The 144,179-nt window shown below is 44.6% G+C and overlaps 4 protein-coding genes across 4 annotated transcripts; 2 read left to right on the top strand and 2 right to left on the bottom strand.

Annotated features, from left to right (window-relative positions):
• Positions 1-26,880: 26,880 nt before the first annotated feature.
• Positions 26,881-42,313, top strand: ATP6AP2 (ATPase H+ transporting accessory protein 2). The gene is made up of 9 exons (XM_081081337.1): positions 26,881-27,067; positions 31,623-31,753; positions 35,177-35,308; positions 37,359-37,454; positions 37,542-37,679; positions 38,984-39,037; positions 39,938-40,087; positions 40,897-41,016; positions 41,290-42,313. Exons 1-9 carry the CDS (start codon positions 27,028-27,030, stop codon positions 41,482-41,484), a joined length of 1,056 nt encoding a protein of 351 aa, XP_080937463.1. The 5' UTR covers positions 26,881-27,027; the 3' UTR covers positions 41,485-42,313.
• An 11,108-nt stretch (positions 42,314-53,421) lies between these two features.
• On the top strand, positions 53,422-54,645 carry MPC1L (mitochondrial pyruvate carrier 1 like). The gene has a single exon (XM_081081338.1). The coding sequence runs from the start codon at positions 54,001-54,003 to the stop codon at positions 54,448-54,450; it is 450 nt and encodes a 149-aa protein (XP_080937464.1). The 5' UTR covers positions 53,422-54,000; the 3' UTR covers positions 54,451-54,645.
• Positions 54,646-59,148: 4,503 nt separating this feature from the next.
• LOC308511300 (uncharacterized protein CXorf38) lies at positions 59,149-74,024 on the bottom strand. The gene is made up of 7 exons (XM_081081336.1): positions 72,446-74,024; positions 72,136-72,270; positions 68,423-68,542; positions 66,706-66,855; positions 65,790-65,969; positions 61,886-62,048; positions 59,149-61,514 (listed from the first exon to the last, which is right to left on the bottom strand). Exons 1-6 carry the CDS (start codon positions 72,659-72,661, stop codon positions 61,887-61,889), a joined length of 963 nt encoding a protein of 320 aa, XP_080937462.1. The 5' UTR covers positions 72,662-74,024; the 3' UTR covers positions 59,149-61,514; position 61,886.
• A 2,435-nt stretch (positions 74,025-76,459) lies between these two features.
• Positions 76,460-138,753, bottom strand: MED14 (mediator complex subunit 14). The gene is made up of 31 exons (XM_081081335.1): positions 138,235-138,753; positions 133,523-133,549; positions 130,724-130,829; positions 124,680-124,853; positions 123,921-124,050; positions 123,359-123,487; positions 122,933-123,040; positions 122,273-122,405; positions 121,322-121,472; positions 120,729-120,840; positions 112,767-112,892; positions 110,878-110,956; positions 108,549-108,708; positions 106,284-106,478; positions 105,771-105,905; positions 102,764-102,840; positions 98,268-98,428; positions 98,033-98,179; positions 96,689-96,780; positions 95,596-95,748; positions 95,054-95,323; positions 93,212-93,352; positions 91,278-91,389; positions 88,145-88,276; positions 86,194-86,376; positions 84,758-84,993; positions 82,423-82,602; positions 82,224-82,331; positions 80,477-80,602; positions 79,712-79,904; positions 76,460-77,081 (listed from the first exon to the last, which is right to left on the bottom strand). Exons 1-31 carry the CDS (start codon positions 138,447-138,449, stop codon positions 77,008-77,010), a joined length of 4,365 nt encoding a protein of 1,454 aa, XP_080937461.1. The 5' UTR covers positions 138,450-138,753; the 3' UTR covers positions 76,460-77,007.
• Positions 138,754-144,179: the final 5,426 nt, after the last annotated feature.

Raw genomic sequence — 144,179 nt, 5'->3', positions numbered from 1 at the left:
CTTCCTGCCGCTGCCTCCCCCCGGCCAAGCCTCCGTGCGCTCACTATTGTTCCAGTCTTTGTGGTTAAAGTTGTCACAAACCTGCATTTTTGTTTGTTAGCTCAGCTGTAGCGCGCAGTGTCTTCTAGACAACTCGCCCTGCTTCTCCCCGGGAAGGATTATGTTCTTATTAACTGCTATTAGGAGAATTTTCTGACTCGGAAGTCTCGGGACTTAAAAGTAAAGCCTCAGCTCAGTAATTGCCGGCTCATGCGCTGCGGTGCTTGGCGCCTTCATTACCGGCTGCTATTCCGTGGGCATTTCTCCGCGCCCGCCCCGTCGGGGCTCTGCACGGAGCGCTATCTGACACCAGCCCCATGCCTGTCTGTCCGAGGGAGATATGGGGCCCTCTAGCTTTACCAGGGCCTCCTGAAGGCTGAGTTACTATAGTAACCGTAAGACATAGGAGTGACTAGCCTAAGAAAGACAACAATCAAAACAGCGTTGAGCCCGGCTGCCGTGGCTCAGGGGTTGAGCGCCGACCTGTGAACCAGGCGGCGATGGCTCTATTCCCGGTCAGGGCACAGGCCTGGGTTGCGGGCTTGATCCCCAGTGTGGGGCACACAGGAGGCAGCCGATCCGTGATTCTCTCTCATCATGGATGTTTCTCTCTCTCTCCCTTCCTCTCTGAAATCATTTTTTAAAAATAGATTTATTTATTTTTTAATTCTCACCAGAGGATATTTTTCCATTGATTTTTTTTTAGAGGCAGGGAAAAACAGAAATATCCATGTGAGACAAACACAGCGATTGGTTGCCTCCTGCGTGTGCCCTGACCAAGGCCTGACCAGAATCGAACCCAGGACCCTTCGGTCTACAGGCCGACTCTCTATCCACTAAGCCAAACTGGGTAGGGCAATCAAAATATATTTTTTTAAAAATAGAGTTGAGTTTCCTGGATCCAACCCTCCATGTTCCAAGCTGACACTGGACACTGTCAGCCTCTTTCCCCGAAGGGATCTGGCTGGCTCCGCCCGTCAGGCCAACACCATCAGCTCAGAACACTTGGCACAGAAAGTGCAGGGCGGCGGCTGGCCGCCTTCCTCACCTCTTCTGTGAGCTCCACCATCACTGAGGGCCTTGCCCTGGACACAGACTTGATATATGAGGGGGGGGGGGGGCGCTTGCAGGAAACAATGAGAAGGCGAAGGGACCCCACCTCTCCAGCAGTCCAGGCCACAGTGTCTGTCTTAGGGGGACGGACGTATCCCATGGGACAGTGGGTGCGGTTTTGTTTTTTAATATTTGTATTGATGTCAGAGAGGAAGGGAGAGGGAGAGAGAGATAGAAGCATCCATGATGAGAGAGAAGCATGGATCGGCTGCCTCCTGCACGCCCCACACTGGGGATCCAGCCCACAACCTGGATATGTGCCCTGACCAGGAACCAAACCGTGATCTCCTGGTTCATAGGTCGGTGCTCAACCACTGAGCCATGCTGGCTGGCAAACATATATATATTTTTAAAAAGAAGAAGAAGAAGAGGAGGAGGAAGAAATCTGGGAATCTGGGGTTCTGAAGCCTGAACTCAAAGGCTTTTGCTGGCCCTGCCCTCTCGTTTCCCCATCATGTAGGGGTAACGCTGTGCCTGTCTCATAATTCAGTGTAAGACTATAACGAGATAACATCCCCAAAGTGCCCAAGATGCCTGTAGGCTTTTCAAAAACAATGGCTTTCCTCCTGCCCGCCCCCCCCCCCCCCCCCAGCAGTTAGCAACATCAGCCCGATCCAAGCCCATAGCGTGTGGAAGCGGCACCGAAGACATCGCCATTGCCACCTGCATGTGCGGCTCCTACCAAGTCCTGACCGATTTGCTCATCCCAGGCAGGCAAGCATTTGGAGAGGTAAATGCTCCGTGTTCCCGGGGAATGTAAAACATTTAATTAGATGCCAAGGATTGAAACTCTTGATTCAGAGCCCGAAATGGCTAATAAGGTTTTATTGTCGCTATTACTTCGAGTTTTTATAGAACTTTAGGCTTTTCAATCACTCGAGAGAATCTAACTTTGTTAACAGCGAGATGAAAAAAATGTTCTATTCATCAGGAGAGACAACATACATAATATTTTAAGTATTTAAGAATGACGACCCTGCGGAGAGAACTACTGGCATTACCTTCCGCGGGGACGTGGGAGGCTCGGAGCGGGCGCAGGACATTAACGCAGACACCAGAGCCATTACCCCGCCGCGCGGGCCCACTGCACGTCAGGAAAGGGGGAAGTTTCTAAAACAAACATGAGCTGCCTCCGGCTACACAGACGGAGCTTTTGTCCACACGTGATTCTTGAACATTCTTCTAAGGGAACGCTTAAGGTTTTATGGGCGATCGTATTCTAAAACCGTCCCTGGTTCCAATACGGCTTAATTTACGAGCGCTCTGGGTCAGTGAACTCTCCCGGGACTCTGCTGTGGGGGCAGCTGCAATTGGAGACAGATTTGCACCAATTCTCCTAGAACTGTGGTCGGCAAACCGCGGCTCGCGAGCCACATGCGGCTCTTTGGCCCCTTGAGTGTAGCCACGAAGTTTCAATCGCACTGTACGTTCGCGCCCGCACGTGGTATTTTGTGGAACAGCCACACTCAAGGGAGCACGTGAAAAATGGATTTCTCTCCCCCCACACACCGAGGGCAAATCCAGGCCCCCAGCCTGTGGCTGTGCCAGTCAGCTTCTGCAGCGACAGTGCTGCCTAACAACTAAGTCAAAGCTCAGTGGCACGTCCTAGCCAGTGTGGCTCAGTGGATAAAGCGTCGGCCTGCGGACTGAAGGGTCCCACGTTCAATTCCGGTCAAGGGCATGTGCCCGGGTTGTGGGCTGGATCCCCAATAGAGGGTGTGCAGGAGGCAGCCAATCAATGATTCTCTCTCATCGTTGATGTATCTCTCCCTCTCCTTTCCTCTCTGAAATCAATAAAAACGTTTTTGTTTTTTAAACTGTGTATAAAAGAAGCTCAGTGACGTACAGCAGTAAGTACTGACGCTCACTCATGGCTGCCTGGTGTCTGGCCCGGCTCTGCTCCCCTTCACACGTGTCCACGGCCCGGGGACCAGCCTGGCTACTGTCACGGAGACGGCAGAAGCCCCAGAGCCACCTCCAGCCTCCGTGTCATCCTTACTAGTGACCAAAGCCATCAGCCCACCCCTGTGGAAGGCACTGCAGTCACATGGCCAGGGGATCAGAGGGCGAGAATTGTGGCCATCTGTGTGAGCGACCGCAGGTGAGGCTGGGGAGAATAATTTTCTTGAAAAGGAAAGGCCAAAACAATCAATGTCAGCCGTGTATGCATCCATTTTGATGGAGAGAAAGGCTTTTCAACTGGAGACCCAAATGAATGTCAACCCACTTCCAGCCTCACCTCTTGGAGCAGTTCCTAGGGCCTAGGCCAAAGGTCATGGGAAATTTTTGACTAAGCGCTGTGCTAATGGGCAATTTTATATATAATTGATTTCAGAGAGGCAGGGAGAGGGAGAAAGAGATAGAGACATCCATGCTGAGAATCATGGATCAGCTGCCCCCTGCATGCCCCACACTGGGCTCGTGCCCTGACCAGGAATCGAACCCTGACTCCTGGTTCATAGGTGGACACTCAACCACTGAGCCACACCAGCCGGGCCAGGATGCTTGTCAAGTGGAGCGCTTTATGAACAGCACACAGGAGAGGAGCCCCCCCGCACCCTCCTGCCCGTCTCCACAGGTTAACCCGCACTTACAGCCCGAGGCGGTCGGGATGCGCCCTGGAAGCAGAAAGAGCGGAGGTCCCGGCCCCGGGGCTCCGCCGGGACCAGGCTTGGGCGGCGGCCACACACGCAGAGGAGAGGCTGTGCTCCCTGCCACTAGGCCCAGCCTCAGCTGGCCCCGGGCCAGGCTCGCCTCCGTGCCCATCTGTCAGGGTGGCACCTGGCCCTCTTCTAGAAGCAGATGGTTTCAATCGATGTTTCCTTGCCAGTCTCTCCTGCGTTAACTCTCCAAGCCTGCCCCGCCTCAGCCTGGGGCTCGGGCTCCTCCCACGCTCTGCTTCCCGTATCTTTTCCCTGGGGGCCAATTCTTTCTTCCTTTCTTCCTTCCTTCCTTCCTTCCTTCCTTCCTTCCTTCCTTTCTTTCTTTCTTTCTTTCTTTTCAAGTTTTCAGTTTTCTTCAATAGTAAGATTATAAGTGGATTTGTATATATGCAGGGGAAAATCGATAGCCTGATTGACACAGAGAGAAGGGGACAGGGAGAGAGAGAGAAACATCAATGTGTGAGAGACAAATCAACAGGGCCTGGGAGGGAACCCGCAACCCAGGTACGTGCGCTTGACCAGGAATTGAACCTGAGGCCCTTTGGTGCACGGGCCAATGCTCTAACCACCGGCCAGGCAATAAGCTGAATTTTCTAGGACAAACTATCACCTACAAAGCACTGGCAGCTACAGTAAAAATCATGTGTTTTCCATCTCACTGATCTTGGCATGCAGCTCACCTCATATTCCCGGACCAAACCGGCTCGGGCCTTCCTGGCTTTGAACTTGGCCTGACAAACCCTCCCAACGAGAGGCAGAAACCACCACCACCACCACCCCCCCCCCACACACACACACACCTGAGCCTCAGGCGAGCAATCAGTGGCCCTGGGACAATGTGGGTTCACAAGTTATCTTGTTTTAAAGGCGCAGGGACAGGCGGCTCTGGGGATCGCTGGCCCAAGGACAGCAGGGCACCTCCCACACCCCCAGCTGGCCCAGCCTGGGTGGCTCAGTAGGTGAGCCTTTCGCTTCCTGGTCAGGGCACAGGCCTGGTTTGCAGACTCCATCCCCAGCAGGGGCCTGCAGGAGGCAGCCGATCCATGATTCTCTCTCATCCTGGACGTTTCTATTTCTCCCTCTCCCTTCCTCTCTGAAATCAATAAAATATATTAGAAGAAGAAGAAGAAAGACCACATACCCTGGCATTTTTGAGTGGTGATACTCAGCCTGGGCAAGCACAAGAAAATGAGGCACCCGCCGCACTGGCTGGGGGTGTGTGCTCACAGCACTGTTCTTGGGGGGCGGGGGCCCCCTCTATTGTATCGGCCAGGCTTCTCCAGAGAAACAGAACCAATAGGAGACCATTCCTTCAGGTTACATTTCGATGTGTCTTTGCTATGTCAGTGCCGTGCTGGTTGCTTTCAATCTTCCCAGAAGCCTCAAGGTGGGGAGCGTGGTGGATCCATGGACCACAGGGGGACCGCGGCTGGGGAGGGGGGGTGCAGGGGGGGTAAGCAACCAGCCAGCCGGGGAGGAGGGGGGCCTGCGTGTGGGCTGATTCCGTGTGACTTCAAAGCTAGAGCTGAAGACGGGGAGAATGAGCACCGGCGGTCCAGTCGGAGAGGTTTAGTGTGAGGGACTGGCCTGCTCTGGAGGCGAAGGCTATGAGAGCTGCTCTCTGCAACCCCGGTGCTCGGGCGGCCGCTGGGCCAGGTCCCAGTCCGAGGGCAGAAAGGGGGGGTCAGCCCGACAGGCAGGCCCAGAGCAAGTTCTTCTCTTCTCGCACTGGTCCCGCTCGGGCCCCCCACGGAATGGGTGCAGCCCACCCACACTGCCTGGGGCCGGGCAATCTGCTTTCCAGCCCAGATGCTCACATGCTGACCTCACCTGGGAACAGATTCACAGACTCAGTCAGAAATCACGTGCAGCCTGGCCGGGTGGCTCAGTGGTTGAGCCTTGACCTATGAAGCAGGAGGTCACGGTTCGATTCCCGGTCAGGGCACAGGCCCAGGTTGTGGACTCGATCCCCAGTGAGGGGCGTGCGGGAGGCAGCCGATCCATGATTCTCTCTCATCATGGATGCATCTCTCTCTCTCTTTCTCCCCCTCTCCCTTCTTCTCTCTGAAATCAATAAAAATATATTAAAAAAACAAAAAAGCAATCACGTTTAACCAAATATCTGGGCACCCCAGAGTCCAGTCCAGTGACACAGAAAATTCTCCAGCACGTCTGCGTCTAGACATCACTCCTACAGACGTGAGCCGTCCAGGAGCCTCATTCCTCCTGGAGCAGCTGTGCAGGGAGAGGGCACCCTCTGGAGGGGCGGCCCCACCAGCAGGCCACCGAGGACTCGGCAGTCACAGCCCGTGGGTCACCTGCACGGAGGGGTCACATTGTGTGAAAAGATGTGCCTGGCACTGAGGGCACCTGAGGCGTGGGGTGTGTGACGTCCATCTCGTGCTCACTCTGAGTCAGCTCACGGACAGATTCACCCGTTATTTATTTAAATTGCTGTGTCCTGTGAGGTGTACATGGTTCAGTCAACATTCTTTAAAGCGGCGCATGGTGTGACTCCACTGCAAACTGACAAGTGCATAGAAAGAATGAAGTATGGCCCCGGCCAGTGTGGTTCAGTGGTTGAGCGTTGACCTGTGAACCAGGAGGTCACGATTCGATTCCCAGTCAGGGCACAGGCCCGGGTTGTGGGCTCCATCCCCAGTGTGGGGCGTGCAGGAGGCAGCCGATCCATGATTCTCTCTCATCACTGATGTTTCTCTCTCTCTCTCCCTTCCTCTCTGAAATCAATAAGAACATTTTTTTTTTAAATAAAGAGAAATAATAATTTTTGAAAGCCAGCACTAGCCCACCATGAGGTGACTCGCCCAAGCCACAAGAGTTGCGGCTCCTAAAAGGGGGAAATGGCCCTGGCTGGTGTTGCTCAGTGGATAGAGCATCAGCCCTGGGACTGAAGGGCCCGGGGCTTGATTCCGGTCAAAGGCACGCACCTTGGTTGCGGGTTCCATCCCTGGCCCTGGTCTGGGTGTGTGAGGGAGGCAACCAATCAATATGTCTCTCTCACATTGATGTTTCTCTCTCTCCCCCCCCCCCCCCCTCCCTCCCACTCTCTCTAAAAACCGATGGGAAAATACCCTCGGGTGAGGATGAACAACAATAACATGAAAATGAATGAATAAACGAAAAGGGGAAGCGGGGAGCCCCGCTTCAAGCACAGGTGCAGCTCTGGCTGCTCACCGAGCGCCCAGGCCCGCTGGGCCCCAGGATGGCAGCTCCCCCCCACCCCTCACTCCGCCACTGCCCCCCAGGGCTCCACACAAATGAGAAATGTCTCCTGCAGAGGCCTCCCTCTGGGGCACACCCGCCTCCCGCCCTCCCCTTGGGCTGTGGCTGTGGCCACACACTGCGCTGGCACAGCAGGGGGCAGGCAGCGGGCGCAGGACATTTCAGAGGGACGAGCTGGCCTGGCCGAGCTGCGAGGCGCGGGCTTAAGGCCTGAAGCCACCCCTTGAGCAGCTCCTGTCATTTCTGGCTGCAAACTCAGCGGGTAATCGCTCTGCTGAGCCCCACGCCCTGCCCCTCGGCTCCCCAGACAGCCCTGCAGGAACGTCTCATTTCAGCCCCAGAGCAGCCACAGCTCCACGGGGGGTGGGGGGGGGGGCGCAGAGTGGCTCTCTGCCCATGGGGGTGGGTCCTGGGGGCACCCAGGGGAGTGAGCATGAGGGCTGCTTACTAAGGCCCCTGGGAGAGGAGGAGAGGGAGGCAAGGGAGGGAGGACACACTCAGTCAGCCAGGATGCAGGCCCAGGCCCAGCCTCAGCCTGTCGCACCTGGATGACCGGATTTTCTTTTTCTTTTCATTTTTAAAAAATATTTTTTGGCCCTGACCGGTTTGGCTCAGTGGATAGAGTGTCGGCCTGCGGACTGAAGGGTCCCAGGTTCGATTCCGGTCAAGGGCATGTACCTTGGTTGCGGGCACATCCCCAGTAGGGGGTGTGCAGGAGGCAGCTGATTGATGTTTCTCTCTCATCGATGTTTCTGACTCTCTATCCCTCTCCCTTCCTCTGTGTAAAACATCAATAAAATATATTTTAAAAAAATATTTTTTATTGATTTCAGAGAGGAAGGGAGGGAGGGAGGGAGGGAGGGAGGGAGGGAGGGAGGGAGGGAAAGAGAGAGAGAGAGAGAGAGAAAGAGAGAGAGAGAGGAGAGAGAAGCAGCAATAATGAGAGAGAAACATGGACCGGCTGCCTCCTGCACGCCCCCCACTGGGGACCGAGCCCACAACCCGGGTGCGTGCCCTTGACCAGAATCTAACCCAGGACCCTTCAGTCCACTGGCCGATACTCTGTCCACTGAGGAAACCGGCCAGGGTGGACGGTCAGATTTTCATATCCCTGCAGCCATCACTCAGTGGCGGACCCTGAAGGGTAGGAGAGCTGAGGGCAAGGCCATGTGACCAGTTCTGCCCTGAGTTGTGAGATGAAATGACAGGTGTCACCCTCCAGTGCGCAGTCCATGTGGGAGGGACCACAAGGGCATGACTCATTAGGGGTGAGGTTCGTTAGGCATCACCAAATAGCCGTCCGCCACAGCAGTCAAACATCACTGTTTCTTCCAGGCACCCATTCATTCATCACAGCTTTCTGAGCACCTTGCATGAGCCCAGCATTGAGCTGGGCTCCGGAGATTAGAATCTGAACAGTCAGGGTCAAGGTGCTCTATATGCCCCAGGGGAGGTGAGTGCAAGCAAACATCGCCATGTACTGTGTTCATTTCTGCAGGGGAGGGAGAGAGAGAAACATCAATGATGAGAGAGAATCATGGATCTGCTGCCTCCTGCACGCCCTCCACACTGGGATGGAGCCCGCAACCCAGGCCTGTGCCCTTGACCGGGAATCAAACCCTGATCTCCTGGCTCATAGGTCCACACTCAACCACTAAGCCATGCAGGCCAGGGCTGAGCTGGCTCTTATAGGACAAGTAAGTGGTTACCAAGCAGACAGGAGGCAGAAGGGCTTCTATGAAGAGGAAGCCACACCTCCGAGGACACCAGACGTAGCGGTTGTGGAGCCGGTCAGAGGGGCTGGAGCGTAGCGTGTGCGGCGTGCGAATGCCAAGCTGAAGCGTTTTGATTTGATGAGGAAACCTGAGTGAGCAAAGGAGGTTTTGTAGCAGAGGAGTGTGAGGGGAGACGGCCTTTTTAGGAGAATGCCTGCAGTGGGAGGGAAAGGTCAGAGTCCGGAAAGGGACCATGAGGCTCAAACCAAGGCACCGGGGTGAGGATGGAGACCAGAGACCAGACTGGAGCAAAAGTTCTGGGGTGAAAGGGGAGGGGGCCTGAGGATGCCTAGTTCTGGGTGATTGGCCTCAGTTCTTCAGACAGACGCCTAGAGTACAGACCGCCGGTCTATTAGGCCTCTGTAGCTTGATGAGAATTTGTTTATTCTAATTCTCTGCTTAATAAACAGTTTTCTGCTCTATAATCTGGTCTGTGAAGGAGATCGACGGTCCTGGAAGAATGTCCTGAGCAAACCAAAGGCCCGTGTTCAGGACCCAGAGAGAAATGTCTAGTCAAAAGCATGGGCTGCTTTTCTCTCTTACGCTGTTGCTAAGGAATTAGGTCTCAATTGCACATTTTGGCTGATCTCCTTTCTTCTGGAACAGATGGATACATTTTCTCTCCTACCTTCAAGATATAAGGGTAGAGGTTACAGAATTTGCTGGTAGATTGAATGTAGCATGTGAAGGCTTTGGGCTGACATGGGGAAGCCTGGGGGAGGAGCACGTTGGGGGAGGTAGGAGTTTAGTGTTGGATGTTGATGAGCTATTAGGCATGTAGGCGGAAAAACGGAGAAAGTGGCTGAATATATTAACATAAAGTTCCAAGACAGGATCCGGAATGCAGCAAAGAAAGAAAGATGAAAAATATAAAAGAGGGGTTCATAGGTATGGAGGATAGAACAACACAGTCTAATTGAGTGTTTGATTGGCATCTGAGGAGGAAAAAAAATGGAAGAAAGGCAATATTTGAAGAGATAATGGCTGACAATTTTCCAAAATTATTGAAATGCATGAATCTTCAGATCCAGAGCCCAACAAGTTCAAACAGGAGAAAAAGCAACCCACATTGAGACGCATCACAGTGAAACTGTAGAAACCAAAGAAACAACAGACTCTAAAGCAATTACCCAGAAAAGAATGACAATTAGGATGTCAACATAGTTTCCAACGGCAACAGGAGAAACCAGAAGACAGCTAAATGCTTTTTCTAAAAAATCATAATAATTCACATATCATGCAATCCATTCTTCTAAAGTGTGCAACTAAGTGGTTTTTCATATATTCACAAAGTTCTGCAACATCACCACCGTCTCATTCTGGAACATTTTCATCACCCCAAAAGACTGCCCCTCTCCCCCTGGCAAGCACTGACCTACTCCCTAACCCTATCGATCTGCCCCTTCTGAACATGTCATGTAAATGGAATCATACAACACGTGGTCCTGTGTGCCTGGCTTCTTTCACTTGGCATCATGTGTCCGTACTTCATTCCTTTTTCTGGCCAAATGATATTGCATTGTGTGGATAGGCTCCATGTTACTTCTCTGTTTGTCAGTTGGCGCGCATTTGGGTTGTTTCTATCTTGAGGCTATTATGAAAAAAGCTGCTATAAGGATTCACGTGCAAGTTTTTCTGTGTGGACATGTTTTTATTTCTCTTGCGTGTACACCTAGGAGTGGGATTGTTTACCATTTTGAGGAACTGCCAAACTGTTATCCAGAGCAGGTGCACCACTTTACATTCCTACCAGCACGGTGTAAGGGTTCCAATTTCTCCATATCCTTGTCAACACTTATTATTATCTGTCTTTTTTATTGTAGCCATTCTAGTGAGTGTAAAGTAACATCTCATGTGGCTTTGACTTGCCTTTCCCTGATGGCTAATGAGGTTGAACATGGGATTACTGGCCATTTGTATATGTTCTTTGGAGAAATGTCTATCCAAATCCTTTGCCCATTTTTAATTGGGTTGTCTTTTCTAAAAAATATATTTTATTGATTTTTTACAGAGAGGAAGGGAGAGGGATAGAGAGTCAGAAACATCGATGAGAGAGAAACATCGATCAGCTGCCTCCTGCACACCCCCTTCTGGGGATGAGCCCGCAACCCAGGTACATGCCTTTGACCAGAATCGAACCTGGGACCCTTCAGTCCACAGGCCGACGCTCTATCCACTGAGCCAAACTGGTTAGGGCTGGGTTGTCTTTTTATTATTGAGTTGTAAGAGTTCTTTATATATGCTTGATACTAGAGCCAGCCGTGGGCAAACTACGGCCCGCGGGCCGGATCCTGCCCGTTTGAAATGAATAAAACTAAAAAAAAAAAAAAAAAAAGACCGTACCCTTTTATGTAATGATGTTTACTTTGAATTTCTATTAGTTCACACAAACACTCCATCCATGCTTTTGTTCCGGCCCTCCGGTCCAGTTTAAGAACCCATTGTGGCCCTTGAATTGTGTTGGCACCAAATGCTGTCTTTAAAGTGCCGAGAGAAAATAACCATCAACTTAGAATTTTATGCCAAGATAAACTGCATTTCAGGGAAAAGGGTAAAAACGTGACATTTTCAGAAAACAAGCACTGACCCCCACGTAAGGACCTCCTGAAGGGATGCACTTCCGGGAGAAGGAAGGAACATCGAGATGCAAGAGGAGCATTTCAGCAGCAGCAGCGCCCATCTGTCACCCTAAAGCAGCAGCCACATCCTGCAGCCACAGCAGCCTGCAGCGGCCAGGCAGCCACCCCTGGGTGAGCGTCTCTGCGGGCCCACGGGGGAAGCCTGCCAAAGAGGCTAGCAACACCCACATCTCCTGGGAGGGAAGAGAAACACATCCATCAGAAGCCCACAATCAGAGATGAATGGGCGGGGGGGGGGGTGGCCTGCCCACCCACATAGCTGTAAGGAGACGGGCATCTCTCCCTTCTCCAAGCTGCCCCGGGGTCCTGCTTCCATTCCTGGGTGGTGAGACCTGTCAGGCATAAACCACGTGTCTGCCACACTCTCTCCCCATCCCTTCCTCCCTCTCTTCCTGTTTGCTTCCTTGTTGATGAGGGAACACTAAATCTACTCTAATTGATCACAGACTTATTCGCCCACCTTTCTAAAAACATTTCCCACAAAATCCAATGGTATTGAACACCAGTAGAATGGACCTCGGGTACTATGATCACAAAGCAGACAAAACCATTTTAATATATGGAAGTATGGAGTTGCCCTAAGGCCGTGGTCGGCAAACTGCGGCTCTCGAGCCACAGGCGGCTCTTTGGCCCCTTGAGTGTGGCTCTTCCTAAGCCTTAGGAGCACCCTCATTAAGTTAATAACAATGTACCTACCTATATAGTTTAAGTTTAAAAAATGTGGCTCTCCAAAGAAATTTCAATCGTTGTCCTGTTGATATTTGGCTCTGTTGACTAATGAGTTTGCCGACCACGGCCCCTAAGACATAAAAAATGCAGAATTCCTGTAAAGTTCAAAGGTCTTTAGACGTAGGCAGGAAGATATGTAAATACCTTTTAAGAGTCAAAGAAATAAAGACTCAATTGTCCAAAGGAGAAGGGGCTTGCGGTGGTGAACACGGTGGAGTATGCAGATGTAATATGACAAAGTTGTACCCCTGAAATCTATGTAATGTAAGTAAGCAATATAACCCTAATAATTGTTTTTTTAATGGCTAAAATAAAATGTTGCAAAGTGAGGGGAATAAAAAGAATCAATTGGCTTACTCAGCCTGGGTGGGGCTTGCAGACTTAAGTGAGACTAAAAAATTAGGTATAATGTCGGGGTCCCATGACCACCCCTTAAAGTCATAGAAGCATTGACATAGCAACTCTAAATGTCAACGTGGGCTCTTTTTGCAACCTCAAGCATGCTGAGAAGATGATATAGTGGTTTCCGCAGTGGGAGTGAGAGGAATTGCCCAGCTCTCTGCAGCCTCAGAGCTCATGTGTGGCCAAAACTTCTGGTCAAAAATAACTTCAGCTCGGCCAGTGTGGCTCAATGTTTGAGCATCAACCTATAAACCCAGAGGTCATGGTTCAATTCCCAGTCAGAACACATGCCTGGGTTGTGGGCTTAATCCCCAGTAGGGGGCATGCAGGAGGCAGCCGATCCATGATTCTCTCTCATCATTCATGTTTCTCTCTCTCTCTCTCTCTCTCTCTCTCTCTCTCTCCCCCCCCCTTCCGCTCTGAAATCAATTATATATGTGTATACTATATAATAAAAGCCTAATATGCTAAGTGTCTGGTCAACCAGTCAGCCATTCAACCAATCAAAGCATAATATACTAATGATATGCTAAGGCTGTTCAACCACTCGCTATGATGTGCACTGACCACCAGGGGGCAGACACTCCAAACAGTAGGTTAGCTTGCTGCTGGGGTCCGGCCAATCAGGACTGAGCGAGATGGGCCAGACACACCCTGGAGCCCTCCTGCAGTTCCTCTCGGGCTGGCCAACCTCCTGTGTCCCTCCCCAGCCCAAATTGTGCACTGGTGGGGTCCCTCAGCCCGGTCTGGACCTATTGCAATCTGGGACCCCTCAGGGGATGTCGGAGAGCAAGTTTCAGCCTGATCCCACAAGCCAGGCCAAGGGACCCCACTGATGCACAAATTCATGCACCGGGCCTCTGGTATCTATACTAATAAAAGGGTAGTATGCTAATTAGACCGGATGTATTCCAGACGTCCTTCCAGACAAAGCTGCAGTGGCTGCCTGAGGCTCAGGCAAGCCACGATAGCAGCTGCCACTTCCCAGGGCCAGCCTGAGGCTCAGGCAAGCCAGGGATGGCGGCTGCCGAGCCGTCCAAGGCCGGCCCGAGGCTCAAGGAAGCCGGGGAGGGCAGCTGCCCAGCCGCCCAAGCCAGCCCAAGGCTCAGGGAAGCCCGGAATGGTGGCTGCAAGCTCAGGCAAGCCGGGGATGGCGGCTGCCCAGTCACCCAGGGCCGGCCCGAGGCTCAGGCAAGCCCCATTGGCAGCTGCCCAGCAGCCCAAGGCTCAGTTAGGAGGCAATCAGGCTGGCAGGGGAGCTGTTAGGGGCATTAGGTTGGCAGGTAGGCAAGTGGTTAGGAGCCAGTGGTCCTGGATTGCAGAGGGTGCAAGCCGGGCTGAGGGACACCCCTCTGTGCACAAATTTTGTGCACCAGGCCTCTAGTATATATATATATATATATATATATATATATATATATATATATCTACACTAATAAAAGAGAAAAATGGTAATTGGCGTACGATGCTACCCTTTTCATTGGCTAATCAGGGCTATATGCAAATTAACTGCCAACTAAGATTGGCAGTTAACTGCCAACTAAGATTGGCAGTTAACTGCCAACAAGATGGCGGTTAATTTGCATATGTAGGCACAATGCAGGGAGGCGAAAGGGAAAGCAGGAAGAAGCCCCCTGCCACTGACAGTGATCGGAAACCCAGGGGGGAGCTAAGAGCTGGGGGGCAGGGCAAAGGCGGCCCTGGGGCCGCCTTTGCCCTGCCCCCCAGCCATGATCGGAGAATCAGGCGCCTTTGCCGCCCTGGCCAGTGATAGCAGGAAGTAGGGGTGGAGCCAGCGATGGGAGCTGGGCACGGTCGAAGCTGGCAGTCCCAGGAGCTAGGGATCCCTTGCCTGGGCCTAAAGTGAAGCCCACGATCGCGGGGCCACTGCAGCTGCGGGTCCCCGCTGCCCAAGCCGGACGCCTAGGCCAGAGGTGTTAGGCCTGGGCTGGGGCGGAGCCTGCAACCGCGGGGAGCTGGGGATTCCCTGCCCAGGCCTGACACCTCTGCCGGAGGCCTCAGGCCTGGTCAAGGGGCCAATCCGGTGATTGGTGATCGGAGGGTGATGAGGGTCAACTCCTCTGGCCGAGGCATCAGGCCTGGGCCAGAGGCATCAGGCCTGGATGGGGGGCGGAGCCGGGGATTGGGGGGATATGATGGTCCCCTTGCCCAGGCCTGAAGCCTGGGTCAGAGGCGTCAGGCTTGGGCGGGGGGTGGAGCAAGCGATCAGAGGGAGATGGGGGTCCCCTGCCCAGGCATGATTCCTGGGCCAGAGGCCTCAGGCCTGGGCGGGGGCCAGAGCCAGTGATCGGGGGAGATGGGGGTCCCCTGTCCAAGCCTGACACCTCTGGCGGAGGCGTCAGGCCTGGGCAAGGGGCCGATCAGGCGATCGGAGGGTGATGGGGGTCTACGCCTCTGGCCGAGGCATCAGGCCTGGGCAAGGGGCAGAGCCAGCAATTGGAGGGGTCTGGGGGTCCCCTGCCCAGGCCTGGGCTGGGGGCAGAACCAGTGATGGGGGGAAATGAGGGTCCCCTGCCCAGGCCTGACACCTCTGTCAGAGGCGTCAGGCCTCGGCAAGGGGCCGATCCTGCGATTGGAGGGTGATGGGGGTCAACGCCTGAGGGCTCCCAGTATGTGAGAGGGGGCAGGCTGGGCTGAGGGACACTCCCCCCGACACACACCCAGTGCACGAATTTCGTGCACCGGGCCTCTAGTATATATATATATATATATATATATATATATATATATATATTAAAAAAATACAAAAACAAACAAAGAACAGACTTCTGTCTGGAAGCTTTAAAGTTGAGTCTAAAAAGAAAGTGATAAGAACACAATATGAGATACACCGTCTTAACAAATTTTTAAGTGCTCAAATCAGTATTATTATTTACAGGCAGCAGATCTCTGGAATTTCTTTATCTTGCAACTTTATACCTATTGATGAGCAACTTCCCATTGCCCCCTCCCCACAAGACTGAGTCTCAATTAATTTTTTAATTAACAAAGCATGGGAGGAAAATATATCCCCATTTTATGTTTAAGAAGCATCTAATCTCCTCAGAAATAAATCAGCCAAAAGTATAAACTTCACATCTCTCACGAAGAAATCTTTGAAGTGTGAGACTATAAAATACCAAAAAATTATGTGCTAAATAAGTTTTCAGAATAAATTCTTGTAGATGCCCATTATTATTGCAAAAGAGACCCCAAATTAAACACAAGTTAAATCACAGAAAATGTGGTGAATTTTAACTAATTTCAAAAGTTTTCTTAGAAAACTTAGGACATTAGAAACTTTTGAATACATTTTAAAAAATTACAAAATTGTATATTTTGTAATAATACTGTCCCTCACACACATTTACTTATCCAGGCATTCATATTCTATAAATACTCTTTGAGTGCCTACTATTAATAAGCATTTTTGAACCTTTTTATACATCAGGTGCTATATTATATCATCTTGTCTAATCCTTTTAACAGCATTTAGGGTATATTATTTGCTTTACTGCTGTAGCACAGATGAGGAAACTGAGGCAGAGAGAAGCTGAGCGACTTGCCCAGTGACTAAGTGGCTATGCCCAGGTGTGAGCTCCAGGCAAGGTATCTAGTGCTCTGCCTTCCAACCACTATCCTCTGCTGCCTCCGTGTGCCCGCAAGAAACTCAAGCTGAGACAGATGTGAAGACAAGCTCTTGCTTCACTTAGGGAGTTGACGCAAGCACTGAAGAGATCAACAGAGCCCGTGAACAAATAGCATATGCAGGGAGGGGCAAGAGTACGGTTACAGTATGAGTTCGAAAAACACACTGTATTCTTATGTATTACCTAGAGGCCTGGTGCACGGATTTGTGCACTGGCGGGGTCCCTCAGCCTGTCCTGCAGGGATCAGGCCAAAACCAGCTCTCTGACATCCCTGGAAGGGTCCTGGATTGTGAGAGGGCACAGGCCAGGCCAAGGGACCCCACCAGTGCACAATCGGGACAGGGGAAGGACCGCGGGAGGGCTCCAGGGTGTGTCCAGACATTCTCTCCCAGTCCCGATCAGCCAGACCCCAGCAACAAGCTAACCTACTGGTCAGAGTGTCTACCCCCTAGTGTCAGTGCGCGTCATAGTGACTGGTTGACTGGTCGAACAAATGGTCAGACACTTAGCATATTAGGCTTTTATTATATAGGACTACTGTGTTTTTTTCCATACTAACAACTGTAAACCTACTTTTGCCCCACCCTGTACATCCTGGTAGAACAAATTTTACCAGTTTGGGGTTAAATACTAGTAAGCACACGTGGCCTGTTTTATTATGTTTTAAAAATATGTTTTTATTGATTTCAGACAGAAAGGGAGAGGGAGAGAGAGATAGAAAGAAACATCTCTCATCATTGATGTTTCTATCTCTCTCCCTCTCCCTTCCTCTCTGAAATCAATAAAAATATATTTTTTTAAAAAATGATGAGAGAGAATCATCAATTGGCTGGCTCCTGCATGACCCCTACTGGGAATCGAGCCTACAACCCGGACATGTGCCCTGATTGGGAATCAAACTGTGACCTCCTGATTCAAGGGTCAAAGCTCAACCACTGAGCAACGCCGGCCAGGCTGTTTTGTTTTTTAAAAAATTTTAAAACAATGTTTTCAAACTTACACAAAAGGAGAGTAGTATAATGAACCTCCATGTACCCATCACCCAGTGTAACTAGTATAAATTCATGGCCCATCTCAGTTCCTCTAGACCCCACCTACTTTTTTCTTCCCCTACCTCCTCCCTATGGATTTTTAAAAAAATATATTTTATTGATTTTTTTACAGAGAAGAAGGGAGAGGAATAGAGAGTTAGAAACATTGATGAGAGAGAAACATCAATCAGCTGCCTCCTGCACACCCCCTACTGGGTATATACCCACAACCAAGGTACATGCCCTTGACCAGAATCGAACCTGGGACCCTTGAGTCTGCAGGCCGACGCTCTATCCACTGAGCCAAACCTGTTAGGGCCCTATTGATTTTTTTAAAGAAATACCAGCCATCATATTCTTTTACCCACAAATACTTCACTATGTATCTTTTAAAGAGAAGGAATCCTGTAAACATAACCACAATACCAATATCGCCCCCAAAATAATTAACAATGATACCTTAATATCACTTGTTCTGTAGGGAAGGAAAAATAATTTTCTCTCTACCCTTCTAGGTTCTTGGCTGAGACACACACACACACACACACATACACACACACACACGATAATAAAAGAGATAATAACAGAACAAAACAAAAGAAGTTTAATAACATGTATACCTCCTGTACACCTGGGAGACACCCAGGAAAACTGCGTAACTTCCCCAATGGCTGACGGTACCACCTTAAATACCATCTGCAGGTAAAGACAAAAGAAGATGCTGGGGGCGGGGAGGTAGTTCGGGGAAGCTACCAGGAAGGCCCAGTAAGCAAGCGGGAGGCTGCTGTGCAGGTTTAAAGCTGTGCCTTCTCCATGGATCAGCGTCTCTAGAGGCTTGGAGTCCCCCCTCTTCCTGGGCCAGAGAGGGAGACCCCTTCCCAAGGCGATTCACTGATGCAAATGTCTCCTGCCAAAGGGTAACTTCCGCTCAATGTTCAGAGCTTCCCCTGTGTCTGCAGTTTCTTAAACACAACCAGCCTACAAGAGTCCTCATGCCAAAGAGGCGCATTTTGGGGTGGCAGATTCTGCTCCCCTTCAAGTCTCATATTCAAATGAACTGCTTGAGGGTCCACATAAAAAGCCCAGATTCTCTCTTGGGGCCCCTGTCCAGGTAAATTATCCAGGACACAGCCCAATTCCATCCCAGTCCTGCTTTCAAGGGAAAGAAAGAACTAGGTAATCTGAGCAGTCCCGCAACAGGCACCCTCTTTTTATGCTGCCATGGTTGCCCCCAAGTTTTGCTGATGAATAGCCGTGGTCGTGTTCAGTCTGGCAACCCGAATTCACCCCTAATCCAGCTCCTGCCCTCTCCTCCTAAAAGCCCTGGAATAAGGTGCCACAAGTTGGATCCCAAGTGTATGGCTTGACTTTGCCTTGAAACAGCCCTTGTTTCCACAACACACCTGGGGGTTTGCAGGCCCAGCCCTGCCTTGGCCAGAATTCACCTTTCTTAACAGTCAACACCAAGGTGTGGAGCTAAGCTTCTTCCTTATTGGCTCATTTACCCAAGGGTTCCCATGTCCCCTCTCTGGCCAGCAGACACTCACTAGGACCCTTTCAACCCATCAGAGAGGGATATTATGGGCAGAAATAGAATAGTGGGGATTAGCTATAATTATAAGAAATATTAGAGGCCCGGTGCATGAATTCGTGCACGGGTAGGGTCCTTCCGCCTGGCCAGTGATGGGGCCAATTGGGTCTGTATCGCCCAGTCCTGATTGGGGCCAATGGGTGCTGGCCGGCCGGGGAGGGACCGAGGGAGGGCTCCAGGGCCAGCCTTCTCGCCCAGTCCCAATTGGCCAGACCCCAGCAGCAAGCTAACCCACTGGTCAGAACATCTGCCCCCTGGTGGTCAGTGTGCATCATAGTGACTGGTCGAGCGGTGGACCAATTGGTCAGACACTTAGCATATTATGCTTTTATTATATAGGATAGTCATGCTCTGTTAACCATGATTGTTTTGTTCTGGTTAAAGAAGGAATATTCTGGGCTTGCTCTCTCTCCTTCCCTTCCTCTCCCTCCTCCTACTTCCTCTCCCTCTGCTTCCTCTTCTACCTCTCCCCTTCCCCTTCCTTTTCTCAATTTCTCTCCTTTTTCTCCTCCCCCTGCTCCCCATGAAAAAAACAAAATAAAATAAAAAATTTTTAAAAAATGCCGAAACCGGTTTGGCTCAGTGGATAGAGCGTCGGCCTGCGGACTGAAAGGTCCCAGGTTCGATTCCGGTCAAGGGCATGTACCTGGGTTGCGGGCATATCCCCAGTAGGAGATGTGCAGGAGGCAGCTGATCGATGTTTCTCTCTCATCGATGTTTCTAACTCTCTATCTCTCTCCCTTCCTCTCTGTAAAAAATCAATAAAATATATTAAAAAAAATTTTTTTAAAAAATAAAGCATAGCCCTAACTGGTTTGGCTCAGTGGATAGAGCGTCGGCCTGCGGACTGAAAGGTCCCAGGTTCAATTCTGGTCAAGGGCATGTACCTTGGTTGCTGGCACATCCCCAGTGGGGGGTGTGCAGGAGGCAGCTGATCGATGTTTCTCTCTCATCGATGTTTCTAACTCTCTATTCCTCTCCCTTTCTCTCTGTAAAAAATCAATAAAATATATTTTTAAAAAATAAATAAATAAATAAAGCATATTCTGACCTGGCTGGGAATTGTATGCCTTGGGACCTGGGAACTGCCTATTATCATGGAAACATTAACAACCTTATTGCACCCTTTGCAACCCCCCAGCCAGCATTGCCTAACAATTATACCCCTTTTTATTCCTTTTGCCTACTTCCCCATGCCTGTAATACCCATTCTTATTTCTGTCACCCACTTCCCCATGTAATCTTCATCCTTGTACCCCATATAGTAAGCAGCTGGCTTATGGGGGGAGGGGTGCAGAGCAGGTATTTGTGGGTGACCTGCTGCTTTCTCATGTTGCCTGCAGGATTGGAATGAATGCTCATATATGGTTTAACCCTGCTCTGCTTAATTGGCTCAAGGGGGTTAGCCCTGGACCAGCTGCCGCTGCCCATTGCTCCCCCAAATGCAAGTCTTGTGGGGTCCCTTAGAGCAGCGGTTCTCAACCTTTGGGTCGCGACCCCTTTGGGGGTCGAACGACCCTTTCACAGGGGTCGCCTAAGACCATCGAAAAACAATATATAATTCCATATTGTTTTTGTGATGAATCACTATGCTTTAATTATGTTCAATGTGTAACCATGAAAATACATCCTGCATATCAGATATTTACATGACGATTCATAACAGTAGCAACATTACAGTTATGAAGTAGCAACGAAAATAATTTTATGCTTGGGGGCCACCACATGAGGAAATGTATTAAAGGGTCGCGGCATTAGGAAGGTTGAGAACCGCTGCCTTAGGGGCTAGAGAGGAGGTGCATGGCTGTGGGGATGAAGTAGGGGGAGGGAAAGGTGCAGGCCTGCTCCGGGGCGCATGCTCGGTCCTTCATCTTGACGGTTTGAAACCAGATCCACTGGTTGCCTGGTTTCTAAAGGACACACATGCCCAACCAGCATGGCTCAGTGGTTGAGCACCGACCTATGAACCGGGAGGTCACGGTTTGATTCCCAGTCGAGGCACATGCCCAGGTTGTAGACTTGATCCCCAGTAGGGGGCATGCAGGAGGCAGCCCATCAGTGCTTCTCTCTCATCATTGATGTTTCTATCTCTCTCTCCCTCTCTCTTCCTGCCTTTCCCTCCCCCCACTTCATCCCCACAGCCATGCACCTCCTAACCTCTAAGGGACCCCACAAGACTTGCATCTGGGGAAGCAATGGGCAGCGGCAGCTGCTCCGGGACTAACCCCCTGAACCTGCCCCAAGGCGTGTGTCCTCTGGCTGCCCAGGGAGCAGAGCAGCCCCGCCAGGCGCCCCCGCTGCGTCCTCTCTCCTGGCCCTTCCTGGTCTCACAGCCCCAGCTGTGACAAACACACTCTCACAATCACGGGGACTGGCTTGTGAAATCTTTCCTGCACGAAGAACCCACACACCACCGCTGGCCGGAGGCAGACCTGCTCCAGGCCCAGGCCCCTTTCCGGTAACAGTTGTTTGCAATCATTTTCATTTCCAATTACATATAACACTGCACCAGATAAACCTATAAACAAGACCCAGACAGATTTCAACATGCAACTTCTCTTGCCTAGAAACAAATTAAAATCCCAACTTAGGAGGCACCCTGCTGTATGAGATAAAGAATGATAAGATATTCTGGAGGAGCAGAAACGATAGAACTGACCTTTGGCTGGCTGGGCGCCGGGGAGGAGGTGTGTGGGTGGGAGCGACTAAGCCTGCAGGAGGGAAATCACAGATGAATTCATTTAGAAAAAATGAAGTTACATTGGACTATGTATAGAATGGGGCTGAGTTGTTATTTCAATTAAAAAAAAAAATAACTCCTCTAACTTAAAGCTCCAGTGTTAATATGGCATTATATATATACTGCTCGCCTAGAAATGTAAATATCAGGCACTCCAAAATAAATTACAGCCATAATGCAAAGTCTGACCCAGTTCTTAGGAACATAGACTATAAAACACTATAATGAAGGCAAAAATCTACATCAAAATCTCCATTGTCTCAGAAGATGAAACGTAAAGAAGTTTATTCAGTGGCATTATCATTAGAAAATTAGAATAATCCTCTTCCTGCTCTTTGTTATTAATATATGGTCGCCACTTCTTGGGTGGGTGGGTGAAAGGTGAGTGTAGCGCAATGAAGGTAGCAAATTTTCCCACAAGCAGGCAGGGCAGACATAGTACTTTTCCACACCGCGCTTGGTGCTCTGAATTATTAATTAGGATGTTAAATATATTGCTTGGTGCATGAGGTTAGATTTACCTTCATTTACTGACAATCTGATCTTGCCACCTTCCCAGGTTTGAAAATTAGATGGTAACAGCAGCATTTCTTATGTTTGGGCAGAAAACCATACCTGTGACAAGGGTAGAGAACCCTTTCAAGGTGACCCAGAGGGAGGACAAGTCAATTGAGGCCTGGTATGGAACCCCCGGCCAAACAGGAACTGGGGAAAGAGCAACAGCCACAATCAGCTCCTGGCACTTCGACTCCCAGTTTCAATCTTGCCGAAAATTCTAGAAGTATTGGGAATGATGTGGGCTTTGGCCTTAACCAGACCTGGGTGCAGATCTAGATTCTGTCAACACACAAAATACAAAAATAGGGGATTAGACTAATAAATTAGGGTGCATCTATACAATGACATATTATACAGTTATTAAAAATATATATGCAAACATTCTGTGAAATGGATGGGTACTGCAGCATTTCATGTAAAAGCAAAACATTAGATGTCTGTTGAAACAGGTTTGGTCAATTAAAGTTTGATAATGCTGCGAACTGACCGAGGCCAGTTTATTTTATTTTTTTTATAGCCGAGTCCTTTTTTTTTAAAAAAAAAAATATTTTTATTGATTCCAGAGAGAAGAAGGGAGAGGGAGAGAGGGATAGAAACATCCATGATGAGAGAGAACCATGGATCGCCTGCCTCTTGCACGCCCCACACTGGGGATCAAACCCCCAACCTGGGCCTGGCTCTGACTGGGAATTGAACCGTGACCTCCTGGTTCATGGGTCTACGCTCAACCACTGAGCCACGCCGGCCGGGTGAGGCCAGTTTATTTGCTCCCAGGTGGGTGGGGCCTAGTTATTCCCACCTTGCTGCCGAGGTATAATGGGAGCTGGTCCCAGGTCTGACTCAGCCAGGGGGCACCTCCTCTTCTGTGCACGCCGAGCCTGCACTCCATCCCTGCATGCGCACTTCACTTGAGACGCAGGGAACAGCACCCTAAATGCAGGACCCCGGCAGCCCTGTAGGAGGCATCAGGCAACCAGAATGTCCACATTTATGGCTGGACAAAGGCCCCACTAGAGATCTAGCCGAAGGTGCCACTGAGTCCAGGTAACTTGTGTGTCTAGTCAATCATCCTGTTTGTACAAGTGTGAGGAACAGTGGTTGAGCGTCGACCTGTGAACCAGGAGGTCACCGGTTCAATTGCCGGTCAGGACACGTGCCCCAGGTTTCGCACTCAATCCCCAGCACGGGGCGTGCAGGAGGCAGCCAATCCAGGATTCTCTCTCATCATGGATGTTTCTGTCTCTCTCTCTGAAATCAATAAAAATATATTTAAAAAATAATAAAATAAAACAGTTCAGCCGATCCATGCATACTTTGAATACTTCTCAATTCAACAATAAAAGCCCATTGCTAATATCATTGTGTAGGTTCACTTGAACAATCATTATGCTAATTAGCAAAACATCTGATGTTGATTGAAGATAAAAGTAGATAGAGCACTTGGAGAAGCTGACAGCTCCTGGAGTGTGGCTTCCTGTCAAGGGCAGCTGACTGGACCGAAAGTGTAGCTTAATAACATACACATTTCTAACTCACCGCCCGTCTGTAATTACAGACATAAGCAGACAGACAACAATACTCTACCACCTGCCATGGCAAGATAGCTGAGCCATTTTAAAGTAAAAGAAGCAAGAATATGTAAAGTGATTTATTTTTATTAAAAAGTAAAATAAGCCACCCGGTGTGGCTCAGTGGTTGAGCGTTGACCTATGAACCAGGAGGTCATGGTTCAATTCCCAGTCAGGGCACATGCCCGGGTTGTGGGCTCGATCCCCAGTGTGGGGCGTGCAGGAGGCAGCCGGTCCATGATTCTCATTATTGATTTTTTAAAAAATATATATTTTTATTGATTTCAGAAAGAGAGAGCCCTAACTGATTTGGCTCAGTGGATAGAGCATCAGCCTGCAGACTAAAGTGTCCCGTGTTCGATTCCAGTCAAGAGCACATGCCCAGGTTCTGGGCTTGATCCCCAGTGGGGGGTGGGGGGGGCATGCAGGAGGCAGCCAATCAATGATTCTCTCTCATCATTGATGTTTCTATCTCTTTCTCCCTCTCCCTTCCCCTTTGAAACCAATAAAAATGTATTTAAAAAATAAGATATTATGAATATCTTTATTACAAAAAAAAAAAAAAGAAAGGAAGGGAGAGAGAGAGAAGCATCCATGGTGAGAGAAAATCATGAATCGGTTGCCTCCTGCACACTCCCCACTGGGGATGGAGCCCAAAACCCAGGCATGTGCCCTGACCAGGAATTGAACCCTGACCTCCTGGTTCATAGGTCAAAGCTCAACTAGTGAGCCACACCGTCTGGGTTTTATTGATCTTTTTATCTCTCTCTCCCTCTCCCTTTTCCTCATTGTGAAATCAATTAAAAATTTATTTATTTATTTATTTAAATATATTTTTATTGATTTCAGAGAAGAAAGGAGAGGGAGAGATAGAAACATCAATCATGAAAGAGAATCATGGATCAGCTGCCTCCTACACGCCCCCTCCTGGGGATCGAGCCAGTAACCCAGGCATCTGCCCTGACCGGAAATCGAACCCAAGACCACCTGGTTCATAGGTTGATACTCAACCACTGAACCACACCGGCCGGGCTAAATGCCATTTCATCACCTCCTACCTGGTGTGGCATTGCTGATGTGGACCTTGATCACCTAGCTGAGTTGTTTGTTAGGTTTCTCCACTGTGAGGTTACTCCCGCCCTCCCCCTCACTTTTTCATTCTACAGAATTGTATCTGCTATCTTTTGAAAAGGAATTCTTAATTTTTAATTGAGTGGGGGCTGCCTGGTCTTGGGGCATGACATGACCTTGGCCTCCGCAGGGCTCCCCGATGGCTGATTTGCGGGGACCAGGCCACCTCACCATGCTCTATCTGGGATCACTCAGAATTTACTGCTGGAATTAATGGGATGGGGGGGGGGCAGGGGGGAAGAGTTAGGAAAGCAAACTGTACATATTCTTTCAAATAGTATATGTGGACCTCCCTTCTGCAACTCAAGAGCCAAGAGCTTGAAGTTTTTGTTTTCTGATGCTTCTGCGAGTCCTCCCCTCAGAGCAATGGCCTGGGAGGAGAGGTGTGATGAGGGAGGAGGCTTCTTTTAGGCAAACAGTACGTGTCATACCTTCAACTAGCATCCTGCCGCTCACATATCCACTTCTAAATGCTTCAAGGGAAAGTTAACCACGCATCACCAGTTCCTTACGAAGCGCTAAAGATTGAACCCAAAGGGCTGCATTCATAAAGCAGAACTACGGATGGTTCAGAACGGGACCTTGAGTGCATATGCCCTCCCCCAGGTTTCAACCTCAATGTACGAAACCAGAAGGCTTCCTACAGCGTTTATCTTACTGGGTTCTAAGGCTGTAAGAAGCAGCATTGCCCCTTTAAGACCTCAGAGAAAAAGGGGCCTTAGATTGAAAGGGTAAGAGATTCACCCTTGGCTTAGCAAGGGATGTTATTTGTCAAGACATAGGTGGAGCATGAAAGATTGTGAGATTTTGCCGTTTTCTTGGGGGAGGGGGAAGAGGAAGGATTTATTTTATTTCAGTCTACGATATTTTTGGTCATCTTCAAATTAAAAGACAGAAGAATGTTCTGGAACTCTTTTAAGAACAGAACAATCCACTCCTTTCCCTGTTCCTTTAGGTTGGATGAGCCGCAGGCGCTCTGCTCCACTTTGAGCTGACTATGCCCCTCAGTAAGGTCCATTTAGACAAGCTCTTCCAAGGCCTTTGGTCTAGAACCGGTTCTAGGCTACGCAGCGAGGTGGACAAAGACCGAAATGTTAGTGGATGTGAAGAGAAATGACTCCACCGTGTGCTGCCTCCCCCACCCCCCATCACCTATCCTCGCTGTTGGGAACGCATCCATCTTTCAAGGTCATCAGCTGGGCAATCATCTTCTAACTACAGATGTTACATTGTGTTACTTCTTTCCTCATTTCACCGGCAAAGAATTATGAGCTGTGGGGAGGGCGGATCCTGGTCTAATTAATATGTGTAGCTCTCACGTCACCCGGAGTGAATGGATGAAGAAAGTAATGGATGTTTCTGTCACGTCACTCCTGGTCGATCAGGAAGTCAGACCATCTTAGGCGGTAGGGTTACCTGACTTAGCAAATCAACACACAGGCCGCCCAGGTATATTTGAATTTCAGACAAACAATCCATTTCTTTTATTAGTCTAAGTACGTCCCATGAAATATTCACGACATATTTATCCTAAAAATTATTCGTTGTGCCCTACGTGGAGGGCAGGGCTCCCAGGGGCTCCCAGCTTCCTCCCAGCTGGAGCGCAGCATCTGGGCAATAGAGCGAAACCAAACCAGCCACGCAGCTTCCGCGGCTCCACCCGCGGCAGGGCAGAGCCACGCGACCGGGAAGGACGGACAGCCGGTTGGAAACCGTCACCCGGGAGTGGCCAGGGGGTCCCCACGCGGGAGGAAGGCTCCGTCTTCTCCCCGCATCTGGGATCGCCCGCGCGACCCTCTAACTCGTGACCAGTTGTCACGGGCGAGGGGGCGGGGCTGCCCGGCTCTGCGATTGCTGTCTCCCATTAGAAGGGCCGCCCGCCCATCACGTTAGACCCGCCCACCCACCACCTTAGGCCCGCCCATTATTACGTTAGACCCGCCCAGTAGACCGACGTGCGCAGGCCACGCCTCCCCCGCAAGCCGCGGCGTCTCCGGCGATTGGTGGAGAGCGCGGCACCGGCGAGCGGCGGCGACGACGGGGCGGTCCCAGGGGCTCGGGCAGAGCCGGAGCTCGTCACCCCGGTGCTGCCGTGGTCGCTCGCGTCCTCCAGCCCCTTCCTTGTCGCCCCTGCGCCGCTGCGGCCGCCGGAGCCATGGCTGTGCTCGTCGCGCTTCTGTCCTTGTTGGTGGCGGGTGAGGACCCGGGGCGGGCGGGGCGCGCTCCCCGGGGTCGGAGCCGCGGGGTCGGGGCGGCCAGGCGTGCGCCCCGGTGGGGCGGGTGCCGCAGTGCGGGCGAGGGGCGCCGCGGCCGGGCGGGCGGGGCCGGGCGGGGGCGTCTGAGCGGCCGCACCTTCCTCCTCCTCCTGGAAGGCGCGGCCGCCGGTCTTGCCTCGCGTCCTCCCGGCCTCTTCCGGCTCCGGACGCCGGGAAGGCATTTCCCAATTGAGTGCTGAACCGCAGCCGCCTGCGGAGAAGGGAAGGGACTTCCGAGCTGCCATCGGCTGCATTTCTTCGCATTTTTTGGTGTCTCCATTCCTAGCGGTTGGCATCAGTGATTGTTTCGGGAGACAGAAGTTGGAGGTGGAGTCATGGTCGTTTCTAAAGGCGAACTCAGAGCCCCTCTCAGTTGCCTGTCACAGCGATTTTAAGGATGTGAGCACTGAGATGTGAGTCACGTTCTTAGGGTCACATGTCAGATCATGGTAGCTTCCTGAGGGGAGCCGAGGTTCCCTGACATCCAGCAAGGGGCGTGCAGTCAGCTAGGATTTGGCCTCTGGTGTATCACGTAATTCATTTAATTTCACAGCAACCCTTACACGAGGAGATCCTGCTCGTTTTAGAGTGATGACGCCTAAGGACATTACCCAACACCACACAGATCAGCTCTCGCCAGAGCGTGGGCCTTTCGGTTGCAGGTGCTGTGGCCCAGGCTGTGGGAGGGCTATCCCTGTGTGAGACCGTGGGAACCACGGGGCTGGGACCACGCGCAGACTGTGGCCAACAAGAGGCCACGTTGAAAACTACTGGGAGGAATTGGGTTCCGTTCCCCAGTGTATGGCTTTAAAACCGATAGGTTAGAATCTATAGGAGGCCTGTGCCTCCGCTGAGTGAGGTGCTGGGACACCCCTTTTGAATTGGGGTTGAATTCTGCGGGGGTGGGGGGGTGTAGGCCACTGATGTTCTTGACATCGGATTGCCCCCTAAATGTTAGGGCTGTTTTGTTCGTTTTGTGTCTGGCTCTGGAAAGTCATTCTGATCTATCTAGTAAATTACTTGGGGGGAACTTTTTAAATTTTTTTAAAATCCTCACCCGAGGATATTTTTCTTTTCTTTTTTTTTTTTATATATTTTATTGATTTTTTACAGAGAGGAAGGGAGAGGGATAGAGAGTTAGAAACATCGATGAGAGAGAAACATCGATCAGCTGCCTCCTGCACATCTCCTACTGGGGATGTGCCCGCAACCCAGGTACATGCCCTTGACCGGAATCGAACCTGGGACCTTTCCAGGCCGACGCTCTATCCACTGAGTCAAACCGGTTTCGGCCCAAGGATATTTTTCCATTGATTTTTAGAGAGTGGGAGAGAGAGGGAAAGACAGCGAAACATCAATGTGAGAGAAACACACCCATTGGTTGCCTCCTACACAAGCCCCCCAACCAGGTCCCGGATCGGGGAGGAGCCTGCAACCGAGGTACATGCCCTTGACCAGAATTGAACCCTGGGCCCTTTGGTCCCGTCCAGTAGGCCGACACTTTATCCACTCAGCAAAACTGGCCAGGGCTATTTTAATTTTTTAAATTTTGTTTTTGAACTTTAAAAATCTTCCCTTTTATTCTATGATTTATCTGAACATCTGCTAATTCCACGTATAGTGTTATGAGTGATATTTTGATTCAGGGACGTGTAGGGGGTTTTGTTTGTTTTTGGTTTGGTCCATGGTTTGAACATGCTTTCCTAACTAGAATAGTCTAGTTCAGTGGTCGGCAAACTTATTAGTCAACAGAGCCAAATACCAACAGTATGACGATTGAAATTTCTTTGGAGAGCCACATTTTTTAAACTTAAACTAGATAGGTAGGTACATTGTTATTAACTTAATTAGGGTACTCCTAAGGCTTAGGAAGAGCCACACTCAAGGGGCCAAAGAGCCGCATGTGGCTTGCCAGCCGCAGTTTGCCGACCACGGGTCTAGTTCATGCAGACCAAGAATCCAACCCTGTCAGCATTTGCACTGCTTGGTCTTGTCAGCTGAGGTTAAATTAGTTTTTTCCACAATGACTAAATGTGATTTCATGGAAGACATCGTTAAGGGATCAGACTTCTCTATTAGAGAAAAAAATGTAAGTTCTTTCAAATGCTTGCTACCAAGTCAGAGAAAGACTAGAAAAGGGGAATTAGGGTTATGAATACCACATCAGAAGGAGTATTTGAAAAAATTTACGTTTAGCCTGGAGAGGAAAGGCGCAGGTCAAAAACACACGGAATCTGCAGGGTGTCCTGTTGAAGAGGGATTTGATTTGGTCACTGATGCCTCACAGCACAGTATGGGGGCAGTTCCCGAAGGGTCGGACTCAGCCTCCAGCTCAGCCTGGGAGGCTCCGAGGACAAATGTGAACGGTTGGGGTGGGAAGGAGAGGCTCGACAGTACAGGCCTGAGTGTTTACGAGTTCCGTTGAGAGACCCCAGAAGGAATGTTAATGAGGTGCCCTTGCGTTTGGTCTCCACGGCTCTGGGCAGGGAGTGGAGGTGGTTAAACTGAAGGACGAGTGAACAGATCTGTATTTTGAGGTGATAGGAAAGCAAGTCACAAGGTGACCAGTTCCCCAGGCCTTGTGAGGCCCGAAGCGTGTGCACTGGACACGGGTGGGAAAGGACTCGTGCGATAATCAGAAAAAAGGTGGACAGATGAGCTGTGGTGCTGAGGAAGGATTTCAAGGCGACCCATTCGAGCAGCTGGGTGGCAGGCGGTGGCACCCTTGGGGGCGGAAAGCCGGGGGAATTCCGGTCCAAACCTGCTGGGTTTGAAAGACCCACAGGGCTTAGAGCAGCGGTTCTCAACCTGTGGGTTGCGACCCCTTTGGGGGTCGAACGACCCTGTCACAGGGGTCGCCTCAGACCATCCTGCATATCAGATATTTACATGACGATTCACAACAGTAGCAACATGACAGTGATGAAGTAGCAACGAAAATAATGTTATGGTTGGGTCACACCATGAGGAGCTGTATTTAAAGGGCCAGAAGGTTGAGAACCACTGGCCTAGAGGGACATGCGCAGCAGACTGTTGGGTGTGCAGGTCTACGGCTCAAGAGAAGCCCAGGCTGAGAGTCGAACCCGGGGAGTTTCCAGCCTTGGGAGGGAGGCGGAGACTAGGAGAGCAGTGAGGGCAGGAAGGGCCTCAGGCTGCCCAGTGCAGTGCGCACTTTGAAACCTAGAGCGTCTGGAGTCCATGGCCGATGTTTTCTAAAGCGCTGGGCTCCTGCGGGACTGCTGTGCGGACAGGAAGGAGAATCTAACTATAAAGTCAAGGCAAAGGCCCAGCCAGTGTGGCTCAGTGGTTGCGCTTCAACCTGTGAACCAGGAGGTGGCAGTTTGATGCCCGGTCAGGGCACAGGCCCGGGTTGTGGGCTCGATCCCCAGTGTGGGGTGTGCAGGAGGCAGCCGATCCCTGATTCTCTCTCATCATGGATGTTTCTCTCTCTCTAAAAAAATCAATAAAAACATATTTAAAAAAATAATAAAGTCAAGGCAAAGGAATTGAGTATAATTTTGCTGGGTTGAGTGAGTAGGGCCACATCTCAAAACAGGGCTATCTCCAGATCCAAATTTGGTTTTTCAAATGCGTGTGGTGCTTTGAATATAAGGGTGTCTTGCTGCCCCATTTTCCTTAGAGTTTGCAAAACTACTTTAGTGAACTAAGATGTGTATCCATTGCAGAGGGCCATTCCATTCTGCTAATTTTTTTTTGGTCTACCTCAGGCTAGAACAATCTGGAAATTTCTGCTTTGGTGGCTGCACTGAATTGCAACTCATTTTATCAGCACCACCAGAGGCCTTTTATTTACTGTCAACACTGCAACACCAAACATGGTCAGCGCTCAACTACTGGGCCACACCAGCCGGGCTTCTCCTTCATCTTTTATTCCAAGGCCTCATATCCCTAGACTAGTTGACCTTATTATTACAGAATACCTTTTCTCACCTTCTTCATATGTCCATTGGAAATACTATTTCCTGGATTTTGTTTCTATGGTCTGAAGTGTTTCGTGTCCTCACTGGTAACAGGTACCCCCACATGACAGTCCTCATTTCACTAGGTTTGCCTGTGGGATGAAAGGAAAGATCTTTGCGAAGATACTAACCTACTAAAGTTTTAGGGTGGAATGCTAGGAAATTTGATGAATTTGCATTTTGAAGAGAGGGTCAGTGGTAGAAATAATTTCGAGTTTTTAAGTTTCACTCTTCCTTGTTAGTCTGTGCTAGAGTTTTGTTTTTTGTTTCTTAAATTCTGGAGACGTGCCACTGATTCCTAACACTTGACAAATTGCCACATGCCCCTGTTTAAGGGCCACTTGTAGGAAGTCATCTAGAATTCGTTGATGTTTATTTAGGATTCAGCGTTTTGTCCCACCATGATTTAATATGCTAACTCACTGGGAATGGGGAAACATACTTCATAATTTTCAACATGGATGCAAAAGATTTATGATGCTCATCATTCATTTACTAATCTGCTTTCTTCTCAGGTGTTTTGGGGAACGAGTTTAGTATATTAAGATCCCCAGGGTCTGTTGTATTCCGCGATGGAAACTGGCCTGTACCCGGAGAGCGAATCCCAGATGTGGCTGCACTGTCCATGGGCTTCTCTGTGAAAGAAGTATGTGTATTTAAGTATATATATTTGGGCCCCGGCGGGTAGCTCAGTTGATTGGCGTGTCATCCCGATATGGTCCCATCCCCAGGCAACCAATGAATGCATAAATAAGTGGAACAACACATTGATGTTCTCCTTCTCTCAAATCAATCAATACATTTTTTTTTTTTGGTTTCTGAAAGCATTTTTGTTGATTTCTGCAAAGAGCCCAAGAAAGCAACAAGCGAACAGGTATATTTGGTACAGGTTGCAAAAGTGAAAAAGCTCATTTGTAGTTGGGGAGGTTTGGGGTAAGTACAAGCTTGGCTTATGAAACCAAATCCTTATAAATCATTGTCCATGTGATAATTTATTCAGAGTAGTGACATTCTTTGTCTATAAGAGAATACATCTGTCCTACTATTAATAGGACGTATACTTTTATTTTTCTCAGTACACGTGATAGATCTGTGTTTTAGTTCCGGCTGCTGTTACAAAGCACTGTGGATGGGGTGGCTTATAAGCAGCGGCCATTCTTGCCGTTCTGAGGCTGTGTGAGCTCCAGTCCTAGTGAGGGCCCTTCCAGGGTGCAGGCTGGGCTTCTTGCTGTGTCCTCACGTGGTGAGAGAGAGCTCTCGGGTCCTTTATGAGGGCACTGACTCCTTTCGTGAGAGCTCCATCCTCATGACCCAAGCACCTCCTGATACCATCCCCTTTCACAGGGGTCGCCTAAGACCATCGGAAAACACATATATCATCACATATTGTGTTTGTGATGAATCACTGTGCTTTAATTATGTTCCATTTGTAACAATGAAGTTGGGGGTCACCACAACATGAGGAACTGTATTAAAGGGTCGCGGCATCAGGAAGGCTGAGAACCACTGCCTTACGGGCTAGGAGCGCAGCATATGAATTTGGGGTGGGAGACAGACACTCAGTCTCTTATAATTAGTTATGAATGAAAAAATGTGTATCATCTTGCCTGAGTTTAGGAAAATAGTGTTGTCAGTAGTTAAGGAATAGCCTAGGATCACGGTTTCCAACAATTAAGCTGCAACACACAGTAACTGAGCGATCATGTGATGTAGCAGAGGCGGCTGGGACCCAGCGAGTATGAGGAATGTCCAGCTGTGCCCCAGAAGAAAAGGGATTCCGTTTGCTCCGTCTTCCTGTCATCTCCCATTTTATAAGTTTGGTGCTTTTGATGTGGCCTCCAGATATCATCCATCACTCAGAGGAGCTGTCCTCCGAGTCCCGGCTGCCCTTGAAACCAGAAGCAATGCCTGGGCACCCACTCGTGGGGCCTGTGGGAGGGGCTCCTGAGCTCCTAGCATGAGCAGGACTGGCGGTTACATTTAAGGATGAGATCTGTACTTTGTTCTTTACAGACTTAAATTTGATTACAAATGGCAATTAAGGTAACCTTTAGAAATAATTATTAGTGAACTAATATGAGTTACTTTCAGCAGGAATTTTGTTTTATTTATAAAGAGCTTAGTCTAATGAAAAAAAATTTTTTGAGATGTTTTCGGTTGATTTTAGAGCAGGGGTGGGCAAACTTTTTGACTTGAGGGCCACAATGGGTTCTTAAACTGGACCAGAGGGCCGGAACAAAAGCATGGATGGAGTGTTTATGTGAACTAATATAAATTCAAAGTAAACATCTACACTAATAAAAGAGAAAAATGGTAATTGGCGTACGGCGATACCGTTTTCATTGGCTAATCAGGACTATATGCAAATTAACTGCCAACTAAGATTGGCAGTTAACTGCCAACTAAGATTGGCAGTTAACTGCCAACAAGATGGCGGCTAATTTGCATATGTAGGCACAATGCAGGGAGGCGAAAGGGAAAGCAGGAAGAAGCCCCCTGCCACTGACAGTGATCGGAAACCCAGGGGGGAGCTAAGAGCTGGGGGGCAGGGCAAAGGCGGCCCTGGGGCCGCCTTTGCCCTGCCCCCCAGCCATGATCGGAGAATCAGGCACCTTTGCCGCCCTGGCCAGTGATAGCAGGAAGTAGGGGTGGAGCCAGCGATGGGAGCTGGGCACGGTCGAAGCTGGCAGTCCCGGGAGCTAGGGGTCCCTTGCCTGGGCCTAAAGCGAAGCCCACGATCGCGGCGCACCCGCTGCCACTGCAGGTCCCCGCTGCCCAGCCGGATGCCTAGACCAGAGGTGTCAGGCCTGGGCAGGGGCGGAGCCTGCAACCGCGGGGAGCTGGGGGTCCCCTGCCCGGGCCTGACACCTCTGCCGGAGGCCTCAGGCCTGGTCAAGGGGCCGATCCGGTGACTGGTGATCGGAGGGTGATGAGGGTCAACTCCTCTGGCTGAGGCATCAGGCCTGGGCGGGGGGCGGAGCCGGGGATTGGGGGGATATGATGGTCCCCTTGCCCAGGCCTGAAGCCTGGGTCAGAGGCGTCAGGCTTGGGCGGGGGGTGGAGCAAGCGATCAGAGGGAGATGGGGGTCCCCTGCCCAGGCATGATTCCTGGGCCAGAGGCCTCAGGCCTGGGCGGGGGCCAGAGCCAGTGATCGGGGGGAGATGGGGGTCCCCTGTCCAAGCCTGACACCTCTGGCGGAGGCGTCAGGCCTGGGCAAGGGGCCGATGAGGCAATCGGAGGGTGATGGGGGTCAACGCCAGAGGGCTCCCAGTATGTGAGAGGGGGCAGGCTGGGCTGAGGGACACTCCCCCCCCCCCCCCCCACACACACCCAGTGCGCAAATTTCGTGCACCGGGCCCCTAGTCATTATATAAAAGGGTACGGTCTTTTTTTTTTTTTTTTTGTAGTTTTATTCATTTCAAAGGGGCCGAATCCGGCCTGCGGGCGGTAGTTTGCCCACGGCTGTTTTAGAGTGAGAGGAGGGGTGGGGGGAGGGGGGGGGAGGGAGAGAGAGAAAGAGAAACATCTATGTGAGAGAGAAACACCGATCAATTGCCTCCTGTACACTCCCCGACCAGGGATTGAACCTGAAACCTGGTTACGTGTCATGACTGGGAATTGAACCCACAAACTTGGTGCATGGGACGATGCTCCAATGAACTGAGCCACCCGGCCAGGGCAATGAGACTGAGTGACAGGGAACAGTGATGTAGGTAAGGACAAGCAGTGAGGGGGAAATGCCATGGTTGTAAGAAGACAAGGACATTTTGTCATCTGGAATTTGCAAAGTACCTATGTTTTGTTCACTTGCCTGCAGTTTTCCATCAGAGATTTGCGGTGACTTCCTATTAAATGTTATTGCTGAAATGTGTAGAAGTTTTTAAGCAAATGGGGGTAGAGATCTGCATCCTTGCTTAGGCGGTTGCGGTTACTACCTGGAATAAAACGTCTGCTCTCCTGGGCGCTCACCGCCGGTGTCCGCAGAAGCCCTGAGCTCTCTACTGCAGGCTCCCGGCGTGCTTTCCCGAGTTGCTAACTCAGCACCGTTTCCCACTTTCCCACGTTTAGGACCTTTCTTGGCCGGGCCTTGCCGTGGGAAGCCTATTCCATCGTCCTCAGGCCACCGTGCTGGTGCTGGTGAAGGGAGTGGACAGGCTCGCGCTGCCCCCAGGCAGCGTCATTTCCTACCCGCTGCAGAATGTGAGTATTGCTCAGATCAACAGGGTGCGTTTTTCATTCCGTCTTGTCAGCTGTCACTGTGAACTGTTCTAAGCACACTTGTCTTTTTTTGGATGCGCTGATTGATAAGTAAAACAACTTCTGTTACAAAAAATGACGTGGTGGCTGTAAATGTACTGAGACTTGTCGGCTCCCTGTGCCTGGGAGTTCTAAGATAAAAGGCAGACAAATGGCTCGTAAAGCTGAAAGTAGTTGCGGTGTCTCCCGCCGACACCGTCTCGGGCGTTATCTTGTCACTTTCCCTTCAGAATTTCACCTCGTTGTTCTGTACGGAGACTGGAGGCTGACAGCTGTCGTGAGGGACCCTCCTTCCACTACAAGTACCGCGAAGTCACCGAACACAAGGAGCGGTCCCTGTAACGTTTCCTTTCCTTCACATCAGGCAGGCCTCTGGCTCGTTAGCTTCTCCAGCTTGCTGGTTAGGGACGTGTTACCTTCCGTCTCCAACTTTCCTGCCACCCGTGCCCTCTCACTAGGCGCAGTGAGGCCGGAGGACTGGGCACATGTCCTCGTGTGTCGTCCCCCCCGAGTCGGAGGCAGTGAGCTGGCTGGTTGCAAAGCAGAGCGCTGTGGCTGACTCAGGGCGCTCCTGCAAGCTTGGTTCTCCTCTCTTCTTCAGTTGCTCATTAACGCAATGATTTTGTTTCACAGTATCATGAATGGTGGGATTTGATCAGTCAGATTTATATAATCACAGTAATTTCTGCCTGTACCATGTTAGCATTACTTTGCTGCTTATAAACATGAACCTTTTAATAGTAAAAGGAATTACTATAAGAAATCTCCATTAAAGCAAAACCACTACTGCTATACTGCTTTTTGGGGTTTTTTTAAGTATATATTTTTATTGATTTCAGAGAGGAAGGGAGAGGGAGAGAGAGAGAGAGACATCCATGATGAGAGAGAATCATGGATCGGCTGCTTCCTGCACACCCCACACTGGGGATGGAGCCTGCAACCTGGGCCTGTGACCTGATTGGGAATCAACCATGACCTCCTGATTCATAGGTCAACGCTCAACCACTGAGCACATCAGCCAGGCTATACTGCTTGTTTTAATACCACAATATTGAGAATAAAATAATTATTTTGAGGGGAAAATTGCTGCAATTTATTGTTAAAACTAATGTAGGGCAAAAAGAGATCAGTGAGGCTAGAAGTCAAACTTTTGGTTATTCTTGGGGATGAGTGGGGAGGCTTCTAGGGTGCTGATAATGTTCGGTCTTGATCTGGGGGGATTATATGAGTGTATCCATTTGTAAACATTCCTTGAGCTGTTACCCCAAGATTTGCGCACTGTATTGCATGTTACACTTTAATAAAAAGAAGTTCAAGGAAAAAAAACAATTTTACCCCAAGTGGTTATTTCAGTTTAATATCATGTGCTCCTGCAATAAAAGACCTATGAAATTCTGTGACATACTTCATGCCTTGTCTAAGCGTCTTCAGTATATCTGAAGACAAACCCTAAGTCTTTTTAAACATTTTTAAAATTTTGAAATGAAAAATGAGGTCTGTTCTCTTTCAATTAAATTCACAATCTTCTGACCTGCTTTGTTTTATTAAATGTATTGGGGTGACATCGGTTAGTGCATCATGTGGGTTTCAGGTATATTCTGACCTCTTGAATGAGAGTTAATACTTTATGGTAGAATATCCATTCTTCGTCGCATGTTTAATTAATATTGAGACCAAAGGCACTGCTGTTTGAAATACACACATGACCATTAGAGAAGGATGTTTATGCAGATAGCATTGCGTCCATGGGGTTTGGAGGTTATTTCCTGTTTGGGCACATTGGGGGACAGGCTCATTGGCCCACTAGGAGGCTGTCTGGCCTTCCGTATCCTCAAAGGGCTCTGTGTTTGGATGTAATTTGGGTCTTTTGAATTTCCCTAGAAAATGCTGATGCCTTTTTTTTTTTTTGAGGCTCCTTTTTAAATACCATCTGAATGATTTTTCTTCCCACTTTGGTTGAGATAATAATTCAGGTCTTCCTCTTAAATTTCAGGCGGTTCCTTTTAACCTTGACAGTGTTGCAAATTCCATTCACTCCTTATTTTCTGAAGAAACTCCAGTAGTTTTGCAGTTGGCTCCCAGCGAGGAAGTAAGTGATATACTTCTTGTTCACGATGCTCTGTACATTGGGCTTACTCTGGAGAACACAGCTTAAACTTCTGGATTCTTCTTGCAGAGAGTGTACATGGTGGGGAAGGCAAATTCAGCTTTTGAAGATCTTTCGGTAACGTTACGACAGCTCCGCAGTCGCCTGTTTCAAGAAAACTCTGTTCTCAACTCCCTTCCCCTCAATTCCCTGAGCAGGAACAACGAAGTAAGTATAGTTACCGAATGAACAAGTTAAATTCATTACTGCTTTCCCTTCTTATGCTCCTGACTTTTGCAAATTTATGGCTGGAGTAGATTCCTCTTTCCTCTGGTGCAGTTTGCTCATGAACTGCATGAGTAAGCTCCTTTGGCGAGTTGAACTGTAGTAGCAAACAGTATTACATTCTCGCATGAGGGTTGTCACCAATTAATCTGGACAAACCAGAAATCACGGGATTTACTTGACGGCTGATGGAGCTGGGCCAATCTGGCGGTGTGGGTGCCATCATTCACTGCCACTTCTGATGTGTTACCTCATTTTTCTAGTTCATTCTTTCTTTTTTTTTTTTTTTTTTTTTTTTTTTTTGCTAATCCTCACCTGAGGATATTTTTCTAGTGAATTTTAGAGAGTAGAAGGCAGGGGGAGAGACAGAGAGAAACATCAACGTGAGAGAGATGCATCAATTGGTTGCCTCCTGCACACACTCTGACCAGGGATTGAGCCTTGATCAGAATAGAACCCGGGACCCTTCAGTCCTCAGGCCGACACGCTATCCACCTAGCCAAACTGGCTAGGGCTCTAGTTTATTCTTGACAGCGCAGTGGAGGGAGCCACCCATACTGATGACTCAGGTCTGTCAGTTTCACCACCTGCTCATGCACCCTCTTAACCACATGGCACCCTCCCCTCCTCCTATGGTTGACCAGGACCACCGCCTCAAGGGATGTGAGCAAACTGGGCCACTGGCAGGACCTCGCTGCAGTGTGCCAGAACATTCTGACGCCCTGAGGGAAAACTATAGAGTTTAGATGCTTTATCTATAGCTTTATCAGAAATATGGCTATTGAGCCCTGGCTGGGAGGGCTCAGTTGGTTAAGTATCATTCTGTACCAAAAGGTCACCAGTTCAATTCCCAGTCAGGACACATACCCAGGTTGTGGGTTGGATTCCCTAGCAGGGGGTGTGCAGGAGGCAACCAATCGATGTCTGTCTGTCTGTTTCTTTCTCTCCCTCTCCCTCCTTCCCTTACCCCTCCTCCCCCTCTCTCTAAAAAATCAATAAAAACATTAAAAAAAAGAAATGCAGCTACTGAGTGATGGTCACTGTGCTGGGAATGACCATCCCCTTTCTGTTGGGAAATGTCTTATATGTATTTTCCATTGAAATGAACCTACCAAATGGAGGACAACTGTTGCATAAGCTCGCTTATGTGCTTAACATTTGTACTACCCTGCGCCTTACTTGATAAATGGCAAACACAGACCCGCGATGCATATTTAAGGCACTGCGCATTTCTTTTGGCTCTGCAGGTCGATCTGCTCTTTCTTTCTGAACTGCAAGTTCTACATGATATTTCCAGTTTGGTGAGTAGGCTGCTCTGATTTTTCAGTCCCATTTATTTTGGTGCCAGAAGACACTTCTAGAGAATCTTTGCATGATAATGAAACCAATAGAAAAGGTGGATCAAGTATGCCCTGGATTTATTTATGATGCCATGGAAGTTGAGGAATTGGTGGTGGTGGTGGGAATTTTGAACTCATCTCTCGTTAGTCAAATTATTTTGGATTTCTGCTCCTAGGAGATAGTAAGTATATCCTCCAAGAACACAGGACTTGAGTGGGCCGCCCTAGCTGCAGCCCTGACTTGGCTATTGATTTCTTGTCAGACATTAAGACTTAAATCCTGTATCTAAAATAGAAACAACAGTTTGGACTAACAAAGCTGTCCACCAAGTCAGGAAGGGAATAAATCTGCCGAAAGGGTATTTTTGGTGAATTATTTTTTCACAAAAATCCTCCCGTGGTTGAAACAGAAAAATGTACCTGTTTGCTGTCTACTGAAGTCGTTGCCCAAACTTTTTCAGCAGGGCTGGTTCCGGGAGCGGGAAGCCCAGTCCGGGAGGCCACCGGGGGGTCCAGGAGGGCGTGTGGGAAGTGTCTGCTCTGAGCATTGATGGCTCATGTTCTGGGATGAGACTGGTCCAACCATCTGTTCTTTCATATCTGAAGTTTTTAAAAGAAAATTTTAAAAGAGCTTTTATTAAATATTCATGTAGTCCTGGAACTGCTCTTAAAAATGAGATTTATGTTGGATTTATTGGAAACTCCCATTTAAACCAGCTCCATTTGCCGCCATTTTTTAGACTATTTGTGTATTGTGGCACATGGGCTGGTTCTGTTCAGCCTAGTTTAGTTGGGCATAAAACTTCACTTGGCTGTGTTTGACATTTCATCCACTTCCTTTTGTTTGTTTGTTCTCCTCAGTTGTCTCGACATAAGCATCTAGCCAAGGACCATTCTCCTGACTTATATTCACTGGAGCTGGCAGGTTTGGATGAAATTGGGAAACATTACGGAGAAGATTCTGAACAATTCAGAGATGCTTCTAAGATCCTTGTTGATGCTCTACAAAAGGTAAATTATCAGTGGGGTATGAGAGGTCACAGTATGGCCATCTCACTTTTAGCCTCTTAATGGAAAAGTCTCAGGTGAAATACTTAATTGCTTGAACTCTTACGCTCTTTGGAGAACTTCTAATTTTAGTGGCCAAGGATGGAGTAGAGCAAAGATGTATATGTATACTGGGACATCTGGAATGCTGGCAGAGGCAGCGTAGGAAATGATGGATAACTCCATCCAGCACAATACCTTTTTCTTCTCATCGTGCTAAAATATACGTCACATAAAACTTAGCACTTTAATCATTTTTAAGCATAGAGTTCTGTCACATTAAGTTCATTCAAGTTGTCGTGCAACTACCACTGCCATCCATTACGGGAACTTTCATCCTCCCCAACTGAAACTCTGTCCCCATTAAACACTATGAAATAACCAAAGGGGAGAACCAAGCCAGTAGCAGACATTTAGTAGATATGTAATAAATGCTCATTTCTCTTGCTCTTGAAGTTACTCGCCTGTAACTCTTTAATGAGGTTTCACAGTAAATCTTTGTAGATGTTTGTGATTAACCAGAGACCATTCAGAAAGATTCTTTTATTTCCCTTCCCTACTTCCCTTCTCCCAGCTTATATGCCAAAAATCCAGGCCCTTAAAGTTACTTGGAACATTTGAATGTATGTTGAGACTTTTAAGACTTGCCTGTTCTAAGCTTATATTTCATGAGCCAGTAGGTAGGTATGTTGTTCTTGTAGATGCATAGAAGCTTCACAAAGAACTTAAACAAACATGTAGTTAAGATTGATGTAATGTCACTAACTCCTCAGTTTGCAGATGACATGTATGGTCTCTATGGTGGGAATGCAGTGGTAGAGCTGGTGACTATCAGATCGTTCGACACATCCCTTGTGAGGAAGACAAGGACTATCCTTCAGGCAAAACAAGAGGTGAGCACATTTTGAGATCCTGCTTTAAAACTGCGACATTAACTTTAAAAAACCCACTAAATCTCAAGTCACCTATGGCAGTTGAACCCGTTTATAGTTAATCAACAGTGTGTGTTATCATCTCCTTGAAAGCTCCCTTCTTGGTTCCTCCTCGTATAAGCTCTTATGCCACTTAGGAATAAATGCTTGTTAGAGAGATGAATCAGAGCTACTGCATTGGGGTAATTTCCTATCTTAAAATTCTTCCCTCTTGATTTTCTTTCTTCATTGTAGAAGAACCCATCAAGTCCCTATAATCTTGCTTATAAGTATAATTTTGAGTATTCAGTGATTTTCAACATGGTACTTTGGATAATGATCGGCTTGGCCTTGGCTGTGATTATCACCTCTTACAATATTTGGAACATGGATCCTGGATATGATAGCATCATTTACAGGATGACAAACCAGAAGATTCGAATGGATTGAACTTTCCTTAAGTCAAACTTAGAAAAGGGGTTTGGAAATTGGCTGTTTGTGAAAATATATCTTTTAGGGTAAAGAAGACAGTACACTTTAAAGGTTTTTAAAAGCAAATTTTGTTCTCTATTTTGTGTGTGCCTGTGAGGTTGTTTTAGAATGAATTATAGTATTGATGTGAATTGTTTGTGTAACAGATTCCGTAATATGCTCAATTATGATATAACCAGTAATTATAATTTCATTCCATTTAGTATTTGAAAATAATGCACTGAAATAAATGTAAAACATTTAGAATAGCTTGTGTTATTTATGTTGACAAAATGCACTGAATTTATTAAGATCATGAATGCTTAACTTCCTTACAGGATAGGTGAAAATGCTATTTGGGTTGTTATGCACTATAAGCTATTATAAATGTCTTAATTTGATGTAAGTATCTCTGAAACAAGAGAAGATTTTTAACTTTAGAGCAGCTCTAGACTATGCATGTGCATATACAGTCACTTAGATTTGGAACTGCATCTGTTTTTCAACCTCTTGAAAGTTTGCTGATCTGATGGTCTAGTGTGGATATTAAAAATACTAAAACTAAGAAGAAATAGCTTTGTGGAGTTATAAATCCTCATAATTATACAGATAGGACAAATATTTGAGGGATGTCTAGGGTCACGAATATAAAAATCTCTTTATTTCAGTAACTTTTCTCTGTGTAAGTTACTATGGTTCGTGGTACAACACTGTTATCAAAGACTAAGTGTAGATGTTCCTACTTTTGATGTGGAAGTGGACCAGTGTCTGGGAAGAGTGACAAATAAAGTTAATGATTCCAAATCTGTGTCATTTCAATACTGAATCTACTTTACATGGTAAAACCCTAACTAAACAGGATTTTATTTCATCGGAATTGGCTATTTTGTTACACAGTTTCATGCTTCTTTTTAACATTTGTTTATTCTCACTGCCTCCTGAGGTTGTACCAGATAGAAGCTTGACGCTTTGATCACCAGTCTTCTGTTATTGCATTTATACAGAATGTATGATCAAGTCACACTAGACTTTAGAAAGGAAAGGCTTAAATTTCCCTCTAGTATAGCATTTTCAAAGACGAATAAGCAACTAACTGGTTAGAATATGAAGGACTATCCAAAGCAGAGGCTTAAAGGTTATAATTTTCTTAAATGACTTACATATTAGAATTTAAAATTTCACGATGATGTAAATTATTTTATGAGAGTTACGCTGCCCTGCCCCTGGGTACCTTGCGTGGGCTTAGTATCAGCTGTTGCTGCTTCTTTGGAAAGATCATCAAATCATTTCTAAGTAACATTGAGGGTCGGCAGATTTGAGAAAACGGAGTCTGTTTGGTTGTGTTTTCTACCACTTACTGCAAGATACCTTCAGCAGCCGCAGTGTTAAGCATCCACAGCATGGAGGAAATATTTGTTTTCTTTTTGCCTCCCATTAAACTATAAATAATAATGAAGCTGAGCGTCAACTCCACAGGGAAGACAAACTACACTGTTCTAAAATCACTCAAGTATTCTCCACCGCTACCCACTGCCAAGTACATGGGGTGAGGGTTGTTCAGTAGCCTAGCCCCAAATACTGACCCCACGGGACCCCTAAGGGCCTGTGTTTGGGAAGCAGGAATCTGGAATGCTGCAGTGATTAAAATTCATTTTTCTTCCACAAGTTTCTTCTATAAACAGTGCATAAAAGTTAGATTGTTATGATTAACAATGAAGTAAACCAATGCCTTTGTAATTTAAAACTGATGACTTTTAAGTTCTAGGGGAAGAAAAAAATTAATTACATGACAGCACTAATCCTTATAGGGTAAATGGCATCAGCACCCTTCTATCTGTGTTAGACAGAAAGCAATTAATTAAAATAAATGTTCTGCCAAGATTATTATACCTGTTGCTGATGATTTGCTCTTAAATTAAGTCTCATTTGTTCAGGAACATAAATCACAGGGTGTGAGAGGCAGGAAAGCCAGACTCATGGCTGATATTCCACTGGCATTGAAAGAGAAAAACCCAATCACTTCATATCTAATTGGTAGACTATTCTGGGTTTATAAAACATCTGAGATTTTATATGTGGTAGATACTGCTTATAGCCTAATTCTATTAGGAATAATACTGAATCGATTTTTATTTTCTTTTGCTATGTCTTTCTAAAAAATATATATTTTTGTTGATTTCAGAGAGGAAGGGAGAGGGAGAGGAAGAAATATCAATGATGAGAGAGAATCATTGATCAGCTGCCTCCTGCACGCCCCACACTGGGGATGGAGCCTGCAACCCAGGCCCGACCAGGAATCCAACTGTGACCTCCGGGTTCATAAGTTGACACTCAACTACCGAGCCACACTGACCAGGCTATACTTAGACACTTTAAGACTATGTTTATATCCCATTTTTCATCCTACTTTTACCCATTCATTTTAGCATCCATTAATGATTCTTGCCTGAAATAATTATTACTGTGGTGTTAGCCAAATAATGATTTTCTCAATTATTCCTAATATACTTACTAATTGGAATTCTGTAAAGAGCTTTCCCTTCTCTCCCATTAATTTGCCTATTCTATTTATACTAGAGGCCCAGTGCACGAAATTCATGCATGGGTAGTGTCCCTAGGCCTGGCTGGTGATCAGGGCTGATTGGGGCCTTCCTTCCCCTTCTTTCCACACCACCCTCTGGTGGTCAGTGCACATTATAGCAAGAGAGGGAACTCCCGGTCTCCCGGTCAAACTCCCAAGGGGACACTTTGCATATTAGCCTTTTATATATATAGATTACCTGAACTCGTGGATATTTCTTTTAGTCTCTGTGTTATAACCCATTATTGGATTATAATCATTTATTTTGTCACTCAGTTGTCCCAGATTTGGCCAATAGGAGCCCCTTTCTTTGGCGCCTGTGTTCTTTTGACATGTCCTCATTATTTTCTGAGCACTTGTTACTAAATATCAAGTAAACCACCTCTATGTGATACCTTTATGTGATGGAGAGAAAGATGGGTGGGACAAGGAAGGAAAGAAAAACATTTAGAACATATAAGCATAACACATGAGAGAATGAGGAAGGAATCAGGGGGTAGATGTTCTTGCCACCTCAAAAGATAACGAGGTCTTGGGTGGTTTTTGTGAGTTTTTTATCTCCTCTATCAATATTCCCTCTACCTTCGGCTACCCTGGAAGAGCCAAGGAGTCTGTGGGCCTGGGGGCCATAGACTGGTGCAGGTCTGGGCTGTTAGCAGTTTGCGATGCGATAAGTGTTGAGAAATTTTTATAGCAATTTGACGTTATGATAGCCAAACACATGATCAACAGACTCATCTCAGTGAATGAGGCACAGACCAGTTTGGATACTGGAAAGTATGGTGAGTCACAAAGAGCAGGCTGTCCTAGTCATGCACCACAAACCATGCTGTAATGGAAGATAGGCTAAGGTTAGTTTGCCAACTGTTACCCACAAGTATATCACATTCAGAATTTATATTTAACTTTTACATCATAAATTGTTAGAGCTGGATGAAGATTTGAAGACATTTTGGGAATAAATCATCGCTTGCTTTTATTTTGGATGAGAATTAAAAATGAATATCCTGAACTTTCTGAATTACTTTAAAATATCTTCTTCCTTTCCTGTCAACAGCTCTGTGAGACTAGTTTCTCTACTATAAATGTTAAGACCAAAGAAAGAAACAGTTCAGCTATATATCATCCCTACATAAGCACTGTCAACAATCCAACCTCAATGAGATAGGCTAACAAGCAACCACGCTTATTTGTCACATTTAAAAAAAATTTTTTTAAATATATTTTATTGATTTTTTTTACAGAGAGAAAGGGAGAGGGATAAAGAGTTAGAAACATCGATGAGAGAGAAACATCGATCAGCTGCCTCCTGCACACTCCCTAGTGGGGATGTGCCTGCAACCAAGGTACATGCCCTTGACTGGAATCGAACCTGGGATCCTTAAGACCACAGGCTGATGCTCTATCCACTGAACCACACCGGTTAGGGCACATTTAAAATTTTTAAATAATCCCCGGCCCGTGTGGCTCAGTCGTTGAGCATTAACCTATGAACCAGGAGGTCATTGTTCGATTCGCAGTCCAGGCACATGCACAGGTTGCAGGCTCGATCCCCAGTGTGGGGCATGGAAGCAGTCGACCCGTGATTCTCTCTCATCATTGATGTTTCTCTTTCTCCCTTACACTTCCTCTCTGAAATCAATAAAAAAAAATTTAAAAATAAAAAACTTTAAAATATTAATATTCATGGGTTTTAAGGTGTGCATATAGGTAGTTAATGTGGGAGAACTGCTTTGACTCGTAACTTTTTATTTAGTTACAACTGTGTAATGATAAAGTTATGAATATACTAGTAAATAGTGATTAATTGCCTATATATATGTTCACTTTCAATGAATGCATAGTTTTTATAAATTTTTCTGATTATATTGAATTAAAATGCAATTTTTCCCTGCCCGGTGTGGCTCAGTTGGTTGGGCACTGTCCCATGAACTGAAAGGTTGCTGGTTTGATTCCCAGTCAGAGCACATGCCCAGGTTTCGGGCTTGATCCTCGGTAGGGAGCATGCAGGAGGCAATCGATAAATGTTTTGCTCTCACATTGATGTTTCTCTCTCCCTCCCTCCCTCTCTTTAAAAAAATCAATAAAATATCCTTTTATTTTTTTAAAATATATTTTTATTGATTTCAGAGAGGAAGGGAGAGGGAGAGATAGAAACACCAATGATGAGAGAGAATCATGGATCGGCTGCTTCCTGCACGCCCCCCACTGGGGATCGAGCCTGCAACCTAGGCATGTGCCCTGACCAGGAATCAAACCCGGGATCTTTCAGTCTGCAGGCTGACACTTTATCCACTGAGCCACACAGCTAGGGCAATAAAAAGTCATTTTAAAAAAATGCAATTTTATCTGTTGAATATAAAACAATTAGGCTTGTATTTTTTTATCATTACAAATGTCCACAATGGACTTAAAATTAAAAATTTAATGCTGGTCCTTTCCCACAGCACAGACGGAGGGCCCCAGGGGAGCCCCTGCCTGTCTTCACCCCACTCCCACCCCGTGTGGCAAAACCCTGTTTGTTCTTTCAGAGGAAGAAGAAGGTGCTATCCAGCTAGGAACTCTGTCCACAAAATGCCTGGGAGTAGAAAAAAATCATTAATTCAATGCAAAACTACTGTAAGATGAAAACAGAAAAAAATCAGCTAACAAAAATTCTCCCCATAAAAGCCAGCCATGAAAAATCCAAACTAATATACTTAAACACATGTTTTTCAATATAAAAAATCCTAAAATCAGAAATGTAAAAACTAAGAATGGAAAAGGACAGACAGGTAGAAATAAATGCGAGAGAGTTGATTGAACTTGGGAAAGAAATTGAAGTCAAAGTAAAAGACAACCATTTAAAATGAATAAATTACAAGGAACCCAAAGGAGAATAGATTCAAATGAAAATCTAATAAAGGACATGGCATAAAGATGGAAAACCAGGTAAATAAGAAAAAAGGGTCAGAAAAAAAGTAGTTGAATGGAAAATATACAAGAAAAAAAAACAATGGAAGAGAGCTAATTTTTCAAAACTAATCCAAGAAAACTCCATAAATAAGAAAAGTCTACATATTGAAAGGGCCCAGCACATACCTGGGAAAACTGACCTGAGTCTATCAACTCTGAGACATATCTTAATACAATTTTATACTTTAGAGACAAAAGAAAGATCTTAAGGGCTTCCAGGCAAAAGGGCAAATCAATCTATCTATCTATCTATCTATCTATCTATCTATCTATCCCTAATATGCTAAGTGTCTGACCAGTCGCTATGATGTGCACTGACCACCAGAGGGCAGATGCTCCAATTGGTAGGTTAGGTTAGCTTGCTGCTGGGGTCCGGCAATCAGGACTGGGTGAGACGGGCTGGATATGCCCTGGAGTGCTCCCATAGCCCCTCCCCTGCTGGCTGGCCCCCATTGGCCCCAACTGGAACTGGGAGAGACGGCCCCGATTGGCCCCCAATCACCGGCTAGGCTGAGGGACCCCACCCATGCACCAATTCGTGCACCAGCCCTCTAGTTCAATGACGGCGAACCTTTTGAGCTCGGCATATGTCAGCATTTTGAAAAACCCTAACTTAACTCTGGTGCCGTGTCACATATAGAAATTTTTTGATATTTGCAACCATAGTAAAACAAAGACTTATATTTTTGATATTTATTTTTATATTTAAATGCCATTTAACAAAGAAAAAATCAACCAAAAAAATGAGTTCGCGTGTCACCTCTGACACGCATGTCATAGGTTCGCCATCACTGCTCTAGTTACTGATATAAGAAAAAATTTACCTGGAATCAGACCTCAAGAATAATACAGAAAGTATTGCAAGACTGGGACAGAATTTTCAAGAAAACCAAGAAAAGAAAATGCAAGCCAAGAATTTTATATCTAGCCTGGCTGTCATTTAAGAAATCACGTATATAAAAAACACGTTTCAACTTTGAAACTCTTAAAACACAAAAATAGGCTTGACAAATGAAAAGACAGCTTTTTGAATAGGAAAACAGCAGAATATCAATGTGTTCCAGAGAATATATAAAATATACATATGTATACACATACACACACACACACACACACACATTTATTTTAAGGAATTGGTTCATGAGGCTGTGGGGGCAGGCCAGCAAGCTGGAACTCAGGCAGTATTTCTGTTACAGTCTTGAGGTAGAATTCCTTCTTATAAGAACAGTCATATTGGATTAAGGGCCCACCCTATTCCAGTATGACCTCATCCAAACTACATAATTACATCTACAACAGCCCTATTCCCAAATAAGCTCACATTCTGGGTACCAGGGGTTAGAGCAGGGGTGGGCAAACTTTTTGACTCAAGGGCCACAATGGGTTCTTAAACTGGACGGGAGGGCCGGAACAAAAGCATGGATGGAGTGTTTGTGTGAACTAACATAAATTCAAAGTAAACATCATTACATAAAAGGGTACGGTCTTTTTTTTTTTTAGTTTTATTCATTTCAAACGGGCCGGATCCGGCCCGCGGGCCGTAGTTTGCCCACGGCTAGGTTAGAGCTTCAACATAGCTTTTTGGTGGACAAAATTCAACCCAAATCATAAGAATGTCAGTTCTCCCTAGGTTAATTAACAAATTTAATGTGATCCCAATGAAAATAAAAATGTTTTTATGGCCGTAACCGGTTTGGCTCAGTGGATAGAGCATTGGCCTGCGGACTGAGGGGTCCCAGGTTCGATTCCGGTCAAGGACATGTACCTTGGTTGTGGGCACATCCCCAGTAGGAGGTGTGCAGGAGGCAGCTGACTGATGTTTCTCTCTCATCGATGTTTCTAACTCTCTATCTCTCCCTTCCTCTCTGTAAAATCAATAAAATATATATTTTTTTAAAAAATGTTTTTATGGAGCTAGACAAGTTGATCCTAAAGTTTATATGTACAAAACTGAAAACTAAGAAAACACTGAAAAAGGAAAGTTACAGAGGTGAACTAGCCCTGTCTGATATTAAAAAGCCTCTCTGATATAAAACAGTATGATATGACAGATTAAAAGACAGACATGCCAATGGAATAGAGTAGAAAGTCCAGAGATATAATGTGGGAGCAACAGGACACCCATTTTGGAAAAGATAAAACTAGATCCACATCTTCCAGCACACACAAGAATAAACTCCAAATGGATGAGAGATCTAAATTTTTTTTTAATTTTATTTATTGATTTGAGAGAGAGAGAGAGAGACATTGATTTGTTGTTCCATTTATTTATGCATTCATTGGTTGCTTCTTGTATGTGCCCTGACCAGGGACCAAACCCACAACCTTGATGTATTGGGAGGATGCTCTAACCAACTGAGCTACCCGGCCAGGGCGAGATCTAAATTTTAAAGAGAGAAAGAAACCATACAAGTACTAGTATTTTGGATAAGAAGCTATAACCTGAATCTATGAGGACACATCAGGCAAGCTCCAATTGAGGAACACTGTATACAATAACTGGCCTATACTCTTTTTTTTTTTTTTTAAATATATTTTATTGATTTTTTACAGAGAGGAAGGGAGAGAGACAGAGAGTCAGAAACATCGATGAGAGAGAAACATCGATCAGCCGCCTCCTGCACATCTCCCACTGGGGATATGCCCACAACCAAGGTACATGCCCTTGACCGGAATCGAACCCGGGACCCTTCAGTCCGCAGGCCGACGCTCTATCCACTGAGCCAAACCGGTTTTGGCAGGGCCTATACTCTTAAAAAAATGTTAAAGTCATGAAAAACAAAGGAAAGCTGAGAAACTGTTCCAGGTGAAAGGGGCCTCTGAAATAATACTGGCCTGGAGCCTGTACTGTAGGGGAAAAATGCTATAAAGGACATTATTGAGATAATTGACAAAACTAAAATATGGAATATATATATATATATATATATATATGTATATATATATATATATATATATATATATATATATATATAAAAGATAATATGCCAAGTGTCCCCTCGGGAGTTAGACTGGGAGACTGGGAGTTCGATCGCTCGCTATGATGTGCGCTGACCACCAGGCATGGTGCAGAACAAAGGAAGGCCCCAGCTGGCAGCTGGGAAAGGGAGGCCCCAGCTGGCAGCCGGGAAAGGGAGGCCCCAGCCGGCAGCCGGAAGGCCCCAATCGGCCTTGATCACTGGCCAGGCCTAGGAACCCTACCTGTGCACAAATTTTGTGCACCAGGCCTCTAGTAATTACAAAAAGTATTATATACAACTAGAAGCCCATTGCACAAAGATTTGCGCAATAGGCCTTCCTTCCCTTGGCTGCTGGCACTGGTTTTCCTCCGGCACCCGGGACCAAGGCCTTTGGTCCAGCCGGAGCGAGGCTTGGCTTCTCCGCTGCAGGTGCAGTCTTCAGTCTTCAGTCTTCAGTCTTCACTCCACACCTGTGCATGCAAATTAACTGCCATCTTTGTTGGGTTAATTTGCATAGTCGCTCTGATTGGCTGGTGGGCGTAGCAGAGTGATACCAATTTGCATGTTTCTCTTTTATTAGTGTAGATGGTACATCTCTAATAACTGTACTATGGTTACATCAGAGAATATCTCTGTTTTAGGAAAATATGCACTGAAGTATTAAGGAGTAAAGTAGAAAAATGTCTGCAACCTACTCTCAAATGGTTCAGATAAAATAAATAGTAATGTGCCCTGGTCGGTGTGGCTCAGTGGTTGAGTGTCATCCCATTCACCAGGTGGTCCCAGTTCGATTCCCAGTCAGGGAACATGCCTGGGTGTGGACTCAATCCCCAGGGTGGGGTGTGCAGGAAATAGCCAATCAATGTTTCTATCTCTCTCTTCCTCTCTCTGAAATCAATAAAAACTTTAAAAAAATAAATAATAAAGTCATGTGTATCTGTGTGTGTATATACCTTGGAGATATTGCGAATTCAGTTCCAGAGCACTGCAATAAAATGAGTCAGAAAGGAAAGATTGGGAGGGAGCAACAGGTCACTGGGGACTGGACCCAACCGATCCCTTCCTGCCACCTGATTGCTAGAGAAAATGAGCTGCAGCACATTTCACTGCCATTCTGGTAGCTACTGGAAGAAACTGGGTAACTATCCAGCCTTCGGCCATTCTATTCACATGAGGGGAAAAACTGTGTAAGAAGGCAGATTAGAATCAGAGCCACAGATGGCTCTAAAATTACTTTCAGCAGTGACTGAAAATAGCAGAGTCAATACATCCGCCTATTGTTTTATTCATCCAGCTTCTCTTGAGACACTATGCTATTTATTCCCTTTGGTAGAATTTAAGAGTAAATATTCCAAAGAAATCAGCATAGGATGTGGCGAAAAAATTCATAAAATACTTAAATCCTAAATGTTCGGTTTTCACAGCCATCATTCAGGACGTCTTATGCTTTGTAAATGTTGGCCAGCATTCCAGGGCAACTTTAATAAAATACATGTCTGACTTTCACACCACAAGACAGAAAATAATTTAAAAAATAAAATGTTGGCTAGGGAATATAGTCAATAATATTGTAATAACTCCGTACACTGCCAGGGGGTTACTGAAATATTGGAGGGAACACTTTATAAAGTATATGATTGTCTGACTATTATGCTGTATACCTGAAATTAATATAAAATAATATTGAATGTAAAGTAATTGAAAAATAAAAATATAAATTAATTAAAAAATAAAGTAATGCCCTGGCTGCTGTTTCTCAGTGGTTACAGCAGTGATGGCGAACCTTTTGAGCTCGGTGTGTCAGCATTTTGAAAATCCCTAACTTAACTCTGGTGCCGTATCACATATAGAAATGTTTTGATCTTTGCAACCATAGTAAAACAAAGACTTATATTTTTGATATTTATTTTATAGATTTAAATGCCATTTAACAAAGAAAGATCAACCAAAAAAATGAGTTCGCGTGTCACCTCTGACACGCGTGTCATAGGTTCGCCATCACTGGGTTAAAGTGTCAGCCTGGACACCGAAGGATCGAGGGTTCCATTCCCAGTCAAGGACATGTACCTGAGTTGTACTTTTCATCCCTGGCCACTGTCCAGGCTCATGCAGGAAGTAGCCAGTCCGTCTGTCTTTCACATCAACTTTTCTCTCTTCTCCCTTTCCTCCCTCTCTCCCTCCCTCCCTTCCATTCTCTCTGAACACCAATGAAAAAATATCATCGGTTGAGGATGAAAAAAATATTAATAATAGAGTAAAAACCAAATAAATAGTTATCATTAGATTAAGACAGTGGTTCTCAACCTTGGCTGCACATTAGAATCACCTGGGAATCTTTTCAAAATCCTGATTTCTGGGCCTCTTTTTCCAGAAATTCTGTTTCTTTGTTACGGAGGATGAGGCCCAGAAATCAGGATTTTGAAAAGATTCCCAGGTGATTCTAATGTGCAGCCAAGGTTGAGAACCACTGGATTAAGACAAAAGGTAAAGGCAAGAATCATGAATGGACGCTCAGTGTAGTAGGTTAAATATTAGCTGAGGAAATGAGCATTTACCAAATATTGAAGTATCTCCCCACAAATTACTTATTTTTTTTAAAAATAGATTTTTATTGATTTCAGAGAGGAAGGGAGAGGTAGAGAAACATCAATGATGAGATGCATGCTCCCCACTGGGGATCGAACCTGCCACCTGGGCATGTGTCCTGACTGGGAATCGAACTGTGACCTCCAGCCCTGAACCTAACCCCTAACCCCTAGCCCCTAGCCCCTAGCCCCTAGCCCCTAGCCCTAGACCTATTCTAGATTAAGGAAGATTAAAAGATTAATCTAATAACTAAATGTGAATCTTGCTTAGATCCTAGATCTCCCCCCTCTCCAACAAGAGAAAAACAACAGCCATAGCCTGGCAGGTGTGGCTCAGTGGCTGAGTATCAACCTATGAACCAGGTCAGGGTTTGATTCCCGCTCAGGGCACAGGCCCGGGTTATGGGCTGGATCCCCAGTGTGGGGTGTGTAGGAGGCAGCTGGTCCATGATTCTCTCTCATCATGGATGCTTCTATCTCTCTCTTTCTCTCTCTCTTTCCCTTCCTCTCTGAAATCAATAAAATCATTAAAAATAAATAAAATTTAAAAACAGCCATAAAACTGTAAGAGTTCAATATGCACTGCACAGTAAAGTACTATACTAAATGTTAAGCGTCGGACGAGATTATTGTATTGTGGTTAAGTTAGGAGAATGTCCTTGTTAGGAGCCGGCTCTGGGATACTTCGGGGTGACCTGTAACTATGTCTGCAAGCAGCACTCCGGCAAATTGTGTACGGACTACAGTGTTTACCTGGTTGAAGAATTTCCTATCAGCTGCCAGTCAACGCTCTCCACAAACTGAACGAGCCAAGTTTCGTCTGTATGGCTGAGGCGACACGGGCAGCCACACTGTCACCTTCCTGGGGCCAATGGAGCCTTGAGAGTTTTAAGCGGCCACAGCTCGGTGCGGGCCAGCGACGGGCTCTGGTTCCACCTTTGCTCGAGGGGCACCCACGCGCCTTCTGCACACCTCCGTGGTCACGTGAAGGCCGGCACCACAAGGCCCCGGCCGCGCTCAGGCTCCCACAGGCAACACCCAGCAGCAGCACGTGCTGTTCGACGTGCTTTACGGCAGTCGCATTACGGAGGGCGAAGCTGCGCCCCTGCCCGGCACTGCACGCCTGTACAGCGGCACGTGCTGTCTGCCTTGCTTTACGGCAGTCGCTGGAGACGGGAAAGCGAGCGCACACACAACAGCGGCACGTGCTGTCTGCCTTGCTTTACGGCAGTTGCTGGAGGTGCGAAAGCGAGGCCACGATCCGGCCCCCAGAGGCGCGCACTCGACAGCGGCCTGCTGTGTGTTGCACTTTACAGCAGCCCGGCTAGGGCGCGGTCTCCATGCCCACGTGATTGTGAGCTGGCTGGGCATCCGTTGGCGTCGGCGCTCCCACTGCTCCGTGACGCCGGCGGCGATGGCGGCGGCGCTGTGGCGGAAGGCGTTGGACTATGTAAAGAACAAGGAGTTCCGCGATTATGTGACCAGCACGCACTTTTGGGGTCCCCTGGCCAACTGGGGCCTGCCGTTGGCCGCCTTTCGGGACATGAAGGACTCCCCAGAGATCATCAGCGGCCGCATGACCGTGGCGCTCATCTTCTACTCACTGGCGTTCATGCGCTTCGCCCACCGCGTGCAGCCCCGCAACCGGCTGCTCTTGGCGTGTCATGGCGCCAACGTGATGACGCAGAGCGTGCAGGGCAGCCGCCTGCTCATCCACCGCTATGGCGGCGGCCACGGCCTTCAGGCAGCTGCTGACACTGACGCCGACACCCCCACCGACGCCGACACCCCCACCGACGTCTGTACCAACACCCGCGCCGAGGCTGCCGCCACTGAGTGCTGCATTTATATCACCTTCGATTAGGTGGCCGCCAGCCCCAACCTGCAGGCCCCGGGGTGAGGTTCGTGATGGCTGACAAGACCCTGTTGAATCTTCGCAGCTTGCAAGGACTGGACTGTTCTTCCTAAAGATGAAGGAAAAGTTCGGTTTTGATTGTAAAACAGTGCAAATCTCATTGAAACCTGCAGTTTGGTTAATAAAAAAATAGAAAGTTGCACAACTGACACTGAGTGTCGCCTCTTTCTTGATCTGGACACGAAGTATTTTGTAGATTGGTTGTTTTCATGGGACCTGCAACTCGAGGGTTAGTTTTGTATGGGGAATAAAAATTGAATGAAAGGTATTTCAAATTATGTATCTAACTCATTGCTTCTTTCTTTTTAAAAAACATTTTTATGGATGTCAGAGAGGAAGGGAGAGGGAGAGAGAGAAACATCCATGATGAGACAGAATCATGGACCGGCTGCCTCCTGCACGCCCCTCACTGGGGATCAAGCCCACAACCCGGTCCTGTGCCCTGTCTGGGAATCAAACCCTTCAGTCCACAGGCCTTTGCTCTATCCACTGAGCAAAACCAGCTAAGCTAACTCATTGATTCTTTTATTTTCTTAAATTTCTCTGTTTTTGTTACTTGTTTTGGGTGTCCAGGGGCCAAATAAGGATGCTTAGCACACATGGCTTTTTAAAAACTTGGTAGAGCCACAAAACTCTTCACACCAAAAAAGTCTGAGGCTGTTTCTACTGATGGAAATACTTGGAAGTGAGTTTAAATGAACTCAGTGAAATACAGTTTAGACCTTTAAAGAGTACTTACTAAGAGAATCTACAATCTCTTGGTGACAGAGCAATTCTAGAATCTTCCATGGAAACAGGATAAACAACTCTGAGGTCAATTGTTATCAACCCTAGAGTCTAGATACCTAAACTAGAAAATAAAAATGGCAAAATCCTAATCATTTCCTCCTCACTTCATGCCTAAAAATAGGGCAAATGCAGTTTGTAAAACTGGTTAACCTATCACCCTGGGTTGAACACTAGCTCTGCTGGGGGTGAGGGTCTCTGGTCAACAGTATTAGCCCAGATTATACCCCTAGTGAGACCCTTGAGGTTATGAAAAAGGACCAACTAGAAATTAAGCATACACTGACTGAAATAAAGAATATTATACAGAGATCCAACAGCAGACCAGAGGACCGCAAGAATCAAGTCAAAGATTTGAAATACGAAGAAGCAAAACACACCCAGCCAGAAAAGCAGAAAGAAAAAAGAATCCAAAAATATGAAGATAGTGTAAGGAGCCTCTGGGACAGCTTCAAGCGTACCAACATTCAAATTATGGGGGTGCCAGAAGAAGAGAGAGAGCAAGATATTGAAAACCTATTTGAAGAAATAATGACAGAAAACTTCCCCTACCTGGTGAAAGAAATAGACTTACAAGTCCAAGAAGCGCGGAGAACCCCAAACAAAAGGAATCCAAAGAGGACCACACCAAGACACATCATCATTAAAATGCCAAGAGCAAAAGACAAAGAGAGAATCTTAAAAGCAGCAAGAGAAAAAAAGTCAGTTACCTACAAGGGAATACCCATACGACTGTCAGCTGATTTCTCAACAGAAACTTTGCAGGCCAGAAGGGAGTGGCAAGAAATATTCAAAGTGATGAGTGCCAAGAACCTACAACCAAGATTACTTTATCCAGCAAAGCTATCATTCAGAATTGAAGGTCATATAAAGAGCTTCACAGATAAGGAAAAGCTAAAGGAGTTCATCACCACCAAACCAGTATTAGATGAAATGCTGAAAGGTATCCTTTAAGAAGAGGAAGAGAAGAAGAAAAAGGTAAAGATACAAATTATGAACAACAAATACACATCTATCAACAAGTGAATCTAAAAATCAAGTGAATAAATAATCTGATGAACAGAATAAACTGGTGAATATAATAGAATCAGGGGCATAGAAAGGGAGTGGACTGGCTATTCTTGGGGGGAAAGGGGTGTGGGGGGTGCAGGAAGAGACTGAACAAAAATCTTACACCCATGGATGAGGACATGGGTGGGGGGGGGGGAGTAAGGGCAGAGGGTGGGGTGGGAACCGGGTGGAGGGGAGCTATTGGGGGGACAAAGAGGAACAACTGTAATAATCTGAACAATAAAGATTTAATTTAAAAAAAATAAATAATAAAAAATTAGTTATTATCTCACAATTTCTGAGAGTCAGGAAAGGGAGGGGCTTAGCTGGGTGCTTGCACTGGCTCAGGGTCTTTTAGCTGTCCAGCAGGACTGCAGTCTCTGGAGACTTGCCTGGGGCTAGAGAACCCCACTTTCAAACTCACAATTTGCAGGAGGCTTCAGTTCCATGCCCGGTGGGCCACAGGGCTGCTTCCCACATGCTTCCCCCACAGCAGGTGTTCCAAGAGAGAGGAAGCCCGAGGAGGAAGCTCTGGTTTCTCCAAGCTTAATCTGGGAAGTGATGTTCCATCACCTCACCTGGGTTCCCTCAGCCACATGGTCCACCGTGAGAGGATGATACAAGGGTGGGAATACCAGGAGGTGGCCATCATTGGGGGCCATCCTCGGCTGGCTCCCCCACACGCAACTCTGACATAAAAATGCCCATGCAGTAATAAAAAGCTGTTCTTCCAGTTCTGAAATGAATCATAACCTTGTATCAAGATTTTTATTAAAACTTTGAAGGATTGTCCCCTTTGCTATGATATGAGTAGAGATTAATATTTTTAGACCTGTCTTACAGAATGTATTTTGTAAGTTGAGTATTAGATTTCAATAAAAGGCCACTGTCTATTGAACACACTCCAGAGCAGGCAGGTTTCTAATTAACCTGGTAAGAGAAAAAGGGGGTACTGCCTGCTGAGAATTTCCTATCACTCTACATTTATAATCTAGAGGGCAAATTCATTAGGGAAAACACCCAAAAGATGACACCTCTACTCTAATGCAATCTCTACTCACAGGATCCAATTCATACTATGCCCACCCAACTAAGAGATCTAACCCTTTGTCACCTGGGATATTCATGCTGAAAGCCATACACATGACTAATCCTATATAATAAAGAGTAATATGCAAATTGACTATCACTCCCAACACACAAGATGGCTACCACAAGATGGCCTGCAGGGGAGGGCAGTTGGGGGTGATCAGATCAGCAGGGGAAGGCAGTTGGGGGTGACTAGGCCTGCAGGGGAGGGCAGTTGGGGGTGACCAGGCTGGCAGAGGAGGGCAGTTGAGGGGGACCAGGCCTGCAAGGGAGGGCAGTTGGGGGCAATCAGGTCAGCAGGGGAGGACAGTTAGGCATGACCAAGCCAGCAGGGGAGGGCAGTTAGGGGTGACCAGGCCTGAAAGGGAGGGCTGTTGGGGACAACTAGGCCTGTGGGGGGGGCAGTTAGGGGCGACCATGCCTGCAGGGGAGGGCAGTTGGGGGTGACCAGGCCAGCAGAGGAGGGTAGTTGGGGGGGACCAGGCCTGCAGAGGAGGGCAGTTAGGGGTGACTGGACCTGCAGGGGAGGGAGGGCAGTTAGGGGTGACCAAGCCAGCAGGGGACAGCAGTTAGGGGTGACCAGGCCAGCAGGGGAGGGCAGTTAGGGGCAATCGGGCTGGCAGGGGAGTAGTTAGGGGGTGATCAGGCTGGCAGACAGAAGTGGTTAGGGGCAATCAGGCAGGCAGGCAGGCAAGCGGCTGGGAGCCAGCAGTCCCAGTGGGATCGGGCGTAAACGGGCAGTCAGACATCCCTCAAGGGGTCCCAGATTGGAGAGGGTACAGGCTGGGCTGAGGGACAACTCCCCCCCCCCCCCCCGCCACCTGCGACCCCCCCCCCCCCCGTCTGTGCATGAATTTTGCGCACTGGGCCTCTAGTACTTTAATAAAAACAAACCTTTCAAATCATTGGGGTATAGTAATTTCATAATGTCCCCAAACTCTCAAACATATCCTTTCTGGCCTTTGCAATTTAACTGAAACTGTCTACAGATCCCTACAATGAGTTTATGAGGCCAATAACATTTTCCGAATTGGCAGTTATTTTTCCTGAAGTTTCTGTTACTGACACATGCTTGTTATTTCCAAGATTTTGTGTTTTACACTGAGTTTAAGAAGTCCCAAGTCCTTCCTGAAGTCCTCTGAGCTTCCTGGCAAAGCGCAGGCTAAAATCCAAAGAATTGCCATATCTCTGCAACTATGATGCTAAAACCATTTTTCTCCGCTAATTATTTTTTTTTAAATATATTTTTATTGATTTCAGAGGGAGAGAGAAAGAGAAACATTCATGATGAGAGAGAATCATGGATCGGCTGCCTCCTGCACGCCCCCACACTGGGGATGAGCCCACAACCCGGGCCTGTGCCCTGACTGGGCATTGAACCCTGACCTCTTGGTTCATAGGTTGAGGCTCAACCCTGAGCCACACTGGCCAGGCTCCTCTAATTCTTTCAAAACCACGAACCACCTCATTGTGTCCCAGGGAGAGACTGAGTGCATGGCATTGTTGGATGAAAACAAGGCACTGCGAGATCAAACAAAGCCTGGGGGAGCGGGCGGGGGAGGGGGGAAGGGCAGGCAGGGAGTGGGGGGTGGGGAGCAGCCACTTCCGGGGCTGCTTCTGACCTTGACAGCTCAGGAACACCCCAAGGCGGAGCTGACCCCCACAAAAACGGAGGCTACGACAGATTATAGGAAATGTGACACATGACTCACAGTTTGAATTCATATTGTTCATGTCTCTTTATTCTGAAATATAAAATTTTAAACAAAAAAAAAATTACAAAAGACACGAGTGTATGTTGTAAAAATTTCACCTGGGAGCATACAAAGTAGAAAAGCCCAATTTCTTCGAACCACCCCTCTCAACCCCAATTCCTTTCGCAGAGCTGTTATTTTAAAATACAAATAGTTCTATAGCATTGCTAACATTCTGCTTTTCTACTTAATATGTCTCAGAGTATTCCATAGCACTTCCTCATTCTCTCCTTTTTACTGACTGCATAATACTCTGCAGCATGGCTGTGCTGTGACTTACTTAACCAGCCCCCTCCTGATGGCTGGCTGCCAATTCTGTGACTACCCTTCGGTGCATACTGTTCCCACCGCACAGGTCTGTAGGAGGCCCACAGGGGATGTCCCTGTATACGTCACATTTGCTTTAAGCCTTCTCAGGGAATGTCTTCCTTCGTTTCAATTTCAATGTAATCAAATGCTGTCAGTAGTTTTTGGAACAGTATCTTAATTTACCAGAGCGGACATTAAATCCAGTAAGATGAAAGCTCATAGACACAGGCCATCGTCTGTACCTTTAAAATCCTCACATCTGCATTTATTCAATGCCTGGCACGTGGTTGACATTGATCAATGTTTGTTGAATAGATAAGGAAAAGCTAACTAGATGTGAGAGGTTTGAAAATAAAGTGTAATAACCCCAAAGTCCCTAAAGTTGGAAGGGAGGTCTAAAATTGGTTAGTGAATCAAGATTTAATTTGATGCCAAATTTTGTATCTTTTATCTAGAAGCTAGAAAACACTGCAAGGTTTCTTAGTTTGGGGGGAGTTGTAAGATGAATGAAAATTCTTGTTTCTTTACTACTGAAGTCATCTCAAGGAATTCCGTAAAATGAAGGGAGAGAGAAAATGTAAGATTAAAGACCAAAGAGCATGGTTCGTTCCCAGGTTTTGGTACCAAAAAAACAAAACAAAACAAAACAAACCTCTCCCCGCCCCCCAAAAAAAAGAGTAACAAGAAAGATTCAAACAGGAAGTTACAGGCACATCTGCATATATCTAGGTTTTATAAAAGTACATTAAGTGCCTTTTAATGTAAAAATATTTACATTGAATACCCGCCCCCATCTCTACAGATCACATCCATTTTTAAATTTTTTCCTTTTTTAAAAAAGTTTTTTTTGTTTTGTTTGTTAATCCTCACCCAAGGATATTTTGCATAGATTTTTTTTTTTTTTTTTTTTTTTTAAGGGAGAGTGGAAAAGAAAGGGAGACAGAGAGCAACATCAATATGAGAGAAACACATCGATTGGTTGCCTCCTGCTGGCGCCCTGACCAGGGCCCAGGCCGGGGAGGAGCCTGCAATCAAGGCACGTGCCCTTGACTAGAATCGAATCCGGACCCATTGGTCTGCAGGCCAATGCTCTATCCATTGAGCCACACCAGCCAGGGCCAGGTCACATCCTGGATGGGCAGCCAAGGAAGCAAGAGCTCAGCTTCACTTGGGCCCCTCCTCCAGGCGGCTGGGACCTGGGCAGCGGGGACTGTGGCAATTCTGTCCCTGAAGGTTCAGAGGCACCACGGCTAGCACCACAGCAGAACAAAGTCCGAAAGGGGAAGACATTTTGGGTAAAAGGAACAGACGATGAATGAACTCGTGAATCTGTTGAAAAGAAAATGTCGTCTCAGCACTTAGGGTCTCAGTGAGCCAAGGCAGGTCACTCCTCCTAAGTGCCAGCAACTGGGGGCCTTTTCCCAACATTCGTTTGTGATGCTGACCTGGGACACGCCCCCCCCCGCCCCCCACTTTGGTCAGTCAAGTCACTGTTCTCCAGCCCTGCCCCGACCAACCCACCTTCTTGTCCTACTGCCTCAGGCTACCAGGTCTGTAACTAATTGGAAATGGCTAGAAAATGGCCTTCTGGGACATTGTTTTTCTTGCCTTCTTCCAGAAAGGAAGGATTTATATCTCAACTCTGACACACAGCTTGCGCCTTGGGCCTCCTCATGAATGAGACTTTCAGGAAGGAGGGGGTGGGGGCAGGACGGGACTGCGCTTAGCAGCCAGAGTTTAGGACCAGAAAAGAACATCACCTTTTAAATAGTAACAAAACAAAACAAAACAAAACAAAAACACCGAAGACCCCTGGGTAACAGTTTTGACATAAGAGTATCTAACAACACCACGCTTAGGAGTATAAAGCGATACCCCCACAGGAGAAAGGGAAGTTCAGGGACACAGCATCCCTCTGAGCGGGCAGAGTGCTCTGGGAGTCTCCCCTTTTGCACAGAAAAGGGCGGCTGAGGGCGAAGTCGTGCTGACTTTCAAAGAACAGGTCTGGTTTGGCCCAAGGGCAACCTAAAATAAAAGAAGAGATTGAATTTTATTTGAGGGGAAGGAACTAAAATACTGCACAGTGCGGTTTTCTTATGGAAATGAACAAGTCGCTATGAATGCCACAGCTGAGAGCTGGCACCGTGGGCATCACTCAGGGCTGCTCACATCTTCAGTGGGCACATTCGGCTACACAGGCTGGCAGGGAGTGTATGCCGATTTCCCTCACACGTGAGAACCCTCAACTGGAAAGAGCACCAAGCCCAGGGTCCCTGCGCTCCAGTGAGGACAGGGAAACCTCAGAGACGGTGTGTCCGCTGTGGCCCGACTTAGAGAACCGACATCAAAGAGGCGAGGTTGTTCTGTGCTTATTTACCATCAGGTCCTAAGCTCACCTCAGACCTCCCCTGCGGCTGCCTGTACCCCAGGCTCCTTTGAATCCCGTGTTTGATGCTGTGGACACAGGCTGGCCAGCTTCTGCAGATCCTCTGAAAGACTGCTCCTAAGATCCTCATTGCTTCTTAGAAATTCTCTTACCGCTTCCAGGCGATTTAAGATCTGCAGAAAGAAACCACACAATGGACAGTCAGAGAATCTGATGGGCTTGGGATTCAAGTGAAAAGTCCCAGCTCCAAGTCGGGCTCCTGCTCATGTGTTCACTGAGGGACAGAAACCTTGGCTACAGCCACCTGCCCACGGACAAACCAAACCAAGCCAAACCCTTTAAAACAAAGCATCCTGTACCCAAACGAAATAAAACTCAGGCTAGCTGGCCACTGTGCTTGTGAGCAAGGTGAGAGTGACTTGTACTTTGGGGTATGATGAAGTTTTGTTGTTGTTAATCCCCATTGGAGGATATTCTTCCATTGATTTTTAGTGAGAGTGGAAGAGAGAGGGAAAGAGAGAGAAACATTGATGTGAGAGAGACACACCGATTGGTTGCCTCCTGCAAGAGCCCTGACCAGGGCGCAGGCCGGGGAGAAGCCTGCAACCAAAGTATGTGCTCTTGATTGGAATCGAACCCGGGACCCTTCGGTCTGCAGGCTGACGATCTATCCACTGAGCCAAACCAGCCAGGGCTGATGAAGTTTTTTATTTTTTTAAATATTTTTTAATTGATTTTTTACAGAGAGGAATAGAGAGTTAGAAACATCGATGAGGTGGGAACTGGAAGGAGGGGAGTTATGGGGGGAAAAAGGAGGAACAAATGTAATAATCTGAACAATAAAGATTTAATTTTAAAAAAAAAAGACCAAAAAAAAAAAAAGAAACATCGATGAGAGAGAAACATCGATCAGCTGCCTCCTGCACACTCCCTACTGGGGATGTGCCCGCAACCAAGGTACATGCCTTGACCAGAATCGAACCTGGGACCCTTTAGTCCGCAGGCCGACGCTCTATCCACTGAGCCACACCGGTCAGGGCTGATGAAGTTTTTTAAATGGGGAACTCCAACCTCAAGCTAAGTCAGGGAGATCTAACTCTAATGAAGGAACGTGGTGGAGTGCCCTACCCCTAGCAGGAAGGTGGTCCTTAAAGTTTAGGGTGCACATGATTGATTCCCATGCAGGTCTGGGGGGGGGGGCACTCAGCAAGCACCCAGGTGACTGTGATGCCAGCGAATAAAACAGCCAGAGACGCGGGATGATGTCCCGGGACGGAAGGGAGGGGAAGACGGGCTGTGGCTTGTCGCCCAGATGCACAGCGGGCAGGGAGGGCCGGGGAGGTTAGGAAGCACATGGAGCTGTTTATGACCCGGCTGGAAACAAGCCCGCAGCTCCTGAAGGACACCTGGGCTTTAGAGAATCAATCTGGAAACCATAAACACGGAAAATGAAGATCACACCAGTTCCCCTTCCCCAGCACACACAGCACGCCGCAGGCCCCGCCTCCCCGGCCCTTCCCGCAGAGCCGGGCACACGCTGGCCGGGTCTGTGCGCCACACACGCTCCACGGAGCGGGGCCCGCGCCGGGGTTGTTGAGATCAGTGATGAATTTCGAGAACATGCAAGTCCTGCCCCTGTTTTCTTAGCCGCTTCCTGCGCTCAATGTTCTTCAGCTGCATTTTAAACTCCCAGGTCTGAACAGAGCAGGGGGGGCAGCGGGGCCAGGCGAGGGGCGCTGGGGTGGCAGCCGGCCCTTGGTGGCCACACGCCACACCTGTCCCCAGGGAGCTGGCCGGCTGCTGCTCCCCGCGGCTCTGACGCAGAGCGCAGTGACAAGCACAGTCACGCACACACAGCGTATTCCGGGGGCCCCTTGATAACGTTATATATCATTTCGGCGCGTCGATCGAACAGGAAAGAACGGACATGACGAGGTCTCTGCCATGAGCTCCATGAGGCATTCTGGGAACCGTCACCCTAAATTACCACCATGAGCCATGCTTCCTCAGCTTGGCTTTCCACCGACTCCCACTCTCTTACCGAATCCCAGAAACAGGTCTTGTTAAATACTGACAGAAAAAGTCCTGTGCTCATAATATAATCACCGTATTCCTTCATTCCTGGATGCATGTGTTGCTGTTTTTTCATATTTTAACATGTCAAATGAGAATGCATCTTACCACTGAGTGTCTTACAATAAATTGGCAGCATTTTTTTTTTCTGTCTTAGAAGTAACGGATCCATGTTGTGTCTTACAATGGATGGCATCTCAGAGCCACCGAAATGCGGGCTATCGCATCATCTGCCTTTGGAGGCTGACCCTGGAGAACACGGATAACCATATCTGGGACTGAACTGCCAAACAAGGTCAAGTTCCACACATCGTGGAAAGCCAACCTTCAACTTCTTAGAGATAACATGCCAATCAATCTGAATTTACATTTTGATCAATGGAAACAGCAAGAGAAATGCCATGGTCTACTGAACAAAAGCATGCGAAATGAGAACTTATCAACCCTATCTAGAGACTTGGGACCCAGAGAACAAGCCAATTAACCCCAATTTGCTCCTGGAAAACAGAGATAATGAGGGTTCGAAATGTCCAGTCGCCAGCTCTGCGGTGATACAAGATGCAGTGAGGCATGAGAGGCACAGGCCCAGAGCGAGGGCACCCACGCCAGCCCGCAGGCCCAGCCGGCAGCCTTCCGTCCCACAGAGCCCGCTCCTTGGGGCTGCTGCCTCGCGTGCGAAGCAGGGGCTGTGATAAAGTGATGGCAGGTTCCCTTCCAGCGCGCAGCTCACACGGACTCCTGGCTTGAGTGTGGTGCTGCTGGTGTGTTTTGCTCTTTGTTACACAAACGGGAAAGAACTGCAGCTCCCTCAAGAGGGAAGAGGGGACTCGGGACGACTCCGGGGCCATGATCCCGAGCCCCTGCTGGCCTTCTGGAAGCAGCAGCAGGAAGGGAAGTGGGGCTGGCTCTATGCATTTTAAAATAAAGCAAGATGAAGCCCATGGACTGAGAACACAGAAGACTTAGCAGTCGTATTCATCACTTTATAGGCCTATGGTGTGCCAGGGAGGGCACGCTCTCTCTCCCTACAATCAATAAACAGATCCTCAGGTGAGGATTTAAAACAAACAAACAAACACCTGTCGGCTCCAACCCCTGGGTGAAGCCCAGAAAATCTTTCAAAATATGGCTTCAACCTACCTGACCACCTCACATCTGATCATGCCTCCTCCTTGTCACTGTCCAGGCCCAAGCTATTCTTTCTTTTTAAAAAATAGTGATTTCAGAGAGAGGAAGGGAGAGGAAGAGAAACATCAAGGATGAGAGAGAATGATGGATCGGCTGCCACCTGCATGCCCCCTACTGGGGATCAAGCCCACAACGCGGGCACATGCCCTGACTGGCAATTGAACTGTGACCTCCTGGTTCATAGGTCAACGCTCAGCAACTGAGCCATGCCGGCCGGGCCCAAGCTGCTTTCATGCCTTGACAGGTGCTGTTCCTTCTGCCGAGAACGCCCTTCTTCTCTTGTCCATTTGTCAAACTCTGAGCTGATTCTGTTAGTCCCAGCTCAACAGCACCTTCTCAGCAAAGCCCTTTTTCCACAACCCCACCCCCACTTATAGACTCTCTAGAGCGGCGGTTCAGAGTTCTGTGGCAGCCTTACCATGTGGTTCCACTCGATGGCACATATCAGGCACTGACATGTGTGCTGACGACGCGAAAAGAACCGTTTAAAGGTAATATTCATCTATGCCAAAAGGAGATTCATTTCTGGCAATTACTCGTCTTATAAATCAGAAACACGGCTGGGAATACCCTACGAGGAGCTACTCTTCCTCCCTGGTGTCTCTGTCTTGTTCACTCACACAGAGGATATAGTAATTTTTATTTTTGTTTACCTCTTCTGGCAGCACCTCTTGCTCTTTTGCTTGAAGATAAATCTCTTGAAGTTTTTCCTTTAGAAATTCCGTTTCGATTTCGTGGACTTGGCTCTCACTCAGGTAAATGCCTGTTTCATACTCACACCCATCTCGATGGTCTTCCTCGGGGATGAGGACAGCCCAGTCAGATGTCAACAGCTGTTGGAATGCCGAACAAACATATGAACTGATTGCATGAAAAAGAAGTTCCACTGGATGACTTGAAGCATTTATAATGAATTATCACTGACTGGACCCATTTTAATAGCATCCTGTGACCACAGAAAAGCTTCCTAGCCCAGTACAATTCTAGATTTCATATCAACATGTTTTGCCCTGTTGACACGCTAAAATTTCACTTAAACCTAATAAACTTCAAATTCTAAATGAGTGACTGTCGCTACTTTTCCCCCTTAGTTCTTTAAAAAAAATTTTTTTTTATTGATTTCAGAGAGGAAGGGAGAGGGAGAGATGTAAACATTGATCAGCTGCCTCCTGAACACCCCCTACTGGGGATCAAGCTCACAACCCGGGCATGTGCCCTTGACTGGAATTGAACCCGGGACCCTTCAGTCCACAGGCCGACGCCTTATCCACTGAGCCACACCGGCTAGGGCTCCCCTTAGTTCTTTTTTTTTTTTTAAATATATTTATTGATTTTTTACAGAGAGGAAGGGAGAGGGATAGAGTTAGAAACATCGATGAGAGAGAAGCATTAATCAGCTGCCTCCTGCACACCCCTTACTGGAAATGAGCCTGCAACCAAGGTACATGCCCTTGACTGGAATCGAACCTGGGACCCTTCAGTCCCCAGGCCGACGCTCTATACAGTGAGCCAAACCAGCTAGGGCTCCCCTTAGTTCTTTATGCCAAAAGTGTTCAACCTAATCTTTACCTCTTCTATTCTGGAGTATGCCTCCACAATCTCTGGGACATTATGGAATTCATTCAGAAAATTTTGGATCTTCATCTGGAAATCTCGAAGCCACATAGAAGATACCTTCATCTCTGAAGAGTGCATGATATCGTTACGACACTTAATCACCTACAGAAAGACAGAAAAAGGTAAAAGGCTTCAAAGACAAACAGTGGGGTAAACTGACATTTCTGTAGCTTCAAAGAAAGTTGCAGCCCGGCCGGCGTGGCTCAGTGGCTGAGCGTCCACCTATGAACCAGGAGGTCACGGTTCCATTCCCGGTCAGGGCACAGGCCCGGGTTGTGGGCATGCAGGAGGCAGCCGACCCATGGTTCTCTCTCTCCCTTTCCCTCCCTCTCTCTGAAATCAATAAAAAGAACAAAACATATTAAAAAAAAAAAGTTGCAGAAAGGCTTTTTGTTATGTTCAACCCCCTGCCACTTGAGTAATAAATTCATCAGGGAAAGAAATACAAACAAGCTTACACCTACCCTTAGTCCTTGAAACCTTGTGACTGGCTGGACTGTCGCTTAGCTGAAAACCACCCGCCAAAGAGCAAGAGTATTGGCCAGCGGCTCTGCGCACACCCAAGGCTAAAGCAGAAAATGCAAAAAGCCTTTAACTATGGCTGGAACCCCAGGAAGCTGGGCCAAGGGAGCTTTTTGTTGCAGAAACCATGATGAAAGACCACCTTTAGCTTGTGTTTTAAGACAGATGGTGCTGTGTAATCATATGTTCATTAATGCACGGCAAGTCTTCCACATCTTTGTTAAGAGGCTTCTCAGTCCTTTTAGCCGCTGGCAACCTAGCAGAATATACATGCATTTTCTCTACATGCTATAAATACTCCATTCAAATGTACTCTCTTCTATGCCCCTCAGAGCAATAACTGTGTAGAGCTGTTCTCTGGTGAAAGAGAGAATTCTGTCTAAATCTCCAAGGAGATCTGACATAGTGATCTATTCTGGCCTTTATTCAGTAGTGTTCCTATTTTCTCCAGTTCTATGTAACTTGGTCTTGTCAGTTACATTTTTAAAAGTTTTTTAAAAATACTTTTACTGATTTCAGAGAGGAAGGAAGAGGGAGAGAGAGACAGACACATCCATAATGAGAGAGAATCATGGATCAACTGTGTCCTGCACACCCCACAGAGGGGATGGAGCCCGCAACCGGGGCATGTGCCCTGACCGGGAATCGAACCGTGACCTCCTGGTTCAAAGGTCAACACTCAACCACTGAGCCACACTGGCCGGGCTTGCCAATGAAATTTAGAAGGGCAGGACTCAAATGCTGTCATACCATGAACAGAATGATGCATTGCTCTGCACACACAGTTTTTAACACTAAAGATAGCTTTGCTTCTGTTGGTGGTAGAACACAGAAGAGAAATGTGAGAAAGGTACAACAGCGAGTTGCCAGGAAGCGTTCGTTAGGAAGAACAGGAGGCCAGTCTCCTGACTGCATTTGCACAGGAGATCCTGGACGTCACAGAAGGTGACGCCTGTGAGCGCCACGAGCCTGCTGAGCGGTGCCAGCTCTGACGCCAAGTCTAGGTTTCTGTGCACGTCGGTGTTTGGGGAGGGGCTGGGGGCTGCGCCTGCGCGCTGCTTCAACATCACCGGGTGTTTCTCAGCGGGCTCCACACAACATACGTGACTGACTCCCACTGTAGGGACCGCAGTCGGACAGCTCTTACCTCTGTGACTTTCTTTCGATCAACCATGAAGTGATCGCAGGAGTTGATGAGGTTTAAAAGAGCCACGGCATCACATTCCTCGGGTCCCGCTTTGTCTGCCAGTCCGCGGGGCATGAAGGCCTGTGGGAGGGAGGGGGAGGGGCGCCTGAGTTTCCTCCAGGCCCGTGAGCTACTGGGGCCAATGTCACGTGTCTGTTTCCCGAGTTGACTGCAATTCTCTCATGTACCCCGAAGTGCGTTGCAAGAATTAAACGAGTTAATGCGAGTAAAGCACTTGCTTGGCGCCTGGCACGTGCCAGTAAACAGGCCTTAGACGCGGGCGATTACCCTGCTGACGGTGCGGGCCAGTCGGGCCTGCAGGCACTAGATGACAGCAGAAGGGCCTGTTCTAGCAGGATCTTGCCTTTCACAGCATTTTCTGGCACAACCCCCCCTCCCCCCCAAATGGTGCTATAGCAAGGCTGGGGCACATTTCTGGCCTGAAATCTTGCCAAATTTACATCTGAAGGCAACAACTTTACCAAGCTCAGCAGCTCAGGAGCACATGCTGCCAAGGGACTGGAAAAGATGACACATGAGAAACTGCGTGCGATGAGAACTCTAAATAAAGAGTTCCCTGGAAAACAAACATTTCAGTAGGCAAGCTACAGCACTGCCTCCTACAGGGCTGCCCAGGGGGGGGATCAGGGCCGTGTTCCTGATGGCGGGGGTGCTACACCTGAGCCTCATGTCATTAAGAAAAAAAGCCATCTACCCTAAATGGCTCCTATCACAGGGTACGGTGGCCAGTGCCATCCCCGTCTTTCTGTATCTGCACAGCCACCGACACGCCAGCCTCTGAAAGAAGCCTGTTCCGGATGCTACACAGGCTAACAGAGAAATCAGCTAGAGCAGCACAAGCGAATTCCAAGAAAAGGAAGGAGAAACTCTGCTTGTCGCTCCAGCTACTGCTGAGGAAAAGAGCAAGTTAGAGGAGCCTTAGCTGCCTCAAGACCAGGTATGGCTTTCTTTCCCACGACAAGGCATGTTCTGGCTGGCATTTTCTCGCCCGTGTGAACCCGTCTCTTGCACAATGGCGTTTTATTCTAGTGATTATTCCTTTTCTCTAGAAACAGAAGCCGACAGGGGGGTTCTACTGCCCCTGAAAGCCGTTTCTTAAAACTATGTCGCATGCCATGTGCTCCATGTGTCAGACGCAGCTCTGTGAAGCGCGCCTATTGCCTCTCACTGCCGCCTGCTGTGTCTGCACTGAGGAGGGGGAGAGGGGGGTGAGGGTGGAGAAATGAACAAGGGCCAGACCACGCTGGGCCTTCCTGGCTCTGGAAAGGAGTCTGACATGCATTCCAAGGGCATCAGAAAGCCACCCACGGGCTTTAGGCAAGGGAATAAAAAGGGGAGGGCGAGAGTGTGACGCAGAGATGGAGAGAAGGAGGATTTCATATCGACTGTGCAGGTACAAAGAGGGTAGTGAGAGTTCGGGAAGAGAGGAAGCAAGAATGATTGGAGCCCTGGCCAGGGTGGCTCAGTTGGCTGGAGCATCATCCCATATAATGAAGGGCTGCAGGTTCAACCTGTGGTCAGGGCATGTACAGAAGGCAACCAATCGATGTTTTCTGTGGCATCGATGTTTCTCTCTCTCTCTCTCTCTCTCTCTCTCCCCCTGCCCCCTCTAAAACTGGTGACCTCTTGGCTCATGTGTTGATGTTCAACCACTCAGCCACCCCGGTCCACCAAGATTTCCTTTTTCTAACTGTCAAATAAGATTCCATTGTACACATACATACACACCATATTCTTTATTCATTCATCTATTGATAGACACTTCAGCTGCTTCTCTCTTTTTAAAATATATTTTATTGATTTTTTTATAGTTTTTTTTTATATTTTTTTATTGATTTTTTACAGAGAGGAAGGGAGAGAGATAGAGAGTTAGAAACATCGATGAGAGAGAATCATCGATCAGCTGCCTCCTGCACATCCCCCACTGGGGATATGCCCGCAACCCAGGTACATGCCCTTGACCGGAATCGAACCTGGGACCTCTCAGTCCGCAGGCCGACGCTCTATCCACTGAGCCAAACCGGTTTCGGCTATTTTATTGATTTTTTACAGAGAGGAAGGAGAAGGATACTTAGAAACATCAATGAGAGAGAAACGTCCATTGATCAGCTGCCTCCTGCACACCCCCTACTGGGGATGTGCCCGCAACCCAGGTACATGCCCTTGACCGGAATCGAACCTGGGACCCTTCAGTCTGCAGGCTGACACTCTATCCACTGAACCACACCGGTTAGGGCTCAGCTGCTACTCTATCTTGGCTGTTACTAGTAATGCTGGAATGAACCTAGGAGTGTATATATCTTTTTGAATTAGTGCTTCTGTTTTCTTCTTGCCATTTGTGACAACATGGACGGACCTAGAGGGTATTATGCTAAGTGAAATAAATTAGAGAAAGACAAATACCATATGATCTCACTTACATGTTGCATCTAAAAAACAAATGAATAAACAAAACAAAATAGAAAGACTCATATAAAGAACAAGCTGATGGTTGCCAAAAGGGGTGGGGGATGGGGAGTGGGGGAAAACAAATAAATCAATAAACAGTGCTCATTAAAAGAAAAGAAAAGAAAAGAAAAACGGAAAGTGAAACCAGTCAGCTCCCTGGGAGATTGTTCCTCTCAGCAGAAGCAGACGATGGTGCCATCAGGGCTGGAGCTGGGCCAGGCCAGTTCAGAGAAGGAGAAAAAAGGAAGAGGGGGTTAGAAAGAGTATGAACTAGAAGGTCTGTAGGTGACAGCAACGCCAAGTGGCATAAACAGGTGGCCTGTGCTTCCAGAGAATTCCGAGGGTATAAAAGCAGCAGCAGAGAACAAACGGGTGAGGGACCGTCACAGTAAAAGATGGAGTTTTAAGGTGTTTTCTTGTCTAGGTAAACGGAGAAGTTGGCTTAGAAAAAAATGGGGCAGAGGGTGCAGGTTTGGGGGTTTACTGGACCATGACAGCCAACAGGCTGGGGTGCTGATACAGTTCAAGTTCATTTTTGGGGTTAGCGAACAGAGGCTGGCCCCGCGGCACTTCACCGCAGCGTGAGTGGGGACTGATTTCTGCGTCCCAGGCACCGAGCCTGTGCCCGCTGCTCGCTGGCAAGGAGGCTGCCTGCGCCTCCCCACCCCCTCCACGGCTTCTGGCAAACATCAAAAAGGCAACAACAACAACAAAAATTCCCCACTTGGCCCAATTAGTACGTCAAACTGCCAAAATCTAAAAACAAGTCTCATGGAATCCTTCCATCTGGCTGCCTCCCCCAGCTCCGAAGTTTCATTCCCTAGACGGGCGGGCACTGAAAGTCCTTCATGGGGTGGCCTTCTCTTGCCTTCGCTCACTTGGCCGTCCTCATGGTACCCGAGAACCAAGATGAGTATCTGAGCCGCTTCCCTCAAAACCGCATGTCATGACGCCCCCTCGGCGCCTGTGCCCGTGACCCTCGCTCTGCACCCGGTCCCAGCATCTCCCGCGCGGATCCTTCCTCCAGCTTCGCCAGCAGGAGTAGCGAACTCACGCCTCCAGGAAGCAGACGGGTAGCAGGAAGTCTCTGCTTCCCTAAGGGGGGTTGGGTCCGACAGCACAGCCCCGGGCCGCCCAGACACCAGCCCTGAGGTTACCCGCGGTGGCACCCCTCCCACCCGACCCGATCGCCCGCAGGTGCTTACCTTGGCCACCTCCCAGGCGTCCGCGGGCCAGCGGCCCGGCCGGCAGTTGCCCCAGTGGACGTCCCCGTTTCGGTTGGTGTGATGCTTCAGAATCTCCCGTTTCCACTCGGCGCACACCCGACACTGAGGCTGAAACTACAGGGGGCGGCGGGGAGGGAGAGGCATTTGGGCATCTGAGCCCCGCACCAGGGAGGGCACGCGACACTGAGCTCGGAACGGGGGGTGGGGGGGTGGGAAAGGGGGGCCGCGGGGCGGGCAAGGGGATGGGGTGGGGAAGCGCAGCGGTCAAGGCCCCGGGCCGGATGCTCACCTGGCGGGCGCGGGGGCTGCACCTGGAGCCGCCGCGGCAGGTGGCGCCCGGGCCCAGGCCGGGGGCGCAGGCGAGCAGGCCGCGGTGGAAGGCCAGCATCTCCCGGCCCACAAAGCCCTGCAGGCAGCGGCGCAGCAGCAGCAGGCAGTGGCCCGCCTTCACCCAGTTCTTGTACTCGGCGCAGTTGAGGCGGACGGCCAACTCAGACAGCACCATCGCCCGCTCCTGCCCCGGAGGCCACGGGGCGGGGCGGGCGGCAGTGCGCAGGCGCGGAATCCTAGACAGCCGGAAGCGGCGCGTGAGGTGGGCGTGGCCCCGCCCCTAGCCGCCCCACGTGCAGGGCGCGTCAGCATGACGCGCGGCGCCACGCCCCCAGGGCGGGGCGTCCCGGCTCCCAGGACAAGTCGGCCGCACCCTCTTAAAGAACCCCACACTTTGTCTCTACCTGGAACTCTGTTCCCCCAAACTGAGACACGCCAGCCCGAATTCTCCCTCCTCTCCGATGTCCGTGCTCCTTCCTGTTTCCTTGTAGGGATGGGATGCAGAAGGCGCTAAAGACACACTTCTTGACTTAAATGTTCCTGGCATTACACAACTCTACTAAGCTTACTTACCTGGTTCCTAAGCCCACAGACTGGATATAGCAAATCGGGGAATTAGTGAAATGTTGACTGCGGGAGCCTGCACCGCGCACCTATTACCTGTTTGCGGTGTGCCAAGGTGACACCTTTGGGCCATCAAGGAGAGGCAAAGTGGACACATCACCTGGATTTTGGAGGGTGGATTCTGGCAGGCTGCACCCTCTAAGCCAGATCTTCTTTGGCGCTTAGAGGATTATTTTGTACTCTTGATTATGTGCTAATTAGTGCTCCTCCCATAAGGGAGTCTGAGTTAAGTTCCAAATAAGGGAGCCACGAGGGGTCAGAAGGCAATGAATTGTCAGCTCTGAATAACAAGAGGTGATCTCAGCTGTAGTTAGGTTTCCTGAGCTTCTTGAGTGTGAAAAGCATGTTAAAATTGTGTGCAGTCAAAAGGCTCTGAGGGGCGAGTCTAAACCTTGAAGCCTGCCCCTGACTTCCTATTTCACAGAAATAGATCCGGACTCAAGTTGTCTCTACTTAGCTGCTTGATCTTAAGCAGTCGTAAATTTGATCTCAGCAAGTTACATTTCTCTAGGCTTCAGTTTACTCATCTGTCAAAGGAAGATATTAATACCTACCCCATTTGGGTTGTTGTGAGGATTAAATACACACTGACATACTTAGAATGGTGTCTGGCAATAGTAAGCTCTCAGTAAATATTAGCTATTATATTAACCCAAATGTGCTCTTTTCTCAATCAGTCATATTCTTGAGCAAGGTATTTTAACAAATCACAGCTTTGGAAGTGGCCGCCATTTACAGAAAATTGTGAGTTCGTGGCCTCCTGGAGTTGCGTAGCACAATGCTGGCTGGCCTCTGCTCATTTTTTCTTAACCTCAAAGCTATCCTAAATAAATTTCAAATCATTCCCCTAAGACACACTGTCCATTCCCATCAAACCAAATGAAAAAGAAAACTTCCCAAGAAACAATGAAATACACATTATTTTCTCTTTTTGTCCCTATAAGTTTTCTTAAGATTTTCGGTACATTAATTTCCTATCAAGAACACTTGGGTAGCCCAGCTGGCGCGGCTCAGTGGCTGAGCGTGGTCCCATGCACCAAGAAATCACCAGTTCCATTCCTGGATAGGACACACGCCCAGGTTGGGGGCTTGATCTCCAAATCTGGGCAAGCAGGAGGTAGCCAATTGATGTTTCCCTCTCATCAATTTCTATCTCTTTCTCCTTTTCCCTTTCTCTCTCTTAAAAACAAAACAAAACACTTGGGTAATAAATATTAAACAAAAGGTATTCCCTTTGGGGGAAAATCATGAAACAACTTTTTACTATGAAATTGGATCTGAATTTAGAGTAGTAAAATTATGCTTCTTGTAGTTATAAAATTAATCCCAGTCCAAAGAACGACTAACAAACTATTAGTATCCTGTGGACAGGTTACTGTGTAAACTGCAACAAAGTAAAGTTATTAGTGGTATTCAAACTCACAATATATTTTAGTTTACACCTATACTTAACTCACTCAGAGTTAATTTCAAATATAAGGTTCATCCCATTAATAACGATATGTTCTGTTGAAGTTTTCACTTTTTTCCTAATTCTGAAAGTACTTGTATACATTCTGAAATGGCATTTCAGTAGATACACAAAAGGTGGCAAATCAGAACCAATTTCTTCTTTCAAGGTTAAACTAATACTAAAACATGCTACTATCCAAACATCTTCATGAAAATTAACTACTGAGAGTTGGTAGTTCTCTGAAACTTGTGTAAATTTTATTTATTACTAAAATTGAAAACATCTTAAAGTTAAGACCCAAACCCTCTAGAAAAAATCTCTAAGGGCATCCAATCCCTTTGGTTGAAACTAGGTAACAAAAGAGGCAAAAGACATGGTTTGTGATGAATCCTAAAATTCAAATACTAGTGTTTTCAAGCTTTAATAAAGTATATTCCAATTCCAAGTACCAAGTATGATATCAAAATTCAAATTCACCGATGTACTCTTAAATAAGCATCGAAATACAAGTTTTGTTCACTGAGTCCTATTTTCCTTTTGATTTGCACAATGCATTCAGAGATGAGTTATAATTAGGAAAAAAGTGTCTACTGAATGCATCATGTTTAAAATGCAATTAACAGTTCAAAACCAATCATACTTAAAAGGGCAAACACCTAAAAAGTTAACTTGAGTCATAAAATTATTTGAGGCAGTATTATCCTGTAGATAAAAATACATTTGTTGTATATACATGTAGGTTTCTACATGAAAGAAAGGATTCCGCTCCAAACAGAAAAGGACTGGCCCTTGATAAAGACATGTTAGACTGACAAACAGATGTGATGACCACCGCAAGGAGAACTGGAAATGGAAGGATAAAAGGTAAGTTAAAGGAAGGGTAAAAGTTTAGTCACCTGCTCCTGAATAGTGGCAGAGTTGGGCAAGAAGCAGGAGATGAAGGCAGAGTAAGACATAGAAGAAAGGCAAAGAAGGCCTCAACGCTGACCAGAAAGGAATACAGACAGAATCAAGCCAAGTTGAGGACAGATATGCTATAGCTGCAGTGAGATGCTTGAAATTAGAATTTGGTAGTTGACAGTTACAGAAGCGCAATTGAGTCATCTAAAATGGAATTAGACAAAGCATCTGCAATTTCGTGGAGAACCAACATTACAGTGACAAGATAACTCAGCATGATGTCATTCATAAAACTTCCCCAAACAGCATCAAGTCACCAGAAGACCTTTGCTTCCGACGACATTCTTTCAAGCTTATCAAAGTCCCTGACTGACTGGGAGAGACAACGCAGTGCCCCCAAAGGAAACTGCTGAGATGTGATCTTAGGTTCTTCAAAGTGAGGAGACTGGACCAGGTTTCTTCCAAGCAAAACATTTTATCGTTTTGTAGACAATGAATCAAACAGGATTGTTTAGAATAACCCCAACTTTGGTGGGGAAATTAAGCAAGATAAGGAACCCCCGCAGAAATTTTTATGCAAAGGCAGAGCATTCAAATTCTGTCTCCTAATTAATGCTGTGTGCAGAAGTCTCCTGTAAAAGAAAGTTGCCTAACAGAAAAGTTACCACATCCTCAACAGACCAGAATATTGCCATATGTGAGAGCCTTGATTAATATGGAGTACTCACTGCCTCTTCTCAAAGACTGGCTTCTTGCTTTTACCAAAATCCTAAACTGAAAGACAGTCAAGGGGCTAAGTGTTCGCCACCAGTCAATGCAGGAATGCTTGAAGAAAATAAACTTGAAACAAAGAAGTAGATGTTTTTGGTCACATTTTAGACACGTATTATTAGAAATTTGTTACTGGCCCCACCAGGTTAAAGATGAAGGGAGGCCCTGCGAAGTCTACAGAGCTGATATATACACACAAGTGAGTGTCACTGTTTTTGTTTTTTTAAACCTCTAGTTTTATTAAATATTGCTTCTTTGGGATGTTTTTTTTTTTTTTATAACAACTCCCAGAACATATTCATGTAAGGATTCAAGTGGTCATATTAAAATACAGCTTCATATAAAGTTTATCACAGTTTTACAGTATTCAAAACAACAGACCTGCCTTATAAAAACAAAACAAAAACCAAAAAAAGGACTATTACACCCAAAACATAGAAAAACAATTAAATAAACAAGTTTGGCATTTCCGTAATTTTATAGTATAAAACAGAATATTAAATCTAAGATTGGCAAGCGAGACACTGATGTATTTACCTACTTTGAAACGTGTCCCATTTAAACACACTTTACAAGTTCACTATACAAAAGATTGATGGTTTGATGAATGAAGTGCACCCTGAAAATTTTTGCGAATATTTAGCTCAAAGTAAAAAAAAAAAAAAAAAAAAAAAAAAAAGTCCTTTTCCTTTTTAAAACTGAAGGCTGAATTCAGACTTTTTTTTGTTGTTTTGTCTCATTTGTCAGCCTTCCTGGTTTAAAAACAATAGTGTCTATGGACGCCCACCAGGGGGCAGTGTAAGATTAGCCATTAAATCACGAACAGCTGCAAATATTGTGCATTCACCTGCAACAGAGAAAAATGGTCATTAGCTATTCGCAATACAGGAAAGATGATGTCAACACACCGGTGGGGTAGGGGCAGTTAAATCTAAAATTAGCAAGAACTTTAAGGATCCAAATAAAAGAGTAAATTTTAACTGCACAGGTTACAGGGGATACTTAACACTTTGGTGTTGAGTATCAGATAATGATTTCATTTGGGTTTTGTTTTTTCTTATGAGGAAATGTTGGGCAAGCCCCATCTAGGTTTGAATTTAAGAAGATGCCTAGAGTTTATAGAAACACTGGATACAGAGCACTGGGTAAACCTTTGAAGTTGGACTTCAAGGCTACTGACAACTGGCTTATCTTATGTATTTTGAATGTAATGAAAAGATCTACAGGCCGGCCTGCATGGCTCAGTGGTGGAGCGTTGACCTATGAACTAGGAGGTCAGGGTTCAATTCACGGTCAGGGCACATGCCCCGGTTGTGGGCTTGGTCCCAATGCGGGGTGTGCAGGAGGCAGCGGATCAATGACTCTCTCTCATCACTGATGTTTCTAGCTCTCTCTTCTCCCTTCCTCTCTGAAATCAATAAAAATATATATTCTTTAAAAAGGTCAGGTAAAATATCTATGAAAGCACTGTCCAATAGAACTTTCTGTGAAGATGAAAATATTCTATATGCGCACTGTGGCTACCAAGCACTTGTAATGTAGTTAGGGTGACTGAGGAACGGAATTTTAAATTAAATTAAAATTACATTAAAATTATAAAGCCACATGCAGTCAGTGACAGTTATATTGGACAGTACAGTTCTATGACATCTATTGGAGTTTTCTCCCAAATTTGAAGGAAATGATCAACTTCTTGAGTTCAGCATTAAAATCAATTAATACAAAAATAAAGTGGTTTTTCTTAAAAGCACTTCCACCTCCAAGGGGAGGAAGTGATGGGTTTGGAGGCGGGGAGGGAGGCTGAATGCGGCCTACCAACAATCCCAAAGCAGGATATGTTTGGGGGAGGCTAACGATTCATCCTCTCAGTGTCCCCTTTGCTTGAAGAAACCAAACACCCTGCCTCTTCCTTCCTGTAAATATTACAAATATTTCAATATAATAAACCAAGACCAGCTGTTAATATTATAAACCAGCACAGCCTAACACTACAGTGGCTGAAATGAGAACTGAAGACAATTGAGTAATGGCCTTCCAGCAGAGGGCAGAGCGCAGCGACCCTGTGCAAGTCACTGCACCCTTCTCATCTACCACTGGAAAATGAAGGTACAGAGAGAAAATGAAATGCAAAGGTATAACCTGTCTAAGGTAGACATAAAAGAAAAACAATTTCAAAACATCCCGGCCATTTATTAATTCAAAGTTACATCTTTTTCTAAAAACACATTTTCATTATTGACAGGTAGAAACACTTGCTTGATCGCAATAGGATCAAAACATTCTTTCCTTTCAATTTTAAATTCCACAAGACATACTGATAGTTAACTGCTTATGAGAGAATGGTGTTTATTATCAGAGTTCTACTGGATTACTACTTTGAAAATTCTGTTAGCTTTAAACTCTGATTCTTAAGGACCTATTCTTTAGCTGAAAGAGGAAAGAAGTCAAAGGATGAAAGCAGAAAATTATAAGAAGTGGAAGAAGTATTACAACAAAAGAAGCATACCCTTCTCTACTGCCCAGTGCATTTTTTATAAACTATACTTGAGTGAGAACTTGCCCTTGTATACAATATGGGGAAACAAACAGCTAAAAATAAATAATTTCTCCCGTGACTCCTATTACTAGTAAAATTTTCACACTGCGGTACATAAAAATGTTTCAGAGAACGACTTTCCCTCATTTAAAAACATAATTCTGTTATCATACTATTCTCAACAGAAAGATGGCAGACTTCCTTAATATTGGAAATAAGCAAAACGGAAGAGAGTTCTCTTTGCTGAGCTTTGTTTTGCAACCCAGGATTTGGCACTGCCAGGCGTGGTGTGTTAAGCGTAGGCTACAACAGTATTGACCGGACCTTGTTTCTCTTGTCAGAACATTCTGGTTTCCTTGACGGTGCTCACCGTGAGAGCTTCATTGTGCACTTGGTGAAAAGGTTCACTTGCACCCGCCTGAACTTATATAAGGAGCCCAAAAAGCAGTGATGCCATTTGTATCAGCTTTTATTCTTCACAAAACATTGAGAAGATACAGAACTTTGAATGATATTATTCTCTTCATGACTGAACCATGAAATATGAGAAACCAACATGCAGTTCAACTTGGTGGTGTACAGAGTGGCGGGTATCGATGGGAGGGCAGGAATTCACATTCACGGAAAATTCTATCATCCTAACCTAGGGCATTGTGGCAATGTGTGCCATAAATACAAGCTTCTGGCATTAGCAACTGGGTCAGTCCCAATAGTAGATCACTAACGAAAATGAAGTCCAGGCAGCAGAGACATGGACAAAAACAAAGAACCAGTGAGAACAGAAGAAAGCGACAGGCAGACATTGAGAGGCCACAGCGACCGGAGCTCTAGTGCTAGGACTGGGCTGAGGCGGGAAAGGAGGAAGCAGCGGGGAGAAGGGGAAATCTCTCAAAAGAACTTACAACACATACGCAATAAAAGATCATCTACTGGTCATGTACCTTGTCGCGGTGGGTTCATCTCTGCAAACCTCTTCAGAATGTTGCTGACCATCATGGGAGCAGCAACAGAAGAGTTCTGCTGCCTGGGAATGTCTGCCTGCTGGGTTGTACCTGAAGCCATGTCATAAATGATGGGAACTATTATACTAACAGGTTCTTGGGGAGGGACCGATGTCTTCTGAGTTAGTTGAAGCTGTAGACACAAAACACATACAAAGAGAATGAAAACACAGTAAGAAACGAAAACATTTGACGAAAATTTATCAAAGGCACTATCATTTACTGTCAGATTCAGATACGTGAAGCAAAGAAAATGAAATGATTAACATGCAACTGTCCCACAGTGATCTAGTTCAATAACTTTGTTATTACTCAAGGAACCAGGGTCACATGAAGTCTAAGCTGACGAGGAATCTGGACCTATATTTGGCAGCGACAGATCATTTCTGCACTTATCCACAAGCTGCTGCACTATCCTCACGTGGCTCTTTCTTCCGAGCAGCGGTTCTCAGCCTTCCTCATGCCGCGACCCTTTAATACAGTTCCTCATGTGGTGGTGACGCCCAACCATCAAATTATTTTCGTTGCTACTTCATCACTGTAATGTTGCTACTGTGATGAATCGTCATGTGGATATCTGATATGCAGGATGTATTTAGGCGACCCCTGTGAAAGGGTCGTTCGACCGCCAAAGGGGTCGCGACCCACAGGTTGAGAACAGCTGCTTCCGAAGCTGCGTGCACACATATGCCGGGTGGTACTTACAAAAAAGAGCATTTTGGATTTCAGCACCACAGCAGGAGTCCCAGGAGGTGCAATCGGCGGGGCGCTGGGAGGGATCGTCAGGCAAAACTGAACGTTCCACTTTAGCTGTGTTGCCTGGTCAGGAAACTGTTTTGAAAAAAAAATCAAAAATCAAGATAAAGTCCTATGAACATTAGGAGTCTGAAAAGTTGAGGCAGAATTTTATTTTATACTCATCAACAAAACAAAGTTGATAACCTGCATGTTTTCAAAAAATAGATCTACATAAAGGTCCTAATTGAAAAGGCCACTGTGGATTTATGTGCTATGTTCCTCTCCTCCTCACTCACTTCACCAATTCCTGTGGATTCTGCTTCCTCAGGGCCTCTGACCCCTGTTCCCTTCTCTCTATCCTCACTGATGCCAGCCCAGGGCTTTGTTACTCCTCCCGTGGTCCCCTAATGGTCCCTTCCAGGGGCCGCTTCTCCCGTCCATCTTGATAGCACTGCCAAGTGTTCAGGAAGGTGGTTCTATTCTAGCTCACAAATGTTCAGTGACAGGCAGTGACACATGTTGTCCCCCACCCCCTCCAAGAATCAACAGCTGGCATTCAAGGCCCTTAACTAGTGTCAACCTAGACTTCCCAGTCTCAGTTCCAATTCTTTCCCTAAAACAAACTAGTCAAACTGTGTTAATAACTTTCAATTATATCCACGGATGCTTTGTAACCACAGAAATATTTACTCCTTTAAAAACTCAGATGGCTATCTTGTTGGCATAAATAATGTCTCCTACAGCCTATCAGAGCAGAAGCCATGCTGTCCCAATATTAAAATATCAACTGAAAAAAGAAGCGAGGTATTTGGAATTTCCCAAAGCAATACTAGAAACGTTAAAATGAAAGGACTATGGTAAGGTTGGAAAAATATAATCAGCTGCCACCTGGATATAATTGTATTAATTGTATATACATTGATATAATTGTATAGTTTCATAGAAAGGAAGAAGAATTTAAAATCTCCCAGAGGACCCTAACCGGTTTGGCTCAGTGGATAGAGCGTCGGCCTGCGGACTAAAGGGTCCCAGGTTCGATTCCGGTCAAGGGCATGTACCTTGGTTGCAGGCACATCCCCAGTAGGGGGTGTGCAGGAGGCAGCTGATCGATGTTTCTCTCTCATCGATGTTTCTGACTCTCTGTCCCTCTCCCTTCCTCTCTGTGAAAAATCAATAAAAAATATTTAAAAAAATAATAATAATCTTAAAAAGAAAATCTCCCAGAGGAGACAGTTTTGATAAATGGTATTAAGGCAATTAGGGGCATCTGAAGAAGTTGGATCCATACCTCACACATGACACAAAGACATATTTAAAATGGATCCAAAATTTAAATAAGTAATTTAAAAAATGAGTCCATACAGTATTAGAAGAAACCATGGGAGGGTTATTTCATTATCTAGGAGTAGGAACAGAGTATTAAATATATTTGCTTTTATAAGAGATAAGCCACTGGTAACTCGGGTTGCCTGTGGGAAGGAGGTGTAGATGGCTGGATGAAAAATTTCCCACTGAATCACCTTGTTCTAAATTCTGAAGATGGAAGAGGACTGTGTTGCCTATTCAAAACATATAAAATTTAAGTGAGAAATTAAGAATATAAGAGAAAATTAGAAGTGCCTAAATGGGTAAAAACCAATAAACGCTGATCCCACCAAATGCAACCTCCTCAAACAGAGCTGGCTATAAAAGTTGGTGTTTCTCTGTAACTTACCAGCTCCAGTTTCATAATATGCACACAGTCCCTGAGGATGTGTGTAGGAGCTCCTAATAGCTTGGTGAAGGCTATTAATGTATTGGCTTTAAATGGCGGTCCGGCAACCTGTAGGGATAAATAAAGCAAGTTACTCTTCATTTGGCTTTGACTCTTGTTTCGTTGACTACACTAAAATGATGTATCAATAAACACATACTCTTGTTTCAAAGAATTTCTCTAAAACTTGAAGTTCGTCAGGCTTCCACTGTCCTGCGTTCTCAGGTGTCACTTTGAGCTGAAGTGTTTGATTGGTTTTGGGACTAAGGGCTACTCTGCATTTCAGCGCATCCGTCTTAAACATGATCACCCCAGGTTCATTGGAATTTATCAGCTGTAGCTGCAAAACAAGGATGCATCAAATTAGCATGCAAGACAATATGTAAAAAAAAAAAAAAGACAGTATGTAAGACAAAGAAAAAATGAAATGTTGCCCAGGGAACTGTTTCAAAAGGAAGACAACTCAGTTGATACCTATTCCAAAACAGAGGTATCTAGGTACTGAGCACCGAAACTGCGGCCACCATTCCAGAGAGGCAATCAGACATTACATATCTCGATGGAAGAGCATTAACACCACCTATGAAATATTCTTGCAAAACAAGAACCAACTTGAGGCTGAATTCAGCAGTTAGATCCACAGGATTGATCCATATTATAGATCTATAGGGGTCAAAAGAACATGTTAAATTATTCTAAAATGATGCAATCAGCAAAATCCAGACAGAAACTCTACAGGACAATGATATGGTTTCTTCAACAAATAAAGTATGTAAGAAGAAATGGAAGGGGAACCTATAGTTTGAAAGGGACTTAAAAAAGTAGTTTGGGGCCCAGCCAGTGTGACTCAGTTGGTTGAGCATTATCCCACGCACCAAGAAGTTGACGGTTTGATTCCTAGTCAGGGCATATGCCCATGTTGTGGGCTCAACCCCCAGTAGGGGGTGTGCAGCTGATCGATGTTGTCCTCTCTCATTGATGTTTCTATCTCTCCCTCTCCCTTCCTCTCTCTCTGAAAAAAAATCAAAAACATATTAAAACAAACAAACAAAACTAGTCTGGGTTCTGATTCAAACTGTGAAAAGAGTGATAACTTGGGAAAGAAATCTGGATACCAACCATATTTGATAATAAAGAAATTGTATTTGGATGAAATGATGTCTGGAATTTGCTATCAAACAATCTGGGGGGAACCAAAAGTGAAACAATATTGTTATGAGTTCACTGTTGAAGCTGGGTGATGAGGAAAGACAGGTTCATTATCCAATTGTCTCTACTTTTTACAAGCTTAACATTTTCCACAATAACAACAGAACTAGCACATTAGGGGGAAATAGATCCGGATTGGGGCCTTTTGCTAGCCCAGGGGTTAGTAAATATTTTAGGCTATTTGGTCTCTGTTACAATCACTCAGTGATGCCATTGTAGCTGAAAGCAGACGTAGACGGTATGTATTGAGTGGGAGTGGCTGTGTTCCAATGAAACTTTATTTGCAAAAATAGGTGGTGGGCAGGACTTGCCTCCAGGGCCATAGTTTACTGACTGCTGCTCTAGACTAATATGTTGATTACACAAATGAGCACGCGTTTTAAAGAGCTGAACACTTACATGGCTTTTAAGAGGCAGAGGTGAGCCTAGATCCCAGGTCTGATGACTGCCATTTTAAATGCTAATTTAGTCAACTTATGTTAAAACCTGTATTTTTTTCAAATCTGAATATAAAGGCTGCAAAAGAGCATGGTGCCATCCCTTGAGTGGATATTTTCAACATTCACCATTCTGACGACCACCTCATTAACATATGTACATCAACAATAATAATTACAAGTAACTGATGGGTACTGAATACCAAGACATTATGCTATGAGCTTTTTATGAAATATCTCAAATTCCCACAACTGTTCTGAGTTAGTCAGATACCATCACCTACTATCACCAGAAAGGTGAAGAACTAGCCAAGCTCTTGCCAGCAGGTGGCCTGGCCTGGCCACAAACCCAGGCAGCTGGACTCTAGAACAGGTGCTCTCAACTCTGACCCATCTCCTGCGGGCATCACCACAGGACAGGTTAGAAGGCCTTTTCGGTCAGGGTTTTAAATCAATTCAAATGCTTGTTTATTTGAAAAATAGCTTTCATCCCTGTGATCAGAAGTCATTTGATTTCAATGAAGACTCGGGTTCAAAGCCAGCCTGCCTGCCAAAGCATCCGAGGACAAGCGCTACTCACAGGCTGTTCTCTGCAAAGCCAGCTCCGGGGCACACATGTCCTATGGTACTGAGCAGACCTACCTCCAGGTCCATGTGAGCCACAGGAGGGCAAATGATAAAATGAAGGAAAATGTTAGAATGGAAAAGAAAACAGGGCAAAGCGTAACTCTAACAAGCTGGTTAAAGGAGGGGAGGGAATGCCACTTTAGTTCCGATCCTATTCTGAGAGGAACTGGGCATCTGCCTTGGACACCCCCACTTATGAGTTAGTTCACTAGGTGGCCATACCGTTTCCTGTTGGATAATTCTTTGAAGGTGTCTTCTCATGATGACCGATCCAAGGAATCTTTCAAGCGGAGAACAAAGGTAACTACCAGCCAGGCCAGGCACGAGGCCTGGCGTCGGAGAGGGCAGCAGTAAAACGTTCAAGGCACTGTGAGTGAGGATGGTGGGTATGGAGGCTGCCCAGGAGCGCTGAGGTAGTTTGCGAGGTGGGGGCATATTTGTTGGCATCGTTTGAGAACCTTTTGAGAAGGAAAAAGTCATTTCACTTATAAAGACATACTATCTCATTGCTCCCTGCTTTGTTTTTGGTACAGATCTTCGCTAGTCTATAGCCACCTGTACTGTTTAATTACTCCTTGTAGTGCAGCAATCATATATAAGCTTCCTGTTAGCAAAAATGGCCACGGCTCTTCCTGCGGCCAGGTCCCTTGCAATGAGACTTTGCAGCAACCCCATCAAGAAGTGGAGTCTGTTGCTCTACCTGGATTCTGGGTTGGCTCTGTGACTTGCTGTGGCCATCAGGATGCAGTGGAAGTGAGGCAGTGCTGGTTGCAAGCCTAGGCTTTCACTCACTCTCTTGAAGCTCCCTGTCCAGCCACCAGGTAAACAAGCCATGATCAATTATGAGACCATATGGAAGAGAGAGAAGCCATGTCGCTGGGGTTACCTTAAATCAGCTAAGCCCAGCCAACCCAGGAGCTGACTATAGATGCATGAGCGAGCCCAGTAGAGCCTGGGAGAACTACCCAGCTGGCCTCAGCCCAAACTGCCACACTGCAGAACGGTGAGCAAATAGGACTGTTGTTTTAAGCCACTCAAAGTTGCGTAGCAAAAGCTAGCTACCATACCCTAATCGGTTTGGCTCAGTGGATAGAGCTTCGGCCTGCGGACTGAAGGGTCCCAGGTTCGATTCCGGTCAAGGGCATGTACCTTGGTTGCGGGCACATCGTGTGTGTGTGTGTGTGTGTGTGTGTGTGTGTGTGTGTGTGCGCGCGCGCGCGCATGCGTGTGCGGAGGCAGCTGATCTATGTTTCTAACTCTCTATCCCTCTCTGTAAAAAATCAATAAAATATATATTTTTTTAAAAAGCTAGCTAGCATATTTGTACAATTCTTCTCTTCTGTGTAAAATTGCATGACCTTGTCAGATGCCTTTAGGGATTTTTTAAGGTCTAGTATTGTAGCTAAGGTAGCAGTCATAACAGAGGCACTGGGGTCTCAACTCAGAAAACTTCTGGAAGAGACATTTCCCTTTCTTACATTATGTCTGACTTTGACAATGAACTATTATTACCACCGATTTACTAAATGGACAAGTTAAAGTTAATTAAGTAACCCCATTCAACAAGTAGGTCACGATCTTCAAATGTGAGGATGGAATAAAGTAGGCCATTCGCTGGTTATACTAAAAGCAGACATAAACATGTTGGTTACACTCACTTGTTCCAGCTCGAGGGGAATGAGAAGCGTCTGGAACTGGAGAGTGTAGTGATGGGTTGGCTGGGGACATCCCAGGTAACCGTGTTGCTGGTGAGGGGCCAGACACTTGAGGAGACCCTGGCCAGGTCCCTGCTCGTCCACTTGGTGACACCATCGTATACGGAGAACTGGGGTCCAGGGCTCCTGCAAGCAAGTAAACAAATGGTTTTCAAAGTCTGCATCTTAATAACTGAAAAGTATTCGACAACATTTAAATGGTCGCGCTTTACATGGTGATAATTTTATTTTCTTTTTCAGGATAGTATTTCACTGAAGCATGATGCTTCTTAACACGACACATCTGAATATTCTGTATAGTTCATGTACTTTTTAATGATATAAAAATTAGATAAAAAGACGGAGAACGCCTAAAAATTTACCTTCACGCGAACTTCAAGATGTGGAATACATAACAATTTATATCACAGAACAATCTTCTATAGGTTTGAAAATATTAAGCAAAAAAATCTCAAAGCTCCGTTAAGAAAAGAAATCTTACATTTTTAAACTAACCCTGACAGATTATGTTTTCATTCTACTCAGAGGAGGTTGAGGAGAGGGAAATTTTCCATTTTCTTTATTTAGTAAAGGTGACATGGACTAAGAAATGAACCACAGAATAATGTTTTGAAAGCAGCAACTTCCTGAACAATTTGGTATTTCAATTCACCCTGCAGGGTTACACCACTCTGTAACCAAATGACAAACTGAAAAAAAAAATACTTCTACCAAATATCAGAGAATAAATGGCCCTTACTTAGAAGTCTTACAAAGTGATAAAAACAAACAAACATAAGAACACAGGAAAAGGATATAAGCTGGCACACACAAAATAAGCAGCATACATTAAGCAGTAAGGTACCATTTCTTAGCTATCTAAGTAACCACGATCTTAAAAAATCCCAATACCCTGTGTTGGCAATGATGCAGGAAAACAGACATTCTAGTATGATACCAGAGGAAATTGGTAACAGGCTTTTGGCTGAGCAATCTGTAATATGTTTTAAAAGCTTCAGAATTTCTCAAACCCTTTGAGGCAGCCAATTTCACTTCTAGGAACTTACCTAAGGAAATAATCACGCGAGCAGACACGACACCACTTTTACTTGTGAAAAAATGGAAACATTCTAAACATATCATAACAGGAGAGCAGTTAAATATGGTATGCCCAGGTAAGGGTACTGCTATGAAGCCATTTAGTATGACAATGTAGAGTTCTTACTGCCAGAAATGTTGCCGCAAATATTAATAGTAAAGAGTAAAAAATCTTCAGTGCCACACAGCTGTCAAATCTGAGGAATGTAGTCATGATATATTTAAGTGAAAGAAGGAACTGAACACCACGTGCAATATGCTGTCTGCCATGTGTGTAAGAGCTGTATTTGCTTATTTATGCATAAAACATCTCTGCGAGAACGAGAAGAAATGAATGACACTAGCTAAGTGCCCATGGGAGGAGGAACTAGGTGGCTCGTGGAACAGAAGGAAACACTCCACTGGCTACTTCTTCTATTCTTTATCGATTTGAACCAATCTGAAATAGGACTTTTGAGTTAAAGAGTGAAAAAAGTTGTCTCAACATAACATAAAGAGTAGGGTCCCAATTTTAGTGGTGGTGGTGGGGTATGTTTGAGGCGGGAGATAAGAAGATGGGTAGAGAGCAAGCAAGAGACTCAAACAGGTAGACAAGCAGGGGTGTGTGACTGGAAGAGCGAGGGAGAGGGAAAGGGAGAGAGTCCAAAGCAGACAAAACTGGTAGGCATCTGCATGGTGTGGCTAGGAAAAATTTATTTTCTTTTGCTATTCCCCCAATAAACAAATACTAATTTTGCAAAAAGAAAATAACTTATGTAACAAAAACTACTTCCACGGCAAACTCTTGTGCTACGGCAGCTTCCATGTACGGACTCACCATGTGGACTAGCAAAGCTGGCCCCTGGTCCTATAGAGAGTCCATGCGAGGATGGGGGAGGAGTTGGAACAAATGACGCTGGTGACGGGGCTCTCAAAGCCCCACTGGGGGAGCTGGCAGCATGCAGATTTCCTAATAAACGAAAATAATTATAGATGATCTTGCAGGACACATATTATGTCCTGTCCAAGGACCCCAAGTTAAGACTCTACAGACTAAAGTAATAGGTAGTAAAGCTCCCGTAAGTAGTGCAAAGGAAAACTAGAACTTTCATTATTGAAAAAAAGAGAGATCAATTCCATGAGGCCCAAATTCCAGCTCTTATATTGGCTAATTAAAAAAAAAAAAAAAAAAGAATCCAGTGTACACTTTATTCACCCATTCACTCATTCAACTAGGCCCGAATGTCAATTTCATGCCTAGCATTGTGCGTAGTACGCACCGGGGATTAGCAACTTAACGAGATATAAAAATTCCTATTGTCATAAAACTTACATTCAGTAGAATGTGAAAGACTACAATTACATGTCAGGAAGTGAGTGACAAGTGCTGTGGAGCAAAACAGGGTGAGGTAAGGGGGCGATACTGAGCAGTGGTGGAGGTGGGTGCTGTTCTTTAGGTAAAGCACTCAGAGAAGACCTCGTGAGCTAAGAAACAAATGGAAGGAAGAGGCACGAGGGTACACGGGGCTTAAGGTATTCCAGCCAAACCTCTAGTGCAAAGGATGTAAAGGATCACAGTTATAAATAACAGGGAAGAGGCCAGTGTGGCTGGAACAGTGTGAGCAAGGGGGGTGGGGGGGTGAGGGGAGGGGAGGGGATATGAAGTCAGAGAGGCAGGGGATGGTCCTAAATCACACTGGGACTTGTAGGCCACTCAAAGGACTTAGGGTTAACGCTGAATGAAATGGGAAACCACTGCAGTTTGCAGCTGAGGAGTCATGAACTGACTTCTGTTCCAGAAGGATCCCTCTAGCTCAGTGGTTCTCAACCTTCCTAACGCCGCGACCCTTTAACACAGTTCCTCATGTTGTGGTGACCCCCAACCATAGAATTATTTCCGTTGCTACTTCGTAACTGTAATTTTGCTACTGTTATGAATCGTCATGTAAATATCTGATATGCAGGATGTATTTTCATTGTTACACACTGAACATAATGAAAGCATAGTGATTCATCACAAAAACAATATGTAATGATAGATGTGTGTTCTGATGGTCGCGACCCACAGGTTGAGAACCGCTGCTAGCTGCTGTAGGGCAGGGCCAAGGCCAGCGCAACCAGTAAGTGTAATCATCCAGGTGAGAGATGGCTGATGACCTGGGCGCCGGCAGAGGCCGAGATGGTGGGAAGTGGTTAAATTCTGGATAAATTCTAAAGATGGAGCTGGCACCATTCGGTGACTGGCTGAATGTGGGTGTGAGAGAAAGAGGGATCCAACCGGACTCTTTAACAGCTTTGGTCCAAGTAGCAGGAAGGAAGGGGTGCTCCTGCCATTCACTGAGATGGGGTGCTTGTGGCAGGAGCAATTTGGGGTGGGGAGGAGGGGTGGGTTGGTGAGTTTCAGATGTTGACTAGACAGCTAAATGGAAATGTTGAATAGACAGCTGGAAATACAGGACTTGAATTCGGGGGTGAGGCCTAGATAGGAGATGTGAAAAAACGGGAGACATGAGCTTAAAGATGGTATTTAGCCACAGGACTCGTTTTAACTTGGGGACTATGGCTACCATAACTACAAATAAATGCAGCACTAACATACTTGCTACTTTACCATAACTATTCTCAATATCAAGTTTCAAATTCTCTACCTCTGTGTAAGAGAATTCCACATTTCCATGTCCTATAATACCCAGTGCAATGCCTTATATTCAACTTGATTAACCTTTGTTATTTTACTTATTTAGCTGTGTGACCTGGACAAGTGACTACAGGATAAAGTGCTGAGCACAGATTAAGTACTATACATACCTGTCTGCTATTACCTTTATTTCAAAATAATCATTTCTCCTACTGTCTATGCAAAACCAGTCTCAACTCTATCCTAGAAAAACACTCTCCTGCCCTAGCTGGTGTGGCTCAGTGGATAGAGCGCTGGCCTGCAGACGGAAGGATCCCAGGTTCAATTCTGGTCAAGGGTATATGCCCGGGTTGTGGGCTCGATCCCCATTAAGGGGTGTACAGGAGGCAGCCAATCAATGATTCTCTCTCATCACTGATGTTTCTCTCTCTCCCTTCCTCTCTGAAATCAATAAAAATATATATATTTTTAAAAACACTGTCCTTGGGCTCTATGCCCTGTCTCCTGTTTTCCTCCTTGTTCTCTGGGCCGCTCCTTCTCGGGCTGAGCTCACCCACCCACTTGGGCGTCCGTGACCTTCAGTGGCATGACAACAACTTCCAAGTCTTCATCTGTGGTCCAGGCATCTCTGATGAGCAGGCAGGCGATCATCTCCCCAAGAAAGCTGACACCTGTCTTCCTCGCTAGGCGATAAGCCCCCGAGCAGGGCTGGTCCCTGGCTCGCGGGTCAATCCTCAGCACATGCAGCATTTGGCACAGAGCAGGTGCTCCCGTGATACCAATGAACTGCAGGTCAACAGTCAAACCTGGGCATTCTCAAGTTGCCAGCAGAGCCATTTTGCTTGGCCAAGCAGGCTGTGCACTGCCTAGCTCTGAGGGGCGGGCACCATTCACATGTACCAGGGCTGGGCAAACCTTCTGTAAGGGCCGGCCGCCATGGTGGGAAAGCAGCCTCGGACAATACGTAGATGGCGTGGCCGCATGCCAACGAAACTAACCACAAAACAGGTGGAGGGCAGGACCTGGCCCGCAGGCTTCAGTGTGCCGGCTTCTGACACAGATCATGTGATTAGATTAGCACTTCTTGGAGTTGTGCCATGAGTCTGGTTCTGGGTGATAACACCGCCATCTAATTCAAACCTTTTAAAGTGCTTTGAATCATGAACATGGATTTCACAACTCTGCCATCATGAATGAATGGCAGATACGTAGCCATAGACTAGAAAGGGAGTTCTCTCTGAAGTCCGAGGCTACATGCGCAGTGCTTCTGTGTGTGCACGTGTGCATGTATTTTCGATTTAAAGGTGACACAAGAAAATAAGTACTGTCTTACCTGGAGACTGTGTGTGCATCATAGAGGGAGACGGACTAACTGTGTTGTGATAAGATGTAGGAGGTGAAGTAAGAGGGTAAGCGCCCGATGATCCTGGCTGCTTGGGAAATGGCTGAAAAGAAGAAATTTAAATGTTTGTCAAACGGCCATACAACATAGCGTGAGTGTACGGCTTTCCCTAATAGACAGCTCCAGTAGTAACATTTCACACTTCGTGAAAATGTACAAAATACACATCCATAACACAGGTTTTACAAAACCGCCTGACTTTTAAAAAGGCAGCATCCTCATTCCTGATCTTGCGATGCCATCGCTTACATTCCTCAAGATGGCTTTCGCTCATTTTATCTGTCATAGTTTAACCGGCAGCACATGAAAAATAATGCTTCTTTCCTTTGGTGGAGTTTTGGAGTCAATGATATATGGTAGTTCAACCTGACCTCTACTTACCTTTACCTTCATCTCCAGTAATGAAACAATGGAATCCTTTCTACTCTATATTTTTAAAAAATTGAGGTACAAATCACATATAGTAAAGTGCACAAATATTAAATGTACAGTTGGATGGATTTTTACAAACATAACTACCACATAGATGAAGATACTGAAGAGATTACCACAGAGGTTCTCAACCTGTGGGTCGCGACCCCTTTGGCGGTCGAACGACCCTGTCACAGGGGTCGCCTAAGACCATCCTGCATGTCAGATATTTACGTGACGATTCATCACAGTAGCAACATTACAGTTAGGAAGTAGCAACGAAAATAACTTTATGGTTGGGTCACAACCTGAGGACCTGTATTAAAGGGCCAGAAGGTTGAGAGCCACTGGATTACCAGAACCCCAGAGCCCTTCCTTATACACCTTCAGTCTTTATCACCTCCCCACAGGTAAGCACTATTTTGACTTCTATTACTCAAGTTTGGTTTTGCATTTCATATAAATACTGAAAGTACTCATTATATACATGGTATCTGGCTTCTTTTGTTCAACGCTATGCCAGTGAAATGCACCATGCTGCTGCATGCAGCAATAATTTGCTTTCTCATTTCTGTAAAGTATTCCATTGTATAAATACACCCCAATTTATCTACCCACGCTACTGTTGCTAGATATTTGAGTTGTTTACAATTTTTTGGATAAATAATGCTGCTATAAATGTTGTTTTTTGATGCATTTCTGTTGTACATATACCTAAGAGTAGAATCATTAAACCTAAACTGCATGATGTTCAGCTTAGGCCTCTGGAATACTGCTAAACCCCACTGCAAGCGAGCTGTGCATTTCACACAGCCTCCAGGAATGAGTTTCAGTTGCTCCGAATACCAAATGCTGGCAAGGATTGTCATTTTTCTTCGTAAAGCCGTATTGTGGCTATGGAGTATGACTGCACGACACTTTGGTTTGTATCTCTGTGATGCCAAATGGCATCCATTTGGACAACCTGTGTGGTGATGACACGGGTGATCACCTGACATCACTGTAAGTGCACAAGTCTGAGGTGAGCGCTGCTTCTGGTACTATTCGCTTCCCATCACTGGGAGCCTCCTCCTTGTAACCTCCATGCCTATGTTTTCATACGGACTTCCTGGGCATCTGGGACCCACCAAGGATTTCCTTGTCTTTCAAGAAGCCCAGCCCTGGCCAGTGTGGTTCCGTGGCTTGGGCTTCGTCCGGTGCACTGAAAGGTTGCCAGTTCGATTCCCAGTCAGGGCACATTGCCCAGGTTTCGGGCTCAATCCCCAGTAGAGAAGTGCAGGAGGCGGCTGATCAACTTTTCCCTTTCACATAGATGTTCTCTCTCTCCCCCCCTCTGCCTTCCTCTCTCTAAAAATAAATAAGAAATCTTAAAAGAAAGAAAGAAGCCCAGACACCTGTAGAACCTGTTAAATTAAACAAATGTGATGCCGTGTGGAATTTCAGCTCCACGTTACCTGTTGCTGAGGTGGTGGCTGGAGTTGGGAGATAAGAGAATCCATCATATCTCCTCCTATGGGAGAAGGGGGATTATCGTCCTCATTTACAGACCTTCTCCGAGCATCCTGATTGCTGTCAACAAACATATTCAGGAAGGTCTATGGATATAAACAGGTAAAATTTACATTATTTTACCTAACTTTAGCCTGGTATTTTTAAATTATTTATAATATTTTAACAGAAATAAACATACCATGTCTATCTCTGAAATATAAATTTAACACATGATCGCTAGCACTAGGACAACCTGAAGGACATATTGATAATTTTGAAGGGGGGGATATTGACGAAAACTGTTAAGCACCATAACAAAATCAACATCAAGGTTCCAGAAAATTGTATCAACTAAGAAGTACAGTGCAAGCAAAGAGTCGAACAAAGAATTACACCCTGGTACTACTTAATAAGAGGCCAAAATATTTCCTTATTAATTGCTGAAGCAAAAATGGGGGAGGGAGAGGATCAAAACTTGTATGTTGGAAAATTTCCTACTTAGTGAGAGTTTTCACTTTTTAAGCTAGAAAATATGAGAGGAAAACTGAATAAAGAAACTAAGCCATCTTTTCTCTTTTTTATCTAATGACTTAATCTTGAACCATCAAGAATGGGACAGCCTTGTTTATAAGATATGTCCTCAAAGGCTACCAGAATTTGTGTCAAGCATAGCTTTTCTTTCTTGTAATACTCTTCATCTTCCCAGTCTTTAAAAATATAGGTCATAAGAGTATCAGAATCACTCAAAAGCATTTAAAAGTACACAGTCTAATTTCCAATTAAAGATGACGATTCACAACACATTTCATCTTCTCCCAAGAATCCATATGAAGCGCTTATAAACATTTTTTAAAGCAGTAAATCACAACGAAAAAAGAATGGGAAAAGAAAAAAATAGCAATAAACTCTGGAGGCTGCCGAGCAGATGGCTGAGTGGTAACCAACAACGTGAGGGAGCTGTATCCTAAGCAAGCAGTGGGGGAAGCCAAGAAACGAAGCTATTTCCATCTAGATCCTCAACACATGTAGGAACTGGCAGCGCCAGATACCTCTGCAAATAAGGATGAAGGTGAAAAATTATCCAATCAAAATTGCTATCTAGCCATATTGTAAGAAGAGGAGGAAAGGAAGAAGGTGTTTGTGAGCAGCAGCCTGGAACGAGGAAGGAGCACATAGAAAGCATTAAAAAAGAATCCAACCCTCATCTTTCACTCTGACAATCAGATAAGGCCCTCAACTAACAGTCAACGAACAGCAATGTAAGCACCTATTTAGAGATAAGATATAAAAACCAAGAGAATCAACTATGTAAGAGTTGAAAACAAGGCAGGAGAATGGCAAGAGAGGATTGCAGGGGACTCATTTTCAAAACAAGTCATTCGGAATTATCTGACTCTACGTTATAAGCAACTGAGCTATTATACCAGAATCTCCAAGGATTCGGGCCCAGGACCCTACATTTTAAAAAAGCACCACAGTTCTATTGGCATATCAAACCTACTCAATAATCAGTGATGAAGACTACTTTTAAAGTTATAAATAGCAAATAGGAATCTCTTCAGTGGCTTCCACCTTGCCCAGCACAGTAGGGACACAAAGGGAAAGACATTTTCTCACCTCATACATAGGCACAACACTTTAGAACTTCTAGCTCCTTCAGTCAAGTGGCAGAGATAATGCATTAACATGGCTGCTTATTAAATTTAGACAGGAATTTGTTGCTTTGCCCCATTATTTCCCCCCTCGAAGGAATTGTTTGAGATCATGTTTATGTTTATTCATGCTGTACCACTGAAGTCTGTTACCTTTAGTCCTGGTGCAGGATAAAATCCTTCAACTAACTTGCTATTATCAAAAAGACTATAGGCACCGTCCCGTATGGCCACCACGCCTCGGCTCCGGCAGTATATATCAATGCAGTACATGTTCCTAAAGGCCAGTCTGATGTGGGTGGACGACTGCGGCAGGATGGAGAAGCACTGGTAGGCCGTGTTGGTTCTCTGGGTCAAGCCCAACATCGGCACAGTGGGGAGTTTGTTGATGGCATTTAACGGAGCCTGAGTATCAAACAGTACCTACAAGGAGCAAACACAGTGAGAGCAGCCAGCTTCTGTACCATGCTAAAACCTCAAAATTTTCAATGTAGAAGCATCATAAATGAGACAACATCCTTCTGATACATTCCACAGAACTTTCCCTTGAAGCGAATGCAAACTAGATCGCTCTGTCCACTTTGAATCAAAGAAAATTCTCCAAGAAAAGTACAAGATATAAAAGACACAGATACTCACCCTCATCACTAATACTAAACGAATCTTATTTTTAAAGAGAAAAGAAACTTAATTACCTGTAGTAACTGAACCACATTTGGTGTTTTGTTGAACATTTCTTGAAGCTGATGGAGAATGGTATTGTGACAGTTACTGCAACCTGAGTTTGGACCAACAGTTCCCAAAGAAATGTGGAATTTCTGATGTATCGAATTCCACTGGATACTAATCTAAAGCAAAGAGAATACATATTTCAGACACTGAGAGAGTAAAAGATTCAAGTATTTGAAAAAATGTTTAAACAGTAAGGCAAAATTCCAAAGATCTAAATTAGATCTTTTCTGAAAGCAACTCCTAAGACTGGACTCTTTAAATTCTAGGCGTGCTGTTACTACGGACCAGCGCATTCACTGAGCATGTGTGTTCGATATCCCACTTCTAAATAAAACAAAGAGAGGGTGCTAAAGAAAACACTTTGATTAAATTTTATTTAAAAATTACCAATGGTGTTTCTAATGTTCACTTTTCTCTTGAGCTGAAGGAGAGTTACCCTCTAGGTGCACACGGTCATAGAGAGAAAGGAAGCCACCCCCAACACAGATGCCTTCGTTAACAGATTGTTAAACACTCAAGTAATTTCTGATATTACTTGATTTGGAGAGTGCAGAAAGAAGCCAGCTGGCTGAATTTTCATATTGAATTTCTAGGGCTTTACATGTGAGGTAGAAAAAAACAACAAAAACCACAGCAAAAACTATGAATTATGGGGAATACCTTAAAAAGATAAGATCAAACAATGTTCATTATCACATGACCAAAAATACAGACATACCATATTGTTCAAACTCATGTGTGAACTTCATCACAGTAATCACATTGCTAAGAAGATTTAAAATCAGTTAAAAACAAAATGCAAAAACTAAAAGTATATTGTCTAAAACTCAAGATTATATACCTATCAAAGAGGGTATAATTTTTGTTTTCAATTTTAAAGAGTTAAACATTATAGTACACTATATTTGTATCAACAAAGTATTTAAATTTTACCATTTATCCCTAATTTTTACTTGAGCCTCCAATTATTTCAAGGCAGTTTTCATAATTTTTGAATTCTTGCTTTTTACAAGATTAATGAGAGGAACTTCAGTTTTAATTAATTCATACACTTACTGAGCTTCCTTTGGTGGTTCCATAACACAAGATAAGTTTTCGGTAATTATAAACACGAACTTCTGAGAAAATATTTAGATGAGCAGGTATGTCTAAATATAAAGGAAACAAAAAGGAGATTAAGATTACACATGCAAAATGAAAAACATATATTTGAAAAGGAGGATATTTTGACAATATTATATGCCTAGATCAAAAGATCTCTAAAACGTGTAATTTAGTAAAGAAAGAAAAAAAGAAAGCAACAGCATAAATAGAAAGTAGGCTTCCTTCCATTTCCATTCCTACACAAGGTGGCCTGGGCAGGGGTGGAGATATATTGAAGCAATAGCATAGTGGTCAGAGGCTTCAATTCCAGCTCTGCCATTTACTAGCTATGTGACCATCAACAAGTTTCTTAAGTCTCTGTGACTTGTTTTCTTCATTTATAAAATGAAGCATAACTTACCCATCTCATAAGGTGATTGATTATGAGGAGTTAATACAAGCAAACTGTTTAGTACATTGTACAGCACATAGTAAACTCTCTAAGTATTAACTATTATTATAATCTATACTAATAAAAGGGTAATATGCTAATTAGACCAGATAGACCAGACGTCTTCTGGACAAAGCCACAGTGGCAGGGGCTGAGGCAGAGGTGGTTACGGGCGATCAGGTCGGCAGGGGAGAGTGGTTACGGGCGATCAGGCCATCAGGGGAGAGTGGCTAGGGGTGATCAGGCTGGCAGGGGAGAGCAGTTATGGGCGATTAGGCCAGCAGGGGAGAGCAGTTAGGGGTGATCCAGCTGGCAGGGGAGCACTTAGGGGCATCAGGAAGGCAGGCAGGGGCTGTTAGGGGCGATCAGGCAGGCAGGCAGAGGGGTTAAGGGTGGTCAGACAGGCAGGCAGAGGTGGTTAGGGACGATCAGGCTGGCATGCAGAGTGGTCAGGGGCAATCAGGCAGGCAGGCAGGTAGGTGAGTGGTTAAGAGCCAGCAGTCCCAGACTGAGAGAGGGATGTCTGACTGCGGGATCGGGCCTAAACCAGCAGTCGGACATCCCCTGAGGCGTCTCGGATTAAGAGGATGCAGGCTAGGCTGAGAGACACCCATGCATGAATTTTGCACACCAGGCCTCTAGTATTATTATAATATGGTATACCCATGTGTAAAAATTTCTGGAGACATAATTAACAGTGACTGTCTCTGAGGGAAAGAAACTGAAGCCTAAGTTAAAAGGGAAACTCATTTCTCATTGGATATGCTTTTCTTTTCTTCTTTTTTTAACAATAGTGCATGTTTTACTTCTTCAGTTAAAAAAGAGGGGGATGCTTTTCCCCCCAAAAGGAAGATTATCACACGTACCTGGTAGAGAACGTGCAAATTCCAACACACACTCATATAATCGTGCAATGCTATTCCAGTCATTAAGGAACATTTCAACCACTTTCCTACCACCAACGGGTTCAGACAACAGGTTTTCATATGTTAGATAAACATGCCGGGATGGTCCTACCGGATTAAAAGAGAAAATTAACAGCAATCAGTATGAAAAAAAAGTCCAGAAATATACAAAGACAAAGTGTGTGAAGCATCTCACCTTGTTCCCTGGTAGAAGTGCCGTTAAGCGGACAATTTGCAAACACTAGCTCTGCCACCCACGTGCGGTTATTTCTACCTTGCAATCGGAAAGTGCAATCGAGGAGAGAGCGGTCCAGAGCCTTCTGGGTTTCCTCACTTACACCCTTACAGGGAGGAATTCTGGTGAGGAAAGACAGCATATGAAGTGTACTTCCCGTCACAGAAAGACAAAAGCACAGTCTCCACAATGACAGGAGGGCATTTACATTAGAGCTTCAGTTCAAAGTCTCTACCAGGCACCTTCTGTAAAGGAAGGAGGCAACTCATAGCAATTCAAGGCAATTCATAGCATTTAACCCATTTCCATTCACTTCAACACAGGTTAGGACTCTCATTTTAACAAAGTGATGTTTGTTTTCATCCTTAATCTTGTTATTAGAAAAGACCACAATTCTTGAGAATGAAAAAAATCAAGGATATTGACTTTCTACAAAATCTATTTAGAACATCCTCAAGGAAAAACTAAGGGGAGCAAAATACTTGTAAAGCCACTTTTGAAGGCAGGATGACACAGTGGAAAGTACAGGGCGGCGGAATCAGGGACCTGCATTTGAATTCTGACTCAGCCGCATTTAAACCCTTGGATTTCAGTTCCCAACTACAAAATGGAGCTAAATAACTATCTCATGGTCAGTGATTTTAAAACTAATAAAGTGCTTATGGTGGCTGAGACACCAGGTATTCATAGTTGTCAATCCCCTTTGCAGTAAAACAAATCTTCATCACTGATTGCCATGACAGAATTCCAGGTTCATTATCATCCCCTTCGCCTCCTCTACAGAGTAACATGAACTATGATGAGCTTTAAATGTATCAATTCATTTAGCATACATGTTATTACTCACATATATTACACATACAAGAGGAATGTATGAGTTTAGTTGTCTTACCACACCTACCTATCCATTTTCTCGCAATTTTATGACTCTCTTATTTGTCATAAAACACTGAGAGGTAATCCAGTTTAGCTGTTTTTTTCAGTAATGGGTGAAATAATGATAATATATTCTTTAACCCTACATTATCTTGTAACTCATAGAGAAGGTGGATCAATTCTCAGACTTGGTATGATTATCAATAACTAAGGGAAAAAAAACAACTATAACTGGAAACATGGAATCTTGGTTTAGGCCTCCTGTTCAGAATGGAACACCTAGAACGGGGTTTTTCAATGTTGGCAATACTGACATTTTGGGCTGGATTCCGTTGTGGAGGGCTGTCCAATGCAGCCCTGGTCTCTCCCTACCAGATGCCAGGAGCACCTCTAGCCCCTCTTTTAAGTTAATGATAACCGAAAATATCTCCAAACACTGCCAAACATCTAGAGAGCAAAAGTACCCTAGGGTTGAGAACCACTGACCCTACAATAAGCAACTTCAGAGAGCAAACAAGAAACAGGAATTGCATATGGTAAACAATAAACTCTGTAGGGGGAAAGAAATCTAGGGTTGCATAAAATTAACATAGCACTGAAATTTCCTCAATTAAAAATTTATCACAATTCTTCTTAAATGTATAGCTTTTTACATTTTTCAAAAGTGAATCCTTCATACTAGAGACCTTTTATGACTACCAGGAAGATTTTATTTGGGGTAGTTATTATAGGAATCGCATACATTACACATATGCTTTTCTTTAATCCTCACCAAAGGACATTCTTAAAGGGAGGGAGGGAGGGAGAGAGGAAGGAACATCAATTAGCTGCCTTCAGTAGGCGCCCCGAGTGGGGATCAAACCCGCAACCCAGGTATATGCCTGGACTGAGAATCAAACTGGCAACCTTTCGGTGCACAGGATGATGCTCAACCAACTGAGCCTCTCCAGCTGGGCACACATATGCCTGCCCCTACCCTTCAAAACATAACCCTAACCCATAAGAGTTATAGAGCAACCAATGCAGAGAGATTTCTAAATCTTGATTTTGAAAATGGAAATGCAATACATTATCTTCCTTTCACATAAAATAGGTATTTCATGAAATCCATCTGGTTAGAAAATGAACACACAGAAGCCAGCACATTTTCAAGTAAGAACTAAGTAAGAATAAGACTCCTTCCAATTTATGGTCTCAGGTCACTTTCTTAATCTATGACATAAATATAATTGGCTTACCCCAAGAAACTTTGGAAAATATTTACTTGCTTTTAAAGTTATACATGTAACAGAAAGAATAAAAGTCAACTGCCTTCTTAGGCAGGAGGATTATGAGTTCTCAAAAGGGGACTGAAATTGCTTTCATAAAAATGCTGAGCATAAGATATTTTAAAACTCTTGTAAAATATGAAAACATAACTAAGAAAATAGAACACAAAAGTTAACAGCACCTACTCATCTGCAGTTGCCAAGAAGAGTGAAAAGAAAAAAATACCCTGCATTTTAAGCAGAAGTAATTCAAAACCGAATGCAATTAAATTAAGAGTACTACATTTTCCTATTGATTTCCATTGTAAGACCAGCTCTCCTGCTCCAGAAAACAACATTTCGTAGAGATGGCATGAAGATAGCCAGAAAGGGAGGCTATTCCAGTTCTTCAACGCTTTATCTGGATTAAGCACCAGGACACGCTGAAGCATCCATCCTATATAAAAACTGCTCTTTGAAATTTTAACCCTGCATTTTGGCTTCTGTAATGCTTGCTGGCTTAAATAATAAGGAAAATAAGACCCATTTCAGAGAGCCATTAAACCTTCCCCAGACGAAGTTATCAGTGCTGGCACCAGGCCAAGGTCTCAAAGCCCCAGCACATAGGGGCTCTTTAAGAACTTGCAAAGGGGACTGGAACAGAACCCCATATTTGGGAGACAAAGAAGGTAAAAAGGTATAAATACAAGAAACTTCCTGTGTGACGGGGCTCAGAATTTGAGAGACATTTTCCTCTGGGCCCGCATGTAATAATAATAATAACAATAATAATAATAATAATAATAATAATAAATGTAACTCCATCTCTCTAAGCGTTGCTTGGTTCTTTTCCGGTTTCTATAACAAGGCAGGTGGTGTGTATGCCACTTGCTAGCCCTTCCGATCTTCCACAGCAACAAACTGATTCCCAAGTAACAAAAACGAAAGCCCTGCTGGCTCAGATGACAGAGCTGCCATGTCTTCGCAGACAGCAATTCAATCGGTAAAAACTGCTTCTATGATTTATATGATTAAACATCTAAGAAATAATACAAATGCCAAAAAAAGAAAATGTTTTTTGCACGAAAAAGGTTGATCTCTCGCCCTGGCCGGTGTGGCTCAGTTGGCTGAGTGTCGTCCCATGCACCGAAAGGTCTCCGGTTCATTCAAGGTCAGGGCACATACCCAGGTTGTGGGTTTGACCCCTCGGTGTACATAAGGGAGTCAACTGATCAGTTTCTTTCTCTCTCTCCTTTCCTCTCTCTAAAAAAAAAATCAATAAAAGTATATTTAAAAAAAGGTTGATCTCTTAAATGGCGTACTACCTTTGCAAGTCCATCCTGGTCACCTTATGAAGCACAAACAATGCATTAGCTTTCCTTTTAAGCACCCTTTGGTGCCTTGCCCTCTATGTTTAGAACCAAGCCAAGCCCTCTGCCCATCTCCCTCTGTACACTCTTTCCTGGTGAGCTAATTGACGATCCCAGCTCAATTACCATCACCTTGGTGATGACTCATCTACCTGAGCTGCCTAGACCTGTCTTCTGAGCTTGAGACACATCCCTACCTGCCCAAAGGGATGTCTAGGCACCTCAAACTTACGAAAGCCCCTCAAACTCACATCTCCAGTGTCCCTTATCTTAGAAAACACCACGCTCATCCATCATTCAAAAACACTTATTTAATGATGTCAGTTTCTGTTTAAAATCATCTGATGGCTTCTTATTGCCAGTAGGATCAAGTCTAAATTCCTTAAGGACACTTACAAAACCCCACGGGACCTGTACCCTCCCTGCTGACATCTCTCTCACTCTTGCCATGCTGAACTTCCTCCAGTTCCGGGATGCTCAGCTCTCTTGCCTCCGAGCCTTCGCCAAAGCAGTTACCCCTTCTGGTGAGGACCACCCCCTCGCACCCTCGCTCCCTTTCCTGTAACTCCCACCTCTCCTGCGGTCAGAGCACAACTGGGGCTTTCTCAGAGCCACCTTTCCTGACTTCCGAACCGGTCCAGATCCCCTGCTATGTGATCCAGAGCATCCTGAAGGGCTCTCCCAGAATGCAAGCCTGGCACGGAGGCACACTCAGGAAACACCTGCTGACTGAAGAAAAGAAAGCAGAGGAGAGACAGCCTAAGATACCAAGCGGTGCCGGCTGGGTGCTGGCTGGCCACTCGGCGGGGGGAAGAGAATCCTCCCCCGGATCTCAGCAAGTCTCTGCAGAAATCCGTGACACCCACATGAGTCTGCTTTATGCTGACTCCTGAGAGGAGAGGAGCGGCTTTGGCCGCGTGGCTGAAATGTGTGGCACCAAGCGACACACAGGACAGGGACTTACTTCAATAAGCGAATTGCATGGCTGAAGCCGTCCCCTTCCATTTGCACTCCTTGATGGGGAATCTCCAGATTGGACAGCTAGGAGGAGAAAAGCACAGTTATATCAGACCACCAACTTTACAAGGGAAACTACCTTCTCTAAATCCTCCTGCTTATTCTCGCGGCATCTTTCCTAGCGCCACTCTTTCTAAAGTTACGACATATGAGGCACGAGCATTGTCTGCATCATTTCATTTTCTGGGAACTACATTTAAGTGCAGTGAAACTCAAAGATGACCCAGAGCTTCTAGTTAAAAGACACCTCCATAGGTGATAAATCTTCACAATTCGGGAGACTCATTTGTGTAGACTCATTTGTGGATTGCTTCTGGTTCATTTGTGTAGTGAACCAGAAGCAATCCATAATCTATTCTGGTGGTTCCAAATGATTCAACTGTAAAATAAGATTGGTCTACCGGTGTAATTCAATTATATTCGTTTGGAACACTGTTTGAATGATAGTAGTATCTCACTTCTAATCACAAACAATTATTTTTTTAGTCCAGAACCTTTCTGGAATACATTTTTATTTTTAACAAACTCTTTCCTGTAGAGCCAGTGAAGGAAAGAGTTCCCAGTGGGAGGGCTCAGAAAGTGAGGTATAAAAATGATGCGGGACAGTGCCCGAGACCCTGCCGCGGCACTCCAGGTTATTTAGGTGTGCCAGGAATGCTTGCCTTCGGCAGAGGGTCCCAAGTCTTCCACGGCAGACTACTTATACTGACCTTGGTCCCGAAAGGATTTAAGGCAGCCCTGAGGATCTGACTGAACCCTGGGCTTCTGGCCTGGGAAGGGCAAAGGTTTAGAAAAAGAACCCCTGATCAAACAGGCAGTAGAAGTTCAGACTCAAAAGGAATCGAAGGGTGAAGGGCTCAAAAACTGTTGCCTTTATTCTATGGATCAGAGAAATAAATAGCCCGGGTAAGATTAGATTTCGTTATTCACATCTCAGTAGAAATTGCTTTAAGCAGAAAATGTGCTGGCTTTGGTCTTTTTTTTTTTTAAATTTATTTTATTGACTTTTTACAGAGAGGAAGGGAGAGAGATAGAGAGCTAGAAACATCGATGAGAGAGAAACATCGATCAGCTGCCTCCTGCACATCTCCCACTGGAGATGTGCCCGCAACCCAGGTACATGCCCTTGACCGGAATCGAACCCGGGACCTTTCAGTCCGCAGGCCGACGCTCTATCCACTGAGCCAAACCGGCTTCGGCTGGCTTTGGTCTTTAACGTGTCTTTTTCGTTGAGAGAAGAGAAGTAGGCAAGGTTTTTAAGAGCTTGATTGAGTTGACAAGAGCTCACGTCTTATGTGTGTAACAGGTATGGGAGTGAAGAGAAGGGGACAGAGAGGACATGTGTGGACACATTTCTGTGATTTCTAGCCTGCGGGTGGGGAGGGGTGGGGCGAGACCAGGCAGGAAAAGAGGAAACAATTGCATTGCTTTGCCCTTGGACACCATGTAGCCTCCCTTCCTACTGCAAAGGTAGTAGCGCACAGACTTCCATACACGCGAGCCGCACAGCACAATGAAAAGGCCGAGAGCACAGTGAAGCAGCCAGGAAGCCTGGACACGGTCTGTGCAGTCTAGGAGCTGTGGCCAGTACCTAGGAAAATATTCCTCAAGCTCAAGGCTCTAGCAGCCGGGACGCTGAGGACAGGAGGGTCTATTTTAGGTACCCGTTCCTGCGCTTGGCTTGCTCAGGGCTAGTGATGCTCTTCACAATGGCACACGGATGCCCACCTTTAGATCCCAAAGCTCTGTGAAGCAGGGGTCAGCGTGTAACAGTTCGTGGCCAAATCCAGCCCACTGCTTCATTTTCTAAATAAGTGTTACTTGACGATAGCCATGCTCATTTTTTTAAAATATCAACCATGGCTGGTTCACACGACACAACAGATTGGAGCAGCTATGGTATGAGACCATCTGACCCACACACCTATTTACTATCTGGCCCTTTCCCAAAAAAGCTTGCCAATCCCTGCTCTGAAGCACGAGTGTGTTTTCTGAAAGTCGTCCTGAGACTGTCATCACCAGTGCAACCCAAACAATCCACTTCCGCATTTCCAAATCTCTTCCTTCACAATGATTCCCAGAGCGAAGGAGTCTCACAAAAAGTAAAACTTAAACCAGAGCAAAATAATTTAGGATGTAAGGGTTGTTGATCCTTGTCTAAAGCCCTGTATGAAAAGTACAGATTCTGGCCCTAGCTGGTTTGGCGCGGTGGATAGAGCGTAGGCCTGCAGACTGAAAGATCCCAGGTTCAATTCCAGTCAAGGGCACATGCCTGGGTTGCAGGCTCGATCCCCAGTGGGGGATGTCCAGGAGGCAGCCGATCAATGATTCTCTCTCAACATGGATGTTTCTATCACTCTCTTCCTCTCTGAAATCAATAAAAATATATTAAAAAAAAAAAAAAGTACAGATTCTGTCTGTCCCTTCCCCTTTTACTTCCATGTTTGGGGGCCATGCTGGATTATCACAACTGTGTATTCTTGAAAAACATGAATTCTGCGTAAGTCTATGCCTCTTCTGTGTGACAAAAGTAAATTCAGTTTAAGAGTCTTTCTGACCTGCTTCTCAGAAAGGAACCCAATTTTGTTACTGTGTAAGCAGTATGTATAGCTCATCAACTCAAAAATAAGCCAACCCTTTATCAATTAGCCATGTCTAACAGTTAAATAATGCTGCTACGAAGGGGTATACGAGATGTTAATTCTCAAAAGCTGTCCTTTTGTTTTAAAACTAAAAAGAATTTACTTTCCATTTCCACAAAGAGCAGAAGGCACACAATTTGTAATGAGAGAAATGAAAAAATTTAAGTTGTTTTACTTGTATGATTTCAACCCCACCCCTCCCAAGATGAAAAAGATGACAATCATTCTGATTCTAATGGAATCCGTGGAGCTTTAGCAAAGCATTTTAAAAATTGCTTTCATTTAGAGCACCCAAAATTGTTACAAACTTACCTCTAACCGAAGTCCTACAAAGGGCATATTTGTATCACACACAGCAACAAAGTGAGCTAGGATTTTATTGAAGGCACACATTTCTCCTGATCGTTTGGTTTTCTTAGGTTCTAGTGGACATGTATCATCAGACAACTAGAATATACGTAAAAAACAGAAAAAAGTACATATGATACAATTAGTTAAGGCAGTTAAACAACGATAAAGCTCAAGGTTAAGTAAAAATCTTACTCATTCAGCAAATATTTATTGGGCAAATACTGGCTTACACACGAGAAATTTAGCAGTAAATATTGTGTATTTAACAAGTTCTTTTGTGGAAAATGGTGTATAGTTAATTATTAATTAAAAGAGAAGCATTTCCAAGAAAATGTAGACAATTATTACTTAAATCGTATTGCTGCCTCGTCTTTTAAAAACTGCATCTAATTCTTTCCCATATTAAAAACAGGTTAGGACTACAAGGAAGTGAATGTACACAAATTCTGTGCTTATTTGCACATGTGAGCATACCTTGCGCTTGGTACCGGTTCTAGGCTGTTTCCCGGTTTTTGTCCGTAAAATCAATTCCTGGATGTTGTCCTTGAACTGCTGCAGCAAGAGTGCCATGACAGGGCCGTCGTCCCGCTCCGCAGTGCTCACAGACAGGAAGTAGTACTTGTATGACAGCTGTGTGGGTTTATTGGGAACCTCCAACATCTCTACAACCTAAAAAGACCCACATAAAAAATGAAACTCAGAGAAATAATAGGTGTTGGATATTTTCCTCCTTATATCAAGTAGGGCTTAGAATGATAAATCTAATGATCTATTATTTTATTTAAACAAGACAAATTAATCGTGATGTCAAAAAAAGCATTCCTACCCAGTAAATAATTTATTTTCTAAAAAATTGATCAGACTAAAGAACAATAATAGTAAAAACCTTAAACTACAGCAAATGGGACATTTAGACTATTTTCATTAGATGTTCTTGATATTCCTGCCTTAGCTTATAAATTGAAAAAAAAAGTTATGCTTAAGTCCAGCAGCTCTGCTAGATTTTTCTACAATGTTACCTATTTCAACTGGCATGCCCTGCTGTCTCCCTTAACCATTAAAACATCCTAAGAATTCCACTATTATGGCAGAAAAAAAGGACAATTATCTCTCATACTTGGAAGCATAGAAAAATGAACCCCGACTTTTCAACAGAAAAACGTAGTCACTGTGAGGATAATGACAACAATATCACCAACAAGATGATAGCGAGTTTGCTATGCGCCATGCACTGCCCTAACTACGTGACAGGTGCCAATATATTTAATCCTCCTAATAAGTCAGTGAAATCAAATTATCTTCATTTTCCTGATAAGGAAACTGAGGCACTAGAGTTAGGTTACTTGCCCAAGGTCTCAGAGCTAAGAAGCGATGGCCTCATACTTTGATCCCGGAAGTTTGGCTCTAGAGACCTTGTTCTTACTCACTGTACCAACTTACTATTTTCAAGTTCTACCTGAAATTTAAGAAAAGTCTCCTAAATACTTTAGTAAGAGAAATAAATGCCCTTAGGCAAAGCTCTTGACCAACACTTTCCTATCTCTCATCCTACCTCTCCCCACCCCCTCCCCAAATATTCTCTTCAGGATATTGGCCAACACCTAAGCATCACACCGATACACTTCACCAAAGAAGATATAGGGATGGCAAATAAGCATATGAAAAGATATTAAACCTCATCAGTCATGAGGGCAGTGTAAATTAAGACTACAGTAAGATGCCATTACATATCAGAATGGCCAATTTGAAAAAAATTATAATATCCAGTGCTGGCAAGAGTGTGGAACAATTGGAACTCCCATGTGTTGATGGCAAGAATGTAAAATGGTCTGGCCATGTTGGGAAAGTTTGGCAGTTTCTTATAAAGCTAAACACTTACCATATGACCCAACAATCCCACTCCTAGTTACTTATACAAATGAAACAAAAATTTAAGTTCACAAAAAACCTATATGCAAATGCTTATAGCAGTTTTACTGATAATTATCCCAAACTGGAAACAACCCAGATTCTTTCTAATGGAGACTGGTTAAACAAACTGTGGCACACGTATCCCATGGAATACTCCTCAGCTATAAAAGGGGTGAACTATGATACATACAACAATAAGAATCTTACTATGCACTGAAAGTACATGCAACCAATAAAGTGGATATATATGCCTTCAGACAATTAAAGATTAGAAAATAAAGCTTCTTCAGCCAACCCATATTAAAAGGCTGCATTATGCAAGTCAACATCTGATTAAAACCAAATAAATTTATCTGACACCAACATCTCCAAACCCTCCCAGTAGCTGCGTTCAATTTTTTTCTTCTTATACAAAGATGTCTCGTTCCAAGCAGAAATTAGGCCTCACCATAGGAAAGATCCCAGGATGAGAAATGGGGGTATCTATACTAATAAAAACGTAATATGCTAAGTAGACCGGACAGCCGACCTTCAGGACAAAGCCGGGGCTGCAAGGGCCCAGGCAAGCCTCCGGGGCTGCGAGGGCCGAGCCCCTTGCACAAATTTCGTGCATCAGGCCTCTAGTATCTTATATTCCCCAAGCCTGCCTGCACATTATGTAATTTCTTAGAGAGAATTTTCCTCTCTCTCCCAACCCTACCCTCCTGGGTTGAGAATCACTATACAAAAGTCAGTTATCCAATAAAATATATTTGCAAATGAAATTAAACAATAAATCATTCAAAATACTGACAGAATTACTGAACTGGATCACCTTTGCATACTTACAATGTAGTATTGTGGAAGGCGAGTAAGTTTAATGAACAGCTTATTCTTAGAAAGTTTTCCAATAGGATGAGTTGAGTAATTGGACAGCTGCAATGTTTCAGTGCTTATTGTAGGCAGATGTTTTATAGATTGTTTGCAACGCTGTTGTCCAAGCCAAAACCTTAATTTAAAAAATGTAATCCACATCATAAAATCATAGAATTTTCTGATTAACATTATGCTAAGTGAAAGAAGCCAGTCATAAACAATCCCAGACTTTATGGCTGCATTTATATGAAATGTCCAGAAAAGGAAAATCTACAGAAATGAAAAGTAGGCTCATACTTGCCTGTAAATGAGCACCTTCATGGTAATAAAAAATGTTCTCAAACTGGACTGTGGCTATGGTTGTACACCTCAGTAAATTTACTACAAGTCACTGAATTGCACACTTAAAATGGGTGAATTTTATGATAAGCAAATTATATTTAAAAAAAATTAATGTTCCATGATAAATTAGTGACGAACTGGTTATTCATCAAAGATCATTTGAGAAACAGTATAATAACTGACAATCAGAGGATTTTTTTTTTAATCGTCATCTGAGCATATGTTTTTATTGATTTTAGCGAGAGGAAGGGAAAAAGGGAGAGAAAGAGAGGAAAGATGGGAGGGAGGGAGGGAGGGAGGGAGGGAGGGAAAGAAAGATTGATTAGTTGCCTCCTGTATGCACTCCAATCAGGGATTGAACCCACAACCTAGGTATGTGCCGTGACCCGGAATCAAACCTGCAATCTTATGATGCCCAGGATGATGCTCCAACCAAGCCACCTGGCCAGGGCCAAGGGACCTTTCTTATAATTACGTGAGTTTAAGGCTTTTGGGATTTAGCTTTCTGGTTTTAGTTATATTTCTGCAGGCTGGAACTGCCAGATAACCTTAAGTTATGCAAACTGTGAATTATTGAGCATTTAAGTATTTAAACCTCGCTTGTTTAGACAAAATGCACACACAAAAAAAATGATGCTAAACCACAAAAATTTTAGAAATTGTTACCCAGAGTAATGACTCATTTTTTCACATACAAACTAAACAGCCATTCAAAAGGCTCATGTAAAAAAAAAAGGGTAATGTAATATTATCTCTCTATTGGCATTTAAAATCATGTCCTGTTAATGAGAAAAATGACTTGATATCAAAACGTTTGAATTTTTACCAACTAAAACTTCCAAAGGGGAAGAGGTAGGCTAGAAGATCACAAAAGCAATGGACCCACCCCTTCTCCATTTGCCCGCTTCCCCCTTGATCGCTAAAATTTATGTTTCTCTCTTGGAATTTTTGTTGATTTATTAATTTTAAGAGAGTTTGTTAGAGTTGCTATAATGGTACCTTTGTGGACTAGAGTGGTAATGAAACCTTCAAGGATTATCTCTAGCTCCATTTTCAATTTTATTTAGTTTCACAGTATGAAGCATTCACAGGCTTTTGAGACAAATTGAACAACACTATCGGAGAAGCAGAAATGATTATTTTGAAAGTGTCAGCTGGTAGATTCATACCATGACGATTCTCCTGGATAAGAACAAATAAGACACTACTGCAGAGAACACTAGCTACAATAAAATTCCTTGGGTAGCGCACTTGTGCAAGAGAAAATGTGGCAAGGAACGAAAGTTGAATGTCATGCCCTTCATACCTACATTTGCTCTAGAGGGGAATATGATATGAAGCACTGCCATGCTGGACATATTCCAAGAGAATTTAGATTCGACCAATAAGTACTAAAAGGTGTTCAAGCTTCATGTCATAAACATTAAGGACCGATTAAGAACAATAATGGAGCCCGGCCGGTGAGGCTCAGTGGTTGAGCGTGCACCCATGAACCAGGAGGTTATGGTTCGATTCTTGGTCAGGACACAGGCCCGGGTTGCGGACTCGATCCCCAGTGGAGGGGCGTGCAGAGGGCAGCCGATCTATGATTCTCACTTATCAATGGTGTTTCTATCCCTCTCTCCCTCTCTCTTTTTCTCTGAAATAAAAAAATATATTTTTTGGAAAAAAGCAATGATAGAGAAAATGTATCCATTTGCCCTAGCCGGTTTTGCTTAGTGGGTAGAACATCAGCCTGCGGAATAAAGGGTCCAGGGTTTGATTATGGACAAGGGAACGCGCCCTGGTTTCGGGTTCGATCCTCAGTGCAGGGCGTGTAGGAGGCAGCCGATCAATGATTCTCTCTCATCATTGATGTTTCTATCTCTCTTCCCCTCTCCCTTCCTCTCTGACATCAATAAAAAACATATTTTTTAAAAACGTTTCCATTTTTAGTATTGAGCTAAATAATTAAGCTTACTTAAGTTGTTGAACCCAAGGAACAATCCGTTTCATATCATCATTCACAGACTTCTCCATGTCATCCAAAGTGGCCTGATCTAAAAAATAAAGCATTTTTATTAATTGCTTGTACAAGACACAATATATCTAGATAGCACAAAACTTAAATGAAATTATTATTTTAGGCAGAAAGGAGTGTTACTTTTGAGTTAGAAAAAAAAACTAAACTAAATGCATCATTAGGCATAAATTAACCTAAATTGTTTTCCCTCTTTAACATTTAGGGAGAGTTATAGTTAAGACAACTAATTAATAGCAAATGTATACTTGCAACAAGAATAAGTAACAAATACATGAATTAATTCTTTGCCTATATTTTAATTCCCAAAATTCTTATGTCAATTGATATTTTTAACTTATATGTATTGAAAGCTCTTAATGTTATTAGATGAAGATCCTTAAAAATTAGAATTATAAAATTCCATTATAATACTTATTAAACACAAATGGTCTCTGGCATAAACAAGAGCTGCTGCCTGAAGATTAGCATGCTAAATGTCACTTAGAATTTTTAATGACACTAGATAATGCTAATAATAGAATGTTGAGCAAAAAGCTAAATATAAAATGATTTCAACTAAAGAAAAAAATACAGGAAAAAGAAAAAGAACACTGCTATGGATTGAACTGTATTCCCCTACCTGCCCATGATTGAAGGCAGGGCCTTCAGGAAATAACTAGGCTCAGTTAAGGTTGGGGGCTTCATGATGGGATTAGTGCCCTTATAAGAAAGGCCAGAGAGCTTGCTCTCTCCCTCTTCCTGCCACGTGAGGACAAGTGAGAAGGCCAGAGTCTGCAAGCCAGGAAGAGAGCCCTGACCATAACTCAACCGTGCTGGCCACCTGCTTTCAGACTTTCAACCTCCAGAACTGTGAGAAAATACATTTCTGTTGTTTAAGCCGCCCACTCTGGTTCTTTGTTATGGTAGCCTGAGATGAGTAAGATAAGCACTGATATCCTAAAATAACAAGGATTGCCAAGAGAAACTATTTTTTACTGCTTCTCTCATTTTCACATGTTTAGGTTTTGACTTATGAGAATGTACTGTGTTAATAATCAAAAAAACAGTTAAAGTTTTTAAGAACAAACAACAATTGCCTGGTTGGTTTGGAAGCATAGTTAAAAGGTAATTCATAAATGTGTCACTTATCATTTAGCCATCACAAATGTGATGTGATTCAAAGTAATGCAGCCAGTACTCCACGAGCAGCTTGGACAAAAATCTATCTTTATCGCCATACAGCATAACTAGAAAGCCTTTTATTTTCACCAATCTATGTAGCTTCATGTTAATTTCGAATGGCAAATGTGCTAATATACTCAAGAGCAATGTCCCACGAGCAGTACAAAAACACTAAGTTCCTAGTATTTCACCATTTTAGAACACCAACTCAGTGACAGAACATGTAAGAAATCAAACTTTAATTTCTACTGTGTTTAAGCCAGAAAAAAATCTTTTCCTCCAGGATTCTGTACCCCAAGTTATCTTAGATGTTTATAGCCATGAACGACAGAGAATCCCTTGTGGCCATCTTCATGTCACCCAACTATTAGTGGTAAAATCGTTACACTAAAACACATCAGCCATCAACACTATGACTTTTACGAAAGAGAAGCAACATGAATGTACTTCATATTGGGAAGTTTAACTTCCGGTACAAGAAAATCCAAAGTGGAGCTAAAATGGGCCCCAAGGAACAGATGTCAGCGAGTTATTCTTTCCATATCTACTACTCTCGACACTGCTCATGCCACTCTTCTCAATATCTAGTGGCAGAAATTTTTAATTTTGCTTTTGTTAAAAATATTTTTCCTTACATTGAATGACTATATCATTTACTAACTTACCAAGTCCATAAAGCATCAATTGGAACATTCCAGAATGCAAATCCACAAAAATGTGTAGACACTCCGAATTACCACACGGCTCCAAGATGGGAACAACGAGAGCTGGAAGTGCAGTCTCTATGGAAGCTGAACAGTTAAGAATTAAAAATTATATTTCTATCTGAGCACTTCTAAAAAAAAAAAAAAAAGTATATCTCAGAGACTAAAAACAAGTCAACTATTAAACAATCCTGACTGTTAGAAGAAAAACGTGGTTTTTGCAAAATTGGAATTTATGAAGGCAATTAGGATCTCAAAAGGAAGAATGTAATCTTCAACGTGGCGTGAAACAAATATGCCCAACTCAAATACCATAGCAAAAAAGTCCCAAGGTACCTTAAAAAACATTAAAGTAGCTAGGGAAAATTTACCCCCATCAGTGAGCTGGGTCCTAGTTTTACTTTCACTTAGTAATGACCAATAAGTTAATTTTTAAGGATTTTCTTTGATATAATGGGAGGCAAATCAGTTGTTTGGGAAATCAAAGAAGTTTCATCTATGGCATAAATATTCTCAATGCCATTCTTCATAAAGAAAGGTTTTGTGGCAATTAGGGTCCATGTGCTTAAAAAACAACAACACATAACGTGAGAATTATTGAACATTACTGATTATACAGGAAAAAATTTTTCATTATTTATGTACCTCATTTTCAAGTTACAGATAAAATAAGAACATAGGCAACTTCTCTACACAAATCCTCAAAGCTGCCAATGTACTTGTTCTAGAGTTTGTCAGCATTTCTGCCAGGCCCAGTGAACTTTCCCTTCAGCCCACAAGCTGGCAGAAGAGAATAAGAAAGCAGCAAAGCACTGAGCACACCGCGTGCTGATCAGATCAGGAGCTGGGAAAGGAATATGCCCTCCTGGCCCCACCTTCCCCTAAGGCTACAACACAGAAGAAAGGCAGAGTGAGGAGAGCGGAAATGGAGGCCCTGCCTTTCATCAGGTGTGGCTTCTCGGTGCTATTCTGTTAAACAAGGACAACATCTTGCTGTCCATGCCGTGGGTCCTTAGGAGGAAGAAGTGACAAGTTTGCAAAGGTGATTTAAAAAGCAAAGTGCTTAACAATGTACATTACCTTTACGAATCAAAGAGACAAACCAAAACATCTTATTATGAATTTGCAATAATTGAAATTAGTGAAGTTACCATTGGTACTATCTATACCAGCCGTGGGCAAACTACGGCCCACGGGCCGGATCCGGCCCGTTTGAAATGAATAAAACTATTGAAAAAAAAGACCGTACCCTTTTATGTAATGATGTTTACTTTGAATTTATATTAGTTCACACAAACACTCCATCCATGCCTTTGTTCCGGCCCTCCGGTCCAGTTTAAGAACCCATTGTGGCCCTCGAGTCAAAAAGTTTGCCCACCCCTGATCTATACAAATTATCAAACAAATTAATAAAGCAAAAAAAAATGGAAAGAGATATACTCAGATGAAAACAAACTGCTTTCAAGTATGTCTGGTACATCTCTGTATACAAATGTTTAACAGCAGATCCAGCAGAACTCTCACCTAAAAACAAACAAAAATAGAACAAAAAAACAGAACAAAAAGGCACACACAGGAATTTCTTTACACTATTTTATAATTCAGAACAGTGTGACAAACTAGTTCATGTTCTGCTGAATGACTGTATTAACATAATAAAAAGTACTTAGAGATTTGAAGCAGGGCTGCTGACTTTAAAACTTATCTGCACTGTTATAATTCCTAACGGGGTAGAGATGTATTCCTTAAGCAAAAACATCTTTTGAAGCGTAGCAATGGAGCAAAACTAGTTTCTGACAACTGGGATAACGATAACTTCAATCTAATTGTAAAAACCGAGAGTGTTCTTGAAAAGATAGGGGATCAAAGTAGACTATACAACACAGCCCAAAAGATAGAAAATACTTTGATGTCTATCTCTGAACATATTTTATGACCACCCATGTCCATAAAATAAAACAGATAAGGCCCGAAGCACTTAAAGACAGCAGGTGTTAAGTTATCCAAAAGTGGAGAAACCTGTGAATACAATACAGAAGGGAGAATTACAGGCTGCGCCAGATGCCAGGGCTACGCACTCCTTTTGCCTGCAGCAGCGATACACACACCTATTTCCTCTTCTGTTCCTCCCTAGCTATTCACTGAGGACAACATGAGGAACGCACCAGCACAGTAATGTGAAGGGTGAAGACTGAAGACAAGCAACCAGGCACACTTAGGAACGGCTGTGTGCTTCACAGCTTCTGAACTGACCCGGACACCCCAATTCCAGTGCTGACAGAGCACAACCCCAGGGAAGCACCCCAGCTTTCAAGAGGCAGGCAATGCTGCGAATGGGGCCACATGGCAAGCCGCCCTCAGTGCCTCGCGCTGCCTGTTATTCAAGTTCTCTCCAAAGCCCTGCCTACTTTCCCGGAGCCTTTGCCCCCCCCCTTCCCCCCATTAAGAAACCATACTGCCACCTGGGCGATACAAAACCCGCCCCCTGTGCCTTCTCCTGACCATCCCTTGAGATGCTCCCCTTTCCAAGCTACTCATGTCCTCAGATCATCCCAGTGAGGCGCTGGAGGAAAAGCCAGCTGATAGAGGGCTGCATAAAGGGATTCCAAGAACAGCCCCTGGTCCCAGCCAAGGACCTGACTAAAGCATGCTTTAAAAAAAGGGATCCAGTAAGACTACATGAGGAGTATAAATGCATGAACATGAATCTAAAAAACAAGGTAATGCCTTAGCCGGTTTGGCTCAGTGGATAGAGCGTCGGCCTGCGGACTGAAGGGTCCCAGGTTCGATTCCGGTCAAGGGCACATGCCCGAGTTGCGGGCTCGATCCCTAATGTGGGGCCTGCAGGAGGCAGCTGATCCATGATTCTCTCTCATCATGGATGTTTCTATCTCTCTCTCCCTCTCCCTTCCTCTCTGAAATCAATAAAAACATATTAAACACACACACACACAACCACCACCACCACCACCACCACACAAGATACAGCATATGTCCCAAGATGGTGGGTCAGCAGGCCCTTTCCTATGGCGGCTCTCATTTCCAGGACTGTCTGATTAAAGTAGGACTGAGAGTTCCAACCCCATCCGCCAGCACCTCCCTCCCCCCTAAAGCTCAGTTTCCCAAGCCCCTTTCTCTAACACCGAGGACTCCAGACACCTGGGCCTTGGAACCACCCTTTTGCTGGAGTTAGAGAGATCCCGGAAGAGCCTGGACATCCGCTAGTTACAAATGAGGAGAATGGGGCCCGAAGACTGTGATCATTCAAGACACGCAGCTGAACTCAGGTCTTCTGGCTACTAACTCAAGTAGTGACATCGCTACCGAATGCTGCCAAAGAAAAATCTTCGGAACTTATTCAAACAGCACTTCCTATGTAACACATACTTACATATTTTTCAAAGTAATTTAAATATCCCCTGGGCAATCATACTGAGTTTTTTTTTACTTACTAAGTCTGTTTACAGACTATACTAAAGTAAACCAGAGCCTATCACAAGATCACAAACCCCTATTTTCTGCAATCCCAACAAATGAAATTTTAGAATTTCTCTATTTTGAAAAACTAGAAATAAGAAAAATTAGAAAAAATTAAGATTGCAAAAAATACTTTAAAAGTTTTCATTAAGAACAAAAGGGGCACTTCAACAAGGGTGCCCAGACAATTAAATAGGGGGGAAATCATCTTTTTAACCAAAGTTACTAGGACAACTGCATATCCCCAAACAAAAAACTCAGTCGGACCCCTACCTGAAAGTAAGAACTGAAACTATAAAACTCTTAGAAGAAAACACCAGGGCACATCTGCATGACCTTGGGTTAAGTAATGGATTCTTTAGGTTTGACACCAAAAGCACAAGCAACTAAAGAAAAAAATAGACAAATTGGATATTGTCCAAATTAAAAACTTGTGTTACAAACAATACCATTTAGAAAGTGAAAAGACAACTCATGGAATGAAAAAAAATTCTTGCAAATCATGATACATGAAAAGGAACTTACAAAAAGAACTGTTATAACTCAATAATAAAAAGGTAATTAATCTAAGTATAATATGGGCTAAGGATCTGGATAGACATTTCTTCAAAAAAGATAAGTGAAAAGATGCTCAACAATCATTAGGAAAATGCAAATCAAAACCACTATGAGATACCACTTCATACCCACCAGGATGGCTAGAAACAAAGACAGACAATAACAAGTGTTGGTGAGGATGTGGAGAAAACTGGAATCCGCACATGCTACTAGCGCAGTGATGGCGAACCTTTTGAGCTCGGCGTGTCAGCATTTTGAAAAACCCTAACTTAACTCTGGTGCCGTGTCACATATAGAAATTTTTTGATATTTGCAACCATAGTAAAACAAAGACTTATATTTTTGATATTTATTTTATATATTTAAACTAGAGGCCCAGTGCACAAATTTGTGCACGGGTGGGGTCCCTCGGCCTGGCTAGCAATCGAAGCCAATTGGGGCCACCTTACCCAGTCCCAATCTGGGTCGATCAGGGCCAGCCATGGGGAAGGACCACAGGAGGTTGGCCAGCCACGGGAGGTTGGCTGTGGGAGCACACTGATAACCAGGGGGCAGCTCCTGTGTTGAGTGTCTGTCCCCTGGTGGTCAGTGTGCATCATAGCAACCTGGTCGACTGGTCATTCAGTCAACTGGTCATAACAGTCACTTAGGTTTTTATATATATAGATGCCATTTAACAAAGAAAAATCAACCAAAAAAATGAGTTCGCATGTCACCTCTGACACGTGTGTCATAGGTTGACCATCACTGTACTAGTGGAATAAAAAAGAGGTGTTAAACATGACAAAAGGTAAAACATAGAGTCACTATATGATCCAGCCATTCCATTCATAGGTACATATATATCCAAGAGAAATGAAAGCATAGGTACACACAAAAACTTGTACATATTCACAGCAGCATTATTCATTATAGGCAAAAAGGTGGAAACTAACCTCATCAACAATGAATGGATAAACAAACGTGGTAGATCTATGCAATAAGTTATTTGACAATAAAAATGAACTACTGAAACATGCCATAACATAGACAAACCTCAAAAACATTCTGCTAACAGAAATACACAGAAGACCATATATTACAGTTAAGTCCTCACTTAATGTCATCAATAGGTTCTGAGACTAAGCAAAACAGCATATAATAAAACCAATTTTACCACAGGCTAATTGATAATAAACAAGAGTTCAGTTCCTATGGCATCTCAGCAACATTTTAACAAAACAACATTGAGTAATATGGTGGACCAGCTTTCTGAGGACCTGCTGTATATGATATTACTCTGAAATGTCCTGGAAGGCAATTCTATAGACAGAAATAGATTAGTGGTTGCCAGGGAGCTGGTGGGAGGGGTGAATGGGGGAGTGACTGCTAATGAGTACATGGTTTCTTTCGGGGATGATTAAAATGTTCTAAAATTAGATTGTGGTGATGGTTGCACAACTCTTTGAATATATTAGAAAAACACTGAATGAGTGAATTATATCTCAATAAAGCAATGAAAAAAACAAAAAGGAGGGTCCAATGAGAGTTTTAATTATGCTTTCCAATCATAAATTTTAGGTCTGTATTTAGTAACATTGCTTGAGAGATTAAAATGAGGGGGCGGGGGTGTGCAACTTACACTACATCTTATAATTAAATTTAAATTATTAAGACTTGAGAAATCTAATGCTAAGCCTTGATGGGGTTAAAGGACATACCCCCTCAAAGTAGATGGAACAACTATGTTCACCAGATGCCTGGCACACCCTTCTTTAAGGCCCACATTTGCATTTTTAAGTTGAGCTACCCTTCCTTTTTTAGCTTGTCTTAGATCCTCTTTTTCACCTTCCTTGGAAATTTGTGTTCTAAATACACATTTATTTTCCTGACTTTGTCTTTTCTTCAGGCAGTGTCTTTCTCTACTTCACCAAAGCAGTTCCATTCCAGTGTGACTAGTCTGTACCTAAGAAGCTGCCTTTTTAAGTATAATGGGTTGAGGTGGGCTCTGTGATAATGAAACGCAGTACCTTTGCTACTAGCGCTATGAGGACTTCTTATTTATATGGCACTTCACCAACATCATCTCACTTAAAGGCTGCTCACTGTGGGGATAAGGTAGCCACAGCCAAAAACAACTGGGGCAGGGATAGTAAATACGCCCATAATGATACCGTGAAGCTATATTCCTAGAACGAAAAGTACTTACTTTCTAAATGACTGACTGCCCCCCTAAAGCTCTGAATCTACTAGGGAACTGCAAGATGTTTCACGGTGTGTCTATCTGTATTTCTTATTTTGAACCCTGTTAATGTATTAACAATTCAAAAAATGTTTTAAAAGACAAAGCATACATTCTGCTTCAAAGAGGCCCATTTTATAACTATACTAGGGGCCCGGTGCACGAAATTCGTGCACTGGGTGTGGGGGGGGGGGGCGGGGGCGGGGGAGGGAGAGTGTCCCTCAGCCCAGCCTGCCCCCTCTCACATACTGGGAGCCCTCAGGCATTGACCCCCATCACCCTCCGATCGCCTGATCGGCCCCTTGCCCAGGCCTGACGCCTCCGCCAGAGGTGTCAGGCTTGGACAGGGGACCCCCATCTCCCCCCGATCACTGGCTCTGGACCCCGCCCAGGCCTGAGGCCTCTGGCCCAGGAATCATGCCTGGGCAGGGGACCCCCATCTTCCCCAGATCACTGGCTCTGGCCCCCGCCCAGGCCTGAGGCCTCTGGCCCAGGAATCATGCCTGGGCAGGGGACCCCCATCTCCCTCTGATCGCTTGCTCCACCCCCCGCCCAGGCCTGAGGCCTCTGACCCAGGCTTCAGGCCTCGGCAAGGGGACCATCATATCCCCCCAATCCCCGGCTCCGCCCCCCACCCAGGCCTGATGCCTCGGCCAGAGGAGTGGACCCTCATCACCCTCCGATCACCAATCACCGGATCGGCCCCTTGACCAGGCCTGAGGCCTCCGGCAGAGGTGTCAGGCCTGGGCAGGGGACCCCCAGCTCCCCGCGGTTGCAGGCTCCGCCCCTGCCCAGGCCTAACGCCTCTGGCCGAGGTGTCCGGCCCGGGCAGCGGGGGGCGCCGCGATCGTGGGCTTCGCTTTGGGCCCAGGCAAGGGACCCCTAGCTTCTGGGACTGCCAGCTTCGACTGTGCCCAGCTCCCATAGCTGGCTCCACCCCTACTTCCTGCTATCACTGGCCAGGGCGGCAAAGGCGCCTGATTCTCCGATCATGGCTGGGGGGCCGCCTTTGCCCTGCCCCCCAGCTCTTAGCTCCCCCCTGGGTTTCCGATCACTGTCAGTGGCAGGGGGCTTCTGCCTGCTTTCCCTTTCGCCTCCCTGCATTGTGCCTACATATGCAAATTAGCCGCCATCTTGTTGGCAGTTAACTGCCAATCTTAGTTGGCAGTTAACTGCCAATCTTAGTTGGCAGTTAACTGCCAATCTTAGTTGGCAGTTAACTGCCAATCTTAGTTGGCAGTTAATTTGCATATAGCCCTGATTAGCCAATGAAAAAGATATCGCCGTACGCCAATTACCATTTTTCTCTTTTATTAGTGTAGATTATAAACATTTGCAAAGCTGCCTTAACCTTAGAAGAAAACCTAAGAGAAATAAAATTCATATTAAGATGTTAAAATAGCTTCCATTTCAATAGGAAAAAAAAGAGTTTTAAGGAGGGTCAATATGCATACATTTCAAATAAGGCCAAGCTAAATAGAAAGAAAATAAGGTGACAGTTAGGACAAGCTGAGTAGATCACAAGTGAAAATGCAAAAATGTCCAGCCTTCACAACAAAACCTATGTATCAGGAAAGAAGTCACACTAACACAGAACCTTCAGAAAATAAAAGTGAATACTAATTTAAACAAAAGAAAGACAAAGATGCCTGTTTAAAAGAACCTACAGTTTTCATTGGCATTGTAGCCTCTAAGAATGGTCTTCAGTTCCTGGAGCTTCTGATGCGCTCGTGCACGAACGCTGTCAATCAGGAGTTTTTCTATTGATAAGTGATCGATCTGCATAGACAAGAACAACAGAATCACATGTGCAATTTAAACATTTTTACTTTAAAGCTTGAGTAGATTATTGTGCTTCAAGATATTTCCTTTTAGAATCATAATGATTAAGCACAAACTTAAAGTAAAAAAATAACCATGTAGTACTGGTAGCTTAAAGACTACAGGCAACATTTTGATGAGTATAGATCAAGATACTATATGTATCAGTTATCATAGAGTTTAAATGACCTTAAAAACAAAATGATGATCTGATCAAAATTATAAAATATGAAAGAACATCTTTAAAACTATATTATAATATTAGATTTAAAAAAATAACAAATGCAGAAGCATAACAGTCATTTAAAACAACTTCCATAAAGGGTTCTAGGAACAATTAGGTAATTTAAAGAATTTACACTAAAAGTTTAAGTATAAATGATAAGCTACATTATATTCATTTAATTAAACCAATATTAAAATCTATTGAGATACCTACCTTCATAGCTTTTTCTACTAATTTGGAATCAGAAGCTGGCAAAGGAGGATCATGAAAAATCTGTAAAGGCTTCGAGCCATCATTCTCATCGATTTTAATTGTAACTTTGTGAACAGATGCCGTCCCTGTTTTTCTCCCAAGAATCTGTTGACTAAAGAGAAAAAATATACATTTTTTTTCAACAACGCCTGTTAACTTTTAGGATGAAATAGAGGCAATCCATTGTGTGTCTGAGCCAGAGGCCAGAACATGGCAGGCCCTCACTGTTTGTGGAGGGAATACACTAATATTGGGAAGATAGCTATTCTGTAATCAAACACAATATTTGATTTACTGCATCCAAAAAAAACCAAAAAACCAACCCACAAAAAACCCCACAAACAAAAAAACCCAGACACAGAATTTAAAAACACATGCATACAAACAAATAAAAAAATCCCAAAATAGAACAACCTGTATTCTAAGTGATATCTATTCATCTCCGATTCCTTTACAGAAAATGGGGATCAAGCAAAGTTCGAATAGGAAATTGGGACTGTAAGCAGCTCGATACTAATTTTTCCCGAAACCGTGCCCCAAAAAGATTTTAAAAGGAGCAATTCAAAGTGTAAAACTGTGATAAGCAAGCAGGTTTGTTTTTAAAACAATATCCAATAATCTAAGTCTTTTAGCAATCTGCTTTGAGTCCAGAGTCACCTAACTCTTTAAGAAAAGTCTTAATACAAACAGATAGATGTCTATGTATTTCAAACATGCCACATTCTAAGAAAGCTGTCAATTATGGATGTCCTCTATAGTTTCTAGGATACCATGGGACCTCACTATACAAAATCATATTGCCAGAGGCATACAGCTATCAGTATACAGTGCATCATATGTACGAGAGAAAAAGAGAAACAAAAAGAGCAATTACAGTCAGAGCTGGAACCCACCAGAACCAGCTTTACTTACTTCCAAACGGAGAGGGAGAGGCACTTCCCAGGATGATACCTTTCCACCTGCACAAGGTCTCCCCACCGCTCCCGGATTAACATCAGAGTTTGGGAATGTAGCACTTCTAACTGAAGTGACAAGCAAAAAGAATCTGATGGATCTCGTTAAGCAAATATAATACATATCACTACAACAGCCAATGAAGTACAAGCAAACTTCATTTAACAAAAGCTCTAGTCCTAAAAACTGGTTCTGAAAGAAATTTCTGGAATTACAGTTCGCCAATGACTTATCCTAAAAAGTGGTATAATTTGTGGCATAGTTTTAGAAAAATGTGTATTTAATTTTGATCCAATATAAACAAACCATTTAGTTGCCCCTTAATTCATCATAGTTTAAAGAATATGGGTAGACCAATATTTTTTCTCCAAATAATACTACTTCTAATTCATCATTTTCTGTTTTTACCCACAAAGTCAACAGCAAATTTACAACTTGATTTACTGCCGATTACTATTCTTCACATTGACTAGTTTCCCCAGCCCCATTTCTACCCAACAAAGTGGATGGGGAGAGCTTAGGCTGCTACAGTTCGAGATGAGGGGCAGATGGAAATGTGGAGGTGAGAAGGAGACACAAATTCCTTATAAACATGTGTCTCAAATTCCAGAAGGATACGCAGGCAATTGTACATGTCCTGAAGAGGTTTCTCATCAGCAAAGAGCCTAGATTGTACCAGCTGATGGATAAAGTTGATTTGCATGCTATGAACCAAGGCTCGTCCATCTTCCATTCACAGGAGAAAACAAAGTGGTTAATCAGAAAAGCGTACAGATCATGTCATAGTACCAACTATGGAAGAATATATTAACTAATAATACATTTTTTAAAAAGAATTGAACTATCTATGGAAACTAGAGAACATTATACTTAGACACCAAAATCTCTAAGGTCAGTAGGTAATTATGATTATCATGAAATCTGCTTCAAATTACAGAATAAATTGCTAAACACAGTTATTATTCTGCCAAAATGTTTCAATGATATAAAAAACTCAAACATTTAAATCAATACTTATGACTTCAATCCAGATTTATGATTTACCTCCTGTTTCCTTATCCTCTACTAGAATTTCTAGCTTGAGCAGACGCCATGGAACTTCAGGATCATCTCCCATTACAGTCAAGGTGGCTTCAAATTCTCCTTCAACTCGAAACTTCACCCGGCCATTTGCTTTTAAAAGAAGAAGAGTAAGTCTACTTTGCTAAAAAAAAGAAAAAAAAGTAAGCAGCTCTTTGCTAACCCAGAGCCTTAGTCTTGCTTATAAGAAATTTTAAATAGATTGAATGTTTTTTCACAAATGTTCAAACAATTCAGTGGTTCCTGCATGAGCAGTAGCCAGGTTCTGGGCCATTAAGAAACCAAAGGCAACTCTTCTGGCATCAAGGAACAAAGGTGATCTCACCCACTTGTCAGCTTCAAACACCAGAACTATATTTCCAGGTAATAAAAGAGAAATAACAGGGCTGACCAGTCACAGATTCAAACACCATCAAAATTGTAGGGCAAAACCTCATAATGATATTTCTTTTAATAAAATCCCAAAAGCTTTAAAAAAATATTTCCAACAAGTCAATTCTTAAAACAAGAGCCTTCAGGTACATACCAACTGTAAGATTTGCTAACTGAGGAGGAAGATCAGTGGTTACAAGCCGATGTCTAAGAATCTGGTTCAGCTGGTGAAGGGTGGCTTGTTTCTCAGTTTTGGTAATTGGGTCTGGAGGAATAATTTTGTCCTTCAAAAAAATTTAAGTGATTTTAAAATAATGTACAAAGAGGCGTAATTTTTAGCTGTGTCTTCTTAACGTAGTATTTTCTTACTTTACCCAACCAAGAGAATCTTAACACTCATTCCTGCCTTCTACATCCAATAATAGTGACCTTTACTCTCATGCATTAGAGTGCCACGTGATTCCACCAGTCACTCAGCTAAGATGGTCATGCAACATGATCTTCTTCCTGCTCTATTTATGAAACCAACTTAATGTCACGAGATGACGTCCACCACTTAGAAGTATAAAATACAATACTATTAAGGCAGTCAAAAACCAGCATAGTAAACTTTTTAAAACACTTCCCCAAAGCAACCAGCATGCAGTATTTTCATAACAGAAATAGATGTAAGTTACACCTGTATATCTGTTCTCCCTCACAGAAAAAAAATGATCCACCCATTTTCATAGCTACTCACATTCTGACCCCAATTTATTTAAACAAAACACAATCTTAGTTATACAGGAAAAAACAAATAAATATTTGTTTTAAAAGTATGAAGGTTTTTGGTGGTCTACTTAATAATATAGTAGATCCAATGCCAAAGCCTTCAGCTTTTAAGAACGGGGTTGGTAGGAGAGAATGTACTTACCCTAATGCAGGTTGGCAGCCGTGGGTAAGACCCAGTAGTCAATACATCAATGGCATATGGGATGGCAAAACTAGGCAGGCGCGCATGGACCAGCGCATCTCTAGCTAATGAGGCCAAGCGGTCAGCAGTGTCCACAAACAGGATGGCTTGTTGGTCTAAGAAGCTCGAGATCATCTTTAAAGCAAAGGGTAAATTGATTAATTAAGCTTCCTTGACAACTAGCAACTTTTCACTTCAAATATCACTGATTCATTTCAAAGTAAACTTCAAGGAGAATTAATATAGGTATTTGCTATTACAAAGTATTTCTTCAAAAAATTTCCAGCCCTGGCTGGTGTGGCTCAGTTGGTTAGAGTGTCCGTCCAGTGCACCAAAAGGTGGTGCATTCAGTCCCTGGTCGGGATGCTATGGGAGGCAGCTGATTGACGTTTCTCTCCCACATCAATGTATTTCTCTCTTCCCTTCCTCTCTCTCTCAAATCAATTAAAAACAAAATATATCCTTGGGTGAGGATCAAAAAAAGAAATTATTAAAAAATAATTTCCCCCAGTATCTTTTTGAAAACAATAATCTTCTATTAATTTAATTCATTTCTTCATCCTTAACATTCCAGATACACAATTATCACGTTAGAAAACATAAATAGATTAAAATCCTGTTTACTACTCTTACAGACTTCTGGAGCTGGTTGGTGACAAGGAGAAAATTCTGGATGTCCTAAATTAAATTACAGAAGGCCAGAGGGTGGAAGGAAGAGACAAAAGGGGGTCAATCAGTTAGGTGCCGTGCAAAACCAACAAAAGACTACTCAGACTCCTCAGTGCAGGTCGGCATTATTAAATTAACTGCCAGGTGGCTATTTCAGAGATTATCTAGAAAGAGAGAAGAGCCAGGCACCTTGAACCCCAGGAGCCCCCTCTTCTTGTTGACACATGAGCTTTAAATAGTCTTGGAATTAGCCCTGCTACACCTTCTCCCACCCGCCTATAGCGAATGTAAAGCCTTTCAGAATGGCTTACATCTCCCCGACCCCCAACTTCCTGTATGAAGCCACTGGCAAAACTCCAGGAGGAAGGACATGTCTGTCTTTCCTACCTAGCCATGTTGCTGGTGGTTTAGACTCCATGCCCCAGACAGTCTTCTTCTTCTCCTCCTTTTTTTTTGCTAGCAATGGCCTAATAAACCCTTCCTTTTAAAAAGACTTTCAGTTAGCCCTAACCGGTGTTGCTCAGTGGATAGAGCATCAGCCTACAGACTGAAGGGTCACAGGTTCGATTCCGGTCAAGGACATGTACCTTGATTTCGGGCACATCCCCAGTAGGGAGTGTGCAGGAGGCAGCTGATTGATGTTTCTCTCTCATCGATGTTTCTAACTCTCTATCCCTCTCCTCTCCCCTCTGTAAAAAATCAATAAAATATATTTAAAAAATAAAAAGACTTTCAGTTAAAACTTTTGTTGGCAATGAAGTGTGGACTCCTGGACCCAAACTACCTTGATCTCAGTGTTAACTCTGTAACTTAACTGACCCTATAACCTTGGATAAATTACTTAATCTCTCTGTGCCTCAGTTTTTTCATCTGTGAAATGGAGATGACTTCCAACCTCATGAGGTTGTTCTGAGGATTAAGAGTTAATGCAACCCTAGCCAGTTTGGCTCAGTAGATAGAGTATCGCTCACGGACTGAACAGTCCCAGGTTCAGTTCCGGTCAAGGGCACGTACCTCAGTTGCAGGCTTCATCCCCAGCCCTGGTCGTGGCAAGTGCAGGGGGCAACCAATCGATGTGTCTCTCTCACATTGATGTTTCTCTCCCCTTCCCTTCCACTCTCTAAAGATCACGGGAAAAATGTCCTCCGGTGAGGATTAACAACAACAAAAAAAGAGTTAATGCATATGAAACCTTTGGAACAGTGCCTAGAACATATAAAACACTCAATAAACATTGCTCATTATGAGATCTAGGTCAACTTCATGCCCAATACTTCCCGTCAGTTCCCTAACTCAGTGCATTTCACAAGGGCACCTGAGCTCTCGAGCGCATCACAAAGCTGAAATCTATTTCCTTGGAACTTCTATCTCACACTTCTATTCTGGAACAAAACTTAGTCTCTCATGCCCTTCAAATTGGGGAAGTCCAACCTATTTTCAAGCTAACCATTCCATATCACTTCAATTAGCCTTCACATCTCCAAATTCCGGACTCACCATCCTTGTCCCAGTACCTGCAAATGCTTGTGTATCAGTGGCCAACTTAAAATATGGCATCCAGAATTTATACCACATCATGCCCTACATTTTCTCAGCATTTCCACACTCACAATCACCATCAGCTTAGAGATAACAAAATTGAGGCTTAAGTTAAGACACTTGCCCAAAGAAAGTCAGTCAATCAGAGACTCTGGAACCAAAAATGTTTCTTCTAACTATTAGACCAGCAAAGACCAGCAGTACAAGTGCTACCTTCTATGACTAGTGAAAGGGACCAAAGGTTTGCCATCCCAACATATACTTTTGGGGCTATTTTAAGCTGGTTATTTTTAAGAAACAAGACTCAGAAAGAACCTTTGCCCCTCCTCCCTACCTGTCTAAAGGAATTCAGATGGCAAAGCCTGTTTAGAGGAAGGGAGCATCACCTTAGCATCATAATAGAGATTAAATGTGGCAGACAGAGAGGAATCTAGCAAAGCCTGTTTGCTGGGCTCCCCTCTGTGTCCCATTGTTTCTGGGTGGCCCAGCAAGAATGCTTACCACATGTTTGCTCTTTCTCAGCTACCTGTCAATTGCCTGCTTTCTCTCTCTGAAATACCAGACCCTGCCTCCCTCTCCTTAGTCCAAAATAGCATATAAGTCTCACTGCCCAGTCTCAAAGCGTTATGTAACCTCCATAGGTACATATTAAGAAACTTGGACATTTTCTCCTATTAATCTGTCTCATGTTAATTTGATTTTTCGCCTAATCAGAAGAACTTAGAAAGATGGAAGGAACTTTTTTTTTTTGCGCCCCCACACTAGTAAAATGGATTTCTGTCAATGCCACCGACACTAACTTCTTTATTAGAAGCCATTGCTAAAACACAGCAAGCTTGGAGTTAACTAAAAGGCCTTAATCTTTTGTACATGAATCTTTAACAAGCAAGATCTGCTTTTCCATCCCAACTTAATGCAGGACTAGAATGTGTCTGATTTTAACATACTTAAAACCATTTTTAATCTTGCTTTCTTTGAACTTCTGAACTGGTTTTCACTCAGATTTCGGTCATCCCAATTTTCCCTTTACTCAGGACACTAAAAATGCTTCTCAGGCCAAAGCCAAGGCCAAAGAATAACAAAGACCTGCCTCCAGGAAGACATGCATCAACCCTAATGGGGTGCCACAGTTTATCCAGCCCAAGTCCCTCTACCTTAAACACAGGTAATTAATGAAACACTCTAAACCACCTTGCTCAACTCAAAATATACTAACTTCAGCTACACTCCTTTGTCTTAGAAGTCAAATAAATAAAGATTAAAACTTTAGTTTTGAATAACTTATTAGTGACTTTATGTCGGTCCCTAATGATCAGCATGCTCACTTTTTTCTTTTAAGTACTCACCTACCAGCTGTTAATATGGCTAATAATCTTCCTTTAAAATTTAACTGAGCACCAAACAGACATTTGTCTAAGAAAAATATACAAATAGCCAAAGGCACATGAAAAGATGTTCAACACCATTAGTCATCAAAGTAATGCAAACAAAACCACAATGAGATGCTCCGTCACACCTACTAGGACAGCTAGAATCAAAATGTCCCACAAGAACAAGTGTCAGCATGGAGAGAGTGGAGCCCTCAGGTATATACCCAAGAGAAATGAAAACATATGTCCACACAGAAGCTTGTACATGAATGTTTATAGCAACATTATTCGTAATAGCCACAAACTGGAAATAACCTACATGCCCATTAACTGATGAGTGGACAAGCAAAAACCATACAATTCAGCCACAACCAACAATGAAGTACTAGTACATGCTACACTCTGAGTGAATCTTGAAAACATGCTTGGTAAAAGAAGCCAGTCACAAAAGACCACATGTGATGATTTCAATTATATGAAATGTTCAGAATAGGCAAATCTATAGAGATAGCAGAGTATTGCTTGCTGGGGGCTAGGGGCAGGTACTTGGGGATGATAGCTAAAAGGGCAATGGTTTAATTTTTGAAGTGATGAAAATGTTCTAAAATTGACCGCAGTGATGGTTGCACGTACCTGTGAATATACTAAAAACCACTGAATTGTGCATTTTAAATGGGTGGATGGCATGATATGTAAACTACATTTCAATAAAGCTGTTGTTTTTTTAAAATACCTCTAAGAAAACAAGAGAGATTTCTCTTTTTCTTAGATAAAACATTAGTCAGACTAAACTGTGTATTTATACACTCAGCTACACATGTAATATGTCCGACAGGGCTAAAGATCATGATCTATTCATATCAAGCATCTCTAAAGACACAGAAGTGTCAAAACACAAATAATCCTCTAATTCTCCAGCTGATGGACTTTATCTTTGACATAAACACATCTATATCTACAGTCACAAAATGAAAACAATATAAATTCAATGAGACTTTATCAGAATGACTTATTTGAATAGCCAACTCAAAAAAATAACAGAATACTACACTATGAATTAATGAAAGATGAATGCAATATGGCTCAATATCAAAACCAAGAGTTTTGGTTTTTGTTTGATATGTTATTGAAGCACAACTCAGTAGCATCAAACAGGTAACTTAAATACCCATGGTATAATTTAGGATTTAACACGTTTTTGAACAATTGAACACTTGGATTTGATATACTTTAATAACACCTAACTTTTCCCTGAAAGTTTGAACATCTTTAAGAAAAGATTAGCCCAAATTAACTAATTACTGAAAAGAAACCTTCTGTTTTTCAGAAATGCTATACCATGCTTCTTCACTTCGGCTAAAATAGATTTATTTAGACTTGGTGCCCAAATTTCCAAAACAATGAAGTGTAAAATTTCTGATAAATAAGCTTGGAATAAACCTGTTTAAGTATTTATAACACTTATAATAATGTAAAGCATTATTCTTTCAATGGTGTTTTACAGTGTACAAAAGACTTTCTGTCTACAAACTTTTATTCCCCAATCATATCAATGGACAATATTTTTAGCATCTTTGGTCCACTTCACTACAAGTCAGTCCTCTGAATTCCAAAGCGTTATTCAAGACTCCAAATACTGCCAGAACCGGTTTGGCTCAGTGGATAGAGTGTCGGCCTGCGGACTCAAGGGTCCCAGGTTCGATTCCGGTCAAGGGCATGTACCTTGGTTGCTGGTACATCCCCAGTGGGGGGCGTGCAGGAGGTGGCTGATCAATGTTTCTCTCTCATCGATGTTTCTAACTCTATCCCTCTCCCTTCCTCTCTGTAGAAAATCAATAAGACATATTTAAAAAAAAAAAAAAGAGTCCAAATACTATGAGCTTCTTGAGGGCGGGGGCTGTGCCTCCTCATTCAAGTCTCCACCCACCAAATCCCATAACCTGTGCTCAATAAATGTTTGGAGAATGAGTAGACGAATAAACAGATATATGCTGTTATCAGCTCTGTGACCTTGAAGAAGCCACTTAACTTCTAGGAAAACTTATTGTTTCCTCATTTGTAAAATAAGAAATACTGACTCTGTCACACAAGGTTGTCAAGAATCAACAGGCAAAATATAAGGGAGTACTTTGCAAACCAAGGAACCATACAAATATAAGCTAACCATTCCCCCCATTTAAAGTCTCTTCATTAATATCTTCTAGCTTAATGATGTCTCCAGATATTGCCTAGTTTTCTTTCTGTCCATAAGCAAATACTCAGCTGCTACAGACATATATTATACATTATCATCAGAAATATTATTCACATTAAGTAATGTTTCTCAAAACAAATCGGCATATATAAGTTAAAGTTAAAATGAGAATCTGTCTATTGTAAGTTAACATTCCACAAAGTTATTTTATGTAAAATAAAAGTTTAACTCACCGCACATTTTTCCACTTTGCCAGCATTATTAGCCCATTTCACTAAAGCTAGTAATCGCACAAAGAGTTGACGTGTCCGGCTAGCAAACTGTACTATTTCTATTTTCCTATAAAAATAAAACGATTCTTAATAAATCAGCATATTTAAAAGAGAACTTCAGTTTATTTAATCTGAGCTAAAGTATGACTCAATCTTTGTTTAAAACCATTACAACAAAATGAGAACCACTTAAAATATTTATCTAAATACATATAAATTATTGTTGTTTTATATACCACCTGCATGTGCTTTATCTGTCATAAATCTAAAAGAATGTTTTAGCAATAAATCACATTTAAAAATATATTGCAATAAAAGTTGTTTGCTAAAATATAGTAAATTCACAGATATAAAGTTACTATATAGAAATTAACTGGGTCACATAGGGGACCAAATTAGGAATTAGGAATTTTATAATTGAAATTATGAGTTATGCATTAGTAACCTTTTGGTAAGAGGAAAGAATTGAAACAGAGCTTGCAACTGTATTATTCCTACAAAGGCAAGGGCACAACTTAAAAAATTAAATAATAAAAGAATTTAGCCATGCAACTCTTTACCAAACAAATTTCAATGATAAACTTAGTTATTAAATTAGCCAAGCAAAGAAAATTGAGTACTAAAAGTAAAAGCTAGGTCTGTCCATATCTATTTTTATTCTATACCCACTACAATCCTTTTTCTCTCAATACTTATTCATCACTGTTTTTATCATCTCCTTATAGAGTCTTTAAAGCTTAATTAAAGGCTTTATGTTGTCAATCGATGTGTTAGCTAGACCTCTCAACTGCATGTCATCTACAGAACTGACAATCATACCTCCCATGGTTTACCTAAGACACTGAAAACATATTCGACAGGCCAGGGCCAATGACAGGAGCCAAACAGCACACCAACCTCTCTCCAATTGGATTCTGACCTACTAATCTTAGTACAGCTGTTCAATGACCTGCAGGTTCAATCCATATCTCTGCATCTTGCCAACACCAATACTATGGTACGATGCACCAAAATGAAATTTTTGCTGAAGTATAATCCTGACTGAAGACTATGGAGTCTAGCGCCTATCAAGAGCACACATTTACCCGAACAGTGTGGCTCAATGGTTGAGTCTTGACCTATGAACCAGGGGATCACGGTTCAATTCCCAGTCAGGGCACAGGCCTGGGTTGTGTGCTTGATCCCCCCGTGAGGGGCGTGCAGGAGGCGGCTGATCCATGATTCTCTCTCATCATTGATGTTTCTATCTCTCTCTCCCTTCCTCTCTGAAATCAATAAAAATGTTAAAAAAAAAAAAAAAAAAAAGAGCACACGTAGCCCACAAATAACCTGACAGGCTTTCTTAAGAATCAGCCAGCAATATTGTTGGAAGTATAAAGAGAAGAATCAAGGGGGCAAATCCAGTTGTGACTTTCTGCCAGTGAGGACCCTAAGAGAGAAAATCAGCAGAGCCTCACAGGCAAGAGTGGGCCACCGCAGAAATGCTAAATGTGCATTATGATCTGACAGCCACCTCAGTGCCAGGAGCCTCAGTACTGACTGTCACTCAACTCTGAAAGGCTTACAGAGGACGTGAGTCTCTGCTCCTCTTCCGGAACAAACCTATTTGTATGTTAGTAATGCGGTTTCCCAAATGAGCGCCTCTCCTAGAAAGAGGACACCCCCCTTTGCAAAGGATTGTAACGTGGGCTTTTTCCACCAGGCTGTCTCAAGGGGTCGGTTTTCCAGAGCCCTTCCCACCTGAGAGTGGACAGCACAAATCCTGACTTTCATTTTCATGTCCCTCCTTTACAACTGGCCAGCCAAACCGTAACACAGGCACGCTTCAATTTTTTTTCACCTCTTTTTGATCTATGTCTAATTTTATCAGAAAGGTCGGTGTTGGGCAGTGGGGAGAGTGTAATCATTAATAAAGGCTAAAATCCTCTCCAGTGACTTGGTATTTTAAAAAAAAATAAACTAAGGAATATAAGAAGTGCCAAAAATATAGTCAAACAGCCTATGCTGTAGCCATAATATCTCCATCACAAAATTTCTTTGAAACCGTAATTTATCTTGCTCCTTTGGCTTATGGAAACATAATAGTGTTTAGTTGTATCTTAAGCCTCAAACTGCAACTGAATCAAAATTCAACTCTAAAACAGCAACAATAGTAGACAAATGTCAAGCGTCTAAAGATATCTAATTGCATCATTGTAACAAATGGTACGCTAGCAGCCAACTTTGAAAGCCAGTCTATTCCTTAGCGTCTTCTATTCAGTTTTACATCTTCTCAGGGGCCTGAACTGGTCAGTGACTTTAAAAAGGTTTCTAAAGCCCTAACTGGCTTGGCTCAGTGGATAGAGCGTCGGCCTGCAGACTGAAGGGTCCCAGGTTCGATTCCGGTCAAGGGCATGTACCTGGGTTGCGGGCACATCCCCAGTGGGGAGTGTGCAGGAGGCAGCTGATTGCTGTTTCTCTCTCACCGATGTTTCTAACTTTCTATCCCTCTCTGTAAAAAATCAATAAAATATATTTTTTTAAAAAGGTTTCTAAAACCTAAGGTCCAGAGCTGGCCTCACACCAAGAATTGTCAGGGATGAAGAAATCACAAAGAAATGATGTGAAAAAAATCACCCCCGACTCTCTGGGCCTAGGTTTCCGATCTGCGGCACTACCCTCCAGGCCAATACCCACGTTCACTCTCTCATACACACGCATGCACACACACACTCACAGATATAGCAACACACACAGATTTAAGGTTTTTTTCATACTCACCTTTCCACATCAGATTTCCTTGGCAGTCTAAGAAGAAAAAAAGAAATTGACTAAATATATGCACACCTTCATTAAAGTGATAATAGTCTTTACTTTGACTCTATTAAACACCTTAGGATTCAGAAAAACTAGATAAACAGGCTTGTGTGGCTACCAACTCTTTTATAAGTTTCCAGCAATACGGCTATCAGGGAAAAAACTAACAAAGGAGCATTTTTCTCCATTCAGAATGCTTCAAAAGGTATTGCGTGAACCTCAGACACTTATGAAGCGCAAGCCTTCCATTAGCACACTATAGCAGAGAGAGTCAGAGGAAACATGACTTTAAGGTTAAAATGGTCACAGATGCAGAGTCCTCCTTGGTTGCCAGTCTGCCCGTATCCGGTGGAACAGTCGCTTCCCAGCACTGATCCTCCCTGTTTTGTTATGGTGGGCAAAGCTGGAAGCTGGGCACACAAAAGAGCCAGTGTCCGCAAGGGTTTCACAGTAATTATGCTGCTGCACGTGAGGAGATGTAAATTATTTATATTACTTTTAAACAGCTCCAGTAAGGTTCTGATTCTTTGTCATTTCTTTTTTTTTTTTTTTTTTTGCTAGTTCTCCAGTACTGACAGCCAGCAACCAATGTCACCATCTCCCCTGACCGTTTAGCACTCTCGCACCCACAGAGGCTGTGAGAAAGGTCCTGATCTGCCTCCTGAATCGCCATGCTCTGTACACCTTTATCCCAGGGTCCAAGATGCAATGGCCTGGACTCTAAAGCCTCCCCTGACATTTCATCGTTCTTGAAGAATACACACCAAGACCCTTGGATCCTCTTCTCCCACCCACATGCCACAGGTACAGAAAACTACTAAAATAAGCCCTGGCTTACAGTTACCCACAATTCCTATGGTAGACAGTGGGATGGAAGCTGAAGATAGCATCCAAGTGATAAAGGAAACTAGGTAGGTGCTGCAAGAACAAGCAGACCAGAGGATGAAGCAGAAAGTAAGGCTTTATGGGAAGACCGAAGTAAAAGCAGCTGCTGAGTTCCTCTACATGTGGGAGCTCTTGAGAACAGTCCCCTTGTCCTCAAGAGAAGGAGGGAATAAGAACCATGGTGCAAGAGAGACAGAAAAGAGTAGAGCCTTTGGGGGAGGAAAGCACAGGAATCATTGCTCCAGCTCTCCCACCTGCCCCTAAAAGGATCATCCCATGTCACAGATGGTGTTATTTCAGGGACAAAAGACAGGCTTTGCTGCCTACAGCACACCCCCTCCCCCAATTCCTCCTAATCTATTTTAAATTCCTTTACAGATAACAAACCCACCATTTGAGGCAAAAGCCTTTTTTAAAATGCTAATTTTTGGAAATGGTAAGTCAGAAACTTATACCTAAATGTGGGGTAAGTTTACAAAACTGAAATTCTAGCATTTTCTAATTTTAATTTAAAGAGGTTTAAAAAAGAGTAGATGCTAACTAAGTCTCTAAAAAGTCAAGGCAGAGTATAAACTCTAAGATGGGAGCATGTGTACTGGGGGGTGGGGGTGGGGGAGTGTGGCAGAAGGAGGAAGTGGACAAGCAAAGAAAAAAACAGAAATCTGGGGCCAAAACCAAACCACCTTAAATGCTAAGGCTGTTTTCTCATTCGCTAGTTCAGACAAGCATCAGATGTGGCAGAAATAAGACTCTTATAAGAACACTGGTCTTACATTATTAATACATTAATCCTCACAGTTCCTACCTGGAACAAGGAAAAATACATGATTTAGGAACTTCCAAGGTAGAGCAACAACGAATCTTCCCATAAAATTCTCCATGGTCTGCAATGACCATTCTAAAAATTCATTCACTAATGTGTTAAGTCAATGAAATATCAGGTAATTCCCTACTATGTGTCAGCATTGTTCTAGGCCAGCGGTTCTCAACCTTCCTAATGCCGCGACCCTTTTAATACAGTTCCTCATGTTGTGGTGACCCCCAACTTCATTGTTACAAATGGAACATAATTAAAGCCTAGTGATGAATCATAAAAACAATATGTAATGATAAATGTGTTTTCCGATGGTCTTAGGCGACCCCTGAGAAAGGGTCGTTCGACCCCCAGAGGGGTCGCGACCCACAGGTTGAGGCCCACTGTAATGTAGGCCCTGGGGAAAGTAGCAATCAAATCAAAACCCATCCTCACTGAGCTTCCAGGGCGGGGAGGAAACAAAACAAAGCAGTGAGTAGAGAAGGATAGAGTGAAGAGGCAGAGCTTCCCGTGACAGTCAGAGAAAGTCTGAACAAAGACCTAAAGGAAATGAGAAAGCAAACCCCACAGATTTCTGGGAGAGGGGAGTGTGCCTCGCACAATCACAAAACATCAAGAGGTAGAGTACCTGAAACAGAATATGCAGGGAGGAGCGTAGTGGCAAGTGAAGTTAGAGAGGTAAGGGAGGGAAGGCACAGATCCATGTAGGGGATTGCCTGATTATTCACTGATTTCACACATTAATGAATGAATGTGGGGAACATCTGGCTGGAGGGCCGATAAGGCCCACGAAATGATTTGGTCTGGCCCTGACAAGGCATTAGTTAATTAAATATTAGTTAATTAAATATTTGACCAAATATAGCAGGCTAATTTTTAAGTTGGTAATTTTGTATGGCCCATGAATGATGCTATAAATATCCAAATGGCCCTTGGCAGAAAAAAGGTTCCCCACCCCTGATATAGGGCCTTAAAGCTAAGGTGACCACATTCCTGGTTTGCCCAAGATAGTTTCAGTTCATGCCTGTTGCTTTGACATTACTACTAACAGCACCATCTTTCACGCTCAAAAGCGTCCTGATTTCAACCGTAAATCTTATGGTCACCCTATAAATAGGTGACTATAAAAACGTTTATTCTAAGTGAGATGGGGAACCACTGGAAGGTTGTGAGCAGGTTTCAAAGGATCATCCTGGCTATTTTTTGGAGGGAAAAACTGAAGAGGGAAAGGGCAGCAGTACAGATACCAGTTAGCAAACTACTGAGGTAACATGGGCGAAGGAGTAACCCTTGATGGGAATATTGAAAAGTGGTCAGATTCTGAAGTCAAAGATGACAGGCTTGCTGTTGAACTGTGCTGTGGGGCTAGAAAAGAGAGGAGCCAGGAATTATTCCAGTATTTTTGGCCGAAGCAACAATAGGAAGAATCGCGATACTATTTAGTGAGATAGGAAAGGTTTGGAGAGATTGAGTGGAAGCAGGAGTTTGGTTCTGGACTTGGTACACTGAAATGCCTGTTAAGTATTTACACGTAGGCATCTGGATATAGAGTCTGGAGATCTATGCTAGAGATATAAGTGTGGGAATCATAATCATATAAAGTGTATGGGACTAAAACAAACAACATACTTATTCTACAGCCATAAACAGATGTTCCTCTCTTCATAACTAAGTCCTAAAATAGCAAGAACACCACAATAATTCAAAGAATTTCTACAAATCCCTATGGGAAAACAAATTACACAACCACTCAGAGCAACAGTTTTTAACACTTCTCCATAGCTATACATAGGACACGTAACCTTCACATATACTAGTATGAAATTTTCTCATGGATATGCTTGGATTTTTATGAAATCCAACAATAAGTGGTGCAAAGAAGTATATTACTACAATAATCCCTATTCGTGACATCTTCTTAAGTTTCTCATTAGAAAGGGGCAGACTTTTTTCTGTCCCATTCAATAAAGTAGAGTATGTTAGAATTGAGTGAGAATGATGTTTTACAAGAATAAGAGGAACCTTTTCAAATTCTTTTAGTCATAAGCAAATATTTTAAGTCTCTAGTAACAAATTACTATGACACTTTAGAGCCTAATATCTATATACTAATTATTTCCATTGAAAACACTGGTCTGCCTAGCAACAGATAAAAGATAAAAACGAATATAAATTAAAAACTCATGATTCTTCACTTTTTCTGAACCTGGAATAAAACACAAAATAGTAAAATATATACACCGCCAAATTTTATAGCGCCTTTTCTCCGCACACTGAAAATCATTACAGTGTTTTCTGACCCTACTCTGAAGGGCTTACACCCTCATCATGTCCCAAGGTAATTCCTGGGTAACTTGGCGATTTATAAATTCCCTTCACACACCAAGAAACTGCAACAGCAGACCAGTTCCCAAAAACCTTTTCCTTACACCAAATGCGTTAAGGTTTCCAATGTTCTAGGAAAAAAAAAAACTTTGGGATCCAAATGATGGCATTATTTTATACACAATCCATCTCCCGAGTTCCAGCTCAGTCAGAAGCAATTACAACCCACATCTAAAATGGACCGCGAAGAGGCTGTAAAACACATCTCCCACCTTAGAGATTTTTTTTTAAAAAAAGCTCGCTGATGTATTCCTCAACCCTGATGTTAGGCTCTGGGCTAAAAAAGCTGCCAGCCAAGAAATCAATACAGTTCTGTTGGCCACCTGAGCAAAAAAATCCCAAAGGTGAGGTTTTCTCTGCCAGCCTAGCAACATGCATAATTAACAAGTCTCGGGCGCCGCTGCTCCAGAAAGACCCCAAATGCGAGGCTTCTGTCCTCCGCCTCCGCCAAGCCCAGGAGTTCCGACATCTACACTCGGCGGCCGCGCCGAGGAGAGAACAGCAGCCTCTAGGGGAGACAGCGGTGCTCGCCCGTCCGCCTCTTGGGCGGGAAGGGGACCCGCGGAGCCGGCATGGGTTTCGCGGCACTTACAGGTCCGTCAGCACCATGAGCTCCGAGTAGGCCCGGTGCAGCAGGAACTCGATGAGGGTGCTCAGCCGGTAGCCGGGGCTCGCCGCGGCCGCCGCCGCCGCCGCCACGGCGGCTCCAGGGGGAGGAGGCGCCGGCGCTGACGCGGGGCCGCTGCTGCCTCCGCCACCGCCTCCGGGCGGGACCAGCTGGTGGTTCTCCAGCTGCACAGGGGGCATGGCGGCACGGGGTCGGGCTCGGCGCCGCGGCCCGGGAGCCTCCCGGGGGGCTCGGTCGCCGCGCCGAGGTGGGCGCGGGCAGAGTCAGCCGCCTACCGCCGGAGCGCCTCTGAACAGGAAGCCGAGCGCCGGGCGCGGAGGCCCGCCCCCATGAAGCAAGGAGCCCGCCAGCCCCAGGGACGGCAGCGAGGGGCGGGGGGAGGGCGGGGAAGCGGGCCGGCTGCCGCAGAGAAGCTGCGCCTCCGCCACGGATCAGAGTCCGCTCTGCCGGGCAGCCGCAGCAACCATATTGACGGCCCAAAGCGGAAGTCGATAGCCGACCGGAAGGGGAACCTGCAGGGGGACTTCCGACAGTTCCTGGCCTTTCTCCAGGCAGTTGGGCGCCAGGACGCTGGAGGCGGGGCGGAGGGAGGCGGGGTTAAGGGAGTGGGGCGGGGCCGGCGCGCGGGCGGGAAAAGCGGAAGCGCGGCCGCGCGCCACCGGAAGCGGCTGTGTGGGAGGGAGCCGGCGCGTCACCGCGAACGTCACTGGTTGCCCCGCCCTCGCGCTCTCGGCCCTCAGGTTTTAAAAGGCTGCGCTTTGCCTCGAGGTGCGTCTCCGCGCTCCCGGGTGGTTCCCCCCTGCGGCCGGACTCGCTCCTCCTGTAAGTGCGTGAGTTGTGGTTCTGGAATCGCGAAGAAATGATCACGGCTGGTGACTTCTCAGGCCCTTGCACCTCCCACAGTCCGCTCATGCGCCTTTCGTGGGATAGAAAACGTTGCCGTCATTTTTTTTTTTTTATGAGTGTGGGAAAAGGTGCAAGAAAATAGGATTGGAGGTAGAAGCGAGGCCGCTGGCAGCATCATTTCACTCTCATGGAGTTGGGTGGATGCTGATCTTATTACGACCCCCAGATCCAGGCAGTTTTAGCACAAAAAACAGCCTTGAAGTCCTCCCCGCTGGTGCTCCCCCGCCCTGCAGGGGCCGCCCTGCCCACGGGCTTTCGGCTCATCTGTGTCCCTCCGCTACTCTCCCCCCCACCCCCAAACCCACCTTTCTTTGCTTCCTGCTTTAAAATGGTGATCTCAACCTCGCCTGCACGTTAGATTAAGGGGGGAGGGCGCGCTTTAAAAAATACTCTGCCAGCCGGCCCCACAGATTCTCCTTTAATTGATCTCATGTGAGGTCTCTGCTAGCAATCTGCAGCTGAAGTAGAAATTCAGTTAAGAAGCGCCCATTGCTGCGACCCATTTCCAGCAGCTTTTTGCAGATTCCCGTCTGTAACTCGCCCGTTCCCTGACGTTAAAATACTCTCATGCTTCTCCCGTGTAGCCCTTCCAGAAGGCCAGTCACTGGGCTTCTAAAGGTGTATCCTTCCGAGGGAAATGGCTTACTCCCTCCTTTGTGGTGGTAAAACACATTTACACACAACTCACCGTGGTGCAGTGCTGGAGGGCAGAGACTCCTCCGTCCAGGCTACCTCAGCGAACAAACACATTTTTTAAACCAATTAACTAGAATCACCATTGCTTTTGTGGTTGTTTTGATTGGTTTTATTGACGTTTTCCCCGGAACCCGCTTTGGAAAAGTATTAAGTTAAGAAGCCCTGGTGGTCACATCCACACAAAAGGGGTTGTTGTACAACATGGTCCTTAAGGTCTTTTCTAAAGCTCAGAGTCTGATTCTGTGTGATATTGGCAGGATTTTAACTCTGCCTTATTGCATATATTAAACACTTTCTGTTTGGCAGTAAGGTTCTATCTAGAGAGAGAATACAGCGAACTTGCAAATAAAAGAAAAAATTAATGGGTGGATGGGTTTTACAAAAGAGTCACACCCACCAGATTAGATTTCATTGAAATTTCTGTGAGTTTGAATAGATATCTTTTAAAATTGAAAACTAGTTATTCAAAAGGATGTTTGAAAGGAAAATAGGGCCCTGAGCAGTGTGCCTAAGTGGTTAGAGCGCAGGCCCTCTCACTGAAGGACTCACCTTCCCCAGCCCCAGGAGGGGCACATTGAGGGGAGGGGGCAGCCAATTGATGTGTCTCTCACATGGATGTTTCTCTCTCTCCTCTCTCTCCGTCCCGTCCTCTCTAAAAATCAATGGAAAAAGTATCCTTGGGTGGTGATTGACATAAATAAATAAAGGAAAGTAAGTTGAAAATACAGGAATGGGACTGTGAGACTTGATGTGCTTGGATTGTTAGAAATCAGGCAGGTAGTGTAAATGAAAGAGGTGATAGCCCACCTTCCAAACCAGGCAAAAATAGGAAGTGCTCGTAGGAAAAATGAGCAGGAAGGACAGAAAATGTTAGGGTGTTTGTCCTAGAGAGGCACACTTAGCAAGGCCATGCAAGGACGCTTGAGACTGTGGTGACTACCTCTCCCATAAACCAGTGGAAAGATTTGTGTAGAATTCATTTTTACTTCAACATTTGAGCCCATTATTTCTAGAGATTTTTAAATAAGAGACAGTGAGCCAAAAGGGAAGGAAACTCCCAATTCTAAATTAAGAGCAAAGTTTAGAGAGAGAACAATGCTCAAGAAAATGTGAATTATAATTTTTATTTTCTATTTTTGAACATTGCCAAAATTCTTTCCTATAAATGTTATCAAAAGATTGTTGAATCAGGTACAATTGAGGGATAGGTCGTGGTGTACCAGGGTCCAATATAAGATTGCCAAAAACTGTGAGGTTGTTAATTCCTCAGTAATTGCATTTACATATATCTTTTTCAAAGTTTCAGAGTTTTCTCTTTTTGCCAAAGCAAAACTGGAAACGTGTTTGTTGTATTGGAACCTAGACTGTATTGAATCCAAACTATTTGACTTGGAGGACCACCAGGATATAAAAATACATGTAGATGGAAAATGTCATCTAATACCTGCCCTCAGGTCAACCCAGCGGATGCAGTCATTCCTGGATACTTCTCCTTAGTTCTCCAAATCACTCTGAGATATTCTCAGCATCACATTTACCTCGCTCTTGCAAGCGCGCATGCTGCAGTCCGGATGACACCCTTACGAGCCTTCCTTACACTTGATCTGGAGCCATTGGGAGGATTTTCAACATGCCTGTTTTATCGATGGAGTGATGAAGGATACTCAAGCTTAAAGCCCTGGCTGGTTGTTCCACAGAAGTTCCCTAGGCAAGGAAAAATATTAATACCACCTGAAATCAGCCAGCACTTGTTCCAGGCCCAATTTAAAATTGAGTCGTATCAACTCCAAGCGATTGGGCCAGGGCCATTGGTATCCACACTCTAAGCACGATAGCGACTTTCAGAACAGACCAAGCCCTCAAGTCTCCACTTCTTGGTACTGAAGTTTGCTGTTTTTTTTTTTTAAGTCAATAAATCTTTATTGTTCAGATTATTACAGATGTTCCTCTTTTTTCCCCCCCATAGCTCCCCTCCACCTGGTTCCCACCCCACCCCATGCCCTTACCCCCTGCCACTGTCCTCATCCATAGGTGTAAGATTTTTGTCCAGTCTCTTCCTGCACCCCCCACACCTCCTTCCCCCCAAGAATTGTCAGTCCACTCCCTTTCTATGCCCCTGCTTCTATTATATTCACCAGTTTATTCTGACTTAATTTTTAGGTTCACTTGTTGATAGATATTTATTTGTTGTCACTTTGTTGTTCATAATTTTTATCTTTACCTTTTTCTTCTTCCTCTTCTTAAAGAATATCCTTCAGCATTTCATATAATCCTGGTTTGGTGGTGATGAACTCCTTTAGCCTTTTCTTGTCTGTGAAGCTCTTTATCTGACCTTCAATTCTACACGATAGCTTTGCTGGGTAGAGTAATCTTGGTTGTAGGTTCTTGCTATTCATCACTTTGAATATTTCTTGCCACTCCCTTCTGGCCTGCATGGTTTCTGTTGAGAAATCAGCTGACAGTCGTATGGGTACTCCCTTGTAGGTAACTAACTGTTTTTCTCTTGCTGCTTTTAAGATTCTCTCTTTGTCTTTAGCCCTTGGCATTTTAATGATGATGTGTCTTGGTGTGGTCCTCTTTGGATTCCTCTTATTTGGGGTTCTCTTTGCTTCCTGGACTTGTAAGTCTATTTCTTTCATCAGGTAGGGGAAGTTTTCTGTCATGATTTCTTCTAATAGGCTTTCAGTATCTTGCTCTCTCTCTTCTTCTGGCACCCCAATAATTTGGATGTTGGTACGTTTGAAGTTGTCCCAGAGGCTCTTTACAGTATCTTCATATTTTTGGATTCTTTTTTCGTTTTGCTTTTCTGGATGGGTGTTTTTTGCTTCTTCGTATTTCAAATCTTTAACTTGATTCTTGGGATCCTCTAGTCTACTGTTGGATCTCTGTGTATTATTTTTAATTTCAGTCAGTGTATGTTTAATTTCTGACTGGTCCTTTTCTATTTTTTTGGCATTCTCATTAAGATCCTTGAAGGTCTCACTAAGTTCCTCGGAGGTTCGTAGAAGATCCTTAAGTAACCTTATAATTGTGGTTTTGAACTCTATGTCCTCCATTAGTTTGCTTTCCTCCATTTCTTTCATTTGTGACATGTTTCTTTGTCTCCGCATTTTTGGCTGACTGCGAGGACCCGCTGTGTCTACAGTGGAAGAACTGCTGTGCTGGAGACACCCTTATGGGGTAGGACTTGCTCCAGTGGGGCTTTGGTGCTCACTGAGTCTGCTTCTTGAGTGTGTCCCTTATGGATGTGAGGAGTTGAAATCTGGTATGTGACCAGGGGTACCCTGGCGCCTGGATCTCCAAGTCAACCACTGTGTGAGTCCACCCAGCAGGAGCTACAGCGATATCAGCAGATTTCTCCTCTTTGTTTGGGGTTTGGAAGTTTTGGAGCTCTCTGACCCAGCTGCAGTTTGTTAGATTAGGCTGCAAAAGCGCAGGTGGTTCCTTTGCGCCCCTGCGCACAGTTTGGGAGGGGATGTAAATTGAGTGGGGCGGGGTCTCAGAGAATCACCAAGGCGGAGCAAACAGCAATGGCTGTTGTTAGCAGTCTCCGCGACTCCACGTCTCTGCGTCCCGAGTCCCTCTGCGTCCCTGAGTCCCTCTGTGTCCCCGAGTCCCGCACCCCCACAGCAACAATGATCCCTGCAAGCAGCTCTGTGAGAAAGCCACCCTCACTTTCCGACCTGCTGCAAGACAGTCCAGTTTCTCCCCATAGGCGTCTGGGACCCCAGAGTCTCGCTGTAAATGAGTTCAGTGCATTCGAGAGCTTGTATCCCCCTCCGATTGAAAAAAACCGCGCACCCAGGTGCAGCCCACCTCACGCGCACCTTTGTACCTGTTCTTGGTGCCTCTGCACCTCCTACCCAGTCTCAATGTGCTTTTTTTCTTTCTTTCCAGTTGTAGAACTTCCACTTGGCCAGCTTTCCCATGGTTCTGGATGATAGCTGCTTTGTCTTATAGTTGTAGTTTTTGTTTTGTTTTTTTTTTTTTAATATATTTTATTGATTTTTTACAGAGAGGAAGGGAGAGAGATAGAGAGCTAGAAACATCGATGAGAGAGAAACATCGATCAGCTGCCTCCTGCTCATCCCCCACTGGGGATGTGCCCGCAACCCACGTATATGCCCTTGACCGGAATCGAACCTGGGAACTTTCAGTCCGCAGGCCGACGCTCTATCCACTGAGCCAAACCGGTTTTGGCTATAGTTGTAGTTTTAATGTTGTTGTGGGGGGCAGCACGTACAGGTTTATACCTTATGCCGCCATCTTGGTTCTCCTCGGTACTGAAGTTAAACTTGCTTTAGCTG

This window comes from Myotis nattereri (assembly GCF_964212035.1).
Source record: "Myotis nattereri genome assembly, chromosome: X".
NCBI lineage: Eukaryota > Metazoa > Chordata > Mammalia > Chiroptera > Vespertilionidae > Myotis > Myotis nattereri.
Note: the sequence above shows the minus strand (reverse complement) of the source record. Positions and strands in the feature narration are given on the sequence as shown.

Bases quoted from the DNA above. Each gene is read 5' to 3' on its own strand.
- ATP6AP2 (XM_081081337.1), top strand. From the start codon at position 27,028: ATGGCTGTGCTCGTCGCGCTTCTGTCCTTGTTGGTGGCGG. The intron at 37,680-38,983 runs GTAAGTATAGTT...TTGGCTCTGCAG, and splicing joins CCCTGAGCAGGAACAACGAA to GTCGATCTGCTCTTTCTTTC. The intron at 39,038-39,937 runs GTGAGTAGGCTG...TGTTCTCCTCAG, and splicing joins TACATGATATTTCCAGTTTG to TTGTCTCGACATAAGCATCT.
- MPC1L (XM_081081338.1), top strand. From the start codon at position 54,001: ATGGCGGCGGCGCTGTGGCGGAAGGCGTTGGACTATGTAAAGAACAAG.
- LOC308511300 (XM_081081336.1), bottom strand. From the start codon at position 72,661: ATGGTGCTGTCTGAGTTGGCCGTCCGCCTCAACTGCGCCGAGTACAAG. The intron at 68,543-72,135 runs GTAAGCACCTGC...TCCCTCCCACAG, and splicing joins ACGCCTGGGAGGTGGCCAAG to GCCTTCATGCCCCGCGGACT. The intron at 65,970-66,705 runs GTAAAGATTAGG...GCATTCCAACAG, and splicing joins CATACTCCAGAATAGAAGAG to CTGTTGACATCTGACTGGGC.
- MED14 (XM_081081335.1), bottom strand. From the start codon at position 138,449: ATGCCCCCTGTGCAGCTGGAGAACCACCAGCTGGTCCCGCCCGGAGGC. The intron at 130,830-133,522 runs GTGAGTATGAAA...TTATTTTTATAG, and splicing joins AGGAAATCTGATGTGGAAAG to GAAAATAGAAATAGTACAGT. The intron at 102,841-105,770 runs GTAAGTTTGTAA...TTCTCCTCCTAG, and splicing joins TTGTAGGACTTCGGTTAGAG to CTGTCCAATCTGGAGATTCC.